The sequence below is a fragment of the Nomascus leucogenys genome, chromosome 4 (assembly GCF_006542625.1).
Source record: "Nomascus leucogenys isolate Asia chromosome 4, Asia_NLE_v1, whole genome shotgun sequence".
Classification (NCBI taxonomy): domain Eukaryota; kingdom Metazoa; phylum Chordata; class Mammalia; order Primates; family Hylobatidae; genus Nomascus; species Nomascus leucogenys.
This window is the reverse complement of record NC_044384.1, coordinates 83,790,472-83,919,263: the sequence shown is the minus strand read 5'-3', so window position 1 is coordinate 83,919,263 and position 128,792 is coordinate 83,790,472. Positions and strand designations below refer to the sequence as shown.

The following is a 128,792-nucleotide window of genomic DNA, read 5'->3' as shown; positions in this document are numbered from 1 at the left end:
AATCCCAGCACTTTGGAAGCCCGAGAAGGGCAGATCACCTGGGGTCAGGAGTTTGAGACCAGCCTGGCCAACATGGTGAAACCCCATCCCTACTAAAAACACAAAAATTAGCCGGGCATGGTGGCAGACACCTGTAATCCCAGCTACTTGGGAGGCTGAGGCAGGCGAATGGCTTGAACCCTGGAGGCAGAGGTTGCAGTGAGCCACGACTGCAGGCCATTGCACTCCAGCCTGGACAACAAGAGCAAAACTCCATCTCAAAAAAAAAAAAAAAAAAAAACTTGGCCGGGAGCAGTGGGTCACACCTGTAATCCCAGCACTTTGGGAGGCCAAGGCGGGTGGATCTTGAGGTCAGGAGATCAAGACCATCTTGGCTAACACGGTGAAACCCAGTCTCTACTAAAAATACAAAAAATTGGCCAGGCGTGGTGGCAGGCGCCTGTAGTCCCAGCCACTGGGGAGGCTGAGGCAGGAGAATGGCGTGAACCCAGGAGGCGGAGCTTGCAGTGAGCCGAGATCGCGCCACTGCACTCCAGCCTGGGCGACCGCGCGAGACTGTCTCAAAAAAAAAAAAAAAAAAAAAAAAAAAAACTTGCTGGAATGTCACAATCAGTCATTCCGCGTCTGTCCAAAGTTCGGTGTTATTAGTAATAAGCAGAGGAAGCAGTCTAACATTGAAGAGCTCAGCTCTGGACCTATACTGAACCAAGTTCAAATCTTGGTTCTGCCATTTCCTAGTTGTGAGACTTCAACAAAGTTTCAAATGCCTCTCTTAGTCTCAGTTATAAGAGTACTGACACCTTATAGGGTTGCTATGGGGACTAACTGAGATCATAAAAGAACACAGTGCCTAGCACAAGGTAAGCACTCAAGATTTTTTTTTTTTTTTTTTTTTTGAGACAGACTCTCACTCTGTCACCCAGGCTGGGAGTGCAGTGGCACGATCTTGGCTCACTCCAACCTCCACCTCCTGGGTTCCAGCAATTCTTCTGCCTCAGCCTCCTGAGTAGCTGGACTATAGGCACCCACCACCACACCGGGCTAATTTTTGTATTTTTAATAGAGACAGGGTTTCACCATGTTGGCCAGGCTGGTCTTGAACTCCTGACCTTGTTATCCTCCCATCTCAGCCTCCGAAAGTGCTGAGATTACAGGCGTGAGCCACCACACCTGGCCTTTTTTTTTTTTTTTAATTATACGTGTTATAGCCCCCAAAGTAACCAATGGTTACATGAAAGCAGAAATAACAGAAATAATAGGCCCTTCCCAGGCAATGCTTAATGTCAGCATCTTGCTCATTCCCCCGAATTCTGATAAGCCTTCCTGAGTGAGAAAAAAATCAGTGACTTTTAAGAGCAGAGATCCCTGTAAGTCCTTTTTTTTTTTTGAGATGAGAGTGTCTCATTCTATTGCCCAGCATAGACTGCTGTGGCATGATCTCTGCCTCCCAGGTTCAAGTGATTCTCCTGCCTCAGCCTCCCAAGTAGCTGGGATTACAGGCACTCACCACCACGCCCTGCTAATTTTTGTATTTTTAGTAGAGACGGGGTTTTACCATGTTGGCCAGGCTGGTCTCGAACTCCTGACCTCGTGATCCACCGGCCTCGGCCTCCCAAAGTGCTAGGATTACAGGCCATGAGCCACCAAGCCCAGCGTTTTTTGTTTTTTTTTTTAGATGGAGTTTCACTTTTGTTGCCCAGGCTAGAGTGTAATGGCGCGATCTGGGCTCATTGCAACCTCTGCCTCCCGGGTTCAAGCAATTCTCCTGTCTCAGCCTCCTGAGTAACTGGGATGACAGGCGCATGCCACCATGCTCGGCTAATTTGTATTTTTAGTAGAGACAGGATTTCATCACATTGGTCAGGCTGGTCTCAAACTCCTGACCTCAGGTGATCCGTCCGCCTCGGCCTCCCAAAGTGCTGGGATTACAGGCATGAGCCACCACACCCGGCCTTTTTTTTTGAGACGGAGTCTCACTCTGTCACCCAGGCTGGAGTGCAGTGGCGTGATCTCAGCCCACTGCAACCTCCGCCTCCTGGGTTCATGCCATTCTCCTGCCTCAGCCTCCCGAGTAGCTGGGATTACAGGTGCCCACCACCACGCCCGGCTAATTTTTTTATATTTTTAGTAGAGACGGTGTTTCACCGTGTTAGCCAGGATGGTCTCGATCTCCTGACCTCATGATCCACCCGCCTCGGCCTCCCAAAGTGCTGGGATTACAGGCATGAGCCACAGCGCCCGGCCTTTTTTTTTTTTTTTTTTTTGAGACGGAATCTCGCTCTGTCACCCAGGCTGGAGTGCAGTGGTGTGATCTTGGCTCACTGCAACCTCTGCCTCAAATCTTGGTTCAAGCAATTCTCCTGCCTCAGCCTCTCAAGTAGTAGCAAGTAGCTGGGATTACAGGCACCAGCCACCATGCCCAGCTAATTTTTTGCATTTTTAGTAGAGATGGGGTTTCACCACCCTGGCCAGGCTGGTCTTGATCTCCTGACCTCAGGTGATCCGCCCACCTTGGCCTCCCAAAGTGCTGGGATTACAGGTGTGAGCGACCGTGTCCAGCCTTGCCTGTTAGTCTTTTTAAAGTTGGGTGCTAAACTATGATGTAGCCCCTCTCAAGTACTGATAAAAATCTGCCATGTTTTGGGAGGCCGAGGCAGATGGATCATTTGAGGTCAGGAGTTCAAGACCAGCCTGGCCAACATGGTGAAACGTCGTCTCTACTAAAAATACAAAAATTAGCTGGGCGTGGTGGTGCACACCTGTAGTCCCGGCTACTCAAGAGGCTGAGGCAGGAGAATCTCTTGAACCCAGGGGCGGAGGTTGTAGTGAGCAGAGATTGCACCACTGCACTCTAGCCTGAACAACAGAGTGAGACTCTGTCTCAAAAAAAAAAAAAAAAATTTATAATTTGCCTTGTGTTGGTGCTACTTTGGGAAAATTAAGAAAAAGGGGACATGTTCTATGCTGGGGAGAGGTCAGAAGCGGCCAGAAACAAGAACAAAGCTTAGGAACAGACAGAGGCTGCCTTGGACTCTTTCAGAGCCACTGTAGAAGGTGCTGGGCCTAGAGTACCCAGGTGGTACCCTGAGCTCACTCATATCCCTGCAATGCATCCGCACACCCAGTGCTTTTACCATACTTCTCAGGGAAAAGGTGTCTCTGGGAGGTAGAGGGACTGGAAACACCAGATTGTTAGCCTCAAGTGGTGCCACGGCCATCTGGGGGCCTACTGCACCCAGCAGTGTACCCAGAGGGTGCAGGGCAAAGGACAGGGGAGTGGGCTGGGGGCTCACCCTGGATGGTCCTCTTGAAGAAGGCTTTGCAGGCCTCACAGGATGCCACACCATAGTGGTAGCCGGAGGCCACATCCCCACAGACCAGGCAGAGGCGCTTGGGCAGGGAGCTGAGCACCAGCTTCCCACCGCCCTGCTCGCCAGGCCCAGCCCCCTCCCCATCCTCCTCTTCCTTGTGGCCTGGGAGGCAGCGGGTGGGAGCTGGACCAGGGGCCAGGGCCACAGGAGGCTCAGTCTCCGTCTCCGAGGAACCCTTTGGACTGTCAGGGCTGGCCGGCTCTGCCTTGATGCAGAGAGGCTCAATGCCCACCACCTGGCTGGACATGGCGCTGGTCACCTGCAGGGAGAGACCCGTAGGTTTGCAGGGAGGCACTGGGATGGGGGATGGGAGACACTCTGCCACACGGGTTGCCCAACCTCGGGCCTAGGGCCACGCTTCCAAGCCCAGCAAGGGGGGAGGAAGGGGGGCAGAGTCCAAGGAAGGACTGTCCAGGAACACTGCCCCCTCCTCGCTGTTGCCATGGAAACAGAGTCTTCAGGGCCAATAACTGACAGCAGGTCTCCCCCTTGGGAACCTGGGGGAGGCTAAGAAAGCCCCTACTCCCACCCAGGCCAGGGAGCAGGGTAACCGTAGCCCCAGGCAACCTTCAACCCCACCTGGAATCCCTAGCCAGGAGCAGGATACTTCCCAGTTTTCTCCAGATGTTGCGGGGACCTCTGAGACCCTGCCCTCATCTGGGTATTCTGCACTGGAGAGCAGACCCAAGGCCAGTGGACGTGCTCACACCGAGTTCACACACTCCACTCACCGGGGTGCTCAGGAACCCCACAAGCCCACGCAGGCTCGCTCTCTGCTGGGGGCTTTCACACTTGCACCGGCCTTCCCAAACCCGTGCTCACTCCTGCGCACACTTGTGCTCACACACTTTTCCTGGAGCGCACACCCCATCCGCGAACTCAGTCAAGGCTCATGATCACACACAGTCTCACTAGGTCTCCCCACATCCACACGCACAGGCACGGACTCATGAAAACACCTACAGAGCTTTTCACACCTGACACGCGGCTGCCCTCCTGCCCCAGCATGCCGATCCCAGGCACACGGCGGGCGCCGCTCCACCTCCTCGCGACCAGCCTGCAGGTCCACTCTTATACTCCCGCTGTCGCAGAGGCCGCCACCTCCCGGGGCGCTGCGTCCCGCCCCAACCTGCGCACACCTTTGGGAAGTTGCCTAAAGTTCCTACGCCTCCCCCTCCCCGCCCGCGGGAGACCTCTACCAGGTTATCAGGAAGTAAGTGGGGAGAGGCAAGGAGGAGGAAGTTCTCCCCTGCCGGTGCGATGACCTTTGACCCAGAGAGGAGGGTGGCCCCAGGCCCCTTCGAGCGCCCCCACGTGGTCTTCAGAGCCCCTTCCCAGACATAGAGCCCTCCCCGTCTTCCACGCCGGCCAGCCCCAGGGACTTCGACAAGTGCGGGATTGAACCCTGCCCCGGGGCGGGCTGGATCGGAGGCCCAACTCTGACCCAGGTCAGGACCCGCAGCCAGAGCCAGATCCTGCCCCAGGCCAGCCCACCAGGACTCGGACGCCGGATCCCGCCTGAACCCTGACCAGTCCGACCCTCGACTGGGTCCCAACCGTGGCCCGGACTGGCCCCAGAGTCGGACCCCGCCTGCAGCCCGCCCCGCCCGCCTCCCTGCCGCGCTCGCACATGGCCCCCGCGCCCCGCCCGCCCACCCCCGCGGCAGCGCTCCCCTCCGCCCCCGGACCTGGGGCTCCGGCAGCGCGGTCGGGCAGGCATGGGGACCGAGCGGCCCGGAGTGCCAGAGTGAGCCGGGGGCCGCGAGCGGCCCCTCCTCCGCCGCCTCCTCGGGCCGCGCCGCCCCACCGCGCCGCGTCCCCTCACTCGGCGGCGCCGCCGGCTGCTTGTAGGACACAAAAGGACATCGCGGCCGCTTCCTACTCCGCTTCCTCCAGCTGACAGCGGGGGTGGGGCCGGCCGTGCGCATGCAAAGCAGGGGGCGGGGCCCGGGGGTCTTATGCTAATCAGACCAGCGGGGCGGGCGGCGCCTGCGCGCCCGGACGAGTCGGGGCGGAGCCGGCAGCGCCGCGGGCGGGCCTTCGCGCAGGTCCCGCCCCGCAGCCCGCCAAGCCACTGCGGCGCACATGCGTACGCGGCCCCTGGGGGGGGCGGGGCCGGAGACGCGGAGGGCGGGGGCAATAGAGCCGTGAGCAAGTGGGGCCAGAAGCGCTCTTTCGTAACAGAGGAGGCGGGGCGCGCTGCGCGCCAGAGGAGCGGGCGAGGCGGTGCAGGCTGCAGTCGCGGAGCCAAGAGGCCACTTACATATGAAAACGCAAGGGCGGGACGAGTGGAGAGGCTGGACCTGCTACCTATGCTTGAGGGGCGGAGCCTAGCGCGCCGTCTCGAGGAGGGAGGTGCTGCCCCGTTCCCCCTACCCTCTTCCCCCAAAGCGACACCAACTGGGCACTCGAACCGTAGACCCAGTAGCGCCACAGAGCTGCGGAACTCGGGGTGGGTGAAGCCGACTTAAAACGTGCAAGAAGCCCAGGATTGCGAGTCCCGGAAGGTAGGGCCGATAGGGCCCGGACGGAGAAAGCTCAAGGTCACTGCGGTGACCGAATGAAGGTCACGGGGAAGGGCGGGGCCACGTGCGTCCGCCTCACGCGGGCTGTCATGCACTGACTGACGGACCCATGCATCGACTCTTTTATTTCTTTAGGACTCAAATTCCACTCGGATGGGGTCGGCCTTGGGTCTGGGGACCGGGCAGGCACGGGGCTGGTTCGGGTCGTTGCTCGACCCCAAGGTGGCGTTTTTAATTCACGTACAGCCTCTTGCTCCGGCGCTTCTTGAGCCCCTGGATGTATCGCTGCAGCTCCTTAGTCAGGAAGTGGTCCCTGCCGATCCCTAACTGGTAGCCTAGGAGGAGGGCAGAGCTCGGCTCAGGGCAGTGAGCAACCGAAAGGTCTCCCCACCAGCGGGCGCCGCCTGTGTGATTCGAGGAACCGCAGATGATTCGAGGTAGCAGCAGCGCAGGGCACTCAGGTCTGTGTTAGCCTGGGGAACTTTGCATCTCTAAGGGTGCTGAGTGTTAAGGTGGAAGATGGATGAGGTCAAGGCTAGGGAAGACGTTGCAGGCCTGAACTGGGGCGGTGGTAGCGAGCAGTTTGCCCACCTTCTGGACCAGCCACCAGCTGGCCCTTTATCACCGCTGGGCTTTCCTACCCCAGCAGCAAAAGTTCACCCACATAATCCACTGTCCAAAGGCTCCTCACAACTCCCCAACCAGAGGGAGTCGAGGCCACACCAAGGCGGTCATCCCACTGTGCAGGTGGAGAAACAGCCACAGAAAAGCCTCCCTCAGCTGGAGAGGGGCTGCACTCAGCCTGGAGCCCAGGCCTCTGCCCATCACCACATGTCCCGCACTGGGTCTTCCTGTGCCCAGTCCCTCAGCTTTTAACTTTTATGGGGCCCTGGGAATACTTGTGAGTGCCAAGGGCATCTGACAAGACATAAGGCACCCTGAAACCCCACGCCCCTGGGCCCCAGCCCTGCAAAATCAACCAGAATCTGTCGTGGGAGTTCTTGGGGGTTGGCGGGGAGCTCACTCCGGAGGGCTTTGGTGAGGATTTCCAGAGCTTCATTCTCCATGAGTTCCATCAGGGGCAGTGGCAGCTGGAGAAGCAGCAAGAGGCTTAGGCATCCAGGGGTTTCATCTCTGCCCACAGCTGAAATGCCCCCACCTCCTCCCTGTGCCCCCCAAACCCCCAACCAGCCTGCCTGCCCCTCCACTCTGCCAACCACTCCCAACTTTCATATCCTATCAACCCCCAATTTGCCTATCCCCTACCCCACTGAAACTCCCAGTCTCCCCAGCCCCTCCAACCCTGCTCTGCTGCTCTGCCCAGTAGGCTCGATGGGGCATGTGCTTCGCAATATTGAGCGATGACATTGAGGAAGACTTTTCTGGGAGAAGAGAAAAAAGGGTTAGTCATCTGCAGACTCCTGGGCCTTCCCTGGAGCAGAGGAGATGGGTGGGCACCTTGTGAGAGGGAATGGCCTTCAGAGACCAGCTCCTGGTGCAGCCTTGTGGTCAGCATGGGACAGAGGTTACAACCCTGGGCTTTAGAGCCCCACCCACCTGGTTCCAGTTCTGACTGCCCCACAGTGTGACACTTAGGACCAGTGACTGACACTCTCTGACCCTCAAGTTCTTCATCAGTAAAATGGGGTAATAAGAACAGCTCTTGGCCGGGCGCGGTGGCTCACGCCTGTAATCCTAGCACTTTGGGAGGCCGAGGCGGGCAGATCACGAGATCAGGAGATCCAGACCATCCTGGCTAACACGGTGAAACCCCGTCTCTACTAAAAATACAAAAAATTAGCCGGGCGAGGTGGTGGGCGCCTGTAGTCCCAGCTACGCGGGAGGCTGAGGCAGGAGAACGGCGTGAATCCCCGGGGACGGAGCCTGCAGTAAGCGGAGATTGCGCCACTGCACTCCAGCCTGGGTGAAAGAGCGAGACTCCTTCTCAAAAAAAAAAAAAAAAAAAGAACAGCTCTTGGCCGGGCACGGTGGCTCATGCCTGTAATCCTAGCCCTTTGGGAGGCCGAGGTGGGCGGATCACAAGGTCAGGAGTTTGAGACCAACCTGGCCAACATGGTGAAACACCTGTCTCTACTAAAAAGACAAAAATTGGCCGGGCATGCTGGCAAGTGCCTGTAATCCCAGCTACTCGGGAGGCTGAGGCAGGAGAATCACTTGAACCAGGGAGGCGGAGGTTGCAGTGAGCCGAGATCGTGCCACTGCACTCCAGCCTGGGCGAAGAAGTGAGACTCTGTCTCAAAAAAAAAAAAACTAAAAAAAAAAAAAAAAAAAAAAAAAAAGAACAGCTCTTGGCTCTTGGCCAAGCGGTGGCTCACGCCTGTAATCCCAGCACTTTGGGAGGCCAAGGTGGGCAGATCACAAGATCAGGAGTTCAAGACCAGCCTGGCCAATATGGTGAAACGCCGTCTCTACTAAAAATACAAAAATTAGCCAGGCATAGTGGCAGGCGCCTGTAATCCCAGCTACTCAGGAGGCTGAGGCAGGAGAATTGCTTGAACCGGGGAGGCGGAAGTTGCAGTGAGCCAAGATCGCACCATTGCACTCCAGCATGGGTAACAGAGTGAGATTCTGACTCAAAAATAAATAAATAGCCGGGAGCAGTTGGCTCACGCCTGTAATCCCAGCACTTTGGGAGGCCGAGGTGGGCGGATCACGAGGTCAGGAGATCGAGACCATCCTGGCTAACAAGGTGAAACCCCGTCTCTACTAAAAATATAAAAATTAGCCGGGCGTGGTGGCAGGCACCTGTAGTCCCAGCTACTCCAGAGGCTGAGTCAGGAGAATGGCGTGAACCCGGGAGGCGGAGCTTGCAGTGAGCCAGGATGGCGCCACTGCACTCCAGCCTGGGCGACAGAGCGAGACTCCGTCTCAAAAAAAATAAATAAATAAAATAAATAAATAAAAAATAAATAGCTCTTTATGGAGGTTGTGAAGTTGGAAGGTGACAATCCAGGGGAAGCCCCGTGCCTGGCACACAGCAAGTGCTCAATATGTGACCATTGTTATACTGTTATTGGTTCTGACTCTTTGATGAAGTGGTTTGAGGGGGTGCCAGACAGTGCCCAGCACGTAGTAGGGGCTTAGAAATTGTAATCAGCAACTAACTAATGGAAAGATGTACACCTCCTCAACCAGCACAAATCATAAGACAAGGAGTTAACTCTTGCAACTGGTGGGATGATTCCATTAAAAACACAGGTCTCGCCGGGCATGGTGGCTCACACTTGTAATCCCAATACTTTGGGAAGCCGAGGCAGGAGGATCACTTGAGCCCAGGAGTTTGAGACCAGCCGGGGCAACGTGGCGAAATTTTCTCTACAAAAAACAAAAAATTAGCTGAGCGGGGTGGTTCCGGCCTGTCCTCCCAGCTCGGGGTGGTGGGGGTGGCTGAGGTTGGAGGATACCTTGAGCCTAGGAGTTTGAGGCTGTAGTGAGCTATGATCACAACACTGCACTCCAGCCTGGGCGACAAAGCAGGACGTCGTCTCTAAAAAACAAAGGCCGGGCGCAGTGACTCAAGCCTGTAATTCCAGCACTTTGGGAGGCCGAGGCCGGCGGATCACTTGAAGTCAGGAGTTCGAGACCAGCCTGGCCAACATGGTGAAACTCCGTCTCTACTAAAAATACAAAAATTAGCCGCACGTGGTGGCGCGCGCCTGTAATCCCAGGTACTCGGGAGGCGGAGGTTGCAGCGAGCAGAGATCGTGCCATTGCACTCCAGTCTGGGCGACACAGAGAGACACGTCGTCTCAAAAAAAAAAAAAAAAAAAAGTGGGAGGCGGGAGGATCACTTGAACTACAGTGAGCTATAATCGCACCACTGCACTCCATCCAGCCTGGGCGACAAAGTGAGATCCTGTCTCAAAAACAAAACAAAACAAAACAAAAAACCCCCGCAGGTCCTACCACGGGGTCTTTGCGCCATGTATTTGGTGCGTCCTTCCCCGGACTCTGCGCGCCACGACCGAAAGGCCTGTTACAACGCTTGCCCGGGAGGGGGCGCTCCAAGAATGCCTGGCGGATTGAAAGGGCGAAAGATTCGCGCGGGCGCCTATCCCAGGGAATCCTAGAAACTTGGATCCCATCAGCTTCCCCCCATTTTACAGCTCCAGGAATTGAGTCCCTGGCCAGCTTATTGCCCTGCGGGCGCCCACGGCCTGGCGAGGCCACACTGACCGGCCTCGATCTGGGATGCGGTGTCCTTCTCCCCCAGATTGATTTCCATGGAGCTGTCACGGTGCAACTCCAGCTCCACCAGCGCGTGCTCGTCCAGTTCCTCCGGCTTGTGGCTGGCCTTGTACCCCTCGTCCAACGAGCCGCACCCCGGGCGCGGGGTCTTGTTAATGATGCGGCCCTCCTCGTCGAAGCCCTCGCAGACCTCGGACAGTGGCATGTTCAGCTGTGCCTGGGACAGCGTGGTCGTGATCCACAGGTCCCGAGTGTCGCTGTGCACGATCTCCTTGTCCGAGCCTCGGCGGTCGGAAGACTTAAGCGACACCTGTGGGCCACATACAAGGAGGGAGCCAAGGGTCGCGGATGGCTGGAGCGGGAAGGAAGAGAGGGCTGGGGAACTGAGCCGGACCCTGTTGGGGATCCCTTAGAGCGTGTGGTTGGGTGGGGGCTGCGGGCAGCCAAGGCTGAGTAAGAAATAGCGCCAGGGGCCCGAGTCGGACCAAGGGTGGGTTGGCAGCCGACAGGGTAAGGGGCCCGGGGACAGGTCTTACTTTCGAAGGCTTTTCCTCCATGGTTCTGCCCCAACGGACCCAGACGCCACAGGCCTCGAGACGAGAAGGGGGTCAACGCTCCAGGAAGGGGGCGGGGCAGGGTCTCTCGCGCTGGGAGAGTTCAAACGACAGCCCTCCACGCGAGATGCCATTCTCTCTCCCCTGTCTCTCCCTCCCTGCACCCCACCCGCCAATGTGTCTGCGGAGGCTGGAGACGCGCAGCCCATCCCGGCTGATCCCCACGCCAGACCCTACCCAGAGACGCGGGCCTGAGAGGGGCGAGACTTGACCGACCTGGGTGCCCGGGGACCCTCGGTCACGGGAGGCCAGAGGTGCCCCCACGGTGGCCCGAGGAAAGCACTTCCACACCCACTCGCGTCCGGGAGCGTCACGCCCGCAGCGGTGCAGACCGTTTTCATTTATTGATGCAGGCTTTGAGGCACAGTCGTGAGGTGCTGTGAGGGATAGGCCCGCCGGGGGCAGCGACACAGAAAGCCTTGGGGGGTCTGGAGATGGATGGAAGTGAGGGAAGGGCTGGGGCCAGTGTGCGGGGGGCGGCGGAGAGGCAAGTGTAGCCTCCTCCCCAGACTTCCGTCTCGTGGAAAGAGAGCTCTTTGGTCAAACAAGCCAGGCATGCCGGGGAGAGCAAAAACGAAGCCCTTGAGAGGCCCGGGCCAGGGATCCTGCCCCTACACCGGCACGCCTTTGTCTCGGGGACGCCCGGGGCCGCGGGGCCGCACGGGCTTCCTGGGGGGATTGGGGCGGCGGCGACCTCGCGGCGCGCGGGGCAGCGGGCAGCCGCGCTCGCTCTGCGTATCCGAGGACTCGTCGATGAAGGCCAGGTTCTCGCTGGGATAATCCAGGGCCGAGGCCGTGGGCGGGGAAGGCGGCTGAGCCTTCTCGGGGGGCGAAGGGGATCGGGACCTGTCCAGCGGCTGCGCTGGACAGGGCGGTGGAGGCAGCAGTGGCCGCTCCTTCTCCGGCGGCGGGGCGGCGGGCCCGGCTCGCTGGGTCACGCGCGCTGTCACCGTGCCAGTCCAGCTGGCAGCCTGCGCCGTGAGGCCGCCCATCTGCATGGAGAGGGAAAGCAGCCCTCGACTAGAGGTCTAGACCCCCTCCGCGACCCCCCAGGAACCTGCCCCTTCACCAGCAGGGATCAAACCCCAACCCTCTTTTCTGCCTGGTCCTCCAGCCTCAGCCAGCCCCAAGGATGGAAGGGCTCCTCCGCTGGGTGCTCCCAGCAGGGTGGCAAAATACAAATCGTCCGGCTAAATGTGAATTTCAGAAAAACAACAAATAAAACTTTAGTATAAATATATCTTGTGCAATATTTGGGACACGTTTTTTTTTTTTTTTTGAGACAAGTCTAGCTCTGTCATCCCAGCTGGAGTGCAGTGGTGCGATCTCGGCTCACTGCAACCTCTGCCTCCCCGGTTCAAGCGATTCTCCTGCCTCAGCCTTCCAAGTAGCTTGGATTACAGGCGCCCGCCACCACGTCCAGCTAATTTTTGTATTTTTAGTAGAGACGAGATTTCACTGTGTTGGCCAGGCTGGTCTCGAACTCCTGACCTCGTGATCCACCCGCCTCAGCCTCCCAAAATGCTCGGATTACAAGCGTGAGCCACTGCCCCCAGCCATAATAAAATTTTATTTATTTGAAATTCAAATTTAACTGAGTTTTGTTTTTGTTGTTCTTGTTGGTGTTTGTTTGTTTGTTTGTTTGAGACCAGGGCTTACTCTGTCACCCAGGCTGGAGTGCAGTGGTGCAATCATGACCCACTGCAGCCTCGACCTCCCCTGGCTCAAGCGATCCTCCCATCTCAGCCTCCCGAGTAGCTGGGACTACAGGCACACACCACCAGGCAGGGCTAATTTTTGTGCCTTTTCTAGAGGCGGGGTCTCACCATGTTGCCCGGGCTAGCTTTCTGCATTTTTATTTGCTAAATCCGGCAATCCTACCCATGAGGGAAGAGGTGGTGAAGTTACCCACAAACTTATACCCCTCTGTTCCCTGCGGGGCACACACAGAGGCTCACTCAGCCCCTGCCTCAGGAGCCCACGCCCTGGATAGGAGACAGCCTGATCAAACCCCTGCTAGAGAACAGCACATGTGCACCACAGTGCGCAGGCACAGTGCCAACCCTGGGGCGCCTACCTCTGCCCGAGTGCGGCGGGACACTACTCGCAGCCAGTTCCCGATGGTGGTGAGCACTGAGGCGAAGTAAGCCAGGCCGAGCAGGATCCAGAACCACACCAGCGGCTGATAGGCTGGGGAGTCCTGCCTGGGGTCCGCGCCTGGGATGCCACCAGGGAAGGTAGAAAGAATTGGATTGTGGGGCAAGCCTGTGAGCTCTGGTTCAGTGCCCCCCTCCCACTCCTGGAGAGGACCTGCCCTCCCTAGGGCAATGGGTATGTGCTTAAGTGTGTGAGTGCAGGCAGGAAAATGAGTGGTGTGCATGAGTTGAAAGTGCAAGATAAAAGCATGCAAGAAGGGGCGCTCCCGTGCAAGAATGTGACACATGCAAGGGGTGCATTTAATATATGTGTGAGCATGCATGGGACTCAAGCATATAAGAATGTGAGTGTGCATAAGGCGCTGGCATGTGTGCAAGGCTGTGATGGTGCATTCCATGATGGATGCAGGGGTTAGAGCAACCACATGGGATTTGGAGGGAAAGGCGGGAGTGCAGAGCCCCTGATCAGGAATAAAGTAGATGGGAAAGTGCAGCACAAGAAGGGCGGCCTCACCGGCCACGTAGTCGCCGAAGCCCACGGTGGTAAGCGTCACTATGACAAAGTAGATGGCCTCCAGCTTGCTCCAGTCCTCCATATAGCAGAACACGAACGTGGGTGTGAGGACAAAGAGCAGGCAGCCGATCAGCAGGAAAAGCATCGCCGACAGCACTCTTACTAGCTCCGGTGGCACATGCCACTTCTGCGGGGAGGGGCAGTAGGCAGGACCCAGGAGACACCAACAATCCCCACTCCCATACTCCCCACTCCCGCCCCCAGGAGCCTGTGGGAGAGGCTTATGGTCTGTGGGGGGGCGCGCTCATGTGCCAGGGACATGGGAAAGGGTAGCCGGAGCCCAGCACAAGGGCAGGCAGGGCATGGAGCAGCTCACCAAGAAGATGGCTTCAATGTGACCGATGCCATGGCGCAGGGAGGAGCCCAGCCGGTCCCCGACCCCTGCCAGTAGGATCCCAAACAGCGGAATCCCCACCAGCGCATAAAAGATGCAGAAGAGGCGCCCAGCATCTGTGCGCAGGGCCACATTGCCATAGCCTGGGCAGAGGGGCAATGCAGGAAGTCTAGGGGCCACCTGGGACCCCTCCGTCTCCCTGCACCTTCCCCCATGAGGAAGCTCCTTGCCACCCCCCACATGCCAATCCTCTCCCCCACCGATGGTAGTGATGATGGTCCCTGAGAAAAAGAAGGCGCTGCCCAGGTCCCAGGATGAGTGGCTGCTGTTGCTGGTCGAGTTGGTTTCTGGGTCCGCACCCCCTCCCAGGGCATCAGCCACCTCCTGCAGGATAAGGTGCAGAAGGAGGAGCTTCAGTTCTTCCCTCCTGTCTAGGGCAACTCGTGCCCCTCCAGTCTCTAGGGTGGCTCCCTCCCTGCTCCTCCCTGTTCTCCCCTTCCCTCTGGTCTCCCAGGAGGCAGTCCCTTACAGCAAAAGATGCAAACTGGGTCCAGTCTACCTGCAGGCAAGTTTGTTTGACTTCTACAATGTTTGAGAAACATTTTCGGTATCTGGCCCCTAACTTCAGACAACAAATTTCCACTTTTACCATGGTCAGGAGCACAGACCCTGGGACCAGACTGCCTGGGTTCAAATGTTGGTGCTATGGGACCTTGGGCAAGTTAACTCTCTGGCCTCAGCTTCTGCATGTCTCAAGTGGGGATGATAGTGACAGCATCTGCCTCCCAAATTTTTTGTGAACTTGCAACAAAGTAAGCACTGACTGTTAAGTTCCTGAGCAGTGACCACACCCTGTGTTTCTAGCTTTCCAACCCCACCACTCCCATTGCACCTATGGAAGCTGAATTTGAGTCCCTTTCCTTAGAAAATCTCAAGAAAGCTAGGGACTTTCTCTCCAGGAAGGTTTATATGCCACAAAATTTTGCTTCCAATTTTTAGGAGGTTTATACGCACACACAAAAACACATAGGTCCCTCCCCTGCCAAAGCCCAAGCCAAACCCTGTGCTGCAGTGTAAATAATATTGATTGAGCACCTCTCGATAAGTATTATTATTATTTTAAGGCTAGTCAAGTGAAGCAGTGGAAGTGAAGAAGGGTCCAAGAAATCTGTAACTGGTTGTGATCAATTAGTTGTAAACACCATTGTACTCGGACCAGCCAATACATATTATTAAATGAATGTAATGTCCCTATTTGGATGTCTCCCCCTCTTGCCAGCATGCAGATCCCATGGGCAGGGACTATTTTGAGAGTGCTGGCCCTAGGTGAGAGGAAGTCAGAGAGACTCTTCCCCAAGCAGCAGTGCCAAGGCACCAGAATGGTGTCTGTGGGGCATATCATAAAGCACCTCTTCGCCCCCTGACTGCAGTCCTCATTAGCAAGACTTAGTCCAAACTAATCTTCCTAAAGTGGCTGCTCAACACCCTCCATGGCTCCCCACTCCTTGCAGACCTAAACACCCCAGACCAGCATTCAAGTCCCTTTTTCAAACTGGTCCCCACCCCCCTTCCCCTAGTCTTCTCCCTGGGACTCCAATTTGGCACCCCATGTTACAGCAACCTTCCCCCCAGATTTTCTGAGATGATTCCATTTCCTATAATAATTGTTAATAAAAGCAAGAAGCGAAATAGCTAATTAAAAGTGATTTAATGTGTATTTTGCAACACTTTTCCAATAAATTCACGACTTAAGGGAAAAATCCTTTGTCATCCTGTGTGTTCTAATTTTTGCTTCAAATGACTAGGCATCTGCTAACTCCAGGTTCTGCAAAATGCTCCGGAACTTTCCAGCTTCCACGCCTTTGCCCATGCTGTCTCTCCACATGGGCATCTCTTGCCCCTCGTCTCTACTCTCTACCCCTCTCGCCTGGTGTATTTCAATCACCACGTCATCCCTCAGGCCCCTGCCATCTCTGTCCTTGTCCCCAGCCCCTAGCTCAAGGTCTAGCACAATTGGTGCTTAACAGAAAGAGGGAAACTTCCTTTCCACTGAATCCTACAGTGATCTGTCTGACCATGGATAGAGCTCTCCCCTCGCCTAGATGTGACACCCTTCAAGGCAGACCCTGCGTCTGATCTACCCTAATATCCCCTTGGCGTATAACACTACAGCACCTAGCACACAGTAGGTGCACAATTGCTGCACAACTAATTCAGGGAGTGAATCCTACTGTGGAAGAGAAATAAAGCGGCTGTCACCCACCCTTCTAGGTCCTGCCTCTCCTTTTCTTCCTTTTTCTTATCCAGGAAAAAAGCAATTCCATTGTGAAGACAAACTAGGTCAGATTCCCTCCCTCCCTCCCTCCCTCTGCCCTGTGGTCTGGCCAGACACATTCTTCCCACGCCTCTCTGAGACTCCACTGGCATTCTGAAAGTGTCAAAAAAGATGTCGGGTGGTCTGTGTCCCGACCCCACCCCACACTCATCTCTGCCCTGAGTCCTGCTGCCTTGAGAATCAGCTGGAACACTGAGGCCTCCCTGCCAGGGGCCCCTCCCTCCACAAAGAACAGGCAGGGAACAAAGGTTACTCTTCAATTTCAAGTAATAGACATTAATTTATTAAAGCTAAATCTTAATTTTTTTGTATGACAGTGACTCCGAAATCAGAGAAAGTAACAGAGGTGCCTGCCTGACTGTATCCCAGAAGGCTGCAGCCCAACACTTTCTTGAGTCTATGGTTGGAGTCTGACCAGAAGTGACTCAGGGAACCCTGACGCGCCCCCTTCTCCCCACATGGTAAGCATGCATGCTAGGGGGAAGGGGCACCTGACCTGGCATCCCTGGTGGCATGGATCCTGGAACCCTCCCAAAATCACCTGCACATGTTCATATGCACACTTTTCCAGGGGGAGGGGGTGTGTTCACCATGTTCTTGGGCTTTTCTAAGGCACATGACACCAAGAAAAGTATGGGAACCGGTGTAGGTAGGGTTGCCAGATTTAGCAAACAAAAATATTGCTTGGGATGGACTTGTATTAAAAAGGCATTTGTGGGCCAGGCGTGGTGGCTCATGTCTGCAATCCCAGCACTTTGGGAGGCCGAGGTGGGTGGATCACTTGAGGTCAGGAGTTTGAGACCAGCCTGGCCAACATGGTGAAACCCCATCTCTACTAAAAACACAAAAATTAGCCGGGCGTGGTGATACATCCCTGTAATCCCAGCTGCTTGGGAGGCTGAGGCAGGAGAATCCCTTGAATCTGGGAGGCAGAGGTTGCTGTGAGCTGAGATAACACCACTGCACTCCAGCCTGGGCGACACAGGGAGACTCCGTCTCAAAAAAAAAGAAAAAGGCATTTGCGGTTTAACTGTAATTCATGTTTAAATGAGAGTCTTGGATTTTGTGTGGCAATCTAGACCGGTGAGTGAGACCTGTGCAAATGTAACACAGCCCATGCGCTATGGCCATTCATTCATTCATTTTCCCCTAATCCCACCACCATCACGCCCTGAAGGAGACATTATAGGTGCACAGTCCTGTGCCAGGCTCTCCAGGGAAAACAAATGACCCCAGTTGCCCTATTGAAAACACAGAGACCTGGACCCCAGCCTCTGTCCCACAGCCTCCCGCTGCACCCCGTCCTCAGGGATACTGATCTGAAAGCAGCACTGGCACAGGGCCTCACTGGCACGCAGCTAGTGCCAGGGGTGATGGGTGACAGCTGAAGGGGCTGCGGCCCACCCACGCACCTTGATGAGGAGGCCCAGCTCCTGGTCGCTCACACACGGATGGGCCCTCAGGAACTTCTCTCGGACCTCCCCCAGCTCCCTCTGGGCCTGCTGCTCGTGGGGCTGCTCCAGGGCCCGGAACACCAGGGCACCAGACACCAAGTAAAGCAAGACCAGCGCCAGCAGGGCCAGGAGCGTGGTGCTGCGCATGGCGCGCCCAGGCGCCGGGCCAGCTCCACTGCCCGCCTGGAGTGGCCGGGCGGGGGGCTCCTGGGGAGCTGTCGTCACTGCGGGCAAAACCAGTGATGCTGGGGTCACTGAGCTGGCCTGACACCCACACCCTCCTCCTCGATCCCCTACACACCCAAAGATCTATGAAGCCCACAGCTGCACTGTCCACAGATATCCCTCTGGCTGGACACACCCAGTCCCCCTCCTATCTCCAGCCTTCCCCTTACCTCCGCTGCCCGGCCCTCAGCCCCTGTCGGGGACTACCGGGTGAGGAAAGAGAGGAGGGCACCGAGAAGGGAAAGAAAGGCGAGTGGGAGGCCGAAAGAGAGCCTAAGCCTGTCTAGGGGGAAGCGGGGCGAGCGAGGAAATGTGGGGGGCCTGGGGGGGTGCGGGGAGCTGGCCCTCGAGGAGGAGGCCGAGGGGGCTCGGAGGCGTCCGAAGGGAAACCCGGAGGAGAGGCCGGACCGCGCAGGGCGGGGACAGGGGAATGGCGGGTCCCGGCTCGCCCGCTGCGGCTGCGACAGCGTCTCCGCGGCTTCTCCGTCCCCTCTCGCCTCGCCCTGCTTCCTGGCTGGACCTCCAGCCCCGCCGGGCTTTCGAGGAACCCAGGGGCGGGTCCCGGCCGCCGCACCCAGGCGAGGAGGGGTGCGGGGGACGCCCAGTTCCCGGAAAAAGCGGGGCGGAGGTCCGCAAAGGCCACACCGGGGCGGCAGCCCCCAAGACAGCTGTCAGTCCGGGACAGCGGGCGGCGGCGCCCACGCGCACACACGCCCCGGCACGCACCGCCATGCGCGGGCACAAAGACCCGCGCGCCCACGCTCCACCCCGAAGCTGCAGCGCCGCGCCGCCCCGCTGCACGCACGCACCCCACCTGCACACTCCGCAGACGCCCCGGCACCCCCGGCCCCCATGGGCGTGCCGGCCGCGCCAGGGCACCCAGAGCCCACGCACACGTGTGTGGACACTAGCGTGCACACGCCAGACCGCAGGGCCACCGCGCAGCACCCGCAGCTCGCTCCCACCGCCTCCCCTGCGTCCGCACAGCGACTCCTCGGAGCGTGGCTGGCGGCGGGACCGGCGGCCACACCACTCCTGGAGGCGCCCACGCACGGGAGGTGGGCACCCCGCCCGGGCAGTCGCCCCTGGGGCGCCCCTGCCCCGGAGTCCTGCCCGCGCACCGGAGCCCTCCCCGCACTTACTGTCGGCCCCGCTGCGGCTGCAGCTGAGGCCCGGGTTCCAGCACGGCCTCGCCGGTGCCGACTGGGCCGCGGAGGCGGCAGGGGCGGAGCGGGCGGCCGCCGGGCCTGGGACCCCCCTCCCGCCCGCAGAAGCCCCCCTCCTCCCGCGGTTAACCCCTCCGGCGCCACGCTTCCCTCCATGCAGCGCCCTCGCCGCCGGCGCCGCCCCAAGCCGTTTACCTGCTGCCGCCCGGCTCCCCAAAGCCGGCCAGCCCCAGGAGGTGGGTGGCAGAGGAGCCAGAGAGGGGTTGCAGCTCGGGCCAGCCTTCTAGTCTTGGACCGGAGCCCAGTGTGGCCAGCGGCAGGGCCCCGACATGGACATCAGCTGGCCCACCTCTCCGGACAGACACCACGCTAATCTGGCATCTCCCAGGCCCATTACCGGATCGGGAAAGGCCCGCAACTCTCCGCCCCTGGGGACAGTCTGGCCCTTGGGCTCAGCACTCATGAGGGAGGGGTTCCGCGGGACAAAGGGGTGGGGGAAACCTGGTGGGCCACCTGGAATTGGCCGACGTGGAGGTTGGGACCCACCTCTGGGGAGTTGCTGCTGGAGCACCTCCTGCCCCCACTCCAGCTTTTGGCCCTCTACCTGCTCCCCGGCCATCCCTCCAGGGTGCTCCCTGCCCCAGCTTTTGGTTCTCACTTCCATGCCCAGAAATCAGCCCCGGAAGGCTGTGGCTGCAGCTGCCTGCAGATCCCAGCATGGCACTGGTGCCAGCATCCGCTCTCACTGACTGAACACCCAGGCCCTGGCTGGTCCTGAACTTGCCCCGCCCTGTTCTCACCCACTTGACAACCTGTGACCTCTCCAAAGACCCTCTGGTTCCTGCTGGGGTCCTCAGCCCTGATGCCGGATGGCTTTCAGCCCGGGCTTTAAGGCTGACCATCCCCTACTGGTAGGGAACCCGGACAGGTTACCAAACTCTGGAGTCTCCCTGTTCCCACTTACAGAAAAGGGGTGATTAATCATCACTTCGGGGTGCTGTTCTGGGCATTAAGGAGGTCAGTGTTTAGAAATCCTCAAAACAGAGCCTGGCACACACAATAAAGTGCCCCACAAACGTTAGCAGTTTTCCTTTCAACAAAAAGTGATTGTCCAGCTTCAAGCTGATTCTCTATGAGTCTCAGATGCCCTCTCTGGAGGCCCTGAGGGCCTGATGCCCAGGATAGTCCCAAGTAAAGAGTTTTAAAGCAGGCCAGTGATAAGCCAAGGGAACTCTGAAAAGCTGGGACAAACACCTATGCGGGCAGGGAACAGACCCTCCAGTAAAGGACTCCTAGCCATCTGACAGACCTGCCAGGGCCATGGGAGCAGAGGGCAGTGACTATGCTACTAAGGACAGTGGAGAAGAGGGCTACCGGGAGGGCATAGCTAGGGGACCACCTGTACATCTGGGCAAACCCACACCCTGGTAGGAAGATGGGGGCTGCTCAGCCACCGCGCCAACTCCCCAGCAAGCCCTGGACTAACTCCTGGCTCCTAAAGACCAGGTTGGGGTGGTGATAGGGAAACAGGGCCTCCAGAAAGTCTAATCCATTGGGGTTAAGACTCAGAAGCTGGCCGGGCACGGTGGCTCACGCCTGTAATCCCAGCACTTTGGGAGGCCGAGGTGGGCGGATCACGAGGTCAGGAGATCGAGACCATCCTGGCTAACATGGTGAAACCCGGTCTCTACTAAAAATACAAAAAATTAGCCGGGCGTGGTGGTGGCCGCCTGTAGTCCCAGCTACTCAGGAGGCTGAGGCAGGGGAATGGCGTGAACTCGGGAGGCGGAGCTTGCAGTGAGCTGAGATTGCGCCACTGCACTCCAGCCTGGGCGACAGAGTGAGACTCCGTTTCAAAAAAAAAAAAAAAACTCAGAAGCTGCCAGGCATAGTACCTCATGCCTGTAATCCCAGCACTTTGGGAGGCTGAGGTGGGTGGATTGCTTGAGCCTAGGGGTTTGAGATCAGCCTGGGCAACATGGTGAAACCCCACCTCTAAGATTAAAAATTAAAAAATTAGTCAGGCACGGTGGCATGTGCCTGTAGTCTCAGCTACTCGGGAGACTGAGGCAGGAGGATTGCTTGAGCCTGGTAGGTTGAGGCTGCAGTGGGCCATGATCGTGCCACTGCACTCCAGTCTGAGTGACAGTGAGACCCTGCCTCAAAAAACAAAACAAAACAAAAAAACCTCAATAGCCACATAATCACAGTAATGTGAGGCTGTGGGGCCCAGCAGAGGGACCATGTCCCTTGACCAGGAGACAGAAGGCTTCCTAAAGGAGGTGACAGTTGACGCAGGTCTTGAGGAAAGAGTAGGAACTGTTCAAGTGGAGAGGGATCTGGAGTTAGTGGGGCAATTCTGGGCCAGGAGAGCTTTGAGAACAAAGGCCTGTGTGGTCTTCTTCCCTTGCAAATTGCAGGCCCCTCCTCTCCCAGCCCACCAGCCTTGATGTGGTAAGTCACCCCTGCCCAGCCTAGCAGCCCACTTCAAGGGCGTCTGTTCAGCCTTAGGCCAAACAGGCAAAAGTGACAGGAACACAAGGCAGATGACAGACAGGTGCACAACTGTGGGGCGCAGACACTGTTTATTGAGTGGCAGGCACAGGAGAGGTAGCTGGCTCCGGTGTGGAAGCGGAGGTGGCAGGTCATGCCAGGGTGCTGTGGGCATCTGGCAGCCAGGGCCACACCCCCCATCCTAGGGGGACGGCACAAGCTCACTATGACAGGAGCAGCAAGGAGCCGGCCAGAGGAGGGGGCAGCCACGACCCCCAAGATCCTGGGCAAGAAGCGGCAGACAAACTTGGCACAGGGGCCTAGGGTGAGGGGGACTGGGGCCTGGGTATTCTGTGGGGGAGGGAGGGGGATCACGTCTGTGGGGTGGAGTAGAGACTGTGGTGGTGGCCGCCTGGTCCTGGCACCTGGGAGAAGAGCAGAGGAGTGGTCTTCGTCTGGCTGCCCCCATACCAGCCCGGCTCACGCCCGATGGCACCATACCAGCTCCCAGAGCCTAGACTGCCCGACATACTGCGGCAGAGAAACAGGGTCAGTCTCAGGACAGTGACCAGGGCCACAGTCACAAGAGCTGCAGGAGGAAGACAGGCTTAGAACAGAACCCCTGTGACCTAGACCTTCGGGGCCCAGGGCAAAGTACATCTCTAGGCAAGGGGTGGAGGCTTTAGCAATAGGAACCCAGGGGACCTCACCTAGTACAGATGGGGAAGCAAAGGCCATGGCAGGGGTGGAAGGCAAGACCTGGCTCTCTCCGTCCCCCATAGCTTGATGGAGCCGGTGGGGGGGGTGGGGCAGGGGTACTAAGGCAGTGCCATGGCTCCTACCTGGTGCTCTCACCCCGGCTGTGCTCCCAGGAGCAGCCCTCATCTTCACAGTGCCCAGCCCGGTCAAAGAAGTAGGACCGGGAGGCAAAGACCTGCCCATTGAGGATGTGGCTGGTGCTCTGGGGGAGGAAGCCATCATCAGTACTTACTCCTGGCCTGCACTGGCCTCCCAGGCCCATCCCCAGACCCCAACCCAGGATTCCCAGCATCCGCCCCTCTCCACTGGCCCCACAGAGGAGGGAGCAGACCCTTACCAGGTCCTGTGGGGGCCGGTGCACCCGGAAGAAGCCCACCAGCAGGGTGGTGGGCAGTAGCTCCCACACGAAGAGGATGAGGCCAAATACCAGGTAGCCTTTGTTCCCCAGGTCATTCACCAGGTCCGCCTGTGGGAAGGGAGGGGCTGGTGGCAGTCTGCAGTCACGCCAAAGGGGTAGTGGGACAGGGCCCAGGCCAGCTGGGGCCAAGGTGCCATGGCTACTAAGGAGGTGGCAGACATGCATATGCCCACCTGGTCAGACACATTGTACCAGTCGTAATCGAAGGTGTCCAGCCGACTCTGGGGGGCCAAGGCCAGTGCTGTCAGGTTGTAGCAGGCCCGGCTGGCATAGAGCAGGACCATGGCGCCACCCATCGCGGCCGCCTGGCACACACTGGTCCCCTGGCACAGATAACAACAGAGGACCCTCAGGGACAGAAGGCTCCCAGCTTCCTCTACACCCTGAGAACCACTGCCGAGTGACCCCAAAAGACACCTGGACATCAGTGCTGCAGCCCTACCTTGGCCTCCAGGTAGATGCTAGTGGAGGGCGCCCGCCTGGCGACGAGGCAGAGGCAGGCAGCAAGAGACAGCGCACAGATGACGAACAGGGAGTCGCTCACCAGGACGCGGACAAGCAGCAGGGCCCAGGGCTGTGCCCGGCGCCGATGGGAGAGCACAGCACACAGCACGTTCACCAGCAGAAAGAGCAGCGAGGCCCCCACAAAGGCCCCTCGGACAGCGAGCCTGCAGCCACAGCACAGTCAGCCTGGGCCCTCAACAGCCCTCAGCACTCACCACCTGCCCCACCTCCTGCAGGAAACCCCAGTGTTGACAGAACTCAGGGCATCCAGTCTGAGCCCTGTTCCTCCACTCTTACAGATGGAGAAACTGAGGCCCAAAAAGGTCAGAAGGTGACTGACAGCCATGGTACCTCGGAAGGTGCACCAACTGGAGTCAGAAGTCTCCGTCTGAGCCCCAGCTCTGTGACCTTGATCCTACTGTCTTACCTGGCTGGGCCTCAGTTCCCTCATCTCTCAAGGGAGGATAGTAGCCTCTCAGGGAAATTGTACAAATAAAAGATGGCTGGGAAAGCTCTTTATAAACCGTAAGACACTGTACAAATGACGAGGGCATTGCAGCCCCAGGTCACCCAGGAGTGCATATGGCTTTGGTGCTTCCATGAGCTGGAGCCTCCAGCTCGCCCTCCATGGTGGATGACACTGGGGCCCTCTCCCTTACACTACCACAACCATTCCTATTCTTGTGCCTTGCAGATCTGCAACGCCTCTGCTGAGCCATCTGCGCCAGGTGCTTTAACTTTTCCAAGATCTTCCACAGACATTCCCTGGGTTGCCTTTGCCTCAGCCCTGAGAGGTGGGAAGGGATCTACATGGGACTGTCCCCTGCCCCTGACCTGGAGGCTGAGCCCACCAGTGTCGCGAGTACTTACAAGCCTCGGCTCATCTCCGGCCGACGCTTCACCTTGGCCTTGAACACCACCTAGGAGCAGAGATGCCCTTCACTCCTGTGGGTCCTTGAGGCTTGCCACCTCCCGCCCCCCACCCGGGACCACAGTTGGTTACCTGGGCAAAGTAGAGGTTCATAAGCGTCAAGGTGAAGAACTGCAGGCAGACGGGACAGCAGTAGAGAAGCCAGAAGGGCAAGGGCCCCAGGCGGTTGGCGCGGGGAGTATCTCGGAAGTAGAAGGAGAAGAGGGTGGTACGCAAGGCGGCCCAGAGCAGACAGAGCGCCAGGAACACTGTCTGATAGCTGAGACGCTTGTGCCCATACAGAAGCACCAGCCAGAGCTGGGCATAGACGGAGAAGAAGAGCAGGGCATACAGGGTGGTGTAGGCAGCCGTCAGCCCCAGGGTCACAGCAGGTGGCAGCGCAGGCACCAGCCCGGCAGCAGGCACCAGGCCAGACAGGTTACTCTCCATGTCAGGGAAGGAGGCCTGAATCCCGGAGACAGACACGGAGGGGTTGTCGGCGGGGCCAGGGAAATAAATACGGAGGGGTGGGAATTGCAGGGTGCAGAGAGGGAGATGGGGCGCTCAGGAGGAAAGAAGTTGTGGCTGACAGGCCCCTCCTCCTCAACAGAGAGACCCTTGCCCTTGGGGAACACAGGCAGCCTGGGCCCCACGCCCCTCACTCAGGGGCATGGAAGGGCAGTCCCTTCTCTCCAGGGCAGACCGGATAGGGGTTGGGGGTGTCTCCTCCCTGGGCCTACCCCAGAGCCAGGGATGGGGGGATGCAGAGGCCCAAGGAGAGGAGTCCCTGGCCTCGGTCGTTCATGTCGTCCTGGCGGGAGGGGGAGAGCCGGCCGATGCCCGTCGGGTCAGGGCAGCGGCCGCTGCGGGGGGCGCCCAATGCCCCGCTCTCCCCCTCCCCAAGCTGGGGGAGGCTCTATCTCCTCCAATAATGCGGATGGGGAGGGCCTCTGCCTCCTGTCCTCGTAATTCTCGAAAGTTGCCCCCGCCCCACCCTCCCCCACCGCGTCCACTCTCCAGCCTCAAGGGGAGGGAGGAGGCGGATGCCAGGTCCTCAGGCCGCTGATGGGAGAGCCGGCTCAGGTCGTAGGGACCCAGGGCTCCGGCTCCCCGGCTCCCCGGCTCCCGCTGCTCCGCCCCCCTCTTCCTCCTGCGCCTGCGCGGGCGCCGTTCGCTACGCAAATTGCGCAGGGGCCCGGCTGGCTCCGCAGTCCAACGCCGCACCCGGCGTGAAACCGTACGAGAATTGGCGCGAGCTGCGCCGCTGGCGGGCGCCCGGGGTTACGGGAGGCGGCGGGAGGGCGGCCGAGTTGCGGGGGCCGTGCCGCATCCAGGGGGTCCCTGGGTGGGCCGTGACCCGGGTCGCCCGCCTTTACTTATATGGGGGGCCGCCAGTTCCCACGCTCCTCTCTCCTATACCCAAATCGGGGTCGTGCCGCCCGGCCGGGGGCGGCAACGGATTCCCGTCCCTCGGTCTCTGAAGAAAACTTCCGCCCATAGCCAAGATGGCCCCCGAGCCCCGCCCCCGGGCCTGAACCCGCGGAGCCCCGAATCCCCCGCGCGGGCCCGCCCCCCGCCCCGGCGCGCCCGCGGCCCTGCTCACCTGGCCGGCCGCCTGCCAGGCGCGAAGCCCCCACGGGCCCTACGGTCCACCCTCACCGGGTCCCCGGCCCTCCTCCCGCGCCCGGGCAGCCATCCCAGCCAGGGAGGAGGTTCCTTTCCTTATCTCCAGTGCCCCCGAGATGGCGCGGGAGGTGTCCCCCGAGGCGGGCGGCGCGAAGCTTCCGCGCCTGGGAGGAGGAGCAGGGAGCGGGACTTTCCGACCGGGCACCCAGTCCAAGCGGAGCAGTAACAATAGCAACAATAATCGCATCCGACGGCTGAGCTTCAGTTGTGGCTGTGCCAAGCGCCTTCGCCCGCAGTAATCACTCCCTTCACAAAGTTTTCACTGGCTCCCGGGGGAGCTGTCAGTATCCCCACTTCACTGGGGGGAAACTAAGGCCCAGAGAGGCTGAAGGACTTGTTGGCAGAAGTGGGTCTCCGGGTTCCAAATGGGGACCCCAGAGAATCCCTCTCCTGCTCCCACAAACGCCCAAGGTGTGAGGCAGCGAGGATGTGAGCACCCGGGCCGAAGGAGGGAGAAAAAAGGCTGCGGGCGAGGAGCCTTGGGTCCGGCGGGGGGGCGGGGCCGGGCCGGGATGACCCCGCCTCTGGGCCGACCCGAGTGACGTTCCGAGAGGTGATTGGGCCAGGTCGCTGACACTTCCCGTTGCCCAAGCAACTAGGGCCCGGAGCCCGGGGTGCTGGAGGGAGGCGGCAGACCCGGGTCAGGGGCCTCGAGATCGGGCTTGGGGTGAGACCTGTGCGCCGTCACCACGGGCGGGGCGGGGCCTGGGTAGGGGCCTGGGTCCACCGGGGTTCTGAGGGGAGACTGAGGTCCCGAGCCGACAGCCTCAGCTCCCTGCCAGGCCAGACCCGACAGACAGATGAGGGCCCAGGAGGCCTGGCGGGCCTGGGGGCGCTAGGGTGGAAGAGGGAGCCAGGGGCGCCTGCCTCTGCCTTCTAGGGCCACCGTTGGCCCCAGCTGTGCCTTGACTACCTAACATCTTGTCCTCACAGCCCAGAGCATGTTCCAGATCCCAGAGTTTGAGCCGAGTGAGCAGGAAGACTCCAGCTCTGCAGAGAGGGGCCTGGGCCCCAGCCCCGCAGGGGACAGGCCCTCAGGCTCTGGCAAGCATCATCGCCAGGCCCCAGGCCTCCTGTGGGACGCCAGTCACCAGCAGGAGCAGCTAACCAGCAGCAGCCATCATGGAGGTAAGTACCCCACCACCTCCACCTGCCGGGACACCTCACCCCCAGCCCGCTGGCTCCCTGCATCCCAGTGGCATCCACAGGCACTGAATGCTTTGGGTCGGTCCCCAACCTCTCAGAGCCCCAGTAAAACAGCAATTAATAACCACCATTGTAGGACTGTTAATTATCAGGAACATATAGGATGCACTTGATTACAGAGCTGGTGCACATTAAAGCTAAAAAATGGTAGCTGCTGGGCATGGTGGCTCACACCTGTAATCCCAGCACTTTGGGAGGCCAAAGCAGGAGTATCGCTTGAGCCCAGAAGTTCAAGGCCAGCCTGGGTGACTTAGGGAGACTCCAGCTCTTAAAATACATATATATATATGGCAGCTATTAGTGTGGGGCTAGGACAGAAATCAGTGACAGGCAGGCAGTGATCCGAAAAGGAAAAGGGGCCTGCCTAAGGCCACACCTGCCTGGTGTTTCTTTCCTTAGAAGGTGGGGGCTGGAAGGCTTCTTGGTGCCCTGCCCCAGGCTACATGCTTTCCCTGGGATTGGGCCTTCCAGCTCCCGGATGTGTTCTTTCTTGCCCTGTGGCTTGTACCCAAAGCAGGGCTGTCCTGGCACAGTGGCCAGGGGCAGGTGACCTCAAGGGCCAGACAGTCCTCCCAGACAGCAGGGCTGTGTGGGATAAGAAGCACAGGCTCCAAGATGGAAGGATGGACACTGGGGTTCCATGTCCATTTCTCAGTAGGCTCTCCCACCTCTGTGCCCAGCACTGGCCTCAGCACCTGGAACAACAACAGATATATTCTGAACACAAAAACCAGGTCAAGCCGGGTGGGGTGGCACATGTCTGTAGTCCCAGCAACTCAGGAGGCTGGCTTGAGCCCAGGAATTCAAGACCAGCCTGGGCAACATAGCCAGACCCCATCTCTAAAAATAGAAAACAAGGTCATGTCACTCTGGCACTGAAGCTTAAACGACCTCCTCCCCATTTTCAGGATTAAGAAGGCTTAAGAGGCCTCCTTCCCCTCACTCTTTTACGCATAAACACACACACTCGATTCTCTCAGATTGGATCCCACAGCTTGCTTTCTTTTTTTTTTTTGGTTTGTTTTGTTTTGAGACAGGGTCTCACTCTGTCACCCAGGAGGGAGTACAGAGGTGCGATCTCAGCTCACTGCAGCCTGGAACTTCTGGGCTTAAGCAATCCTCCCATGTAACTGGGAATACAGGTGTGTGGACCACACCCAGTTAATTTATTTTTTACTTTTTCTTTTTTTTTTTTCTGAGACGGAGTCTCACTCTGCTGCCCAGGCTAGAGTGCAGTGGTGCAATCTCAGCTCACTGCAACCTCCGCCTCCTGGGTTCAAGCAGTTCTTCTGCCTCAGCCTCCCGAGTAGCTGGGACTACAGGCGCGCGTCACCATGCCCGGCTAATTTCTTGTATTTTTATTAGAGGTGGGGTTTCACCGTGTTAGCCAAGGTGGTCTCCATTTCCTGACCTCGTAATCCACCCGCCTCAGCCTCCCAACAGTGTTGGGATTACAGGCATGAGCCACCACGCCCAGCATTTTTCACATTTCCATGAGATGAGGGCAGAGGTGGGGTCTCCTTTTGTTGCCCAGGCAGGTCTCAAACTCCTGGGCTCAAACAATCCTCCTGCCTCAGCCTCCAGAACAGCTGGGACCACAGGTGCATGCCACCACACCAGCTCATTTTTTGTTTTTTGTAGAGGTGGGGTCTTGCTTTGTTGCCCATTCTGGTCTCGAATTCCTGGGCCCAAGCGATCCTCTTACCTTGGCCTCCCAGACTGTTGAGATTACTGGCGTGAGCCACCATGCTCAGCCTCCACAGCTTTCTTTAACTTCCTGAGCTTGCACTTGGCTGTTTCTCTGCTCACAAACTTCCCCTGTTCTCTGCCCCCCCCACACACACTCAGCATTCACTCGCGCCGCACAGTGAGTGTTCACCGTGTGACACAGGCTGTTCCAGTTGCTAGGGGGACCTCGGTGAAACCAAGCGTCAGGAATCCTTGCCCTTGTGGAGCCTACCTTCTAGTGAGCTGGTGGGGCCATAAGCAAACAAGCACAAAAGCATCCTATCACGCGTGAGATTTGTATGGGGGCAGCATGTAAAAGAGTTAAGAGAGGCCAGGCACGGTAGCTCACACCTGTAATTCCAACACTTTGGGAGGCCGAGGCGGGCGGATCACAAGGTCAAGAGATGGAGACCATCCTGGCCAACATGGTGAAACCCCATCTCTACTAAAAATACAAAAATTAGCTGGACGTAGTGGCGCGCACCTGTAGTCCCAGCTACTCGGGAGGCTGAGGCAGAAGAATCACTTGAACCCAGGAGGTGGATGTTGCAGTGAGCCGAGATCGTGCCACTGCACTCCAGCCTGGCAACAGAGTGAGATTCGTCTCAAAAAAAAAAAGGGTTAAGAGAATAAGGAGTCACAGGGGCAGGGGGGAGTGATGGTAGCAGAGGTGGTCAGCACTCACCTTGGTGAGAAGCACCACTGGAGCCAAGGCCACAGGGATGATGGGAAGAGAGTTCCAGGCAGAGAGAAGGGCAGATGCTAAGGCCCTGAGGGCAACACGGCTCCTGGCTAGGGTGGGCCTAGGGGAGGGGGTTTAGGAAAGGGTATTTGGAGACCTAAAGTTGAAGGTCATTGTAAGGACTCTGGCTTTGGCTTTGCCTTTGAGTAAAAACCTGGAAAGGCTTTGAGCAGAGGCAGCATGGTCAGATTTAGACATTCAGAGAGTCACCAGGGAGGTGGTGAGAAGTAGCTGGCCTCTGGATTTATTTTTAAAGCAGAACTAGCAGGATCTGCTGATGGACTGGATGTGGGGTGCAAGGGAAAGAGAGGAGTCAGGATGATGCCAAGGAATTTTTTTTTTTTTTTTTTTGAGACGGAGTCTCGCTCTGTTGCCCAGGCTGGAGTGCAGTGGCGAGATCTCGGCTCACTGCAAGCTCCGCCTCCCAGGTTCATGCCATTCTCCTGCCTCAGCCTCTCCGAGTAGCTGGGACTACAGGCGTCCGCCACCACGCCCGGCTAATTTTTTGTATTTTTTAGTAGAGACGGGGTTTCACCGTGGTCTCAATCTCCTGACCTCGTGATCCGCCCGCCTCGGCCTCCCAAAGTGCTGAGATTACAAGCGTGAGCCACCGCGCCTGGCCGCCAAGGAATTTTTTAAAAATTATTAGGCTGCAGCCGGGCGCAGTGGCTCACGCCTGTAATCCCAGCACTTTGGGAGGCCGAGGCGGGTGGATCACGAGGTCAGGAAATTGAGACCATCCTGGCTAACATGGTGAGACGGAGTCTTCGCTCTGTCGCCCAGGCTGGAGTGCAGTGGCGCCATCTCGGCTCACTGCAAGCTCCACCTCCCGGGTTCACGCCATTCTCCTGCCTCAGCTTCCAGAGTAGCTGGGACTACAGCCTCCCGCCACCACGCCCAGCTAATTTTTTTGTGTGTGTTTTTAGTAGAGATGGGGTTTCACCATGTTAGCCAGGATGGTCTTGATCTCCTGACCTTGTGATCTGCCCGCCTTGGCCTCCCAAAGTGCTGGGATTACAGACGTGAGCTACCGTGCCTGGCCAAATTATTATTAATTTTAGAGACAAGGTCTTGCTATGTTGGCCAGGCTGGTCTTGAGCTTTTGGCCCCAAGTGATCCTCCTACCTTGGCCTCACAAAGTGCTGGGATTACAGGCATGAGCCACAGTGCCCAGCCAACACCAAGGAATCTGGCTTGAGCACCCGGTAGGATGAAGTTGCTTTTAATGGAGAAGAAACACTGAAGGGTAAGGGAGGATCTGGAGGCCACCCTAGAGGGTGGGCTAGAGGGAGATTCTTTTTTTTTTTTTTTTTTTTTTTTTTTTTGAGACGGAGTCTCACTCTGTCGCCCAGGCTGGAGTTCAGTGGCGCAATCTCGGCTCACTGCAAGCTCCGCCTCCCGGGTTCACGCCATTCTCCTGCCTCAGCCTCTCCGAGTAGCTGGGACTACAGGCGCCCGCCACCACGCCCGGGTAATTTTTTATATTTTTAGTAGAGACGGGGTTTCACCGTGGTCTCGATCTCCTGACCTCGTGATTCACCCACCTCGGCCTCCCAAAGTGCTGGGATTACAAGCGTGAGCCACCGCGCCCGGCCCTTTTTTTTTTTTTTTTTTTGAGATGGAGTCTTACTCTGTCTCCCAGGCTGGAGTGCAGTGGCACGATCTCGGCTCCCTGCAACTTCCACTTCCTGGGTTCAAGCCATTCTCCTGCCTCAGCCTCACCAGTAGCTGGGATTACAGGCATGCGCCATGCCCAGCTAATTTTTGTATTTTTAGTAGAGACGGGGTTTCATCATGTTGGCCAGGCTGGTCTCGAACTCCGGACCTCGTGATCCACCCGCCTCAGCCTCCCAAAGTGCTGGGATTACAGACATGAGCCACCGTGCCCGGCCACTAGAGGTGGCTTTTAAGCATCTGGTGGGATTTTTAGCAGGGTGCTAGTGGGAGCTGGCAGGGACCTGGAGTCTGAACCGGAGTTGTGCTTGTCTCAGTCCAGTTAGGGGTAGGGGCTTCAGTTGCGTGCAAAGGAAGGCAGGGTAGGTGTGGGGTCCAAGCTGGCTGAGCTTCAGGGAAGGGAGCAAGACCTGGGAAGCCGCAGCATTGTTGGAGCTGAGGTCCTAGGGGCATGATCCACACAGGTTGGGTCAGCTGGTGGGAAGCTTGGGATGGAGTTATTTGATGGTGACAAGGCCTAGGTTATGTCCCTGGGAATGAGTCTGAGGGGAGAGTGGGACAAGATCATGGTAGAAGGAGTAGCAAGGTACAGAAAGGAGACAGGGTGCTGGTGGAGTGGCAGACAGGAGTAACATTCTGCACAGGCCAGGGACTTGACCTGGGAGCAGGGTGTGGGAGGGGCCTGCAAGGGGCCGGCAAGGTAATAAAGAGCAAAGTGGACGACATCTCCCCCCAGCCCCAGCTGCAGACCCGTGGGAAAGAGGGCTGCAGGAGGAAACAGAGCTGGATTTCTTAACCTTTTGATTTAGTTTTCAGTGTCTCCAAAAGCAAGTGATTTCCCAGAAAAGATCAGCAAGTGCCAGTGCCCTGCCAGAGCCACGGGGCCTCTGCCTCCTCTACCTGCGCCGAGCAACTCACACTTGGTTCCGTCACTCTTCATAGTCCCTGCCACCAGGCTCCCCTGCTGGATGGCTGAGGTGTCCCCAGGGCAGGGACTGCAGCCACCTTGTGCTGTGACAGCCCAGTGTCTGAAACAGGTGTGGACAGTGGAGAGGCAGAAAGAAGCAGCCCAGTGCTAGCCCCTGGGCCAGACTGCAGGGTTCAAACGTGGCTGTACCCTTCCTAGCAGGTTGAGCTTGAGCAGGTTAATTAACTCCATCTGCCTGAGTTTCCTCATCTGTAAACGGGAAGAGAACTAGTCCCACCTCGCAGGACTGTAGTGAGGACCTGATGAGTTAATACAGGAAAAGTGCTTGGAAACAGTGCCTGGCGCAGAGGGGGGGCTGTTTGCTGCTGTTATTAGAAATGCCACTGTTATTACTTTATGTATATATATTTTTATTATATATATGTTTATATATAAATATATATATATAATTTTTTTTTTCCCGAGATGGAGTCTCGCTCTGTCGCCCAGGCTGGAGCTGGAGTGCAGTGGTGCAATCTCGCCTCGCAGCAACCTCTACCTCCCAGGTTCAAGTGATTTTCTTGCTTTTATATATATTCTTGGCTTTATATATTTATAAAGCCTCAAATTTCTGGGCTCCAGCCAACCTTCCACCTCAGCTTCCTAAGTAGCTGGGACGACAGGCGCACGCCACCATGCCTGGCTAATTTTTTTATTTTAATTTTTGTAGAGACAAGGGTCTTTCTATGTTGCTCAGGCTGGTCTCGAACTCCTGGCCTCAAGCAGTCCTTTTGCCTTGGCCTCCCAAAGTGTTGGGATTATAGGCATGAGCCACCACATTGGGCCTACATTTTTTAATTGCAGACAAAAATCCAAAGAACTATATTTTGTAACGTGAACATTCTATGAAATTCAAATTTCAAGGTCCCTAAAGAAAGTGTTAGTGGAACACAGCAAGTGTTAGTGGAACACAATGTGTAAAATTCATTTACACATTGATTATGGTTTCCTTTCAGCTCTGGCCACAAAGCTGAGTGGTTGTCACAGAGACCACGTGGCCCACTGAACTCCCTTTATAGAAAACATTTTCAGCTAACTTGGGAAAAGGGAAAAGAAAGTGAACAAACATTTGCCAGCCAGCCTTTCATGCCTGTAATCCCAGCCCTCTGGGAGACCAAGGCAGGAGGATCACTTGAGCTCAGGAGTTCAAGACCAGCCTGGGCAAGATGGCAAGACCCTTCTCTAAAAATTTTTTAAATTAAAAAATTAGCTGGGCATGGTGGTGCCTGTAGTCCAAGCTACTCAGGAGGCTGAGATGGGAAGATTGATTGCGCCTAGGATTTTGAGGCTGCAGTAAGCTGAGATCGTTCCACCACACTCCAGACTGGGTGACAGAGACCCTGTCGCTGTTTTTTAAAAACAAAAAGGAAACATTTGCCAACTTTAGAGTACTTTCTGATTTTATGAGCTCTGAGCAAGGTGGGGGGTGTTCTCTGCAGGCCTGAAGGGGCTTCTGTACCGGAAGGCTATAGTCGAGGCTGAGGCCTGCGGGTGCCGGAGGCTGACAGGCTGCGAGTGTCTGCCCAGGTTGGGGTGGCAGCACTGGCCACTGTGACATCAGCCTCCCCCAGCAGCAGATTGTGTGTGGTCGGCATGTGGTAGGGGCAGGATCCAAACCCAGCCCTGCCTGATGGCAGAGCTTCACTGCTCCAAACGGTCTGGAACACCACTGTTTTAATTAAGTGTGCAATTCAGCGTGCAAGTGTCTTGTAATTAAGTGTGCCTCTGTTTCCTCATCTATAAAACAGGGAGAACTTGGTATTCTCCTTCTTGGGAATCTGAGGACTCTGAAAATCCCAGTACAGGGATGCTCGCGGAAGCATCAGCAGGGATGTCCGCCCCAGCCGCTGACTCAGAAGCCCAACACGCAGAGAATGTAAAGCTGGAGGTGCCATGCTGGGGCCTGGGGCACTTCTAGCCACAGCCACCACCCTCCACTTCCACACCCAGCTCCGGGCCAGGCTCTAGGCGGATGGCAAGAGTGGGCAGGCCTGGGCACCCACCCATGTTCACACCCAAGGAGAAGCCACACCCCTTTCCTTCCCCAGAGAAGGGAGAGGCTGGCCCAGGCCCTGCCCCAGCCCCCTCCTTCCCCCAGGGAATTCACAGACACTCCCCCGGGGTTTTTCCCTGTAAATAGGACACTTTTTAAAAATTCAACTTAGGGCCAGGCACGGTGGCTCACACTTGTAATCCCAGCACTTTGCTCACAGCACTTTGCGGGGCCGAGGCGCGTGGATTGCCTGAGGTCAGGAGTTCAAGACCAGCCCGATCAACATGGTGAAACCCCGTCTCTACTAAAAATACAAAAATTAGCCAGGCATGGTGGCAGCGGGCACCTGTAATCCCAGCTACTTGGGAGGCTGAGGCAGGAGAAGCATTTGAACCCGGAGAGCAGAGGTTGCAGTGAGCCAAGATCACATCACTGCACTCCAGCCTGGGTGACAAAGCAATACTCCCTCTAAAAAAAAAAATACATATATATATATATATATATATATATATACACACACACACACACACATATATACACATACAAATATATATATATGTATATTTGTATTTACGTATATATAATTCAATTTACACAAATGGGTATCATCTTGATAACAACTAGCTTGGCATTGCTAAGTCCACGAATTTGGTGAAAAACTCCCACCCCATAGGACAGGCTCCTGGCAGAACTGGTGCTAGCAGAAGGCCCAAAGGGGCCTTCCCCAGCCTAGGCCTCCAAGACAGCCCAAGGTACAGCTGGAAGGAGCCTGGGGCATGACAGCTAAGCACACAGCCCCTGAAGCCACATTGGTTGGGTTGGGATCCCAGCCCTGCTACCTACTAGCTCTGTGACCTTGGCCAAGTTACTTACGCTCTCTGCCTTAGTTTCTTCCTCTGTAAAATGGCAACCATGAGGAACCTCCCTGATAGGGTGTGGCAAGGATCAAATGAATGAATACACAGGGAGGGCTTCCGACCATCCACCATACCTGGCCAGTGTCTTCTGCTTGTTCTGATCCCTGGGCAAGGGGCAGTGCCCAGGCCAAGTGCCTGGGTGCAAGTCACTGACCTTCCACCTGTGGGGCCTTATGTCTGGCAAGCGCAGTGGTCCTGTGGCCCCACTCAGAGCTAGTGGAGGAGAACAGCTGCCGTTTCTGCGTATTTAGGTGGCTAAGCAGGCTGTCCCAGCCACATGGCCTCAGGCAAGTTCCTAACCTCTGCCTCTGTTTCCTCATCTGTACAACAAGGAGAGCTGGGTATTCGCCTGGCTGGGACTCTCAGAGGCCTCAGGCTATGAGGGGCAGGTAGGGGGCTTTCCTGCTCTCATTTGTTGTCATGGCGGTCCTGGCAGATGGGGAACTGCCCCCATTTCACAGAAGACACTGGGGCCCTAAAGGGTTGGAGAATGGGCCAAGGTCAGAGCAGGAATGTGGCCAGGGCCTGGCCCACCTAGCTGACCCCTGCTCCACAGCCACCGCCCCACAGAACCGGAAATTACTCTGCAGACAGGCCTGTTCCGTCAGTGCCCCTTCTGTTCCTGGCTCTCCTGCCCCATCCGAAATCCTTCAGCCTCCCAAAGTGCTGGGATTACAGGCATGAGCCGCCACGCCCAGCTCTCATCTGTAATCTTTACTCCTGACCTAGTATGCCTCTCCCCACTGCCACCTCACTCCTCCAGGGTCTTGAGGTATCCCCACCTGACCTGGGGGCAGCTCTGGGCTTTGGTGATGCTCAGAATGCTCAGGCACTCTGATCACAGCCTATGTTACCCTAGGCCTTTCCGGATTCCATCCTCTCGTTCCCTTACTTGCTTTTTTTTTTTTTGAGACAAAGTCTCAGTCTGTCTCCCAGACTGGAGTGCAATGGTGAGATCTCAGCTCACTGCAACCTCCGCCTCCCAGGTTCAAGTGATTCTTGTACCTCAACCTCCCTAGTAGCTGGGACTACAGGCCCACGCCACCATGCCTGGCTAATTTCTTTCTTTTTTTTTTTTTTTTTTTTTTTTTTGAGACAGAGTCTCGCTCTGCCACCCAGGCTGGAGTATAGTGGTGCAATCTCGGCTCACTGCAACCTCTGCCTCCCGGGTTCAAGTGATTCTCCTGCCTCAGCCTCCTGAGTAGCTGGGATTACAGGCTTGCACCACCACACCCGGCTAATTTTTGTATTTTTAGTAGAGACGGAGTTTCACCATGTGGGTCAGGCTGGTCTTGAACTCCTGACCTCGTGATCCACCTGCCTTGGGCTCCCAAAATGCTGGGATTACAGGCATGAGCCACCACACCTGGCCTTTTTTTGTATTTTTAGTAGAGATGGGTTTTTGCCATGTTGGGTCAGGCTGATCTCGAACTCCTGACCTCAAGTGATCCACCTGCCTCGGCCTCCCAAAGTGTTGGGATCACTGGCGTGAGCCACTATGCCTCTGGGTTCACGCCATTCTCCTGCCTCAGCCTCCCGAGTAGCTGGAACTAAGGCGCCTGCCACCATGCCCGGCTAATTTTTTGTATTTTTAGTACAGATGGGGTTTCACCGTGTTAGTCAGGATGGTCTCAATCTCCTGACCTCGTGATGCACCCGCCTCGGCCTCCCAAAGTGCTGGGATTAAAGGTGTGAGCCACCGCACCCGGCTGCCTACTTGCTTTCTTAGTCATATGTCTTATTCATGTGTCCTAGCTGGGATCCCTGGAGGCCCTGCACTGGCCCACAGGCCCTTCCTTAGGTCCTCTGAGGGGAGAAGAGACATTCTGATGGTTATCCCCCGCCTTCAATTCCTGGCCTGTAATTTACCTCCTCCAGAGAGCCTCCCTGACAGACATACCTTGCCATAAACACCAAGCATGTTCCCTGCCTGCCTTTTTTTTTTTTTTTTTTTTTTTTTTTTGAGATGGGTGCAGTGGCGTGATCTTGGCTCACTGTAACCTCTGCTGCCCGGGTTCAAGCGATTCTCCTGCTTCAGCCTCCTGAGTAGCTGGGATTACAGGCGCCTGCCACCGTGCCTGGCTAATTTTTTTGTATTTTTAGTAGAGACGGGGTTTTACCGTCTTGGTCAGTCTGGTCTTGAACTCCTGACCTCGTGATCCCCCCCACCTCGGCCTCCTAAAGTGCTGAGATTACAGGTATGAGCCACTGCGCCCAGCCCCCCACCTGCTTCTCACTCTGTCATTGCACTCTGAGTGTTTGCTCAGGGGAGTGGTTCTAAGTCTTTATCGGTCTGGATAGAAGAGTGGAGTTGGCAGGAGTTGGGAGATGGCACAGAGCACAGTTCAAACAGACCATAGTAGGCGGGCCTCTGAATAATAACCCATAGTGCACTTGCAGCCTACAAAGCACTTTCTTTTTTCTTTTGTTATTATTATTATTATTTGAGACAGAGTCTCGCTCTGCTACCCAGGCTGGAGTGCAGTGGCACAATCTCCGCTTGTATTTTTAGTAGAGACAGGGTTTCATGAGAGTTTGAGGCCAGGCTGGTCTCTGACCTCAGGTGATCCACCTGCCTTGGCCTCCCAAAGTGCTGGGATTACTAGCGTGAGCCACCGCGTCTAGCCTTCTTTTATTATTTTTTTAATAGAGATGGGGTTTTGCAATGTTGCCTAGGCTGGTCTCGAACTCCTGAACTCAAGCAATCCACCTGCCTCAGCCTCCCAAAGTGCTGGGTTTACAGGCATGAGGAATCACGCCCAGCCACAAAGCACTTTCACATTTTTTAATTTTATGTGACCTTCACACAGCCACTGGGAGTCAGGGCTAGGATTATCCCCTCATAAAGGTGAGGACACCGGCTCAAGAGAGTCAAAGGCTGGCTAGACAAGGGAAGAGACACAGAGCTCCGCTGATAATAACTGGACTCTGGATTCCACCAAACCTTTGGAACCTTCCAGCCTCAGGCCTCCACAGCTTCACAGAAACTGGGCAAATCTTAACTCTCTAAGCTTCTGTCTTCTCATCTAAGCATGTTTAGTACTCACCTCCCAGGGTGGTTAGGAGGGTAATAAGGGAATGTCTCGGCCTACACATAAGTGCACCATCAATGGTACCTAAAAACGTCAACAGTTCCAGAGAAGGCTCTGTGGGGGATGCCGACATGTAGCGGACAGGTTCTTGTTCTCCAGGGGCTCTGCAGGTCCGTTGCAGAGGAGGCGTTCAATCCTGCCGACTGTGGCAGGACACTTTCCTATCCAAGGGATTGGCTTCCTCCGATGTAGAATAGACACTATGAAATAGCTACCAACCCAGGGGTTGCCAGGAGGCCCCATGAAGGTCTTGCACTAATAATACTTCTTGTTTTGTTTTGTTTTCTTTTGAGAAAAAAAGCCTGTAGCCTAGGCTGGAGTGCAGTGGCGTGATCTCGGCTCACTGCAACCTCTCCCTCCTGGGTTCAAACGATTCTCCTGCCTCAGCCTCCCAAGTAACTGGGACTACAGGCACGTGCCACTATGCCCAGCTAATTTTTGTGTTTTGAGTAGAGACGGGATTTCACCATATTGGCCAGGATGGTCTCGATCTCCTGACCTTGTGATGTAACTAGTATTTCTTATGCCCTTATTTTGTGCCGGGAACAGGGCCTCACCCATTACTGGCACTCGGTAAGGATTCGTGGGATTAATGAGAAGTTAACCTGAATCTTCACCAAAGGCCCCTGAGCTTCCCCTCGATTCACATACAAGGGACTGGGGCTCTGAGAGGTGGGCTGTGATGCGCCCCTGGAAGACCCACGAGTGGGCCTGCAGAGCTGATGGGGAGGGTTCAGGCAGGGCCAGGGGCTTAGAGGAGCTGAAATTAACGTCGCCCCCTACCCACTGACCCTCTGCAGGCGCTGGGGCTGTGGAGATCCGGAGTCGCCACAGCTCCTACCCCGCGGGGACGGAAGACGACGAAGGGATGGGGGAGGAGCCCAGCCCTTTTCGCGGCCGCTCGCGCTCGGCGCCCCCCAACCTCTGGGCAGCACAGCGCTATGGCCGCGAGCTCCGGAGGATGAGTGACGAGTTTGTGGACTCCTTTAAGGTGAGCGCCGGTCCCTAGCGTGCCAGGACCTGCAGTCCTAGGCCGACCCCCGCCGGTCTGTCCCTGCCTTGTCCCAAGGCACGCCCGGATCTAGAGTCCCACGACCCCTCCCCAACGCCGTCCTGTTCCTTCCTAGCTCCAGAGCATTCTGGGATTTGTAGTCACAAGACATCCCCCCTCCCCCCGCCCCAACTCCCCAGCTCTTCCCCCGCCTGGTGTGTGTGTGTGTGCGCGCGCGCGCGCGCCTGGTGTGTGTGTGTGTGTGTGTGTGTGTGTGTGTCACAGGGCATGCCGGGATCTGTAGTCTAGATCCCACTCCAGGTGTGTGTGTGTGTGTGTGTGTGTGTGTGTGTGTGTGTGTGTGTCAGGGCATGCCGGGATCTGTAGTCTAGATCCCACTCCAGGCCAAAGCTCCCGGGTTCCCCGAATTCTTGGAAGACCAGGCATGCTGGTATTTTGCTCCTTGCTGGCATCTGTGCGCTCTGTCGCCCAGGCTGGAATGCAGTGGTGCGATCACGGCTCACTGCAGCCTGGAACTCCTGGCCTCAAAGGATCCTCCCGGTTCAACCTCCCAAAGTGCTGGGATTACAGGCGCTCACCATCGCTCCCGGCCCTTTGATTCTCGAATTGCGGTCTCATCTTTGTGTGCTAGGTCTCCAGCTCTGGCCTTTCCATTTAGGGCCCTAGGCATCCTCTCTTCCCGTCCCCGGCACGGAGTTCCTGGGATCTAACCAGTTCCCATTCCTGGGGGCCCATGCGTCCTCCCGAGCGTCCCTGACCGCCCGGCGTGGAGCCTCCTGGGAGTTGTGGCCTTCATTATCCGCCCCCACGATCTCACTTAGAGGAAGGCTCACGGAAGTGGAGAGCCTGGCTCGAGCTGCCATGGTAATCTAACTCATGTAACCGTTTTCTCCCCCCACCAGAAGGGACTTCCTCGCCCGAAGAGCGCGGGCACAGCAACGCAGATGCGGCAAAGCTCCAGCTGGACGCGAGTCTTCCAGTCCTGGTGGGATCGGAACTTGGGCAGGGGAAGCTCCGCCCCCTCCCAGTGACCTTCGCTCCATATCCCGAAACTCCACCCGTTCCCACTGCCCTGGGCGGCCACCTTGAATATGGGCGGAAGTGCTTTCCGCAGGCCTATGCAAAAAGAGGATCCGTGCTGTCTCCTTCGGAGGGAGGGCTGACCCAGATTCCCTTCCGGTGCGTGTGAAGCCACGGAAGGCTTGGTCCCATCGGAAGTTTTGGGTTTTCCGCCCATAGCCGCCGGAAGTGGCTCCGTGGCCCCGCCCTCCGGCTTCGGGCTGCCCCCAGGCGCCTGCGCTAAGTTGCGAGCCAGGTTTAACCGTTGCGTCACCGAGCCCCGAGCCCCGGCGATGCCCCGGGGGCCGCGCTCACTACCAAATGTTAATAAAGCCCGCGTCTGTGCCGCCGAGGCTTTTCTGTGCGTTGACTGGGGCTCCGGCAGGCCGGGGTAGTGCTCTCACGGATACTTTCAAAAGAGGCCGCTGTCTTACGAGGGAAACTTAGGCTCTGCCTGACATCCAGCGACAGAGACGGAAGGGGTCGCGGCGGCTCGCGGGCCAGGGCTGCGCGGCCCAGGTCCAAGTTCCCAGCATGCGCATTGGGACCGCAGCGCTGCCGGCCGCCCGATCCCGCGCTCTGCAAACCGTGCCGCGGCCCCCCAGGGAGGGTCACTCGCTCCTATTTGGGTCAGCCCTTTCCAGCAGCTACTGTGTGGCCGGCCCGGGGCCAGCGCCGCCCGGGGACCTGGCGGACCGCGCGGGGCGGAGGGAGCAGCGGAGCCAGGCTGGCAGCAGCGCGGTCGCTGGAAACAGGCTTCATGCGGGGACCCGGACAGAGCGGGAGCTCCGTTCCAGAAAGATTTATTGGCGCCCCTTATAACCCGGGCCGGTGCTTGGTGCTGGGCGCAGAGATGCATTGCGCCACGGCCCTGCTCGCGGAAGGTCCCGAGGGCCCGGAGTCGGCAGAGAGGGCTTCAGGGAGGAGGCAGCTAGAGCTGCGACCTGAAGGTGAGGTGAGGGTCATCCCTCCCGGCGCAGGGAGGAGTGGACCCATGGAAGGACAGGGGAGCAGCAGAGGCCAGGCTTCTGAGGGGCTGGAATGTCACACCCAGGAGTTAACCATTCAGCTGGTATTTGAGGACCTGGGAACTGACTTGGAGTGTGTCCCTCAGTGGACGCCAGCTAGAGTCAGGAAGATGGGAGTTGGCTGCTGAGGAACATGGATACGGAATATACTGGAGTGAGCAGAACTGGGGGATAGGGCAGGGTCCCATAGCAGAAGTGAGGAAGTCTGGGGCCATTGCATTGACCCTGAGGGAGGAGGGCCCTACTCCGGAGCCTGTTTCCCTGAGGCTGCAGCAAAAACAACGCAAAGAAGATACTCAATTGGCAGGAGATAAGCCCAGATAAGAGGCCGCCTTCCCCTGGAGGGATGCAGGCGGGCAGCCTGGGAAGAGCCAGGAAGCTGGGAGAGGCCTTGAAGAGGTGCCAAGCCGACCCTGCTGCGAGCCCAGCCCCGCCCTCGAGCCCGCACTGTGGGCTCTCTGCCACTTTTCGCTGGTCTTGAGGCATGGGACAGGTCCAGGCTGGCTGAAGACAGTCCACCACGGAGGGTCCAGGCCTGCCCTGCCTCCAGGTCAGGACGTCTTGACTTAGCTGTGGCCTGGCACACGAGAGATGGCTCCGGGCCTCAGTCTCCTCATCTGTAAAACAGGCATAACATCTCCCTCACAGGGATGAGGGGATGCTGGGTGGCCCAGCCCCTGCGTGTCTGTGACTGTCCACTTCCCTTCCCCCAGGGTCACAGGCAGGCCTACTGCCCACCTATCTCTGAAGACCCGGGTCCCCTGGTGTTGGGCAGGTTCTGAGCTGCCCTGCTCCACCCTGGCCGATCCATCACCTGATAGAGTCAACTGCCTGTTGGGGGCCCAGAGCAGCCCCGGCGGAAGATGCTAGGCGTTTGGGTCATATCAGGCCACAGGAAGGGGGGCAGGGAAGGCTTCCTGAAGCAGAGGCCTGAGCCTCAGCGAAGAGAGAACAAGGAGAGCCTCAGAGAGACGAAAGACGTGGGGATGAGGGAACAGGAACAGTGGCTTGGGGGCAGAGGGCACAAGCAGAAGGCCACGGAAGCTCAGCAGACTCAGCAGGGCAAGCTCAGGTTCAACCCAGCAGCCCTTGGCTAGAGGGGTGACCTCAACCCCACCAAACGCCCAAAGCCCATTTTATAGATGAGGAAACTTAGGGCCCAGAGTCCTGTCACCCCAAATCACACTGCACACAGGGTCCCTGAAATCCACTTTTATTCATGTAAAAAAAATCCCCAAAGAGTAGAGAAAAAAATGTGACTCCTATTTCCCGGAGCTCCAAGTCTCCAGCCAGCTCTCCCGGGGAAGGGAGGAGACACTGCTAGCTCGAGGGTGTGGGTGTCACGGGGTGCAAAGCCCTGACCAGGGCCCTAACCTAAGACTGAGGGCAGGAAGGAGAGGCCCCAGGAGGATGAAGGGAGTTAGCTGAGGTACTTGCCCCGGGTTTAAAAAAATAAAATTTCTAGATAAAAAGTTAAAAGAAAAAAAAAAAGCATTAGTGTCGTTGCCTCCTGCCCTCCACCCAGCGCCCACCCTGGCCCTGTGGCCACCTCGCTCAGCCAGTTCAGAGCTGCGTGTTCTCCTCCTGGCTCTCCGAGTCAGCGCCCGACAGGTGCCCACTGCTCCCGGGTGCGTGACCGTTGCTGGCACAGGCCACCAGAGGCCCGTCCCCCAGCCCCTCCGGCATCTCGCCCAGCAGGCTCCGGCGGATCTCCTGGGGGAGCCTTGCCCGCTGCTCCTGACACTCCTGGGCCAGCTGGGCCAGCAGCTGTGGGAGGAGGACGGGCATCACAGGCGAGGCCTGGCTGCCTTGCACCCCGTCTGCCCATCTGTTCGCCCATGGCCTCACCTTGGGCTCCTCTTCTGCCAGCTGTTGCAGGACCTGCTGCTGCCCAGCCACAAGACGGTCATGCCGCTGTTTCTGGGCCTCCTCCAGCTACAGGGGTGGGCAAGGTCTCAGCTGAGGGGCCCTGAGGGAAGGGCTAGAGCCTCGAGGCTCTGGCTGGGTATAGAAGTCAGGTGGGCGAGGCCGGGCGCAGTGGCTCACACCTATAATCCCAGCACTTTGGGAGGCTGAGGTGGGCAGATCACCTGAGGTCAGAAGTTCGAGACCAGCGTGGCCAACATGGTGAAACCCCATCTCTACTAAAAATACAAAAATTAGCCGGGCGTGGTGACTGATGCCTATAATCCCAGCTACTCGGGAAGCTGAGGCAAGAGAATTGCTTGAACCCAAGAGGCAGAGGTTGCAGTGAGCCAAGATCGCACCACTGCACTCCAGCCTGGGCAACAGAGCGAGACTCTGTCTCAAAGAAAAATAAAGAAGTCAGGTGGGCGAAGGCTCCCAGGGTGATGTATCAGGGTTGTGAGAGGACTGGGCCCAAGGACACCAAAGCCAGGGGCACTGGTACAAACAGTTGGCTTTGGGTATGATGTGGGTACCCCAGGGCTGTTGGGCACCTGAGAAAGGCTCTAGAAGAACCTTGAGGGCAATGTGGCACCAGGCCAGGCACGGAGACGGGTGTCTGATGAGTGAAGGAAGGGAGGTGGGGTAGGGTGGCCCGGGAGCCTGACTCACCCGACGGATGGAGTTGACTGACTCAGTGATGTGCCGACGGTTAATCTCCGTCAGTTCCCTGCACAGGAGCAACGAAGGATGGCTCGGGGCCCAGACACCTGCCCTGCCTCCCCAGTACCCAGATGGTCCCTGGCCCCGATGCCCTTACGCCTCCTTCTTATGCTTGTCCCTTGTCTTGGCCTCCGAGATGCTGTTATGGCGCTTTCTGTCCAGGATCTTCTGCAGCTCCTTCTTCTCCCTGGAGAAGCCAGCAGGGGAAGAGGAGGGGTCAGCGGCAGAAGCACAGACTCTGCCCTCCTTCTGGTACTAGAAGTCCCCAGCTCTTCCCATAGACAATCCTCGGCTTTCACCTCTCGTTCATCTCTTTCAGCCTCTTGAACTGAGTTGTGTTTGCATCAAGGGCAACCTCCCTGAGCCGCTGCAGAGCCTGTGGACACAGGGAGCCGACAGGTGACGCCGGGCTGATGACGGGTCTATCCAGGAGGCTTTCCCTGGCCACTGCAGGCCCCCTACCTGTCTCAGGTGTTCCAGCCTCCGCTGGGCCTCTGCATCCACCTGGGCCTCCCGCAGCTCCAGCAGGCTCTGCACCTGTCTGTTCTGGAACTCCTGATACCGCTTTGCCTCGTCCTCCCCCTCTTTCATGTCTTCCACATCAGCGGCCCCACCTCTGCGAGGAGAACCCCTCTGGGTGATCTTGGGTCCGTCACATGGACTGGGATGGGGAGGGTGTGTAGGGGGGCACATCCTGGCAAGCGATGGCAGACACCATCCCATGGGGCCAGGTCTGTTATGCAAAACAGGAGGCCTGTTAGCTCCACCCAAGTGATGGGAGCCTGTTTGGGCAACAAGCTCCTCACGGACTTCAAAAGAGATGTCACTCCCTGGGGGACACAGGGACGCCTGGTATGGAAAGCCTCCTCCGTCCTTGTACTGAACCCTCCTCCCTGGAGGTCAAGGAGCGGCTCTTGCCATCTCTCCATGCCCACCGACCCCCATGTTCACATCAGCGCACCCAGCACACATAGCACACAGGTGGCCCAGACACTCACAGGGCACCTGGCCGCGGGCGGCACCTGCCCTCAGCCTGTGCCTGAGCCAGGCCATCCAGCAGGCGGCGGGTGAGGGTGACTGCCTTCCGCTGATGCTTCTTGCGCAGCTCCCGCAGGTCTCGCTCTTGCCGGCTCCGGAGCTTGACCAGAGCCTTGTGACCTCGGAGCTCGTCCAGCGGGGTGGGGGCCACCTCTGGGAGCGGCAGAGCAAAGGTGGGTGGGGGGTGGGAGAACCTGCAAGGCAGCCCCCCGCCTCCAGGTATCCCTCCCTTACCTGAGAGGATGCTGGCGATGAGATCGTCGCGCTGCCCTGGGGAGCAGAGGCCCTGTGAGGAGCTGGACAGGGTGGTGGGGTGCCTCCCCGCAGCCCACCCCCGATCCAGGCCATTCCTTACCTGGGCTGCTGAGGGAGGTGCTGGTAGGGGAGGTGGTGGGGCCAGGGGGCCGGCGGGGGGAGGCATCCAGTGGGCTAGGGGTGGGGTTTGAGGACGGCTGAGACCCCAGCTGCTGAGACTGGGTGTCCTGGCATGCCTCTTGGCCAGCCTGAGCCTATAGGGAGGAAGGAGAATGCTCTTTCCAGAAATGTTCCCTCCAGACCCTTCTGTCCTCTACCACCTCCTGGGGCTCCTAGCACTCGTCAGCCTTGCTTAATCCAAGCCACTGCTGGGCTGCTCTGTAACAGGAGGCTGTCTGCATGAGAAGAGCTATAAATCAAGCCTTTCTAGACCCCTTTTCCACATGGGCTGTGGGGAAGATAACAGAATGCCAGCCCACTGCATGTGCTCAGGAACTCCCAGATTGTTCTGGAAAGGCCTGGCCCAGCCCCAAGCCTCCTCTCCTCCCCTGCCCATGTACCCCAGCCTTGCCTACAGTCGCTCATTTTCCTTGCTGCTCAGCTCCTGATTAAATCAACAGAGGACTCAACCGCAGAGTGGGCACCAGCCTCTCCGCTAACAGCTCCGGGCAGCCCTAATTGCAGTCATCTCTCGCCGCCCGCCTGCCGCAGGCCCCGGGGGGACTGGGTCTGGAAGCGCAGGTGAACCTCTGCGCCTGACCCCTCCCCACGGAAGCCACTGCCCTCCTCATGGCTCCCAGGACACCATGTCTGAACAGCTTCTGTGGCTTCACACTGCCCTGACGAAGTGGCTGGGACCCCTGTACCCCTACTCCGAGCCTGCATGGAGCTGGAGGAATTCCAGCCCAGGTCTGACCTGAAGGCCTCCCGAATGCAAATGGGTGGTTTTCATCTCCTCAAAATCCCAGGGCTGCCAAGCCTACTGCGCGAAAGAGACCAGAAGCCCCCTCCTCACATGGCCACAGCAGTCGTGTCCAGCGGCCCCCTGGGTCACAGTGAGCCTGAGCCCTGCCCTGCCCCAGCTCACCTCACTCTCCCCAATGAGGGCGGCCAGCTGCCGGGCCCTCTGGTCCATCAGGCTGACGTGCTTAATGGGGTTGATCAGGGCCTCCGCGTAGTCTGGGGGGAGGCAGAAGGCCAGGGTCTCAGAGACAGAACCCCCAGGCCGCCCCCACCCGCCACCTCTGGTCTCAATGAGGCATTCCTGAACTTGTCCTCGGATCTGTTCCCCACTCAGTCGGGGCCATCCAGCTTGGCCACTCCCAGGCCCTGGGGGTGGCCATTGTCCCTCACATTCCCTGGCCAGGCCGGCCCCGCCCACCCCCAGCTCACCCTGGTGGTCGTCAGGAATGTAGTCCGAGGCTTCGGTGTAGATGAGCAGGGCTGGCAGGCAGAGCGGTTGGTTGGCCTCATTCCGCAGGCAGACGTAGTGGTACCCTGTGTGGGCAGGAAGGCAAGGTTGGGTTGCTGGGCCCGGCGGGAGCCCTACCCACTGCCCACTGTGCTGCCCAGAGCCCACCAAGGCCTCACCGGAGCGGATGGCAGAGACAGGCAGGATCCGGTGCCCTACGAATTTACCCCCCTCCTCAAAGGCTGCGATGCGAAGTGAAGCCAGCGTGGGCAGCACCACCTGTGGGCCAGACTGGAGCTGAGCCGCGGGGCTGACCCTGGGCCACCGTGGCTACCAGGCCACAGCTAACCACAGCCATCAAAGCCTAACAGAGCAGACCTTCAGAAGAGCTGACCTACTGACCATCAGTCACCATCGCCACTAAGTTGATGGCTGACCCCACTTCATGTCCTGGCTTAATGGATGACTGCAGCCATCAGACCCTGAGGCAAGATGACAGGCAGCCAGGCCCCTCCAGGGCCCCCACAGACAGTTCTGGTCATCACCAATTTAGAAACGGGAGTAAGCCATGAGCAGGAAACCAAGAACACACGCGCCCAGGCTGGGAGCATAGGCCGCGTCCATGTAGGGCCGTGCGGGGTGCGGAAGAGCGCATATGAGCTTGGGGTTGTGACCTCAGCTCCTGCCTCGGAAACAGGGCAGGCTGTGTCCACTCCTTGCAGGGGACAAAAGACGTCTAGCTGACACCCCCCAACCCCCATCTCACCTTCTCACCCTGGTCTCTTACCCTGAGGAAGGCAGGGAGCCTGACGCTCAGACAGGCAGGTCCTGGGGGACCCATGGCGCCCCCCACTTTCTGATCCCCAGTCGCCAACGGTGTGCCTGGTTCCTGTTCTCCCAGCTGAGAGCCAGGTCTGGGCTGGATCTGCCTGTGCCTGGACGGGTGCGGGGGCCAGGCTCACCTTGGGGAAGTCGAAGGGCTCCTCGTCCCACACGGGGTTGAACGAGTTCCCCTGAGAGGTCCGGGTGCGGTACTTGCGCCGCGTGTCAACAGGGAGGCCAAACATGTCCACCTCCACGTAGATGCCCACCTTCCTGTCGGACAGGAACTGCCCTGAGATCACCTGGGGGGTGGGCCAAGGAGGGTGAGGCGGATGCTGAGAGTCCTGCCCCCAGGACACCCCTGGCCTGAGCCCCCCCCCAGGCCCCACCTTGACCCGCAAGGCATTGGCCACGATGCCATCCACGATGACCTCAGTGAAGGGGTCGAAGGACTTGTCCGGCCGCCGCATGAACTCCGGCTTGAGCAGGTACCCGCTGCGCCCATTGTACTCAAAAACGCCCGCGTTGAGCTGCATCGCCACATCTGGGGTGCCATGGGCAAGTCGAGCAGGGCCAGGGATCAGGCAGGACGGTGCCATGTGGGGAATGGGAGATCATCAGGTCAGATGGCATCCAAGGTCCAGGGTCAGGGGTGGGCTCAAATGGCAGCAGGGTCCAGATCCAGAACAGATCAGACAGGGGAGGGGTCTGGCATCAGCCAAGGGCAGGAGGCGGGGTGAGTCGGGGGCTGGGTTCCCCTGGGATCTGGGATTAGACAGGGTCAGAGGTCCATTCAGGCAAGACCAGCAGGATCGTGGGTCAGAAGTCAGTAAGACTGAGGGCCGGGGTCAAGATGGAGGGGGCCAGGGCTCACCGAGGGTCTGGAAGTTCAGTGCAACAAGCTGGCACCCTACGTTCCAGAAGAGCTGGGGCATATAGTTGGAGGAGTCCACGCGGGTGCCCTTGGGGTAGATGCGGCTGAGCTGCTGCTTGTTGTATCTGAGGTTGGTGGTCAGGGGCCACACAGGTGCCAGGGCCCACCCTGTCAGCCTCCACCTCCAGCCTCAGCCAGGTGCTCCTGTGACCCCCCCACACCCGGCCTCCATTTCTCAGCCTAGCCATGCCCCCTGAGACTGCCTGGACCTGCCCAAACTCCAGGCCAGGGTGCAGGAGGGCTGCCGGAGGGCCAGCACCCTGTGCAGGTGGCACATGTGGGGACAGAACATCGGAGCCGGCCTCCGAGGCCCCACCCTGGCCTGCCCGCCCACAGCACCTTCAAAGGATACTCCACAAACTCCATGGGGCTCTTGGTCAGTTGCTCCATGGCCTTGGTCTCCACGAAGGACGACATCTCGAAGCATTTGTTTCTCTCTTAGGGGTGAGCCAAGAAAGGGCGTCAGACCTGGCAGGGCTGAGCTGGGCAAGCTCCCATGCCTGCCACCCACCCCTACTCACTTCGAGCAGCCTCAAAGGACTTGAACTTGACAGGCTCGATGTAGTTAACAAGCGTGGACATCTCCTCAGTGGCATTCACCTCGCTGCTGGCCGTGCCCTATGGGCCCCAACCCAGGGTCAGCAGTGCCATTCCCGCCACAGCTGGCCATTCCCTCACCTGCCCCCCATGAAGGAGGTGCTGACCCTCTTCCCACCACTATACACACACTGCTGGTGGTGCCGACAATCTTCTCCCTGGGGTCTCACTGATGCGCCCTGGACACCACCCAGCTCAAGCAATTTTCCTGCCTCAGCCTCCCAAGTAGCTGGGATTACAGGCGCCCGCCACCTTGCCCGACTAATTTATGTATTTTTAGTAGAGATGGGGTTTCACCATGTTGGCCAGGCTGGTCTTGAACCTCCCAACCTCAGGTGACTCGCCCACCTCAGCCTCCCAAAGTGCTGGGATTACAGGCATGAATCACCTCGCCTGGCCCATATAGGTGTTACAATTATCATTACTTTTACTGAATCATTTGGGAGTAAATTATAGACATCATGACCCTTTACCCATAAATACTTCAGCATATATGGACATTCTCTTCTAGAACTCCAATAATTAAATTCAGGAAACAAAACACTGACATATTATCTACATTATCTAATATGTAGTCCATCTTTAAATTTCACTAATTGCTCCAGTAATTGTCTTTATACCAATGCCTTTTTTTTTTTTTTTTTTTTTGGAGACAGAGTCTCCCTTTGTAGCCCAGGCTGGAGTGCAATGGTGCAATCTGAGCTCACTGCATCAGCTCACTGCAACCTCCACCTCCCAGGTTCAAGGGATTCTCGTGCCTCAGCCTCCCGAGTAGCTGGGATCACAGGTGTGAGCCACCACGCCCAGCTCAGACTGATTTTTTCTGTACTACTCCTCACAGCTACTCAATGCTCCCCATGACAATGTTCCCGCCTCCTGCACCCCCTGGCCCTGCCCCAGGACCTTTGCACATGCTGTCCCCCATTCCTGAGGTCTCCCTGCCCCACCTCCCTGCCCAGGGCAGACTCCCTGTCCTCTGCCAGTTCTGTACCCTAACTCGAACCTCCCGGGCCACCTCACCAGCAGAACTGTATGCTTGTTTCCATGCCTGATGACTGAAGACCCCTCCTCCCACCTTCACTCACACCCACACTGAGCCCCAGGAGGCAGGGGTGATGTCAGTCTTGTTGATGGTCAGACCCAGCCCCCTGGGAGGTAAATAGATGCTACCTCCCCCACCTGCCCACTCTGTGGGCCTGACCTCATCTGTAGTTGGCTTTTTGGGGTCTGTCTGTTCCTCCTCTTCCTCATCTTCCTCCTCATCCTCACGGTCAGCAGGTCCAAGAACATAGGGGCCCCGGTTCAGGCCCTCCTCGCCCAGAGACTTCTGAGGCTCCAGGCTGGGCTTCTCAAGCCCCACCTCCTCCCCATTGCTCAGGCCTGGGCAGCTGTCAGAGCTGGGAGACCCTGCAGAGGACAGGGCTACAGGGTCAGGGGTCAGGACCACACAGCTGCTTAGGAAGCCTGGAGGGGTTTTTCCCAGTGTGTGCAGAGGTGACTCAGTGGGGAATTCAAGGGGTACTCTCAGGGCAGTGTGGCTTGGGGAGAGGCCTATAGGTCAGGGGTCAGGCGGTATTAAACCCAGTAGTGGTTGAGAGGGGTCATAGGTCAAAGGTAAAGGTCTGGAGTGATATTCAGCAGGGAGGTAGATAGGGTGGTTCAGTGGGGTGAGAAGTCAGGAAGTAGCGTACCACAGCCTTAATAGAAGGGTAAGGGATGACATAGAGGGGTTACAGGTCAGGGGTAAGTCACAGCCATGTCTAAGGAGGGGGCATAGTGAGGTGAATAGTCAGGGGTGAGAGGTCAGAGGTCAGCTGAAATGATAACCAACTGGGCAGGTGGACTCAATGCGAGCTTAGGGGCCTGAAGTCACACCCAGTGTGGGATGTGGTTTACTGAGGTCAGAGGTCAGCCTTCAGAGCCATCACCGGGTTGTGGGAAGGCTCTGAGAGGTGAGAGGCTGAGGTTGGGAGTCAGGAGCTGGGGTGCAGCTCAGTGAGACGTGCACCTGAGGTCAGGGGTCAGAGGCCCCACACCAGCTGACAGGTGGTGAGGAGACAGGCCGGTTGTGGGAACAGGCGTGCAGCGAGGCAGGAGGAAGGGCTGGGGGTCTGGGATGAAGTGTCACGGCGCCTGGAGCATGAGGCCAGAGGCTGGGTCAGGTCAGGGTGGCGGGCCGGGCTGGGGCCTACCAAGCTGCGGGGAGGAGGGCTCGGTGGCCGCGGAGCTCTCGCTCAGGGCAGAATTGCTCTGCTCCAGGGGCCGCTTGCGCCCGGCACTGTCTGGGCCACCTGCGCTGGGTCGGTGCCGCTTCTTGTTCTTCACCAGGATACGTCCCATCAGGTCCTGGGGGCTGGGCAGGGGAACGCCTGGGGCCAGCTGGGCAGGCATAGACGAGTCAGGGCCCTGGACCGGGTCCGCAGCACCCTGGCCCCCACGCCACCCCCCTCGCTCCGAGCCCCCATACCGGGTACTTGTCCAGAGGCTCAATGAGTAGCGCATCTCCAAAGATGGAGCGGCAGTATTCAGCCATCTTTGCCTGCTGCTTTGCCCTGTGGAACCGAGGTCAGAGGTCAGAGGTCCCCAGGGGAAGCTGGGGTCTACAAGACATGTCAGTGACAGTTCGCAGGGTTGGAGGTCCCTGAGCAGTCCAACAGCGCTGAGGTGGGAGGGCTGTCCCCGGGTCCATGGGGTTTCATGCCAGGGGCTTACTCACGAGTCCACGTGGTTCTCGAAGGAAAGGATAACGGGGTAGGGCGAGGTCTTGAAGGCAGTCTCGGCAATGGCCTCCAGCACGTCGCGCAGAGGCACCTCCGTGGTCATGGTGAAGCCGTGGGTAATGAAGGGCTCCTCCTCGGGCGGCCGTCCCTTCCACACGTCCAGCTCCACGCAGCGGCAGCCCCATAGCAGTGCCTGGCGGTACATCTCCACCGACGAGGTCCCAGCCAGCTGCCCCGCTGGGGGCGACGCTCCGTCACCAAGGCCGCCCACCAGCCCAGCTCCTCACCACCCTGGCCCCACCTGGAACCAGGCCATGCTGGATTTGCAGAGGGCTCTCCGTCTCTCAGATGGATACCCACCACCTGTCCATCCCACCAGCGTGAGCTGGGGAGTCATCCCTGAGACTCACTATAGCTCCCCACTGCCTCAACAATCCCTCCCTCTCCTCACTCCCTCCGCCCACCTCAGCCCTGGCACAGCTCACACCACCTCCTGTGTGGAAGACTCCAGGCCTCCCTGCCTCCAATCCAATCTCTTTTTTTTTTTTTGAGACGGAATCTCGCTCTGTCACCCAGGCTGGAGTGCGGTGGCACGACCTCGGCTCACTGCAACCTCTGCCTCCCTGGTTCAAGCGATTCTCCTGCCTCAGCCTCCCAGGTAGCTGGGATTACAGCTGCCCACCACCATGCCTGGCTAATTTTTGTATTTTTAGTAGAGACGGGGTTCACCATGTTGGCCAGGCTGGTCTCGAACTCCTGACCTCAGGTGATCCACACGCCTCAGCCTCTCAAAGTTCTGGGATTACAGGCGTGAACCACTGTGCCTGGCCTCAATCCAATCTCTATAGAGCAGCTGGCATCATCCTTCTAAAAACATATCATATCAGATCACATCACCTCTTCTGCTTCACCCTCCAAAAAGCCTCTCCCTCCCACTCAGGATGAATCCAAGTACCTCTAGGCCCCTGGGCTTAGCCCTGCCTTGCTCTCCCTCTCTTAGCAGGCACCTATCTCCAGCACTCTGCACCCTGCCCCACCAGCTTCCTTTCTGCTTTATTATTTATTTAATTTTTTTTTTAGAAAGGGTCTCACTCTGTCACTCAGGCTGGAGTGCAGTGGTGCAATCACAGCTTACTCCTGCCTCAGCCTTCCCAGAACCAAGCAATACTCCCACCTCAGCCTCCCAAGCAGCTGGGACCACAGACATGCGCCACTATGCCCAGCTAATTTTTTAAAAATTATTTGTAGAGATGGGGTCATGCTATGTTGCCCAGACTGGTCTCAAAACCTGGGCTCAAGTGATCTGCCTGCTTTAGCCTCCCAAAGTTCTGGGATTACAGGCATGAGTCACCGCACCCAACCCCCTTCCAGCCTCTTAAAAGCACCCTGCAGGCTGGGCGCGGTGGCTCATGCCTATAATCTCAGCGCTTTGGGAGGGCGAGGCGGGGGGATCACCTAAGGTCGAGAGTTTGAGACCAGCCTGACCAACATGGAGAAACCCCATCTCTACTAAAAACACAAAACTAGCCGGGAGTGGTGGCGCATGCCTGTAATCCCAGCTACTTGGGAGGCTGAGGCAGGAGAATCGCTTGAACCGGGGAGGCGGAGGTTGCGGTGAGCCGAGATCGTGACATTGCACTCCAACCTGGGCAACAAGAGCGAAACTCTGTCTCAAAAAAAAAAAAAAAAAAAAATGCACCCTGCAGTCTCTCCTGCTGCAGGCCCTAAAACAAGCTATTCCAGCCCTTCCCTGGGAAAGCCACCATGAGGCCCTACTGCTCAGGGCTGGCTGCCTGTTCCCTGCCTGCATCCCCAGCACTGGCCGATGAATGAGCAAATGGGCCAAAAGGACTGTGCCCCAGGAGGAGTGGGGCTGTGCAAGGGTCACAGGGCAGAGGTCACGGGCGCCACCCTTGCTCCCCGCTCACCAGTGAGATAGGTGTTATGCGAGGAGTTGATGAAGTAGGCACTCAGCGGCTGGGTCATGTCCGTGCTCAGATCCAGGGCTTCCAGGGGCAGGATGCCATTCTCCTCGCCTCCCAGGTAGCGGCTAAAGCCCTCCATGGACATCTGGTCTGGGGTGGGAGGGGATCAGCAGGGTCAGCTGGGGTCCCACCTGCCCCCACCCACATGCACCCCGGCCAGCTCACCTCGCTCCAGAAACTGCTGGTTGGGCTCATACTTTTCGATGAGCAGCCGGGCCTGGGAGGGCCGCAGGGGCGGGTACAGCACTTCGTTGAGTCTTGGGTCGCGTTGCTTCTGGTTGATGAAGTCCATGAGCTGCTCCAGCGTCAGGTATGGCTTGCCCTTGGCGCCTCTGGAGGGGACAGGAAGCTGGGTCAGGACAGAGCCTCGCAGGGCTCCCACCCCCTCGCCAAGCCCTTGCCCTGGGCATGGGAGTCAGAAGGCCTGCCCCTGGATCTGGCACCCAGTGAGTGGGACTCTGGGTGAGTCATGGCCAACCTCTGGGCCCCAGTTTCCCCCTTTACTCTCCTGACTACTCAGGATTGTCAAGGCAGCAGACTAGTGGGCACTGGCAATAGCCGGGGCTTAGGAGCTGCCAAGTGGTCAGCCCACCACCCCTTGCTTCCAGACCTCACAACATGCCTGAGCCTTGGACCCCATTGCACAGTGGGCTGATTAAACCAACCCTGGCACAGGGTTAGCCCAGAGCTGCCTGTAACTGAGGGGCAGAAATGGCGGCTTTGGGCCAGGCGCGGTGGCTCACGCTTATAATCCCAGCACTTTGGGAGGCCGAGGCGGGCGGATCACGAGGTCAGGAGATCGAGACCATGGTGAAACCCCGTCTCTACTAAAAATACAAAAAATTAGCCGGGCGTAGTGGCGGGCGCCTGTAGTCCCAGCTACTCGAAGAGGCTGAGGCAGGAGAATGGCGTGAACCCGGGAGGCGGAGCTTGCAGTGAGCCGAGATTGCGCCACTGCACTCCAGCCTGGGCGACAGAGCGAGACTCCGTCTCAAAAAAAAAAAAAAAGAAGAAGAAATGGCGGCTCTGAGCACAGGCACATCATCGACAGGTTCTCCGTGGGCACCCCTCCGCCCCCCGGCGCTCCAGGACCCGGCCCACCAGTTTCCCCTCTCCCCATTGAGCTAGAGGCACGCTAAGCAGAAACTAAACACAGAGCACAGGGGCTGTGAGGCAGGCCGGGCCCACTCACATCTCCAGCAGGATCTTGTCAATGTCCGGCCGCAGACACAGCTTGTTCAGGAACCGCTCAAAGATTTCCAAGGAAAACTCATCAGGCCGGATGGACTCACTCTGGAGGTCGAGGAATGTGGGGTGAGAAGCCGGGGCGGCCAGCCCCGGAAGGGTGGGTGCCCACCATGACACCCCACCCTGCCCCTGTCCCCACCCCACACACCCGATTGAATTTGAGGCCACAGGATTCCAACGCAGTCTCCACCCGCTTCTTGTCTGCTGAGAACATCTTCAGGATGCTGATGCGGGCAGGAGGGGTTCAGGGTCAGTGGAGGACAAAGGTCACCAAGGTCAGGGCAGGAGGAAGGTGCTGGGGGAAGGGGTGCTCACTTCTTGACGGGGATCCGACCATCCTGGTTCACCTGCAGCTTCAGCTTCGTGTACCTGGTAAGGCGGATGAAGAGGTCACACCCTGAAAACGGCCACGTGAACCCCCCGGCTCCCCCTCGGGTGGCCTGGGGCTCACGCTTTGCGCAGGAAGGTGTTCCGGGAGGCGTTCTGAGCCAGGATGTTCATAGCCAGCTTGAACAGCTCCTCGGACCAGACCTGGGGGGCCAGTATACACGGGGAGGCGGTGAGTGGGGGACAGAGGGGCTGCCCAGCCACAACCCAGGTCCACAACTGTCTCTGGTACACAGTAGGTCACAGAGCAGCCTAGAACACAGCAGGTGTTCGGTAAGTGATGGCCAACTCACGGAATAAGACAGTGACTCCCCCCTCGTCCCCTTGGTGTCAGCCCACCTTGGCTGTGTCATCCTGCACAGCCATGAAGTTCAAGAACACTGTGTTCACCGGGTCTGGCCCAGACACCACCGTCATCAGCTTCTCTTCCAGCCGGGCATCGGGACCCCCAAAGCCCAGAACTTCCCGGATCTTGGGGTCCTGAGTAGGTGACAGCGAAGGGTGAGGAGAGGGCTCCCAGGCCTCACAGCCTCACTGTGGTCTTCACTCCCAGGCTCCATCACTCACCTTGGGCAGGCGGGCGTACCGGCCTGTCCGTGTGTCCCTGATGGAACTGATGTCCAGTGTGTCCACCTCCTGGGGGGAACCAGATGCCGGGCTGGGTATGAGAGGCTGCAGGGCGATAGCCAGGAGCCTCCAAGCTCCCTACCCAGGTCAGGGAGTGACCAGCCCCTGGCTATAGCCCCAGCCTCAGCTCCTGCCCTGAGCACTTCCTGTCTGGGCAGCAGTGGGAGAGTTCAGCCTGCAGCCGGGCCCCACCCCCACGGGCAGGGCAGGGGTCTAGGACGGGGGTCCTTGGCCTGAGCGAGCTGCACCAGCAGCCACCCTCACCATGTTGGGGCCCGTCCAGTACAAGAAGAAGCCATTGGGGTCCACACGCAGGGTCACCAGGTTCCGACTGGAGGTCTCCTGGGGACAGCACAGGGCAGCAGGGGTCAGGAAGTGAGGGCTGTGGTACAGGCCTGGCCCCTGGGGCCCTCCCATCATGCACCCCAGAGTTCCTGCCCATGAGCTAAGACGAAACCTCATCCAGTCCACAGGTCGTGTGTGGCTGCCTGTGGCCCTCAGAACAAAGCCAAGGTCCTAGGTGTGACATTCAGTGTCACACCTACCCCAACGCCTCTTCCCAGCCTCACCTCCCTCTGGCCCTAGGATTCTACCTGACCTTTCCCAGGGCTTTGTCTCATGTTCCCTTCGCCAGGACACCTTGCCCTTCCTTCTCCACCCGTGAAATCTGACCCACCCCCTGGAAGGGGTCCTCAGCCCCCATCCTGGGCTCAGTTTCCCCAGAAGTGCTGAGAGCTCTGTGACAGTGGCAGCCCCCCAATTCACCCCACTACAGAATGTTTAAGGCATGAAAGTGAGAAGTCTGACTCCCACTGCCCTTCTGCATCCCTTGGGACACCATGATGGCCCCTTGGTGTGCCTCAAAGCTCATTATCCACCTTACCACATCTACCAGGGTCCTTACAGCCTCAAAGCTCATCCCCATCTTATAGAAGAACAGTCCCCCTAGAAGGGGACTTGCCCTACTCTCAGGACCGGGCAGTGAGCTCTTCCTCTCTCAAACAGCCGTGCAGCTGGCAGGGGGCAGGGAAGTGCATGCCAGCCCCATTTTCTGAGAAGGGCCCGGTCCCTGGCACACTCCCAGGGCCACCTCGTGTGACTCAGGACCAGCAGCCAGAGGGGCTGTCCTCCAGGGCTTAGACTCGGCCAGGGCCAGAGTGACCAAGTGACTACAGGTAGAACCCTCCTATTCCAGGTTCTTCCAGACAGAAAAAGATCCCACCTCATGTTGGGTGCCACCCCCAAAATGCTGCTCAGTGTCTGGTGGACAATACTATTATTATCAATACATCTCATGTACGCACACCGCCCCTACTGCACACCAGGTACAGTTCTATGCACCTAGCATCTTCGAGCACACGAAGGCCTCCTAACCAGCCTAAGAGGCATGTGCTGTTGTCACTCCCATTTTACAGATGAGGACACTGAGTTACAGGGACACTTCGTAGCCTGCCCGAGGTCACTGGAGCCAGGACCTGCTTGCAGGCAGTGTGGTTGCAGTGTCCTGTGACCTGGGAAGCAGGGAGCGGAGACTTCTGCCAGGCTCCCAGCTCCTGGCCTCAGCCACACCCTACTGTGGGGCCTGGGATAAGTCTCTGCTTTCCAGATCTGGGTTTCCTCTTCTGGAGAATGGGGATTGCACCAGCCCCACCCATGGCAGGCTTTGCTTACAAAAGATGGGCGTTCATCTGGGAACAGAAGGGGCAGAAGGCCCCCAAAATTTGGAGATGCATGGGCCTCTCCCCACTTCAGTGTGCTGACACCCAGCCCCGGCCCCTCTCGGGATTCCCAACCCTACCCTGGGCCTGAGGCCCCCGAATGGTGTGCAGAGAGGGGAGTCTATGGGTACTGCCCCTAATGTTTCCCTCCCACCTCTCCCCAGGGGTCTGGACCTCAAAGGCAGCCCAGGCCCCCTGCTCTCCTGCCCCAAGCCTCTGTCAGCACCCCCTACCCCACCCCCAGGGCCCTCTCCCTGTTCCCACTTCCTTATTTGGGTTTATCACAGTGGAAGGAAAAGAAGAAACTTTTCCCTTCAGGCCAGCCTGGGGGGAGGGGTCTCCCCCGGCCCCTGGGGCACCCAGGCACCCCTCCTCGCACACCTGCCACTTCAGGCCACGCCCCCATCTCCTCCCCCCAGCTCCCACGCCTACCCCGGGGCCCCACCCAGCCGGAAAAGAGCCTAGAGTCTTCCAGGCCCGTGGCCTGACTGGGAAGGAGCCGCGAGGAAGCTCAGGCCGGCCGGGTGGAGGCCCTGGGGAAGGAGGGGGCCCAGGGGGCAGAAGAGGGGACCCAGGATGGGGATGGGCAGCCGAAGGTGGGGACACAGGCATTTGGGAAGCACCAGGGGCAGGACAGGGAAAGGGGGGCCAGGATGTATTGGGGTTCAAGGTCCCAAGCCTGAGGAGTGGGGAGCAAAGTTCCCAGGGGTGGAGGAACTTGGGGGGCAAAGTCTCCACTAGGGAGTGACTGGGTGCTCCCATCTGAGCAGGGAGCTGGGCTGGGATCCAGAAGCAGGGCGAAGGGGTGCCAACCAGAACAGGGGGAAAAATGATGAATGGACGAGGACTGTTCAGGCAGGGCACCGGGGAGAGTAGGGGCGCCCTGGCACACACCCAGAATGAGGATGCCCCGAGCCAGCCTGGAGGTCAGGGTCCTGCAGCCGGGGAGTCTAGTGCTGGGCAGGGGTCTGGGGAACAGGCCAGGATCGGGGAACCAGCATTAGTCTGGCAGGGAGCGGTGGGAAGAACGAATAGAAAACGGGGGGACGGGGTTTATTGGGGTTCAAAGTCTCTGCGCCAAGGAGTGGAGCCAAATTTTCCAGAGCTGAGGGACTGGGAGTTGGGGGGACAAAGTCTTCATTACGGAGACGATCGGGGACTTAAGTTTCCGGGGCGCCGCCAGGCTGGGATGAGGGTGGCGCCACAGGCAGGCGAGGCTGGGGTGGGGGTCCCCAGCGTCTGGTCGAGCTTGACTGAAAGAGTCCCGGGATCTGGGCGGAGCAGGGGCCCGCGCGCTTACCTCGTCCCATTTGATGAACTTACTCCCGCGCCGCAGGGTCTCCACCACGGTGGGCGGCTCCAGCTGCAGCGCGTGGACGCCGGGCTGGGCGCCCGCCATGGCCGGGCCAGAGGCGGGTCGGGGACCCACGGAGCCCTGACGGGGACCGACGGCGCCGCTGCTCCCACCGCGCGGCCCGCTCCGGCCCCGCGGCGTCAGTGCCCGCCCGCCCGCCAGTCTGTCCCGGACCGACCAGAGCCTCGGCGGGGCCCGGGCGGGGCGGGGACGGGGCGGGGCCTCCAGAGCTCCGCCCCCTCCCACCGCGTCGGACCCGCCCGCCCCGCGTCGGCTCCCCCTGGCGGCCGGGCCGGCGACTGCAGCCTGGGCGGGGATTGGGGCAGGGGCACGCGGACAGGTCGGGGGCTTTGCTGCGGGGCTCAGCAGGACCTGATTCTTCAGGACTGTGGTGGAAGGAGGGCGCTGGGGGCCGAAGTGGCTGTTGGGGAGCAGCTGGAAGGACTGGGTGTAGAGGGCGCTGCTTAAGGCGGTCCGGGATCAGCCCACTGAGGTTTCTGAGCGACGGGGGCTGCAGTACCAGTGGAGAGCTGGACTTGGGCCGGGGGTCGCCGCAGAGCCCTGTCGCCCACCCTCTTCTGCCGCACTTAGCTGAATGCAGGAAAAGCTTCTCCCGCCCCCCTCTGCCCTGGCTTCGCCTCACCCACTCTTATGCTGCGCGGTCCCCCCTCCCTGGGAGCACTTAGCCTGCTAATGGACCTCCCGCCGGCAGGCACCCCTCCCCCGTCCCTAGCCCAGGGAGGCCGGGCGCCTGCCACCTCCTTTAAGGACCCAAGCATCCTGGTCTTCGAGAGTAGGCCCTAGAACAGCCCCCTTGTTGCCGCAGACTCCCATGACTGGAGCCTGACTGTGAGCCTCTTGGCTGGGAACCGCGGGGGGGACGCTGTTGTCTGCCCAGAGGGGTCAGAAGCTTTGTGGGTGTCCCCAGACAGGAGGGTTGAGGAGGGGCTCTGCAGTGCCTGGCCCACAGCAGGTGCCCTGAAATCTGCGTTCCAGAGATGGGAGCGGGGAAGGCGCATGGGCAATAGGATGGGTGGGGGCTGCAGCCCCTCCCGCAGGGCTTAGCTGGTGGGGGGGGGTTCCTGCCTGGGGGCCCCTGTGGGAGCCCCCCCAATACAGAGGCAGTAACAGCAGCAGGTTTAAAGTAGAACTCATCCAGAGGGGCCAGCCAAGTCACCTAGAAACCCAGAAAGAGATGCAGCTGGCTCTGGGGGAGGAGGGGTCAGCGGAGGAGGAGCTCCCCTGCAGGCCCCTTTGCCCCAGGCTCTGAGACCCCCACAAGGAGCCCTGCCTGGCCCTGGCCTTCCTCCACACCCCGCCAAGTTCTCCATCAACTCTAACCTGGCGGATCTCCTCGCTGTCAGCCCTGGCCCTGTGGGATGTGATTATGATCTCCACTTGAGGCCCAGAGAGGGGAAGGGACTTGCCCAAGGTCACACAGCTTCTTAGGAGAAATTCAACCCTCCGACTTCCTGAGGCCCAGGAGCCTCTAGACCTCATTGGGAAAACAGAACCATACAAGGTAGAGCTTGGCCTCTGCCCTCACAGGCTGGAGTTCAAGTCCAGCTCTTGCTAGCAGCCTCTTGCTAGTGGCAGAACCTAGTCTCTCTAGGTGCCTCCGTCACCTTGTCCAGAACCTAAAGATTGTTGTATACATAAGCAAATGGGTGGGAGATGCCAAATTGACATGAGTGGCTGGAAGCTGTGGGTATACCAGGGAGTGAGGAAAGGGCATAGGTCAACTCTGGGGCAGTGGAACCTCCAGCCTGTGCCAGGGCTAGCAAAGCCTGGAGCCAAGGCCTGAGCTTAGGGGATCTGAGCTGTGGGCCCTAGGCCTTGGGCTAGAGAACCATTGGGCAGCAGCTCCTTGGGGAAAAAAACAGGATAGGCACCTGTTTAAGCCTCTCTCCTCCCCCCAACCCTGTGTCTCCGGAGGCCAGGGCAGCCCCCATTACAGGGCTCCTTCCTTCCCAGACACTTTCTTCCATCCTTGGTAATGGTAATAGGGTTTCTCAGCAGGCAGTAATGGTGAAGGCAGGCAGCCTTTCCGGACTCTACCGTTGATTAAAGGCGCGGTCTTGACCCACAGGACCCTCCCCAGAGCCTCTGCTTCAAGGATGCACTCTAATGGAGGGGGGCTGGGGCCCTGGAAGGGGTAGGGCTGGGAGGCCACAGACTGAGGCTAGAAGGAGGAGGAGCAGTGGTACACTCCAGTCCCAGTAGGGCTCAGGCAGGAGGGCCAGGGCTGGGCATGGGCCCCCAACCACAGGAGGTCAGGACCATAAGACCCCTGAAGAGGCTCTGGGCAGGTAAGTGACTTGCATACAGCCTCTCAGCCCATGGGGCAGAGCCAGGATTTGAACCCAGTATTTCTACTCCAAGGCTAAGGTTCTGTGGCCCAGCTTCCAAGAAGGTGGCAGGCCAGCATGCCCACCTGCACCAAGTGGTCTCGGGTGGATAGCCATGGGAACTGGACAGGAATCTGGGTGTGCCTGGGCGTGGCACCCGGGGGGAAAGAGGCAGAGAGTCAGAAAGAATGCCTGACCTGTGGACATGGACATGGCTGGAGACCTTCACACCAACCCTGAGGGAGGACAGACAGAAAGGTCAGTGCTCAGGGTCACAGCATCTTGGGGGCAGAGCTAGGGCTGGAGGTCTTCATGGCCTGCAGACCCCACTTCCACAGAAACTGTTGGGCATTAGGGCCTGTTTGAGGGTCTTCCCCCTTTAATCTGTGTGCACCCTCAAGGAACAAACAATGCTTGCGTTCAGAGGGACCTGGCCTGGCCTGGTGGGGTGTGGTGGGGAATTTGGACTGGGGTAAAGTGAACCTCCTATCAGGCCAGGCTTAGGGCAGGAGGCCAGGCCACGGATGGGGCTCCCGGTGGAGAGGGTGGATCCTGCCTAATCCGCAAGAGCGAGGGTCAGCCCTTCCTCGGCACCCAGACTGGCTGAAGGGAGGCTGAGGCCAGAGGAGAGGCATGGCAAGGGGAGGGGTCAGCTCACTCTACCCTTCCCTGAACTGAGCCCTGTGAGCCCATCGCCCTCACAATGCCCAGCCTCTGTCTTCTCTTTGTCTCTTCTCTCTGACTATAGGGCAAAGGAGGAGCCCAACATCCTGGGTTGGAGTTTGGATGCAGCCCCAGCTGTGTGACCCCAGGGCCAATCCCAATCCATCTCTGAACCCCACCCGCTACAGAGGGCTTCCCCCCACAACATCCAGAGTGTCTGTGAGGGGCTGGAGCAGAAACATTGCCTCTCAGATCCAAGACCCTGTTTGGGATGGTACAAGGTGAACCTGCCTTCCACAGAAACTTCCCCCGGGAGCTGCGCAGCCTTATTGGGTGGTGTCTACAGGGAAGTGAGGAGGTTAAGTAGAGACTTCGTGTCAGGGGGTTTGAGCCACACAGCCTGGGTTCAAAGTCTCATCTCCCGTTTTATTTAGCAGTGCGACTTAACCTCTGTGGTGTAGTAATTGAACTTTCCACGAATTTTCCTATTTAATCTTTGTTACAACCTTCTGAGGAAATGCAGGCACAGAGGAAGCCATTCATTCTTTCAAAATCATTTGTTCAACCAATGCGGCGACCTACTATGAGTGTGACATAGTTCTAGGTGCTGGGGTTCAGCGGGAGCCAGGTAATTTGCCTAATAGCAGTGGATCTGAAGACCGTTCAAGCCTGGTAGCACCAGCAGACCAGGTCGGCGCAGGGCTCAGCCCCGCGGCATTCACAATCTAGACAATATATGAATGAATGAGACCATTTAAAGATGCAGAAAATCAAATAGGGGGAGGCAATGGGATGCGCCGTCGGCTTACTGGAGGTGGGCCAGGGCGGTGTGAAGGACCGAGGAGCCGCAGGGCGGGGGTGCAGGAGCCCCAGCACGGCGCCCTCTCTGCAGAGCCGACTGGGCGGCGGTCCCGACGCACGCTCCTAGGGGCAGCCGCGATTACCGTCTTATTATTATGAGTCCCGGCCCCCGCACTGCCCAGCTCTTTGCGCCTTAGTTTCCCCCTCTGTGCGCACCCGGGTCGCGGGGCGCAGAGGACGCCCCAAACAACTTTGCGCTTCCCGGCCTGGCTGCACGGCGGGGGAGGGGCGGCGCCGGGCGCGGACTCCGTTTCCCACAAGCCCGAGCCTCGCGCCATCTTGCCGGTGGGCGGTGGCTGCCCGGGGTTGGCCGTTCGGGCCGGCCGGGTGCCACCGCTCACCCCGAGCCCTGGCTTCCTCCGCTGGGGGCGTGGGACCTGCTAGTCAGAGAGTCTAGGGACCCGGACAGCTACTGCCCGCCTTCTCCACTCTTCCTTTCCCAGAAGCCCAGTCCACGTGTCGGTCCGTGCGGAGGAGCCCGTTCGCCCCTCGCTGGCCGAGGGCTGGAGGACCTGGACATCGGGGACCGCAGCGTCTCCTCACCAGACTCCCTGTCTGCACACGATGTCCACTCCCCTGCATTCTCAGATGGCCCCTATTCTCAGATGGCCTCAATGAGGACAGAATGAGGAAGGGTCCAATGAGGACTAGGGTCCTGGCTTGAGCGCAAATCGTCGTCCTGAGCGCTTAGAACGCCTGGGTTTGGGACTGGAAGGTTGCATTTGGGGGGTACGGACAGCTAGGCCACCCCCTGACGAATAGACCCTCCCCTACCCCTGCCCAGGGGCGGAGTAGGGGAGAGGGGCCTGTAGAGGGGCTGGCCCTTTAAGGGGGTGTGGTCGGGGGGCGGAGGAAGAGCGAGACAGAGAAAGCGCTTCGGCGGCGGCAGCTCGGGCGGCGGCCGCGGGGGACAAAGGGCGGGCGGATCGGCGGGGAGGGGGCGGGGCGCGGCCAGGCCAGGCCCGGGGGCTCCGCATGCTGCAGCTGCCCCCGGGCGCCCCCGCCGCCGCCCTCGCCGCGGAGCCGCGCGGAGCGGAGCCGGCGAGCTAACCCGAGCCAGCCGGCGGGCGTCCCGGAGGCGGCGGCGCAGGGAGGGGCCCGACGCGCGCACGTGGCCCCGCCGGCCGCCATGGCGGACAGCGGCACCGCGGGGGGCGCGGCGTTGGCGGCCCCGGCCCCCGGGCCGGGCAGTGGCGGCCCAGGACCACGCGTCTACTTTCAGAGCCCCCCCGGGGCCGCAGGAGAGGGCCCGGGCGGCGCTGACGATGAGGGCCCAGTGAGGCGCCAAGGGAAGGTCACCGTCAAGTATGACCGCAAGGAGCTACGGAAGCGCCTCAACCTAGAGGAGTGGATCCTGGAGCAGCTCACGCGCCTCTACGACTGCCAGGTGTGTTCCCACCCCACGCCGACACCCCAAAATCGGTCTCGAGCCGGTCCGCCTCGCAGCCCCACTGTGAGCTCGCCTGTCACTGGAGTCAAAGGGCGCTTTGCTTCCCCGCGCGCTCCCCTCCCCTCTGCACTCCCGCCCCCAATATATACTCTTTATTGCCTGACTTAAGTCACTTCTGCCTTCTCCGCTGCCTCGGACCCTGGCCCCCATCATGCCACTCCCCAGGTCAAGCCTGGTGTCCTCCAAGAAGCCTCAAGGGGTAGCGTGGGCCTTGGGCAAGAGGCAAGGGGGCTAGTCTGGGCTGGCAGCGGCAGGAGGTCTCACCGCCTAGTGCCCGCTGGGTTAGACTGTGGTTACAAGGTATTGGTCTGGTAGGCGGCTGGGGCTGGGCTGTTCTGTGGGCTAGCCTGGAGCTCCATCTTGGCGTGCGTGCAGGCTAGCCCGCTTTCTGGGCTCTGCTTCTCCACCCCCATGACTCCTTGGTTGTTCAGACGGTGACTCAGGCCCCGGGGGGCAGGGTGGAGGGGTGGGTTTGCCCGGTGCTGCCTGCCTACCCTAGCCCAGCCCTGGAATGCAGCTGACTACAAACAGGATAGGGGCTTCCTGGGGAGGGTGTGGCAGGGTGGTGGGCACCCTCTCCCTCACCAAAGCATGGGCTCTTTGTTTCCTCTTTGCCAGGCCTGGGTCCTTCCCAGTGACCCCTCAGCCTTCACTTCCTCCTCGCTCCCGGGGAGCTGTGACAGGTGTTTGGGGGAGAGGAGGGGGGTATGATAAGCTGGGACAGCTGCACCCACCGGTGCTCTGGTGAGATGGGGGGCCCGGATGTTGGGGAGACACATCTGCTGGGTTCCCAGCCCACGGTCCCCAGCCCTGGCTCTCTGGCCTTGTCTGGCACCCCCGGTGCCCACTGGCAGGGACAGGAAACTCCCCCCCCCACCCCGCTTTGGGCAGTTTGCCTTGGCACGGGCCTGATCTGTTTTCCTCCTCAGAGCAGCTGCTGTTCTGTCTGCTGGGCAGAGGGCCGGGTTCCTCCGAGGTAGGCAGGGGCCTCAACCCAGAGCCCCTCTCACACCCTCTCTCCAACTCAGGCTTATGTCTCTCCCTCCTCCCCCACCCCCACCCCAGGAAGAGGAGATCCCAGAACTGGAGATTGACGTGGATGAGCTCCTGGACATGGAGAGTGATGATGCCCGGGCTGCCAGGGTCAAAGTGAGGGGGCTGGGGGGTGGTGGGTTGCCTGAGGCACTGCCGCGGGAAATCGAGGCTGTGGAGCCAGGCCCTCAAGCCCCAGCTCCTGCCTCAGCAGAATGGGGCCAATGCCTAGCTGTGAGGTGGTTGTGGCATCTCCTGTGCCTCAGGGTGGCCCCAGTCTCTTGGAAGTGGGTATAGGCGAGCTCCAGGCCCCCACTCCTGAGGACTCACTTATCCTTCCTCCCCCATCCCCTGCTAGGAGCTGCTGGTTGACTGTTACAAACCCACAGAGGTAAGAGATTTCCCCGGGGCGGGGTGGGGGGGTGGTGGCAGAGTGAGGGGAGCCTGGCTCCTGTCATCTTGGGGTCTGGTCTCCTTAATGTTTGCCCTCCCAACCCACCCAGGCCTTCATCTCTGGCCTGCTGGACAAGATCCGGGGCATGCAGAAGCTGAGCACACCCCAGAAGAAGTGAGGGTCCCGGACCCAGGTGAACGGTGGCTCCCACAGGACAATCGCTGCCCCCCAACCTCGTAGCAACAGCAATACCGGGGGACCCTGTGGCCAGGCCCGGTGCCATGAGCAGGGCTCCTCGTGCCCCTGGCCCAGGGGTCTCTTCCCCTGCCCCCTCAGTTTTCCACTTTTGGGGTTTTTTATTATTAAACTGATGGGACTTTTTGTGTTTTTATATTGACTCTGCAGCGCGGGCCCTTTAATAAAGCTAGGATACACCTTTGGTGCAGCTAACAGGCTCCGCTGGTCTCTTTTAGGGGGGCACACTGCTCTGTGACTTCTGCCAGCTCAGCTTCTCCCCAGGTGACCGCAGGCCTAAGGGCCACGTAGCCATGACGATAGCCCAGTGCTGGCTCCCAGACCAGGAGTTGAAAGTGGCTGGGGAGCTGTGGGGGTGGGGGGAGCAGTATTGCTGCTGGCAGGCAGGAACACTCCTTTTTCTCTGGGCAAGGGCCACCGTGTCATTGAGCCTAGACCGCCCAAGGCTCCACAGTCAGGAAAGGAGAAGGTGGTGGGGTATGCTGGAGCTGAGGTCTCTTGAGTCTCTCAGGGCCCACAAACACACACAGGCTTACTCCTTGGGCTTTTAAGTGGTTTTTTTTGTTTGTTTTTGTTTTTTGGTTGGTTTCTTTTTGGAACAGTCTGGTCCCTGATGGGGGCCTCTCCCCCTGCCCCTCCCCAGTCTGGTTACAGCTCAGATCGTCGCTCGATTTTGAGCAGCTCCACCTCGAACACCAGGGTTGCACCGCCTGTAGGGGAGAAGGGGAGTCAAAATGCCAACCAGGGCCACAGGGAGGTGGGCTGGCTGCAGGTGATGGGAGGTGTCAAAAGGTTTACTACCTGGAATCTTTGGGGGAGCTCCCCGCTCTCCATACCCTGTTGAAGATGCACAAAGAAACAGTCAGTGATGGCCAAGCTCCCTTCCAGCTTGGGCAAAGGGAGGGTGTTCCGCCCCTCTCAGCAAGGCGGCCAGAAATGGAGAAGGGTAATGGAGATGGGAAGGGGGTGCCAAAGGCCTGGCAAGGGCAGAGCGGGGCTGCTACAGCTGAGTGCTTCAATGATCTTGCCCTGTACTCACTGCTAGACACAGCCAAACTTGGAGGAGGCATGTATTGTAATGAATGGATACGGTGAAGACCAATGAAAGGCTGAAGCAGCTTTCACCCTTCTCAGTCACACACCCCAAACTCGCTCTGCACCCTCAGGAGGGGCCTCTTACCCAGCTCAGATGGGATCACCAGCTTGCGCTTTTCCCCCTCACACATCCTGCAGGAAGACACATGTTCAGCCCATGGCAGCACCCAGGGCCCCTGTCTTGTATCCCTGGGGCTTGCCTCCCACAGCTTACCTCCTGGGCGGTGGCCATGCACGCCCCCGCTCCCAAGCCCATTCCCCCATGACTCACCCCAGCAGCCCCTGGTCCCAGCCCTTGATGACCTGGCCTGTGCCAAGGGAGAAGACAAAGGGCTGGTTCTGGGGCAGGCTGCTGTCAAACTCTGTCCCATCTTCCAGCTTCCCCTATGGAACCATGAGAAGACCAGTGAGGAAAAGGGGACCACCCGACACCCCCCTCCCTCAGCTGCTTTCCCCATCAAGCTGGCCCCCACAGCACTGGTGGTCAGTCCTTTTTGTTTTTTGAGATGGAGTCTCTGTTGCCACGGCTGAAGTGCAGTGGTGTGATCTCGCCTCACTGCAGCCTCTGCCTCCCGGGTTCAAGCAATTCTTCCACCTCAGCCTCCCAAGTAGCTGGGATTATAGACGCCCGCCACCACGCCCGGCTAATTTTTTATTTTTAGCACCATCATGGGGCCAAACTGGTCTCAAATTCCTGATCTCAGGTGATCCATCCGCCTCCGCCTCCCAAAGTGCTGGGATTACAGGGGTGAGCCACTGCGCCCAGCTAGTCACAGTTCTTTAAGAGGACAGAGCCTTGGGCAGCTCACAGTACACTGTCACTGCCTGCTGGTGCCCACCTGGGCAGTAGGCAAGGGCAAGGCAGAACCATGGAAACTGGCTTAGAGGGGAGAGGGGACTTGCCCAAGGTCACCTACCTGGCTGATGGAGAACCAGACTCCCAAGCACCTTTCTGGTCCTCGGAAGCCCCAGCCACTCCCAAAAGGCCCGCCCAACCCACTCACCGTGTAGTGCATGTGCAGGACATCCCCTTTGCGCGATTTGATGGGACAGTGGTCCACCCGCTTCTTGACCCCGATCTGCAGCTTCCTTTTGCCCTCGGCCCCCGTGGCCGTGGCCACGGCGCTCAGGCAGATGGACAGTACTGTCAGGACCTGGACCCAGCTCAGCCTCATGTCTCTGTGGGCACAGACCCCGACCGACCGACTGAACGTGGGGGAGGGCAGGGAGAGTATGGAACACGGGTAGGTAACAGGAGGGTTCCACCGCCACTGTATCTTCCTTGCCCCGGGGGATCCCCTTTGTCCCGGGTCACCGCCCTCTCCCCCGGGCTCCGGGGCCACACTTACCAGTCCAGTGAGAAGGGGGCTTGGCCGAGGACCCCAGCAGCGGGGGGAGGGGGTCAGGGGAGGCCACAGCAGCCAGGGCCCCGCCCCTTTGCTCACCCCCATACCTTCCCTCCCTCCCAGTCCCCACCTCCGCTCTTCAGTTCCCGCCTGTCCCTTTACGCAAAGTCCAGACCCTATCTGGCTGCACTGCAGTTGCCCCGACTGGGCGGCCCCATTCACGCCACACCCAGCTGCCCCCGGCCCAGCACACCAACACCTCTGCGGCCGCTGCAGGGGGCCGGCCCCGAGGCACCCACACATCCCCACTGGGTGGTTCCGAGGAGCCCGGGTCCTCGGGAGATACCCCCCAGCCTGGCCCTGTGCCTCCGCCCGGGGCGCCGCCCCAACTCTGAGCCCTTGGGGGTCTCCGGGGCACCCAGACTGGCCCTGTGTCTGCTGGCCGCCGAGCCCGCTCCACCCACACCACCTCTCCCGGTGGAGTTCTCGGCCTACGGCGTCCCCAAGCCCGGCCACCACGGAGACCACCCCCGCGAGGACGCCCGGGGCCATTACTCGGGCCAGGCTCCTCACTTGGCTCCTTGGCACCGCCCTTCGGAGGACGCGGTGCCGCCCCCGGGCCTGCAGCCCCGCCTTCGACAGAACTAGACCCCTTTTCCGGAGCCGTAGCCACGCCACTCACCGGCTGAAGCCCCGCCCCCAGCGGCTGCGCTCCGTCCCCCTCTGCTTCCGACCCCGAGGCTCCGCCTTTCACCTCCTCCAGCTCCTCCTTCAAGAGCCAGGCTCCGTCCCCGGACGCTCCTAGCTCCGCCCCCCGCCGCCGGGCTCCGCCTCCCAGTGGCACCAGCTCGGAGATCCCACCCGTCCCGGTTCCACGTCCCTCCCCGAGTCCCAGGACTCCGCCCCGTGCGGCGTGAGAACCCTCCCCCTGCGGCATCTCCGGACAGCTCCGGCCCCCACCCCCAAGTTCCTCGTCACCTAGCTCTCGTTGACACTCGGAGCCCGGTCCGCTCCTGCCCGGCCTGATCCAGCCTGCCCTCTTGCACCCCGGCTCCCCCCAGCCCGGGCTGTGGCCCCCGCTCACCTCCTCGCCGCGCCCCCGGAGTCAACCCCGGTGGTGCTGCCGCCTCTGCGCAGGCGCGTTCTCGTCGCTACCAGGCCGGGCCACGCCGCCCTCCCTCATTGGGCCGTGCGAAACCCGCGGCCACACGCCCGCTGGCGCGGGTCTTTCCCTAGCCCCGCCCCCGCGACGCCGCTGCCCTGCATCACTTCCGGCGGAGCGGTAGTCTGTAAGGTTAGGTGAAAGTGACTTCCGAAAAGGCCGCAGGCACTTCCAGCCGAGGTGATAGTAAGGTCAGGCGGGCGTGGGTTCCCGGAGAGGGTCTTGAGGCGCATTTCAAGTCGCCCCCAGCCTCTCCCACAGCACTCCTGTTTTCCCGGGTCTCGTCATGGCCCACAGCCCTCAGTCGCTGTGGAACCTGGGCTTCACAGTGACACTCATGTTTGAATTCCCGGTCGGCTATGTGCTTGGTAGAATTTGTCATCCAACACAGGCGTGTAACACGGGCTTGATGACACCCACCCCACAGGGCCCCTGCAGGACCGAGATGATGTCCAATGACAAGCCCTGGTTTCCAGCCGATGCTCCCGCCCACGTCTCTCTCCCAGGAGCCAGGCTTACCTCTGCCTGTGCACCTGGGCTGTGACTCATGACTGGAATGATCTGGCTGGGCCTGTTCCCCCACCAGACTTATTGTCAGGCGCCCCAGCAGCCACCAAACATCTGTCAACTGAAGTAATGAACCTGCAGTTGACAGGCAGCTAAACCTAGGTTGAAGGTGAGGGAGACAGCCGATTTGAGGTCAAATCCCCCCACCCCCGGGCCAGTTAGCCTTTCTGAGCCTATTTCCTCAATTGTAAAAGGAAGACAATCATGATGCTGACTTCAGAATTGAGGAGGAAGTGAGGAGGTGCATGTGAAGCGTTGTGCGTGTCTGGTGGGGCTAACTGGGCTCTGGAGGTGGTAGCTCTGGGGCCCTAACCCTTCTCTGCCTCACGCTAATTGACCTATGGCAGGTCCAGTGACATCATGACTGAGAAAATGATTTGAAAGTAGTAATCGCTGTCAGGAATTGTCTCCCGGTTCAACCCACTCCTGCCTTAGGCCCACTAAGATCATACCCACATGCTCTGACCCAACACTTCAGAGAAAGCCTCCATTAGGGTGGCTGCCCCTCCCAGTGGCTGCCCAATTGAGTTAACTCTGCCCCTGAATGTCCTGCTTCAGCAGGCAAAGCGCTGGTGCCCAAGGTTGGCCTTTCATCCACCCCAAACCACTCAGCCCTGGGCACTGGAGGCTGCAGGGAGAAGGGTAGGGGCTAGGCTTGGGCTGGGATAGACAAGTGAAGAGAATCTCAGGCAGCAACTGATGAAGGGAGCTGCAGGGTGGGAGGGAGGTGAGGGTGGAGAAAACTGTGTGGGTTGGGTGGGTGCAGTGGCTCACGCCTATAATCTCAGCACTTTGGGAGGCTGAGGCAGGTGGTTCACCTGAGGTCAGGAGTTTGAGACCAGCCTGGCCAACATGGTGAAACCCATCTCAGGCTGGGCGCGGTGGCTCACGCCTGTAATCCTAGCACTTTGGGAGGCCGAGGTGGGCGGATCACGAGGTCAGGAGATGGAGACCATCCTGGCTAACACAGTGAAACCCCATCTCTACTAAAAATACAAAAAATTAGCCGGGCGTGGTGGCGGGTGCCTGTAGTCCCAGCTACTCGGGAGGCTGAGGCAGGAGAATAGCGTGAACCCAGGAGGTGGAGCTTGCAGTGAGCTGAGATCGCGCCACTGTACTCCAGCCTGGGTGAAAGAGCGAGACTCCATCTCAAAAAAAAAAAAAAAGAAACCCATCTCTACTAAAAATGCAAAAATTAGCTGGGCGTGGTGGTGGGCGCCTGTAATTCCAGCTGCTTGGGAGACTGAGGCAGGAGAATCGCTTGAACCCAGGAGGTGGAGGTTGCAGTGAGTGGAGATTGTACCATTGTACTCCAGCCTGGGCGACAGAGTGAGATTCGTCAAAAAAAAAAAAAAAAAAAAAAAAAAAAAAAAAAAAAAAAAAAAAAAAAAAAACTGGGTTGGGTTGAGGGGAGCCTGCCGCCCAAACCAGGCCCACCAGCCCCAGACTTTTGGTGCTTCCCTTTCAGGGAGGTGGGAGTGAAGTTAAGACAGGGCAGGTGCCGGGGCTTTAGATTCAAGCTGCAGGGAACAAAAAGCAGCAGATGCTGAAAGTGCTCCCTGGCAGGAAGAACAAGTGTTCTTTTCTATTATGTAAAGATAGTCTCAAACTTCTCTGGGGCCTGAGGACGACAACCACAGCAATCTTCTGTTCCCTCTATGTGCACATGTAGAAACTGCTGCTCAGAGAGGCAGGGGTAGTGACAAGCAAGGTCACTCAGCAGATCTGGGTCCTACCCCAAGCTCTCTGGCCACAGAAGGCTGTCTCCTTCCAGAAAAGAACCCCGGTGAAGAGCAGGAGGGCAGGCAGTCTGTATTGACTGGGCTGTCCCTGACTCCCATGCCTGGCAATAACTTGAAAGTGATGAATACATAATTCTGGCCCTGCCTGGGATCTGCTGTGGGGCCTTAGTCCTCATTTCCTCCATCTGCACGACAAGGGAGCAAGACAAGCTCTGGATTTAGTGATGCAGACATTCATGCCCAAACCAGCCAGCCTGGACAGTGACAAACAGTGACACAGGCAGGGACAGCTCCTTCCATCTCTTTTATCAGGGTTGGGGGTCACAGTTCTTGTACCAAAGCCCAAATCCCATTATGCAGAGGTTTGGGTCTTCTTATTGAGTTGTAAGATGCTTACTTGCACAGGGTGGTTAGAAACTGAGACAGTACCCCATTCTCCCCTGAGCTGGTATATGACCCCTTTTGCTGCCTCCCAGTCTCCTCTTCCAACTCTGTCCTGTTTGATGACTGTCTCAGGGAGACAAGGGATGGCAGAAGAGCCCTCTGAGAGGCCCAAGTCCTGGAGCAGCTTCTGCCTGGGCTGAGGTCTTGGGGGCTTGGCTGTTTTTTACCAGGCTCCTCTTTGTTCCCCCACTGGGATATAGCCTCTGAGGCAAGTCACCCTGCTGAGTCTGAAAAGCCATGTGTCACCTTCGCAGCTTCCGGCACCTGAGGAGAGAGGAAGTGATCTGTTCATGCTGGCTGGAGCACAGCCCTAGCCCTGGACTCATGTGCCTCGGGCCCACTAAGATCACAACCTGAGCGTCCTGCCACACCACTCGGCCCTGGGCACTGGAGGCTACAGGGGGAAGGATGAACCTTCTGCAAAGGCCATCCCCTCCTGACACTCCTCGGGAGCCCCCACTGGCCCGGCCCATATGATTTCACCCCATGGCCTCACTGCAGGACACGGATGGTGACAAACACATCAGATAAGGGTAGACGAGGGTTCCACTACATCCCCTGGCCTCTTGAAGCCCATAGGTAAGGGCAGATGCCTACCACAGGGGCTTCTGGGAAGGCCCGAACTGCAAGCTGGAAAAGCTGTGTCCCACATTTCTATTCCAGGCAGATGTCACCTCCTCCAAGAGATCTCTGACCTCTGAAAGACGAGGCCAGGTGCCCCTCACCACAGCCCTTGACATCCGCTGCTGGCATCGTCCCTCCTGTATCTGACTCCTGAGTTAGAATGTTGGACTTGCTTACACAGCTCCAGGTGCCAGCAGCTGTTTGGTAAATATTTGTTCAACACATTCAACAGTTTCCCCTTCCCTGGCCCTCCTCCTACTGGCAGGCTCACCCTGGACCTGCTCCAGGACAGGGCCTTGGTGCCTTCCCAAACAAACACCACCCCACAGACGCCTCACCTGCAGGTGTCGGGGTTGAGCTCTAAGCCCCGCCCTTGGCAACGGAGGAAGCTGCGGCGTCGGCAGTGGCAGCGGCAGGTCCGGGGGTCAGGGCCCTGGTGGCGCTGGGTGCAACGTGGGCAGAGGGGCCTGGGGCTGGAGTGGGATGGGTGATGTCAGCTGGGGAGGGTGCTCCGGGGGCAGAGTCCCAGCCCGGAACAGAGCGGGGCTGGGGACGGTGGTGGGGAGTGGCAGCCCTAGGGAGGAGAAGCGACATGTCTGGGGTGGGAAGGAAGAGTCTTCCCTAGAGCTGGGGTCGGGGCAGAGAACACAGGCTTGGGGAGCAGAGGAAAAGGGAACGTGGGGGATGGGTGGGAGGAGAAAGAGGAGCAACAGCTTCTGGATTCACTTGTACTCCCCCTGCCCCCACTCAGCTGGAGTCCAAAAGACTCACCTGTCTGGCTTCACAGCACTGTCCTTTTTTTTAGGTCTGAAAAGTAAGAGAGATAGACACAGACAAACAGGAGGAAGATCGGGAAATCCCAGCATCCTACTCTCTCTCTCTCTGAGACTGTTTCCCTCTTCTTGCCCAGGCTGGAGTGCAGTGGCGTGGTCTCGGCTCACTGCAACCTCCGCCTCCCAGGTTCAAGCTATTCTCCTGTCTTGGCCTCCCAAGTAGCTGGGATTACAGGCACCCGCCACCATGCCCGGCTAATTTTTGTGTTTTTTTTTAGTAGAGATAGGGTTTCACCATGTTGGCCAGGCTGGTCTCAAACACCTTACCTCAGGTGATCTGCCTGCCTGGGCCTCCCAAAGTGCTGGGATTATAGGTGTGAGCCACTACCCTCGGCCCAAGCATCCTACTTTGTTGCCCCAGATCCAAGGCCTACCCTTGGCTCTAGTCCTTTTCTTTGAGGCAGAGTCTTGCTCTGTCACCCAGGCTGGAGTGCAGTGGCAAGATCTTGGCTCACTGCAAGCTCCGCCTCCCAGGTTCATGCCATTCTCCTGCCTCAGCCTCCTGAGTGGCTGGGACTACAGGCGCCCGCCACCACGCCCGGCTAATTTTTTGTATTTTTTTAGTAGAGACGGGGTTTCACCATGTTAGCCAGGATGGTCTCAATCTCCTGACCTCATGATCCGCCCGCCTCGGCCTCCCAAAGTGCTGGGATTACAGGCGTGAGCCACCACGCCCAGCCCCTTGGCTCTAAGGAACCTGGTCCCCAGTTCTGTGGACCACCATACCCAGCACCCCCCAAGCCTGGCCTCTGCGAGCTCAGAAGTTGGGCCTGGCTGGCACCTGCATTCACACTGGCTGTGTTCTTCCAGGGACATCTCCCCCAGCTGACTGCTCGGGTACCGGATCATGAGGATCTGTGCTCAGGAGAAGAATAGGGGGGACAGTGAGGGAGAGAGAGAAAGGGGATGCTCTAAGACTGGAGGGAGAAAAGCTCACCCAACAGCCGGGAGGCTGGCCACCAGCCCTCCCCCCAACCCTATCTCCTGTGCCTCAGTCTCCAGGCTGCCCCAGCCCCAGAGCCAGCCAGCATCCACCCTGCCCACTGCCCCACCTGCCCAGTACCTGCATCCCCTGCCCGTTGCCCCACCTGCCCAGTACCTGCATCCGGACTTGGTGCTGCCCAGTGGGCACACACTCCAGGCCATCGTCAGGGCAGCAGCCACCACAGCGCTGCACAGTCACGCAGCTGGGCACCAGCTGTTTGGCCACGGTCCCCATGAGCTCCACAGTCAGGGGCACCACCACCTCCCGGGGCTGGCAGGTAGCGCGAGTATACACATCTATCCATGACACCACTGGGAGCAGACCGGTAGGGGTTAAGTCCTCACTGGTTTTCCTGCAGCTGCTCCCAGCATCTGTCCTCCCCAGTCCCCAAGTCACAGCCACCCTCCACTAGCCCTACCCACTCTGCCCTCACAACCTGTCTTCCCCTGCCCTGTTTATCCAGATCCCAGTAACCCCACTGCCTCAATTTCCTCCTCTGTGAAATGAGTAGAATAATAGTTTGCATCTTCTAGGGGAGTTACACAAGATGATGGACACCAGGCACCTGGAATCAGGGCCCATGACAAACCCTCTTAATGCTGGCTAGTGCCGAGTTTTTGTGAGTATTACCTTTCTTCTGGTGGCCAGGGGCATCAGGCTGGGAGACAGGGGCCTGTGGGAGAGAAAAGACCTGTACCCAAGGTACACTTTAGGAGAGTCTGGCCCTGTCGCCATCCCTAGGGCTTTGCCCTTGCATCAGGAGGCTTCACCACCTCTCTGACATCTTTCCAGATTGCTGTGTTCCTGTGGCCACTGCTCTAGCTTTACCTGTCCTCTCCTGGCCACCCGGGACCTGCCCTGGCCCAAAACACAACAGGTGCTCTGGTGGCCGCGCCAAATCTCCAGGCCGCGGAGCCGAGCATGTTTGGGGGCTGCATGCAGATCAGGAGCGCGCACCGAAGCAGGTCCTGCAGGCACCGAGGGAGCCCCGCCCCCGGTGGTGCCCAGGGGACGGGGTGGGGCGGAGGAGTGGCCCCAGACTGGGGCTGGCGGGCCAGCAGGGAGGGGCACCTCCCAGGGGATGCACGCGCCGGGCCCCCGAGACGCCCGCGTCCAAGGCCCGACCCCGCAGATCCCCTCGGCCGAGGCCGCGGGTCGCCTCCTCACTTCCGCCAACCTTGAGAGAGGGCACGGCGGGCGGGCGGGCGCGCTGTCGGGCCGCACGTACCTGGGCGGGGGCCAGCTGCAGGAGCGCGGCGAGCAGCAGGCGGCGGAGCAGAGGGCTCATGGTGCCCGCGGGGGCCGCCCGCCGGGGGCGCCCGCATCGCCCTAGCCCGGCGGCGCGGGGGGCGGCGGCAGCCAGAGCCCCATGGCGCGGGCCCGGGCCCGGGCGCGGCGGGCGGGGGCCGGGCGCGGGGGGCGGCTCCTCCGCGGCCCCCTCCCGAGCCCTGGGTGCAGGCAGCGCAGCGCAGCGCAGCGGAGGCGGCCAGAGGAGCCGGGCGGGCGGGCGGCCGGTGGCGGCGGGCAGCGGCGGCGGGGACGGCGGGGGCGGCGGGGGGCCGGGCCCGGGCTGGCGGGCGGGCGGCTCATGTGACCCAGACACGCGCTCCCCACCGGGCCGTGGGGCGGGGGCGGGGCGGCGGGGTAGGGGGGCGAGGCCGCCGGCGGGGCCCGCCTCCTCCACACACCCCCTCCCGCCTCCCGCCGCGGCAGGGGAAAGGGGACGCACCGCCCAGGGGGCCGGGCTCCCGGGTCGCCGCCGCCACTACCCAGAGGGCGGGGCGCTGGCCCTTGGCGAGGCCGGGGTCGGAGGCGCCGGGCCTTAAAGAGGGAGCCGGACACTAGCTCTGCGAATCACTTTATTGCGCGCGTTTCGGGGAGCGGGCAGTCCAGGGAAGGAAGCAAGGCGGGAACGCACTGCAGGCCCCATCCAGGTGAGCCCCTCAGGGGCCGGCGCCCGGGGGCACGATCTCGGGGCTTTGGGTTGGCTCGGATGGTGGTGGCTGCCGCTGCCCTAGCCGTTGTTGCTCCTGCTGAAGGCTGGCTCTGTTGGCCCTGGAGGAGAGGGCACCTGGGTGGTTGGGATAGGGATCCCGAAGTGCGGTGCCTGGACGGGGAGCAGGGAGCAGAATAGAGCAGGGACAGACCTGGCCCGCGCCCGGGCTTCGTTGTAGAAGGCTGTGATGATCCGATCCTTTTCATCCATGAAGTTAAGGTGCATCTGCTTCACCTTCCTGCAATGGGTCACAATTAACCCTGGGACTCCAATTCCTGCTGTCCCTGAAGTCCTGCTCCCTTCCACCCCACTCTAGGGGCCTCACAGCTTTCTACTCTCACACAGGGTTAGGCACCTCAGTCTAACCCTGCCTGTGATAGATAGGGAGGGCTCCGAGTGGCCCTGGCTTGTCTAGGGTCCAATGGCATCCGAAGTCCCTGGTCACTTCGAGGTGTGACAGCAGCTGTGGGGGTGCTCCTCCCAGAAGAGTAGAAAGGGTATGCGTCTAACTCCATCACTGAACTAGGCAAGCTGCTAGCAGTGGGCACTGGCCTTTAGGTATCTGCTATAGAAAATCCGCTTCGTGGCCAGGCGTGGTGGCTCACGCCTGTAATCCCAGTACTTTCAGAGGCTGAGGCGGGTGGATCACCTGAGGTCAGGAGTTTGAGACCAGCCTGGCCAATGTGGTGAAACCCCATCTCTACTAAAAATACAAAACAACTAGCCGGGTGTGGTGGTGGACGCCTGTAGTCCCAGCTATTCAGGAGGCTGAGACAGAATTGGTTGAACCCAGGAGGCAGAGGTGAGGTTGCAGTGAGCCGAGATCACGCCATTGCACTGCAGCCTGGGCGACAGAGTGAGACTCCATCTCGAAAAAAAAGAAAAAAAAAAGAAAAAAAGAATAAAGAGAATCAGCTCCGTGGCACGCGTGAGAGTGGCAGGGAGATGCCTACTGCCAAATGAATGAGCTGTGCTGCATTTGCTGCTTGTGCTTGATTTTGTTTGGCTCAATCCCTTCCTGGCAGCCAGCATGAAAGATTTACATTCGAAATATGAAAAACTGTAAATGACAACATTAGCTCTTGGTGCAGCGCTGCGTTTACTAAGTAAGGAGAGGCTCCAGAGACCGATTTTAAGCAACTCTTAGCTTGAGAGACACAAGTACGGGCCACGAGGTGCTGTGGAGGACTGGCTGACCACACTGGAATTCACCCACCCTCCTGCCCTCTGCCCATCACCCCGGGGAGAACAGGCATCACCTGAAGGCAATGTAGTGCAGGCCCATGCCCGCCAGCATGAGGAGGAGGCAGTACCCCAGCACTTGCATGTTTTGTTTGTGTTGCTGCTGCCTCGACTGGGGCCCCTGTGGCCTCACGCTGTGAAACTGGGACCAGTACTGTGCGTTGGGGGGTGCCCAGGAGCTGCTGGGAGGCAGAGGGAGGGACATTGTGGAAATGAGGCTCCCCAAGAGACCTGGGGGTGGGGCAAGCTGAGGGCAGGATTACTGTACCTGTGTGTTTGGCGGGCAGACTTGTCATGGTCTGTGGTTCGTGGAGACTTTTGGGGACTACCTGAGCGGAGCTGGTCGTCATAGCTGCGGCGGCTCTGCTCACGGCTGAGCACACGGTATGCCTCACTCAGCTCCACAAAGCGGCTGTGCAGGCTTGGGTTCCCAGGGTCCCGGTCCGGGTGCAGCTGGGGTGGGGCAGGACTCCCCTTATCTCCCTTTGCCTGTCGCTCCCCAGGACCCATACTGATGACATCCACCCACCAGGGCTCCAGTCATACCCAGAGGCCCTGCCTGGTCAGTGACCCTCACTCAGGCCTTCCCACTCCTCAGAAGGCCAGAGAGCATGGACTCCTGCCTCCTCCTGTGTTCAAGCCCTCCCCACCTGCCAGCCCCCTGCATTCACCATATGCCCTGGTCCAGGTTTCTCAAGAGCAGGCAGGCAGATCAAGAAAACCAAGCCCAGCCCATCAGACAGGACCCCTGGCTCCTGCCCACAGCCTTTCCCCTACCATTGAGCACCTGCCACTCCCTGTGAGGGCTGAAAAAATGTGGCACCAGCCAGAGATGCAGGTCTACTCCTGGGAATTTGAAGCACACACCCACTGGCTCAGAGTTCCTGCTCCCCCTCCCCACCTTAGGGGTACTGGTACCTCTTTGGACTTGGAGAAGAAAGCTCGTTTAACTTCCTCAGTGCTGGCACCAGGATGCACCCCCAACAGTTCATAATAAGTACTGGGGCTGGACCTGTGGACAGAGTCCCAAACCAGCAGGGGCTGAGGGAACCCAGAAGCTAGCTCTGCCCTGCCTTCTGGGCCACACCCTTCAACTCAGCCACCAGGAACTAAAAGGGCTGAAACAGGTGCCAGGATAGGTCTGTCTCCAGATCAGCCCTCCCTTTGGAGTGTTTCAGGCATAGTGCCGGTCAGGATTTCTCAAAGTGGAGTCCAAAAACTTGTTGGAAAAAACTGATTCCTGGCCAGGCGCGGTGGCTCACACCTATAATCCAGCATTTTGGGAGGCCGAGGAGGGCAGATCACCTGAGGTCGGGAATTCAAGACCAGCCTGACTAACATGGAGAAACCCTGTCTGTCCTAAAAATACAAAATTAGCCAGGCATGGTGGCGCGTCCCCGTAATCCCAGCTACTCAGGAGGCTGAGGCAGGAGAATCGCTTGAACCCAGGAGGCGGAGGTTGCGGTGAGCTGAGATTGCTCCATTGCATTCCAGCCTGGGCAACAAGAGCAAAACTCCATCTCAAAAAAAAGGAAAAAGAAAAAGAAAAAACTGATTCCTGAGCCCCACCCAATTGATTCCTCCAGTTCAGAATCTCCAGAGCAGAGCCCAGGAATCTGGATTTTGTACCTGACACCTCCCCATCTCCCACCCCCCACAGAGGGTTATGCACAGTGATACAGTGATGCTTGAAAACCACTAGAGCTGTGGTAAGAGCGTTGGGTTTGACCTGAACTCAAACTCCTCCTCTGCCGCTTAAATCGGTGTATGACCTTGGGGGTCTTCTGTATCTGATCCTCAGCAGGGAAGGCGAGGGTTACCTGAGACAAATCTGGGAGCCTCCTGACACGGAGTAGAGACCACGACTAACTCAGCACATAGGGCAAACAGAAACCCATTGAGCAACCGGGCCGGCCCCCCGCGCCCAACTCACCGCTGCCTGGCGGCCGCTCCGAGAAGCCGGGAGGGAGGGCTGCGGGGCCACAGCCGGCACAGGCGCAGGGGCAGTAAGGGCGGCATGGCGGCGGGCGGGCAGCTGGGAAAGGAGGCTACCAAGAGCGCATTGGACCAAGATGGGGCTAGACTTCAAGCACCCGGGGGCAGAGGGAAGGGGCCTGGCCCGGTGTTCTGCGAAGGAAGACTGAAGCAGGCCCGGGGAGGGGGCGGTTCTTGCCCAGGACCAGACCCGCGTGTCCTTGGACCTGCTCCTTCCTCTGACCCGGGCATCCGCAGCCCTTCCCCGCGCTGGCTTCGGGGTCTGCCCACCCAGCCAGGGACTCGGAGACCCAGTTCCCACCCAGGGAGCTTGGGGACGGGAGAAGGCGGGGCCCCACCCAGGCCCCGCCCCCACTGCTCACAAACCCGCGGCCGTCGCCATTTCCTGCGTCTATTCAGGCCCCGCCCTCGCACTCTCATTGGCGTGAATGCCAAGACCACGTCCACCTGTCAGGAAAAAAAATCGGTGGAGACCCCGCCCCTACATGTCTATTGGCCTTTGGTGCCTCCGGTCCCGCAGCCTGCGGACTCGCTGGACAGGCGCGGGCGCCCACCTGGGGAGCGGGCGGGACAGAGCACGCTCTCTGAGGCTTTGTGACGCTTTCGGCCCGGCCACCGTCTCTCCGTTCCGCTGTTGCTCCCCTTTGCAGCGAGGCATATCTTACAGAGCTGCTTCCGCCCTGGAGCCTCTCTGGAGCCAGCCAAGGGAGGCACAGCTCTTATCCCCTGCTTGCAGAGGGGGACACTGAGGCTGGGCGGGTTTTTTTTTTTCCCAAGTCACTTGTCCTGCCTTACACACTCAGGGCCCATTGCTCCTCTCTGTCACAGAAATAGCAGATGCCAACGGAATCCAAGAATAAAGTCCTTTATTATCTTCAGAGCGGCGGGAGTAGGGCTGGGGACCCTAGGGCCCCTGCAGTGGGACTTCCCTGAATCTGGTTGTAGAGGATGATGGCGCCTTTGGCCGAGGGGCAGAGTTCAGCCCACATCTCCGTCTCCTGCAATCTCCGCACGTTCTGTGGGGAGACAACGAGACCCAGGCATTCAAGCTTGCCACGTCTCCTGCCAGGGCTGTGCCCAGAATTCCTGAGCCTCAGAGACCTCTGCACTGTCCTTAGGGAGGCATGTTAAGGGGCTGAACAGGTTCCTGGACCTTTCCCTTGCACTGAGGGCAAATCTTGTGACTCTGGAGGGAATTGTGACCCAGCCAACACCTCCCCTACAAGATATGCATTGCCAGGCCTCTGCAGGCCCCAGCCCTGGCCTCCAAGCAAGATGGTTTGTCACTCTGCACCTGTGTCTCCACAAAGATGATTCCTGTAGACTCGTGGGCCTCGGGTCCCCCACTCAGGTAGTGCTTCCTCACCTGCTCAGAAGTCAGGCTGCACCTGGACAAGAACACAAGGGTGACTTAGTGGGTGACCAGCCCCTGCGGGGTCCCTGTGGAGCCACAGCTGCCTCAGCCCACTCCTCACCACCCACCTTCCCAAGACCCAGGATCATGTACCCGAGCCTACTCACTGGACATAGAACTCGGCACTGGCTCGGCCAGCACTGGTCTCGTTTCGGGCGATGCCCAACAGCAGGGGCTGGCTCAGGGTGAGCAGCGGCAGGTTCACCTGCGGTGGAGGGTGGGGTGGGGGGAGGTCCCACCTATCAATGCCACTGCCCACATCCCTGCCCGTCTCAATGAAAAACAGCCTGTTACCCGTGTACAGCATTTTATAGCTTGTAGATCAAGGACATAGCATTACAGAATGTCAGATGATGGTCATGTTTGTTTTACAGGTACACCAAAACCAGAGAGATTGAACACATTGCCCAGGATCACCCAAGAGAAGTCAATTTAGTGACTGGGACTCCCACTTACTCCTTTTTCTTTTTTTCTTTTTCTTTTTGTTTTTTTTTTTTTTGAGATGGAGTCTCACTCTGTCGCCCAGGCTGGAGTACAGTGGCACGATCTCAGCTCACTGCAACCTCTGCCTCCCAGGTTAAAGTGATTCTCCTGCCTCAGCCTCCTGAGTAGCTGGGATTACAGGTGCACGCCACCATGCCCGGCTAATTTTTGTATTTTTAGTAGAGATAGGGTTTCTCCATGTTGGCCAGGCTGGTCTCGAACTCCTGACCTTAGGTGATCCGCTGGCCTCGGCCTCCCAAAGTGCTGGGATTACAGGTGTAAGCCACCACGCCCTGCCACACTTACTCCTTTTTCTTTCTTTCTTTCTTTTTTGAGACGGAGTCTCACTCTGTAGCCCAGGCTGGAGTGCAGTGGCGTGATTTCGGCTCATTGCAACCTCCACCTCCCGGGTTCACGCCATTCTCCTGCCTCAGCCTCCGGAGTAGCTGGGACTACAGGCGCCCACCACCATGCCCGGCTAATTTTTGGTATTTTTAGTAGAGTCAGGGTTTCACCGTGTTAGCCAGGATGGTCTCGATCTCCTGACCTTGTGATCTGCCCGCCTCGGCCTCCCAAAGTGCTGGGATTACAGGTGTGAGCCACCGCGCCCGGCCACTTACTCCTTTTTCAACAGACTTGGGGAGTAGGCAAGATATTTATCATTGTTTCCATTGAAAAGAAGAATCCTTGGCAGGGCAAGGCATGAGAATCACTTGAACCCAGGAGGTGAAGGTTGCAGTGAGCCGATATGGCACCACTGCACTCAGCCTGGGCAACAGAGCAAGACTCTGTCTCAAAAAGAAAAAAAAAAAAAAGATTCTGGCCTGGCACAGTGGCTCACACCTGTAATGCCAGCACTATTGGAGGCTGAGGCGAGCAGATCACGAGCTCAGGAGATCAAGACCATCCTGGCTAACACGGTGAAACCCCATCTCTACTAAAAATACAAAAAAATTACCCAGGCATGGTGGCGGACACCTGTAGTCCCAGCTACTCGGGAGGCTGAGGCAGGAGAATGGTGTGAACCCTGGAGGTGGAGCTTGCAGTGAGCTGAGATCGTGCCACTGCATTCCAGCCTGGGCAACAGAGGGAGACTGTCTAAAAAAAAAAAAAGAAAAGAAAAGAAGAAGAATCCAAGGCAGAGGGTACTGAGGGCTAGAATTCCACTCCAAGTATGTATAGTTGCAAAGCCAACTTCTTCCCTCATTGCTGGCCAGATGCCTGCAGGCCTCCTGCCAGCCCAGACCTGTAGAATTCTGGCAAGTCCTAACCCCTCCCTTCATGTCTACCACCCTGTCCAGGTCAACCTCACTCACCTCATCACAGATCTCCTGAAGGACACTGGAAAAGAGTTCACGTACCACCAGCTCCCCAGCGAGGTCCTGGTGCTGGGGGCTGCCACCAGGGCACAGGGCCTGTGAAAGGTCAGGCTCAGCCCCTGCTCCCCACCTCTTCCCCCTGCCCCATCTCAGGACCAGCAAGCCTATACCTGCTGGCCCTGAGGGCCTGATGTGGCACAGTGTAAGAGAGTTAGTGATCCTGAGTCTGGTGTCCTTTCCCTGGCACACAATCAGAGATCCAGCTTCAAAGGAGATACACAGGGGGCAGAGGTGGAGTAGGGCGTCTTTTTCCTGTGCCCAATCTTTCCTCCCCGGGTTTTCTAGTTTCTCACAGGACTGGGGCAGGGGTCAGTGGGGGGAGGCAGCTGGACTGCCCTGAGCAAACTTTCAGAGAAACACCAGGCCAATTTTCCCTTTAAGGGATGAGGAAACCAAAGCTGGGAGGATTGGGAGGGTGGAGAGCTGCAGCTCCCTTGAGCTGTCTAGGTCTTTGTGCCCAGCCTGGAATCTCACCTGAGGCTCAGGGTGCCCACCAGGCACGTCCACCAGCCCAGGGGCCTCAGCCACCTGCCGGGAGCGGCGCAGGAAGACAAGGAAGTCATCGGCCGTGGCTAGTGCAGCGCCCACCCCAAGTGGGTCCGCCAGATAGGCCTGCGTGTCACCCCAGTCGGTGGCCCCCTGCTGTCGCAGCCAGGCAGCTGAGCCGGACCAGTTGGTGCCCAGGAAGTCTCGGTAGGAAGTAAGGCCCAGGCGCAGGAGCAGCTGTGGCCCCCGAGAGCCAAAAGGCGCCAGGGTGGCTGAGTGCAGGCGGAACTTGGGGGCATCGAAGAGCCAGGGTTGGGCCTTTAGCCGGGTCTCCCAGATGGCAGTGATGGCCTCGTCCCCACCTGGCAGTGGGCGACGGTCATGGGCGGGGCTCAGCTCGGCCTGTATCTGCTCCTGGGGCAGGCCCCCGCCAGGGCACTGCAGCAGCAGGGTCACTTCAGTGTCCATGGTCTGAACGGGGCAGCTCTGGGGAAGGATACAGTCAGGCCTGTCACCCAGGGGGGCCACTACCACTCCTGGGCTGCGCAGCTGGCCCCCTCTGTCGCAGACCTCCTGAGGGTATCCGCAGCCCTTCTCCCACCCCCCTGACCACTCCTTGGGCAGTAAAACGTCCCATCTTCCCCGCAGGAGCCCCGAGTCCCGCAGGGTATCCAGGACACCTGGGCATCCCTACCATCCAGAGATCTTGGGTTCAGGCGTCCCAAATGCCCATGTCCCCCAAACCCAGGGGTCTCCCTCCGGCCCAGGCCGCGTAGGGACCCCTTTCCAGGGCCCGGAAGCTCCAGCCTCCAGCGGGCTTTCACTGGCCGCCGGGTCCCGCAGGCTCCACCCCTTCCCCGAAGCGGAAGTACCCGCCCCCTGCCCCCGCGGCTTTTCATTGGCGGGTCCGCCGCCCGCCCCGCCGCGGTCGAGGATCCTGCAGGTTTGTCCCCGCCGCCCCGACGCTCCCGCCCCGTCTGTCGGCACTTCGGCCCTGCCTCCCAGACCACCCTGCCGGGCGCACCAGCGATCTGGAGTGCGGGGTTCGGCCTCCCTGCGCTCCTGGCTGACGGTGTAACCTTGGGCAAGTCTGGCCTGCTGGGCCTTAGTTTCCCTCTCTGCAGCAGGGACTTGGGGGTGGTGAACTTAATAAGCTGTATACTCCCACCCAGCTCTCACTTCCTGAGGCTGTGTGACTTTCTGGGAGGGGTGGGGACGTGGGAGGAGCCTTAAAGCAGTCCCCCCTCGTCACTGCTTCCCACAGGTCTTAGCCATGAACTTCTCTGGAGGAGGGAGGCAGGAAGCAGCAGGGTCCAGGGGTAGAAGGGCTCCCAGACCCCGGGAACAGGTGCGCGCCTCCTCCCCACCCCCTCCCACCAGTCCAGGCTCCCTGGGAGTTGCTGGGGGGCGGAGCTGAAGGGTCCTGTTATTCCTGGAGACCACTGGCACTCCTCTCTCTCTGGGCTCTCTCTGCAGTGGGTCATCGAGGGTTCAGGATGGGCAGCAGGGCAGGGTCACCATGGAGACCAGGGGCCACCGCTGGGTTCTTTCAGGACCGAGACGTGCAGCTGTCCAAGGCTCTGTCCTATGCCCTGCGCCATGGGGCTTTGAAGCTGGGGCTTCCCATGGGAGCCGGTAAGTAGGGGCCTTGGAGGCTGGGGCTTGAGCCCAGAGACAAACGTGAGCCTGTCTGCAACTCCTCCCCTACGGCTGCCTCCACTGCGCCCTGAGGAAGGCACAGAGGGCACTTCCTCCACATGCACAGAGGAGAGCAAGGCCTAGAGCCCCTGTCATGTCCACAGCAGACTGAGGAGAGTTCTTGTCTGGGCCAGGCCTGGTGACCGCCCCCTCCAGCCAAGCAGCCAGATCAGCACTTACCCCGAGGGCGTGCCCTTGAGGGTATGGGGCAGCTGGTGTTGTGAGCGTGCATTCCGGGACAGCGCTATGCTGAGCACTCACCTCCCTGCCCCTCTGTGAGGCAGATCCTCTTTTTATGTAAGTTGAAAAAACTGGGGCCCAGAAAGGGGAGACTTTCTAAAGGTCCCACAGAGGATGCCCGAGCGATCTCCAAGCCCAGACTTTGTTTTGATTGCCTGTGGCTCCCTGTAAACCCTGGCCCAGTCCAGAGCAAGGTTGGCTCCTGAGCACCCTGCTTGCCCACAGACGGCTTCGTGCCCCTGGGCGCCCTCCTGCAGTTGCCCCAGTTCCGCGGCTTCTCTGCTGAAGATGTGCAGCGCGTGGTGGACACCAATAGGAAGCAGCGGTTCGCCCTGCAGCCGGGGGATCCCAGCACTGGCCTTCTCATCCGGGCCAACCAGGGCCATTCCCTGCAGGTTGGGGTGAGGGGACAAGCAGGAGAGCCAGATGGGAGGGACTCCTGCCTGCGAAGGGGGTCTCACTGCTGCCCATTCAACCAGGTACCTAAGTTGGAGCTGATGCCCCTGGAGACACCGCAGGCCCTGCCCCCGATGCTAGTCCATGGTACATTCTGGAAGCACTGGCCATCCATCCTACTTGAGGGCCTGTCCTGCCAGGGAAGGACACACATCCACCTGGCCCCAGGACTGCCTGGAGACCCCGGTGTCATCAGTGGTCAGTGCCCTCCCCTCCACCTAGCTACTCCCACCCACTCTGTCCAGCCAGATCCCCTTCAAAGGTTACAACACTTGTCTGGGGCCACCCCATGCCCGGCATGGAGCAGCACCCCTGCATCCCCCAGCCCAGGACCCCAGTCTGCCCAAGTTGCTGACTGCACTCCAGGTGCCCAGGCCTCAGCCCCAGCTGTCTCTGCAGGCATGCGGTCCCATTGTGAAATAGCTGTGTTCATCGATGGACCCCTGGCTCTGGCAGGTGAGTCTGGACAAAGCGGGGGCTGCCCTTGCCTTCGGGGAGGGCATGAGTCACATCTCTGGCTCTGTCAGCAGATGGAATACCCTTCTTGCGCTCTGCCAATGGGGTGATTCTGACTCCAGGGAATACTGATGGCTTCCTGCTTCCCAAGTACTTCAAGGAGGCCCTGCAGCTACGCCCTACCCGTGAGAGCCACCACCCCAGCCCCTATTCCTTGTTGCTGAAGGCTGTGCCCTTCTGCCCTCACCGCTCTCCTAGCTTCCAACCCTAGACTGACTTAGATCTCCCTTTCTCTAACCAACTCTTGTCTTTATCAGGAAAGCCCCTTTCCTTGGCTGGTGATGAAGAGACAGAGTGTCAGAGCAGCCCCAAGCACAGCTCCAGAGAAAGGAGGAGGATCCAACAATAAAATATTAATTTATACAAAAGAAATTTTAAAAAGTAACAAGAAAGAAACTCCAGTTTGAAACCATGTTTCATCATCCTGTAGCTACATCTGGTCTTCTTGTGTGCTGGGGGACTGCAGATAGGTCAGGGGTATCGGCCTCAGCCACTCAGACAAGGAAAGGGGGCACCACCCCCATCCCTGGCCTGGGTGATGGTGCAGTGTCTGGCCCTGCCAGGTCCTCGGCCTGCACAAAGTCAGTGACAGCAGGTGAAATGCCCAGCTGGGTGCCTGCCTAGAGAGGGTGTGGGGCAGTGAGCCCCTGTGGGTGTGGGCTTGGGAGTGGCCGTGACAGGTGGTGAGCAGGGCAGGGGCAGTCACACAGCCCTCAGAAGGCCTCATGGCCCCCGGTGAGCTGCAGGAAGAGGTCTTCATCCAGCTCCTCCCCACGGGCCCGCTCCCGCGTCGACAGGAAAATGTAGCCCCCAATGTACTCGTGTACAATTCGGCAGCTGGCAGACACGCAGCTGAAGGCCACGTTGATGTGCTCATCAAACTCGATGGCCACCTGAAGGGCAGACAGTCAGAGGAGCAAATGGTGGGTGGGATAAGGGAGCAGCCCCTGCCCCACCCTGGCTGGATCCAGCTCCGGGCTGGCACCTGTCCCCCATCCATATACGCTGGGTCTGGGCCCACCTGCCGGATGTCCCAGTTGACATTCCACTGGCGCATGTTGCTGAAACGCCAGGTCTTGACCACGTCGCCCACAGCCAAGTCGATGCGGATCAGTCGGTTGTTGGCGATGCCCAGGATCTCATCTTTCCTGCTGCCCTTGAACCTGGCCCCCAGCGAGAGAGAGTGAGCCAGGGCTCCACCCTGCATGGCCCGAGCCCGCCCAGACAATGTGGCGCCGTGCTGGAAAGCCAGCCCTTTCCGACTGTAGCTCACCAGCTGTGTGACCCTGAGCAAGCCATTTGGGTTCCCTGGGCCTCAAGTTTCTCATCTGGAAAATGGGGGTTAATTGATACAATCCCGACAACAGCATTTAGCAGCATCGGGCAAACAGGCCATGCCTTTAAATGGTAACTTTTTTTGGTTTTTGTTACCATCCTCATCAGCTGCTCTCTCCCTCCCTTCTTTGCAGTCTTGGGAAACAACTAATCAAAGGGGCCCACTCCCCATAACAGCATCCACTGCTAGCCCTGTCTTGCAGACCGGTGAACCCAGGCCCAGACAGTGAACTGTCCACAGCAGAGCTGGAGCAAGAACTGGTTCTTCTGCTCTCCTGACCTGAACTCTCTTTTTTTTTTTTTTTGAGAAGGAGTGTCGCTTTGTTGCCAGGCTGGAGTACAGTGGCGCGATCTTGACTCACTGTAACCTCCGCCTCGTGGGTTCAAGTGATTCTCCTGTCTCAGCCTCCTGAGTAGATGGGATTACAGGTACGTGCCACCACCGCGTGACTAATTTTTGTGTTTTTAGTAGAGGTGGGGTTTCACCATGTTGGTCAGGCTGGTCTCGAACTCCTGACCTTGTGATCTGCCTGCCTTGGCCTCCTAAAGTGCTGGGATTACAGGCGTGAGCCATCGCGCAGGCTCTTTTATTTATTTATTTATTTATTTATTTATTTGAGACTGAGTCTCACTCTTTCGCACCCAGGCTGGAGTGCAGTGGCACAATCTCGGCTCACTGCAACCTCCGCCTCCCGGGTTCAAGAGATGCTCCTGCCTCAGCCTCCCGAGTAGCTGGGATTATAGGCGCCTGCCACCACACTCGGCTAATTTTTGTATTTTTAGTAAATACAGGGTTTCACCATGTTGGTCAGGTTGGTCTCACACTCATGACCTCAAATAATCTGCCCGCCTCAGTCTCCTAAAGTGCAAGGATTACAGATGTGAGCCACCGCGCCCCGCCTATTTATTTATTTTTTTGTTTTGTTTTGTTTTGTTTTTTGGAGGCAGAGTCTTGCTCTGTCACCCAGGGTGGAGTGCAATGGCGTGGTCTCAGTTCACTGCAACCTCTGCCTCCTGGGTTCAAGGAATTCTCCTGCCTCAGCCTCCTGAGTAGCTGGGACTACAGGTGGGTGCCACCACAACTGGCTAATTTTTGTATTTTTAGTAGAGACACGGTTTCACTATGTTGGCCAGGCTGGTCTTGAACTCCTGACCTCGTGATCCGCCCTCCTCAGCCTCCCAAAGTGCTGAGATTACAGGTGTGAGCCACCGTGCCTGGCCCAGCCTATTTATTTTTGAGACAGAGTCTCGCTTGGTTACCCAGGCTGGAGTGGAGTAGTGTGATCACGGCTCACAGCAGTCTTGACCTCCCAGGCTCAAGAGATCCTCCCACCTCAGCCTCCTGAGTAGCTGGGACTACAGGTGACCACCACCATGCCCAGCTAATTTTTTACAATTTTTTATAGAGATGAGGGACTTTCTGTGTTGCTCAGGCTGGTCTCAAACTCCTGGGCTCAAGTGATCCTCCTATCTCGGCCTCCCAAAGTGCTGAGATTACAGGCATGAGCCCCAGCACCTGGCGTGAGCTTTGTCTCTTATGTTTGTTGTGGAGGGACAGCATGAGGGGCACACATGGGGCACACATGGGGCCCTCAGTAAGGCCTGCTTACAAAGAACAAGGGAAGAGAGTCTTCGGGGTGCCTGTCCAGAACCGACTCTTGGGATGTGGGCACACAGCAGCTGAGTGGCAGGTGAGGGCAGAGACGGTGCTGGGCAGGGGGCTGGGCCGGGGGCCAGGCCGGGAGCCATACCTGACCATGACGTAGGAGATGCCGAAGTCGGGCAGGGACTGCCAGGCCTGGATGAAGCGCAGCTGGGCCTCTGCCAGCGACAACTGGGCCACATTCTGGTGGGCTTCCAGGATCCGTGGGGTGAGCTGCGGGACCATACTGGTGACGGGCTGCCAGGCACTATTCCCCTCCTCCAAAGTCACCGAGCCCCCACCTCCCCGTCAGGGTGACAGCATGTGAGCCTGGGAAGGGGCAGCGCCCACATGGGGCTGCCAAGGTGCAGATTTGCACTGCGCCAGGCTGTGAGGTGGACATGGGCACCTGGACCGTGACTCCTCCCAGAGGGTGGGTACCAGCTGCACAATCTCAGGGACGCAGTGAGAGGAGCCCAGTGAGCACATAGCTTTCCTGAGGAAGGCTCTGTGGAGACCCAGGGGTCAGGGGTCTCTGGGTAAACACTGTGCTCATTCCCACCCTGACTCCTTCTGGTACCTGCTTGGCCTTGAACTTCCGCTGGAAACGGGGGGCAACCAGGCCGTAGGGGTTGAGGCCCTCGGCAGAGGCATCAGGGCCCTGGGGGTGGTTGCCTGGGCCCCCACCGCCTGTGCGCTGCAGGCTGAGGAAGGCCAGGATGGCCTGCACCTCGCTGGTGTAGCTGCTGTCGGCCATGGTGCGGCCTTTGGAGGCCAGGCGGCAGCCAGCCATCCAGCGGGCATACTGCTGCTCCTGGGCGAGAGGGGTGAGGGGAGACAGTGCTAACCAAGCTTGATGCTCCTCAGCCCCTGCCCCTGCCCCAGCTCCTGCCCCGCCCTGGCCCCTGCCCAGCCCTCACTCACATCCTGGCACCGCAGGTAGATCTCACTCATGCCCTCAGGGGAGGGCACTAGGAGTTTAATGCAGAACTTCTGGCTGGAGACGTTAACATCGGGAACCACCTCACAGCCTGGAGGGAGAGAAGGGGTGGTCTAGGAGGTCAGGAGGGGAAGAGCCGCCTGAGGTCCTGGAGTGCATGCTAGCCCACACCGTCACCTCAGGACAGAGGGCATCTTCCCCGGTCTCCAGGAGGAAACAGGGCCAGTGAGAGCATTCACCTGCCTAGCCCACAAGTGGGGACCCCACCAGCCCCTGGCCCTGTGCACTCACCCTTGAGATTGAGCTGCTGAATGGGGTCCCCAGGGGCCTCGTCCTGGCTCTTGTAGTAGGACAGTGTGGTCTCCTTGAACACCACCCAGTGCTGGCGGTAGCCCTTCAGGGTCAGCTTCCGGGGCCTTCGTGGGATGCGGGGGGGTTTGTGAAAGGCCGCCTCGCCCCCTCCCTCCATATGCAGACCGACCCCTCCAGCAGGGCTGCCTACTCTGGCCTCCAACTCACCGGAAGATTCGGAGATGGTCCTTGAGCTCTGGGATGGTGGTGAGGCTGTCCTATGGGAGGGCCAGAGTCAGAGGGGCACCTGGTGCCTCACACTTGCCCTGCCCAGCCCCTGCCCCAAGCCCCTCCTCACCAGCACATCTGTGGGCGCCGACCCCTCCAGCTTCACCTCCAGGTTGCTCAGGGCCGCATCCAGGTCGTCCAGCCCTGGGTCTGTGCCAGCCGGCTCCCCCACCTCCCCGCTCTGGGACAGCTTGTTGATGTGGTACTGGGTGGTCATGAAGCCAGGGAGGGCTGAGTCCAGCAGCCTGGTCCCCTAGCAGTACCCCCAGGCTGGGCTTCCCTGGAGGTAGCCCCTACTCAGGAAGGCCCTTCCTGCCCTGGGACTGGCTCACCTCCCAGTTGCCCTGGTGCCCCCAGGCCCGCCTGGTACCTGCAGGGCGGCAAACACCATCATCTCCTCCTCGGTGCAGTCAATCTCCTCCAGCAGCAGGTCCCACCGGGCCTGCTCGTACAGCTGTGTCAGCCGCACGGGGTCTGTCTGGAGCAGTGGGAGGGGAGGCTGGAGGCTTGGCAGGTCAGATGCCAGCTGCCCTGGATGCCCTGCACTGAGCCCCTGCCAGCCTTGGCCCTCTGCCCTGCCCTCCTTGCTAAGGCAGATTCATTCAGTGGCCGGACATGAGCTGCAGACCTCAACCCTGCCCTTACAGCCTGCTAGCCCCCTGCTGCCCAGGCCTGCACATCTAAACCTTGGCTCGGTTGTGCTGATGTTTACTGTGTGCTGGCATGCTGCCCTGGGTGCAGGGGAGACCGAGTAAACCAATCAATAAGTCAAATAACTCAAGGCTGCAATAAACACTCTCAAGGAAACAGTTTCCACAGGGAAGCTCACATGAGCCCTCGGTCTAGGGCTCCCCAAGTTCAATGGAGATGAGAGAATGGAACATGGGGAAGCAGTCAGGGAAGGCTTCCCTGAGGAGGTGACAAGCTGAGTAGAGATAGGAAGGATGACAATGGGCCACTCAAGGGAAGAGTGAAGGAAGAGGACTCCAGAAAAAAGGAACAGGGAGGGCAGACACTCCAAGAGGGGATCCCAGTTACCCACAGAAGACCAACAATCCCGCTGAAACCCACCCAAAATGGATAGCAATGGTTTAGGAAGGTAAATCCAAAAGGACAAAGGACAGGCCGGGGCGGTGGCTTGCGCCTGTAATCCCAGCACTTTGGGAGGCCAAGGCAGGCGGATAGCTTGAGCCCAGGAGTTTCAGACCAGCTTGGGCAACATGGTGAAACCCTATCTCTACTAAAAATACAAAAAATTAGCCACATGAGGTGGTGCGCGCCTGTAGTCCCAGGTACTCAGGAGGCTGAGGTGGGAGAATCACCTGAGCCCACGAGGTTGAGGCTGCAGTGAGCTGTGATTGCACCATTGCACTCCAGCTTGGGGGATAGAGTGAGACCTTGTCTCCAAAAGAAAGAAAAAGAAGGCCAGGCACAGTGGCTCATACCTGTAATCCCAGCACTTTGGGAGGTCGAGGTGGGTGCATTATGAGGTCAGGAGATCGAGACCATCCTGGCCAACACAGTGAAACCCCGTCTCTACTAATAATACAAAAAAATTAGCCAGGCGTGGTGGCGGGTGCCTGTAATCCCAGCTACTCAGGACGCTGAGGCAGGAGAACGGCATGAACCCGGGAGGCGGAGCTTGCAGTGAGCCGAGATCGCACCACTGCACCCCAGCCTGGGCAACAGAGCGAGACTCTATCTCAAAATAAAAAGGAAAAAGAAAACAATTTGGAAAAAGAAAACAATTTGGAAGACGGAGAGCAAACTGTAGATGGGAACTGGGTTATGCAGAGAGAGCTGGGGCCTCACACCTTTTCCCTCTCCTGTCTGATAAATCCACCAATGAGACTTGAAAATAGGCAGAAAGCAAGCAGCAAAAAGAACAGAGATCTGAACAGAGGCATCCAGTTTGCATGGCGGATCCCTGGCAAGCTCTGATGCGGATCCTCTGGATGAGCTGCAAGGGTGAGCTGAAGAGAGGCCTCTGGATAAAGTCCATGAAAAAAAGCAGGTCCCTCCCCAGCTCCGTGCAGCCAAGTGATGGCAAGGAGGCACCTGGCAGAAGCTGGGACTCACTCTCTGGAGGTGCTGAGCCAGATGCACCCCTGCATTTGGTACCCCAGACACAGCTGGATGGGATGGGGGTTGCACTAGGCTAAAAACAGACAATTTTTTTTTTTTTCTTTTAAGACGGAGTTTTGCTCTTGTTGCCCAGGCTGGAGTACAATGGCGTGATTTTGGCTCATCGCAACCTCCGCCTCCCGGGTTCAAGCGATTCTCCTGCCTCAGCCTCCTGAGTAGCTGGGATTACACACATGCGCCACCATGCCCAGCTACTTTTGTATTTTTAGTAGAGACAAGCTTTCTCCATGTTGATCAGGCTGGTCTCGAATTCCCGACCTCAGGTGATCCACCTGCCTCGGCCTCCCAAAGTGCTGGGATTACAGGTGTGAGCCACCATGCCCGGCAAAAACACAAATTTAAAGAAAGCTGGCATTCAGATGAGTGAGACACCCACACCCTTTCCCACTTGTCACCCAAGACATTGGCAGGGAGCCTTCTATCTCCAGTTGAAAGATCAGTGGGGTTGCCACTGAGAGGCTGAGCCATCAGAGAAATGCCCGACAAAGAGTGGCAGCCCAGTCCCATCACCTCCAGGGGGCCACCAAGATGCCAAGCCCTACTCACACACTCAGGGTCTCCAGTCGGTTTCTTAGAGCTTCACTTTTAAATATGAATGGACAGGCATGGACTACCCACATTTAAGGAAAGCTTCAAGAGTGAACCATAGAGACCACGACAACAAGAATAAAACAGCTTGGAGGAAACGAAGGCCAGGCAGGGCGCAGAAGAGAACTTCAAACGCGAATCAAAATCCTTATAGAGTACAAAAATTAGCTGGGCATGGTGGCACCCGCCTGTAGTCCCAGCTACTAGGGAGGCTGAGGCAGGAGAATCACTTGAACCTGGGAGATGGAGGTTGAAGTGAGCCAAGATCGCGCCATTGCACTCCAGCCTGGCAACAGAGCAAGACACCATCTCAAAAAAAAAAAAAAATCCTTATAGAGGCTGGGCCCGGTGGCTCACACCTGTAATCCCAGCACTTTGGGAGGCTGAGGCGGGCAGATCACGAGGTCACGACTTTGAGACCAGCCTGGCCAACATGGTGAAACCCTGTCTGTACTAAAAATACAAAAATAATTAGGCCAGGCGTGGTGGTGCATGCCTGTAATCCCAGCTGCTCGGAAGTCTGAGGCAGGAGAATGGGTTGAACTAGGGGGGCAGAGGTTGCAGTGAGCCGAGATCTTGCCATTGCACTCCAGCCTGGGTGACAGAAGAAGACTCCATCTCAAAAAAAAAAAAAAAAAAAAAAAATCCTTACAGAGCTAAAGCACTGCACTCATAAAACAAGACCAGACTATTCTTTTTTTAAAGGAATGTAACTGGGCACAGTGGCTCACGCCTGTAATCCTAGCACTTTGGGAGGCTGAGGCCGGTGGATCATTTGAGGTCAGGAGTGTGAGACCAGCCTGACCAACATGGTGAAACCCTGTCTCTCCTAAAAATACAAAAATTAGTTGGGTGTGGTGGCGGGCACCTATAATCCCAGCTACTCGGGAGGCTGAGGCAGGGGAATCTCTTGAACCCAGGAGGCGGAGGTTGCAGTGAGCCGAGATGGTGCCACTGCACTCCAGCCTGTGTGTGACAGAGTGAGACTCCGTCTCAAAAAAAAAAAAAAAAAATCCCAACTTCTCAGGAAGCTGAAGCAGGAGGATCACTTGAGACCCAATCTGGGCAACGTAGCAAAATTCCATCTCTAAAAAATTTTTAAAGAATTAGCCAGGCTTGTGGCACATGCCTGTAGTCTCAGCCACTCAGGAAGCTAAGGCAGGAAGATTGCTTGAGCCCAGGAGTTCAAGGTTGCAGTGAGCTATGATCGCACCACTGCACTCTAGTCTGGGTCACAGAGCGAGACCCCATCTCTAAAAATAAAAAGAAAGATAAAAATATAAATTCGGTTCTATTAAAATTAAGAGCTGCCGTTTATCAAAAGAAACCATTCAGACAATTAAAAGGCAAAGCACAGAGGGGGAAAATATATTCACAATGTATTTATCTGTCAAAGTGTTCATATCCAGAATATATAAAGAACTCCTACAAATCAATAAGAGAAAGACAAACGACTCAATATGACAATTGTCAAAATATTTGAACAGAAACCTCACAAAGCAGGATATCCAGATGGCTAATAGCCGTATGAAAAGGGACTCATCTTTATTAGTCATCAGGGAAATGTAAATTAAAGCCACATGGAAAGCAGATCAGTGGTGGTCGGGGTGTGGGAGGAGGAGCGACTGCAAATGGGCATCGTGCAATCAGTGCTTGTCTGGGGCAGTGGAAATGTTCTAAAACTGGATTGTGGTGATGGTTGCACAACCATACACGTTTGTTAAAAATAAGCTGAGCCGGGTGTGGTGGCTCATGCCTGTAATGCCTGCACTTTGGGAGGCCAAGGCGGGTGGATCACGAGGTCAGGAGTTCAAGACCAGCCTGGCCAACACAGTGAAACCCCGTCTCTACTAAAAATACAAAAATTAGCTGGGTGTGGTGGCACGTGCCTGCAATCCCAGCTACTTGGGAGGCTGAGGCAGGAGAATTGCTTGAATCTGGGAGGCAGAGGTTGCAGGGAGCCAAGACCACGCTATTGCACTCCAGCCTGGACAACAGAGTGAGACTCTGTCTCAAAAATACATAAATAAATACACACATACATAAATAAATAAATACATAAGTAAAAGTAAAAAAAATCAAGCTGAATGGTTACAATGGGTAATTTTTATGGTATGTACGTTCTACCTCAACAAAACTGTTTAAACAAAATTATATGAGATACCATCACACACCTATCTGAATGGCCACAATGGAAAAATAGAAAATACCAAGCACTGGTGAGTTGTGGAACAACTGAAACGCTCATCCACTGTTGGTGGGAGTGTAAACTGGTGCAATCACTTAGTTGTTTGTTTGTTTGTTTGTTTGGAGACAGAATCTCACTCTGTTGCCAGGCTGGAGTACGTGGCTCGATCTTGGGATCTCGGCTCACTGCAGCCTCCAGCTCCCAGGTTGAAGCGATTCTCATGCCTCAGCCTCCTGAGTAGCCGAGATTACAGGCATGTGCCCCCATGCCCAGCTAACTTTTTCTACTTTTAGTAGAGACAGGGTTTCACTGTGTTGGCCAGGCTGGTCTCAAACTCCTGACCTCAAGTGATCCACCCACCTCAGCCTCCCAAAGTTCTGGAATTACAGGCGTGAGCCACTGCACCCTGCCTGGTGCACTTTGAAAAGCTGTTTAACAGTATCTACCACAGTTCAACTCATGCATGCTCTATATCACAGGGTATAAACATGTTCACCAAGATACATAGCTTGGAATGTTCATAGCATCTCTATTCATAACAGCCCCAATCTGGAAATTGTACAATGTCCATCAACAGTAAAATGGATACATTAATTGTGGTATTTGACATAATGAAATGTTATACAACAATGAGAAAGAATTTAAGACGATGATATATGCAATATGGATGAATCATACAAACATAACGCTGAAAGAAGCCAGGTGCAAAAAGAGTATAGACTGTGTGGCTCCATTACGTAAATTTCACAGACAGAACTAATCTAAGACATTAGAAGCAAAGTTAATGGTTACTTCCTGTGGTAGCTATTGCCTGGAAGGAGTGTAAGGGGGCTTCTGGGCCCAGTAAAATTCTTTTTTTTTTTTTGAGATGGAGTCTCGCTCTGTCGCCCAGGCTGGAGTGCAGTGGCGCAATCTCGGCTCACTGCAAGCTCCGCCTCCCGGGTTCACGCCATTCTCCTGCCTCAGCCTCTCCGAGTAGCTGGGATTACAGGCGTCCGCCACCACGCCTGGCTAATTTTTTGTATTTTTACTAGAGACGGGGTTTCACCGTGGTTTCGATCTCCTGACCTCGTGATCCGCCCGCCTCGGCCTCCCAAAGTGCTGGGATTACAAGCGTGCGCCACCGCGCCCGGCCTGGCCCAGTAAAATTCTATTGCTTGATATGTTAATTATATTTGTGTATTTTTCTAAATGTATGTTACACTTAAAAAGAAAGCCCTATGGCCAGGCGTGGTGGCTCATGCCTGTAATCCCAGCACTTTGGGAGGCCAAGGCAGGAGGATCACCTGAGGTCAGGAGTTCGAGACCAGCTTGGCCAACATGGTGAAATCCCATCTCTACTCAAAATACAGGAAGAAATTAGCTGGGCATGGTGGCGGCGGGCATCTGTAATCCCAGCTATGTGGGAGGCTGAGGCAGGAGAATCGCTTGAACCCAGGAGGCAGAGGTTGCAGTGAGCCGAGATCATGCCATTGCATTCCAGCCTGGGCAACAAGAATGAAACTCCCTCTCAAAAAAAAAAAAAAAAAAAAAAGCCCCATAAAAGAACACTCAAAAAACAAGAGCTCTTGGAACTTAAAAATATAGTTACAGAAATTAAAAATTCAATAGATATTTTAGAGGATAAGTTGAAGAGGTCTCCAGAGAGTAGGACACAGAAAGAAAAAGAACCAAAAAAATAAGAAAGAAAAGATGTGTCGGCCAGGCATGGTGGCTCATGCCTGTAATCCCAGCACTTTGGGAGGTTGAGGCAGGTGGATCACCTGAGGTCAGGAGTTCGAGACTAGCCTGGCCAACATGGTGAAACCCCGTCTCTACTAAAAATACAAAAAATTAGCCAGGCGTGGTGGTGGGCGCCTGTAATCCCAGCTACTAGGGAGGCTGAGGCAGGAGAATCACTTGAATACGGGAGGCGGAGGTTGCAGTAAGCCAAGATCACACCATTGCACTCTAGCCTGGGCAACAAGAGTGAGACTCCATCTCCACAATAAAAATAGGTAAATAAATACAATTAGCTGGGCATGGTGGCGCATGCCTGCAATCCCAGCTACTTGGGAGGCTGAAGCAGGAGATCGCTTGAATCCAGGAGGCGGAGGTTGCAGTGAGCTGAGATTGTGCCATTGTACTCCAGCCTGGGCAACAAGAGCAAAACTCATCTCAAAAAAAAAAAAAAAGGCAATTATGAACTTCAAAAACATTTGAGCAAAAAGGGAAAAAATAATCATAGTTACTCTGTGGCTTAACTAGGAACACTATTTATATGTGTTACTATTTACAGCCATATCATATTGTTTTAACCAAAGACTATAGACACTACTCACTTAGAAAGAGGCAAGGAAATGTGTGTATTGTGTGGGCAAGGAAGAGAATGTAAGACAGTGAAACCTTCTTACAAAGTCAATAGACAATGTGTGAAGTGGCAAAACAAAGAAGTGGAAGTATGTCATGGAGAAGAAAACGCTAGAATAAAAAGGCATAGCTGGTCCGACGCAGTGGCTCACGCCTGTAATCCCAGCACTTTGGGAGGCCAAAGTGGGCAAATCACCTGAGGTCAGGAGTTCAAGACCAGTCTGACCAACACGGAGAAACCCCGTCTCTACTAAAAATACAATATTAGCTGGGCATGGTGGCTTAACGCCTGTAATCCCAGCTACTCGGGAGGCTGAGGCAGGAGAACCTCTTGAACCCAGGAGGCGGAGGTTGTGATGACCAGAGATCGCGTCATTGCACTCCAGCCTGGGCAACAAGAGCAAGACTCCATCTCAAAAAAAAAAAAATTAGGCCAGGCGCAGTGGCTCACTCCTATAACCCCAGCACTTTGGGAGGCTGAGGCGGGTGGATCACCTGAGGTCAGGAGTTCAAGACCAGCCTGACCAATATGGTGAAACTCCATCTCTACTAAAAAAATACAAAAATTAGCCAGGCGTGGTAGTGGGTGCCTGTAATCCCAGCTACTCCGGAGGCTGACAGGAGAATTGCTTGAATCCAGGAGGAAGAGGTTGCAGTGAGCCGAGATTGTGCCACTGCACTGTAGCCTGGGCAACAGAGCAAGACTCCATCTCAAAAAAAAAAAAAAAATTAGCCAGGTATAGTACACGCCTATAGTCCCAGCTACTCAGGGAGCTGAGGCTGAAGGATCACATGACCCTGGGAGGTCCAGGCTGCAGTTAGGTGGGGATCACACTACTGCCCTCCAGTCTGGATGACAGAGCAAGACTGTGTCTCAAAAAATAAAAATAAATAAATATATAAATAAATAAAGCTTAGGAGAGAGCCATCTGAGCTGGAGATGATCAACTGGGAGAGAGTGTGGAGATGGTATTGAAATCCACAAGACTGGAGATGACTGAGAGAAGGAGGGGAGAGAGCAGAGGCCCAGAGTGGAGCCTGGGGCAGAGCTTGGGGCTCGCCAACACCGAGAGGCCATGGAGAGGAGGAGGGAGCATCACAGAGCCTGGCAGAGTGGCTTGGGGAGAGGCCACCCCTCAAGCAAGTGGACAGGAGGCTTCGGGAGGAAGATATTTTGGAGGAGTGGTCAGGGTGGTGTCTGTGTCACAAGTAAGTGGTCAAGTAAGAAGCGGGTGGGACATGGCCAGGGGACAGATAGTCTGGAGGCGTGGCCCCCTCAGCAGGTGCACTTCTCATGTGTGGAAGGTGACAAAATATATAGAATAGCTGTGGCCAACGAGTGAAAGGGAGTCGAACAGCACCCAGAGAAAGCTTGGAAGCAAGAAGTGGGATTCTGCGGAGCAAGTGTTCAGACAACTACGATGTTTTGCAGAGAAAGGGGGCAGAGAGGCGGGGCCTACAGGTAGAAAGAGCAACCTGTGGGCTTCTGGGAAGTTTTTGAGATGTGCGTGAAGCACATTGCGTGGAGCACTTTGCATGGAGCATTTTGCCTGGAGCATGTTGGTTGCCAATGGAGGAAGGGAGGAAGAGTGAACAGGGCACAGAGGGGCCACCCTACAAAGCTTCCTTCCTTACCCACTCCCAGGTCCTGCAGTCCCAAATGCTGCCCCCTCCAGGAAGACTTCCCAGAGCTTCCAGGCCTGGGCCTCTCCCACCTGAGCCCCAGACTTCTCAGAGGCACCCACACACACACTGTCTATGAGGATCTGTGGGTCTTAGCTTCCTCCCCGACAGCTCCCTGGGAAACAGGCACTGAGACTTATTGGTCTTTATCCGCTGCAGCATCTTCCCGGGGCCCAGGACCTGGTCCGATGCTGAGGTGAATAGATGAGTTTCAGTGCGTGTTTGTGGGGTCAGTAAACAAAGGTGTGGATGGACAAACGGGCAGATGGACAGGCCACTACAAGTCACTAACATCCCAGAGCCCATACCCCAGGCCCTAGGTCTCCACGTCTCATGGACCTGAGGCCCGCTTTCTCCCTGCCCCAGCCCACCTTGGGATCCAAATCGAAGAAGCTGTAGTACTTGAAGCGCAGCCAGAGTACGTCCCCGGCCTTGATGCCCTGCTGCATGAGACACCGCGACGAGTCCAGCCACCTGGGCCGTGGCAGAAGCAGCAGTCAGGGCTGCGCCAGGTACGGCCCTGGGGTGGGGAGGGGGGCTGGGCTGGGGGGACAAGCACACACACAGAAAAGGCCTGGAAACGAAGTGTGGATTTGGGGTGGGCACAGACATGGGACGGGGGGGTGGATCCTGGGTGGGGCAGCCCCGACACAGGGGGCGTGGCTCCTGGGCGCACCTGCTGTGGAGCTGGGTCTTGTCTGACAGGGAGCTGGGCCGTGGCAGACGCTGGAGCAGGAGGGGATCGGGTGGCGGCTGGGGCCGACTCAGCATGTGGTAGCAGGCCTCGGTCTGGGCGCTGTCCGAGAAGTGAGCCGGCATCCCCCGGAACAGTGCAGGCGCCACGCCTGGTGTGCAGGTTGGGGGTCAACCAGGCCTGTCCCCCAGGGCTGGGACTCACAGGCGAGCCCCTGCTCCCGCCCCTCCAGGCCCACCCCCACCTGCACTCACCCCCAGCCAGGACGACCTTGCTCAAGTCATAGAGCTCTTCCTCTGGCTCCTTCTCTTTCTTCTTCTTCTCCTTCTTCTCAGGAGCCCGAAGCAGGGACAGCTCCTCGGGGTGCCGGATGCCTGAGGGGAGCTGGGGTCTCAGCGGGGATGAGGTCCTGCTGCAGCCTCCCCACCTCACCCATGGGCGCTTGGGGCGGGTCACAGCCCTGCAGGCAGGGTGGCAACCCAGACAGCAAGGACAGTGTCAACAGAGCTGGGCCTGGAAACGGGGGAACCTGCCTCTTTGCATCACCCTCATGGGCCAGGGGGAATCAGCCGAGCAACTTACTGAGGAGGCGGCAGATGGCAGCCACAGCCTGGAAAAGGGGATGGGAGAAGCTGGCACGGAGGCGCAGCGCGCGGCGGTTGGGCAACCGAAGGATGACAGGCCGGTGCTGGGGCCCAAAGAACAGGCGTGCATCAGCCAGGATCCCGTACTTGTCCAGTGTCCAGTGGGTCTGCAGCAGCCACTGCCTCTTCTGTTCCCACCAAATGGCATGGTCTGACCAGTCCTGCTTGCGATCTGTGGGGCACGGGGGCACATCTGGGTCCAGCCTTCCTCCCTGCTGCCCCCAACACCCAGCACAACCCCAGGATTCAGAAGCCTGGGGTGACCACTCCCCTGCCCTGCCTAAGCCAAGAGTGGGGCAGCCTGGGCGGGCCTGGGGTCTACCCCATGGTAACAGCTGCAGGGCTCTCTGTAGGCAGCCACTGATTGGCCTTCTAGGCTTGGCTTCTATATGGCTTCCCAGGGGAGCTCTCCAACCCAGAATCTGGGTGCCCCCAATCTTAGCGCCCCATCTCTTGCATTCCAGCCCATTGGGCTCCCTCCACATGACGCCCCCTTTGTCCTCCCGTAATCCATGGTTGAATGGCCTCTGTCTTGCATTCTGGGGAGCTCCCAGAGGCAGAGACTACGTCTGTCTCTCTGCTGTATGTCCTCACGGCCTGGACCTGTGCCTGGCCTGGAGCAGTGAGCACTCAATATTTTTAGGTATTAGCTGTGTGACCTTGGACAAGCCACTTAACCTCACTGGGCCTCAGTTTCCCTGTTTGTAAGATATAATAACCATCTTACAAACTGGGACATGGAACAATGCCTCCCATGTGGTAGGTGCAGGGTTTGTGGCAAACTCGTTCATGCACATGACAATCCATGAGTGAGCATTGAATAGAGATGTGTGTCTGTCCCTTGTCAGCCAGCTGGGAACTGGAGTTACAGTAATGGAAGGCACAGGTCTCCCCGCCTCCTCCCTCCAGGAGCATGAACAGGCGGGAGAGAGCATAGGAAAAAGGCTGCTGGAAAGCTGCTCTGGGTGCACAGCCCTTGAGAGTTTGCAAAGCCCTGTTTCCTGAGTTCCTCCCAAGTCCTCCCAGTGAGTTTTCTGATTCCCACTGTATCCCACTCGCCTCAGCCAGCCCCTAACCCCACTGCTTCACACGCCGGGCATCACCACTGCTGCCAAACCAAGAGAAGCACCCGTCCTCCTGCGCCTCCCCTCTGAGGCTGGGCCCTTCCCTCCTGGGCGCCCCCGCGGGACCCTGGCTGTGTGCCGCCGATTCCCCTTCTCTTGGCTCCTTGCTCTTCTCCTGTCCTCTCTGGCCCCTCTCTTGACCGGCCCCTTACCTTGTCCCCAGGTTCGGCCTGGGACCCTCTTCTCCTGCCTCGGCCAGGTCCCCTTACTGGGTCTCCCTATTCTGTGGCTTCAGTTGCCATTTTCTGCTGCAGCCCCATGCGTGGCCCTCGGCCCAGACCCTGCCCTGGGCCCCCAGCCAGAAACCCATGTGCTGCCAGCTGAGGGGCCTGTCTACTGGCTTCCTCCCTTCCAGAACCCTCTGTTCCCGTGGCCGAGTGGCTGACACTGGGACTGTAAGCACCACGACTCCTGGTCTCGGCTTTTGGTGCTCAGCTCAGACTCACTGTGCACAGAGGCACCCTCTCCTCGCCAGCTCCCCAAGCCACCTCTCAGGGCCGGGGGACACGGACTCTCGCCAAAGGCCCAGGCATCTTCCCTTTCTCTTCTAGCCACCACATGTAATCAATGCCCATCCCACCTCCAAAATCCACCCTCTTCTCCATCCTCCCTGCCCCGGCTTAGGAGGCCATGGTGTCTCTAACCAGGACCACAGCCTCCTCAGGGCCCCGCAGCCTCCAGCCTTTCGCCTTGGCTGCTGACCTTAGCAGGACGGCCTCCTGCTGAGAACCATTCGGTGGCCACCTTCCCCTCCAGAAGAAAGTCTAGACCCCTTCTGTAGGCCTTCAGGGCCATGCAGAGCTGGACAGGCACCATCCAGCCTCATTTCTGGTCACACTCCCAGCATCCTCACCGGCCGAGAGCCCTAATTCACAGCCCTCCGAGTCCCAGCGCCACCACCTTGCTCCTCCCTGCTCAGGCCACCTCTCAGGACTTCTCCTGGGGTTATCCCCATCCTGGGCTTGGGGCAGCCCCCTCCTCCGGCTCCAGGCCCCCATGATAGCTCCCTCTGTGTGGCAGCCGGCACACAGCCCCCACGCGTCAATCTCACCTGCTGCTGCTCCAGGAGGCCAGGGACTGGCCTGGGGCGGCCAGGCTGAGCATCAGTAGACAGAGCTGATGTGCTTAGGAGTGACAGTATCCCCACCACAGGGAACACAGAGCTAAAGGGACTTGCCCTGGGGTGCCCAGCAGTGGGTAGAGCAGCAGGGTCTATCTGACTCCAGGTTAAGGCCTCCTGCGTTACCCTCATGCCGTGCCCTGGGGCCACCCAGGTCTTCACCGCCCTCTCTCTGTTCCTCTCTTCTATTCTCATAGCTGCTCCAGGCCCTGCCCCTGGCAGCTCCCCTCGTGGCCTCAGCCTTGTGGCCGGGCCGTTCTGGGCCCTATCCTCTCCACAGTCGGACTGACCTCCTCCTGGGCTGCACGTGGTGGCCTGGCGGGGTCTGAGGAAGCCTCCCCGCCATCACCCACCCCCCACCCACTGGCAGCGCAGGCCCAGGCTCTTGGCCGGGACTGTGGTGGGCCTGCCTTCCGGCTCTGCCTATCGGGGTCTTCCTGCTGCCCTCTCAGGAAGGGGTAGCCCCCACCCCTGGCAAGGAAGGAAGATGAGGAGCCCCCATGGTCCTCCATGACTGATACCACAGGCTGCTCTGCTGTAACTTCCTGTGGGGGCAGGGCCTTCCCATCCAGTCTGGGCCTGCCACCAACCTGCTGAAAGCTTCCGCCAAGGGGAGGGAGTGTGGGGGCAGGCCCCTAGGTCACCTAGACCCCCTCAGACCTCAGCAATGTGACTTCGGCCTCGGCCCAGGCAAGACCACCCCTTCTGCCCATATTGGTGGCTGAATGGGGGATTGTGGCTGGGTCTGATCCTTAGCAGACCAGCTGGAGCAGGAGGGAGGGAGGGAAGAGGGTGGGAGGGAGAGGAAGTTGGGGAAATGTCTTTTTTGGAACCAAATGATTAAGCTAATGCCTGAGTCACCCTGACACCATTATCGGGAGCTGAGCAGCAGGGATGGCCCGGAAGTGCCGGGACACCCGTGGCGGCCACCCATGGTGCCGAGTTCAGCAGGCAGGCAGTGGACACTCACTGATCTGCTCCACAATCTTCAGGAGCACCCCGCCGATGTGTGACTCCCCAGTGACCCGCAGGGTGACTGACTCGGCCTCCGGGTCCTCCTCTCCCACAAACACCCGCAGCTCCCATGACGAGTCGATGTAGTCCCCGGAGGCTGTCTTCATCCCCGCCATGGCTGCGGCTGCTGCTACAGAGAGTGGGGAAGGAGGCAAGGTGGGCAGGCCCTGGTACGCTCCCGGGTTTGGGCAGAAGAGCTCTGTGGTGCCCTGGACACACCCAGAGGAAAGCCGCTCATGAAGGATGGCGGGAGTGAGCCCCCAGGCCAGCATGCCTGTGGTACCCTCAGAGTCTCTCCAGCGATGGCGCTTGAGCCTTGAGGGCCCTCAGAGACCATGTAGTCCAACCCGCTCCCATCCTACAGGCGGGCAGACTGAGGCCGGGTAAGAAGGGGCTCACTCAGGACCACCCTGCTCAATGCCAGCCCACAGCTCACTCCCAGACCCTCAGGGGCAGCTGCCCACTCTGGCCATGGCTTCATACCCAGGCCAGGAAGTAGTTCCGATCCTGGCCCACAGCTCAGATGCCAACATCACAAACCAGCCAAAGCCTCCTCGGGGAGGTGGAAAGTTCAGCCTGCCGCATGGTGAGAGGCAGGCTGGGCAGAGGCTGCAGGAGAGTAAGGAAGAGAAGGGCCCAGGGTCCCAGTGAGGCCCGAGCTTACCTTTCCTGGCAAGGGCTGGGGGCTGCAGGTGGGTCTCGGTCTACACCCCTGCGGGCCGTGGGCTTCCTGCCCTCCTTTCTCTTTGGAGCTTCCTTCAGGGCAGCCCTTGCCTGTGCCTTATCACAAGTAGGGCGGGCTCAGCCCCTCCCCAGGGCGGGCTGGCGCTGGGTGCAGGAAGCACGCTGCCAGCCCGCAGAGGGTTCCAGGGGCCCCCACCTTTGTCCCCAGAGAGCACAGGAAGCTAGGGAGAGCGGGGCTTAGCGACTCAACACCATAAAAACGCCCCCTGCCTCATTTGGAGGAAAGCTCAGTGCAAACTCAACAAGTCCCCCGGCTGTTGTGTGTTCAGGGCTAGGTCCACCTTTGTGGGAAGCGTCTCCCATCCCCAGCCTGTCACATGAGGTGGGGACCTTGGGCTTTGAAACATCACTGGGCTACCGGAGGGAGAGCCCAGGAGTTGACAGAGTGTATCCAGGTTATTTGGGACTCACAAGTTAAATCGGCTCCAGCCTGGCTGTCCCTATCAACCAAGGATCCCGCAAGGCTCCAGAGGGAAACAAGTCCAGTTTGCAGTTTTTCCTAGCTCCGGTAGGGCTACTTTCAAACTCATGAACTCAGACCTGCCAGGTGAACGAGTGAACAGAACTTGGCCCTGACCATCCACAACCTCCCGGGCCCTCAGGTCCCCCAGCTCCAAACACGATCCCTCCACTATGCTCTACTTGGATGAGCCTCCCCGAGTCCCCACGAGGCTCACTCCCATCAAGTCCCTGCTTAGGTGACACCTCAGGGGTCTCTGGTGGCCTATACCCTCCTGCTCATCACCTGCCCTAGGATGTGGACTTCAGTAGAGCAAGGCACGTCCGCCACCAGCTCTGCGCAAGACAGTGGCCTTTCCAGTGAACACACTGGGGGTTGGAGCACAGAGGGTGGGCTAGCCTGGGGGCAGCAAAGTCCTGCTGATCGGGGAGGCTGCCTGAACAGCGCCACTCAGATGGGGAAGGGGGTGGCCTGCTGGGGATTCCCAGGGGAAAAGCAAGCTGATGAAACTGGCAGCAGGAAGTCCAGCCAGCTGCTAGTCTCAGCGCCTTCCTAGCAGAAAGCAGCACTCTTGGAACAAATGAGGAAGTTTTACTCCTGCCCCAGAGGCCTCCCCAGTCCAGGAAGAGAGCTTTAGAAAACGCAGCTTGTTGTAACCATGGAAAAGTGTAATTAAAGCTTAGCACCCTAAGTTCTCAGGTGAGAGCCGTGCATTAAAACCATCACCCAGGCCGGGCGTGGTGGCTCACGCCTGTAACCCCAGCACTTTGGGAAGTCGAGGCGGGTGGATCACGAGGTCAGGAGATTGAGACCATCCTGGCTAACACGGTGAAACCCCGTCTCTACTAAAAATACAAAAAAAAAAAATTAGCCGGGTGTGGTGGCAGGCGCCTGTAGTCCCAGCTGAGGCAGAATGGCGTGAACCCGGGAGGCAGAGTTTGCAGTGAGCTGGATCACACCACTGCACTCCAGCCTGGGCAACAGCGTGAGGCTCCGTCTCAAAAACAAACAAAAAACCCATCCTGTAATCCCAGCACTTTGGGAGGTTGAGGCGGGTGGATCGCTTGAGGTCAGGAGTTCGAGACTAGCCTAGCCAATACGGTGAAACACCTGTCTCCACTAAAATACAATAATTAGCTGGATGTGGTAGCAGGCTCCTGTAATCCCAGCTACTGGGGAGGCTGAGGTAGGAGAATCGCTTGAACCCAGGAGGTGGAGGTTGCAGTGAGCCGAGATCACACCACTGCACTCCAGCCTGACACTCCGTCTCAAATAACAAAACAAAAACAAAAACAATCCATGACTCAACTCCTAAATCTAACAGTAGCTGACAGCATAGCTGCCCTCTCCCCACAGATGTCTCAGCATCTCACATTAGAATCCTGTTCTCTGGATCTAGCCGGTTTCTAACTTTGAGACTATAATGTGGAGAATTAACAGCACTAGGGTCACCCCAAAGCTTATCTGAACCTCTCATTGGTACCACTTGGGGTGGGGAAGCCTTCAGATTCCCTTCCAGCTGCTGAGCAACAGCGCCACCTGGCAACCTTCTCAGCAAAGCCATGGAGCTGTGCCAAGCCACCTGACTCCTCCTAAGCCCGCCCCAAAGAGAAGAGCAAGATCAGGTTGCAGGAGCAGCCCCTGCAAGACAAACTCCTGGTTAAAAAAAAAAAAAAAAATTCACTCAAGGCCAAAGCAACATATAACCACGCCCAACTGGCTTGTTTTATTGGAGAAGGGGACGCAGAATAAACAACGTGAGACAGCTGGGACCTGAGGCTGGAAGAACCCCTCCCCTCCCCATACATGCCCACTGCCCCAAATAAAAAATAACCAACTATGGGAGAGCAGCCGAGACAGCAACTGGGGCAGGGGAAGGAGACACGGAACTCGAGGGCAGCGGTGAAGAGACCATGCGTGTGCTGGGAGGGCCCAGAGGGAGCGGCGGCACAAACAGCGCAGGTACGAGTCTGTGTCTTCCCCGGGGTTATGTATAAATATAGAGAGATGACGCCTTCTCTCCCCTGCTCTCCCTTCCGCTCCGTACTGCTCGCCGCGGTCCCAGCTCCTCTTTCCACATGAGGGCGAAGGGAAGGGGGGATGAACAAGTCATCACCGAATTGCAATCAGACCCACATCCATCAGCTTCTGGATCTTCTGTGCTATTACAGGATTCTTTAAGTGTCTACAGAGGAAGACATAGTTATTTGAAATGAGACAACTTTTAAAGTCTTACTTGCTTTCTCAGCAAGCCCCAATTCAACCCCCTCTACAGAAGGCCCCGGCGGGGAGGGGTCCTGGCGAGGCCTGGGGCGCCGAGCCGCAGAGGCCTGCTCCACTTCGCAGAACTTGCCAGTCCTAAGCCCACGACACAGCTTCCAGTCAAGACCTTTCTCCCAGCTAAATGGGCCTTTCCAAATGACTGCTTAAGCTATCACGACTAACAAAGCCCTTCCAGCTCGCCACCCACTGCCAATCTCCTTAAGTTTGGGAAGAATGACAGAATTCCTCTTCCTCGCAGACTGAGCACACCACCCCCCAGCCGCGTGCACTCATCTGCCTGCTTTTGTTCTCCATTTCCAGCAAGGCTGCCTCTCTGACTCTACGTACTCGCTGAGTGCCTGAGGGTCCTTCTGCATCTGTTCCAGGATAAGGCGCATGGCTGGGTCACTCATGATCTGCTGCACCTCAGGGTCGGCCATGGCTCGTCGCTTCACATCTTCGGGGCTGTCGTGCCGGTTGTACTGCGCCATCATACAGCGCTGGTAGCCATCTGCCGCCTCCTGCAGTCCAGAGCAGACAAAGGGGAAGCATGTTAGGACCACCCAGCTCACTGCGCTTCAGTAGGTCCAAGATAACAGAGGTAACTGACAAGGGGAGAGAGAGCAAGTAAGAGAGAAACAGAGAGAAATGGAGGTGACAGGGAAGGTATCAGGGACTGAACATGGAAAAGACCCAACAGAGAAAGAGGCAGGAGGAGCCCCTGGAGGCCAGAAGCAGCCCCACCTTACAGCTGGAGTCCAGGTCTAGCGCCTTCTGGTACACATCCATGGCTTTGGTGTAGTCCTTCATCGCTTCCAGGGCAGCAGCTTTCCGTGTATAACCCTTGACTACAAACAGGAGAGGTGGCACGTTATCAAAACGCAGCGCCCAAGGCTGCTCCTTGCACCTCTTCACCTGCACGCCAACACTGTTCACACCTGCTGATGATGGATCCTAAATCCTACAGGTCCCAAGGACACACCGGTAGACAAAGGGCTTGCCCTTTCCTTCTCTAATCTTTTGGCTAGAGACAGGGGACAGGCAACAGAAAGGCACTTACTGAAGGTCGGCTCCAGCTGTATACATTCCTCACAGTCCTAGAATGAAGCAGCAGAAAGAAATTAGGCTCATTCCCTTGGACAAGCTCACTACAGGCAACTCAAGCATGTGGACTTCCAACTCTAACACCTCACCCAGCACCACACAGAGGTGACAACACCAGGAAAGACAACTCCAGATGATGGATCATCCCACACAAGACAAACTGCCTGGACTCTGCAAGAGGCTGATGTTATGAAAAACACAAAGCGGGGGACAATTCCAGTTTGAGAAACTGAAGAGTACACAACTAGACAAAATGCGTGGACCTTGGTCCTGAGAGCTTTGGAATCCAAAAACATTGCTGATTAAAAAAACAAAACAACGCCGGGTGCGGTGGCTCATGCCTGTAACCCCAGCACTCTGGTAGGCCGAGGTGGGTGGACCACCTGAGGTCAGGAGTTCGACACCAGCCTGGCCAACATGGTGAAACCCCGTCTCTACTAAAAAAAAAAAAAAAAAAATTTGCTGGGCTGGTGGCTGCACCTGTAATAATCCCAGCTACTCAGGAGGCTGAGGCAAGAGAATCGCTTGAATCCAGGAGGCGGAGGTTGCAGTGAGCCAAGATCACACCATTGCACTCCAGCCTGGGCAACAAGAGTGAAACTCTGTCTCAAAAAAATAAAAACAAACAAACAAAAATAAATAAATAAAAAACCTCAGAGTTTTAAAATGTATTTTTGGAGAAGTGGGCAAGTCTGAGTATGGATGGACAGACGGCAGATGGCATGAGGCCTTGGTCTGGTGAGGTCGCGTGTGCTGACAGTGCTGCACTGGACAGGGAGTCTTTTCAGGCAATGCGTGCACAAGACTTGGATGTCTCATTTTAAGTACCAAACGTATACAATTTCCTTTCACAAACAGTTCAGCAAAAACAGGTCAATATTTGTCAGATAAAGGTGGAAGATACACCAGATATTCACTATGTATTCTTCTCTTTGAAACATCTTCAAAGTGAGAAATAATGAGAAAGAGAACACTATGCAGTACACTGAGCTCCCGTGCTTAATTCCAACCCTTCCACCAAGAAGCCGGGACAGCAGCAGAAATCCCATTCATTCTTTCTCCAAGCTCTCATGATTGGGAAAGTACTGCCCACCTCCCAGGTGACTGACAACCTGCTATTCTTTGCCTCGCAAATCAATATGCTTTTGACATGACTCTTGTACAATCCTACTAGTAGAAATGATGTCTCTAGGCCAAGACACCGACCCAGAAGACAGTGGCACAAAATATAAAAACCAACACAAACCCAGGTATGGCTGTTTCTAGACATGTCACACTGTCACCTTCCCACAATACGGTCCAGGTTTGTCAGCTAGAGAACAGTCGAAAAAAACTGCTGATAGAGGCAGGGTGGCTGAGATTCGAGAGGATGATGAGAACTCCACAGTGTCAAACAATCGTATTTGACCTAACTTGATATGACTGAGAACAGCAGAGCTACCTAGCTGAGCAAAACAGAAAAGCAAGGAAGGATGGTACAGCTGCTGAAAAACGTATGGTGGTTCCTCAAAAATTAAACATAGGCCAGGCGCAGTGGCTCATGCCTGTAATCCCAGCACTTTGGGAGTCCGAGGCAGGACAATCACTTGAGCCCAGGAGTTTGAGACCAGCCTGGGAAAACATGGTGAACCCCTGCCTCTATAAAAAATACAAAAATTAGCTGGGTATGGTGGTGCACACCTGTAGTCCCAGCTACTCAGGAGGCTGAGGTGGGAGGATGGTTTAAGCCAGGGAAGCAGAGGTTGCAGTGAGCTGAGATCGTGCCACTCCACTCTAGCCAGGCTGGGTGATAGAGCCAGACCCTGTCTTTAAAAAAAGAAGGGGGCCAAGCACGGTGATTCACGCTTGTAATCCTAGCACTTTGGGAGGCTGAGGCGGGTGGATCACCTGAAGTGAGGAATTCAAGGCCAGCCTGGCCAACATGGTGAAAGCCCGTTTCTACTAAAATACAAAAAATTAGCCGGGCATGATGGCGGGTGCCTGTAATCCTAGCTACTTGGGAGGCTGAGATGGGAGAATTGCTTGAACCCGGGAGATGTGGGTGCAGTGAGCCGAGATTGTGCCACAGCACTCCAGCGTGGGCAGCTGAGCGAGACTGTCTCAAACAAACAAACAAAAAAAAGTAAACACAGACACCACATGGCTCAGCAATTCCACTTCTTAAAAATGGTTAAAAAGGCAAAAACAAAGGAAAAAGAGGAAGGATACGGGGGTGAAAGGACCCACTTTCCAAGGTACCGCCAAGCAGTAGTAGCAGGTCCCATATTTTACACACACACACACACACACACACACACACACACACACTACTATAAATCTGGGCAACACAGGAAGACCCCAATTCTACAAAAAAATTTAAAATGTAGCAGGATGTGGTGGCATGTGCCTGTGGTCCTAGCTCCTCAGGAGGCTGAGGCAGGACAGAGTGAGACACTGTCTCAAACATCATGATCATCATCAACTCAATGTTGATGAAAACACAGAGAGAAAACCCACTCCTCATGTGCAGGCTTTCAGTAATGGCCACCCCCACAGGTCTCCTCACCTTGAGTGCCAGCTGGAACTCCAGGAGTTTGGTGTAGCAGGCAGCTCGATTGCTGTATAATTTGGCATCTTTCGGGTTCCTTTTGATGGCTTCTGTATAATGCTTCATGGCCTGGGGATAGTCCCCTGGGGAAGAAAAACAAAGACTATCTTTTAAAAAGCAAAAAGCCCCCATGTGTATCTGGCCATATTACCCCACAGCCAGGCACGGGAGGCATACCCAGCGCCGCTCCCCCATCCCCAAGCTGCAGGCAGTACCTTTCTGAAAACACTCGTTGCCTTTGTTCTTCTCCTCCAAAGCCAGGTCGGGGTTTATGTAGGCCAGCCGCTCTTGCTCCTTCAGGATTTTCTCTGCCTACAAAACATAAATCTTGGAATAATAATTTAAACACTCATAATCATCTAAATTTTGGGCTTAAAAATCAGATTAGGGGCCGGGCACGGTGGCTCACGCCTGTGATCCCAGCACTTTGGGAGGCCGAGGTGGGTGGATCACGAGGTCAGGAGATCGAGACCATCCTGGCTAACATGGTGAAACCCCGTCTCTACTAAAAATATAAAAAATTAGCCTGGTGTGGTAGCGGGCTCCTGTAGTCCCAGCTACTCGGGAGGCTAAGGCAGGAGAATGGCGTGAACCTGGGAGGCGGAAGCTTGCAGTGAGCCGAGATCGCGCCACTGCACTCCAGCCTGGGTGACAGAGCAAGACTCCATCTCGAAAAAAAAAAAAAAAAAAAAAATCACATTAGGATTTTAATTTTCAGAGTATTGCTGGCAAGATTTTTTTTTTTTTTTTGAGATGGAGTCTCACCCTCACCCAGGCTGGAGTGTAGTGGCACGATCTCGGCTCACTGCAACCTCCGCGCCTCGCCCCTGCCCCGCCCCGAGTTCAAGCGATTCTCCTGCCTCAGCCTCCTGAGTAATTGGGATTACAGGCGCCTGCCACTGCACCTGGCTAATTTTTTCGTATTTTTAGTAGAGACGGGGTTTCACCATCTTGGCCAGGCTGGTCTTGAACTCCTGACCTCATGATCCACCCACCTCGGCCTCCCAAAGTGCTAGGATTACAGGCATGAGCCACTGCGCCCTGCTATTGCTGGCAAGATTTTAAAAGAAATTTACAGTCTTTACCATTAAGATATACCATGAAAGATAATGAATGGCACTGACACAACACTTGGTACAAAAATAAGCACTGTATGAAAAGGATGCACGCCTTACTAGCACAATTCATTTTCTCACCAATCCTTTGTCACGCCCTACATAATTTATGACAATTGGCCTAATTCACATCATTTTTGTTGTATTAATAGTCAAAATGTTATGTTACAAGAACTATTAACACTCTTAATGCACAGGCCCTCAATATTAACACATTTAGAGTTGAAATCTTGGCCAATACCAAAAACTGAAAAAAACAAACAAACAAAAAAAAAACCAAAAAAACCCACCAGATCACTTCCTACATGTTGTCACTGTTAAATGACAGAGAAAGAATCATGTAAGATGACCAAAGCCACTACCTAAAAAAAGGTCAGGTTCAGCCAGGCATAGTGGCTTACGCCTGTAATTCCAGCACTTTGGGAGGCTGAGGGGGGTGGATCACTTGAGTTTAGGAGTTCAAGACCAACCTGGGCAACACAGTGAGACCCCTTCTCTACAAATAGAAAAATTAGCTGGACGTGCCAGGTGCAGTGGCCTGTAATCCCAGCACTTTGGGAGGTTGAGGTGGGTGGATCATGAGGTCAGGAGTTTGAGACCAGCCTGGCCCATATAATGAAACCCCATCTCTACTAAAAATACAAAAATTAGCACCTGTAGTCTTAGCTACTCGGGAGGCTGAGGCAGGAGAATTGCTTGAACCTGGGAGGCAGAGGTTGCAGTGAGCAGAGACCATGCCACTACACTCCAGCCTGGGTGACAAATAGAGACTCCATCTCAAAAAAAAAAAAAAAAAAAAAAAAAAAAAAAAAATTAGCTGGACGTGGTGGCACACGCCTGTAATCCTAGCTACTCAGGCTGAGGTGGGAAGATCATTGAAGCCCAGGAGGTTGAGGCTGCAGTGAGCCATGATTGTGCCACTGTCCTTCAGCCTGGGTGAAAGAGTGAGACCCTATCTCAAAAAAAAAAAAAAAAAAAAGTCAAGTTCATTATTAAATAAAACAGTAAGAAATAATGGCTCAATTATTAGGAAAACAAGAAAATACCCCTATTCTTTTCCTACCCACCTGCTGGCATTTCTTGAGCACATCTGGGGTTCGGTGCTCTGCCAGAGACTTGTTATAGAAATGGATGGCATCCTTGTACTTTTCTTCTTTGAAGTAGGAGTTGCCAATTCGAGCATATGCTCTGATAAAGAAAGAGGGACAAGGACTGCTTAGGACAAAGAGATAAGGTCAGCTCCTGCAGAAAAACACACCTGCAGCTAGAAAGGCCCGCATCACTGCCTTCAACACCTTTTGTCTTGCCTCCGGTGACCTTCTTGCCAGCCCTTTCTTAACAAAGCAGATTCTATGGCCAGCAGCCCTCCTCCCCATGCAGAGAAACTTAAGTCTTGGACAGCAAACCCTCCGCGCTACTCAAGGTATTCTGGAAGGTCGAGCCTACTTGGCAATCTGTCGATAGTCTTCTCGGTTTTCTCTCCCCACTTCAATGGCCTTCTCACAAAGCTCCCGGCACTTATTGTAGTCGCCCTTTTCAAAGTATACCGCTGCCAGGCAGGATGGTTAAGAAGGAACAGTCAGTCCTTACTTCTTCCCTCAGAGACACCCAACAATTCCCTTGCCCCTTGTTTCTGGGCCTCACCTGCTTGATTGGTAATGTAAGTCATGTTGGTGGGGTCCAGCTCCTTGGCTTTGTCATAATGCTTCAAGGCTGTGTCAAAGTCTTTCTTCTTGTAGGCATCGTTCCCCAGCTCTTTTTCCTTCAGTGCCTAGATGAGGTTTAAGAAGAAGTGAGTGCTGAGGAAATCTATCTCAGGTGACAAAGACAGCAAGAATCTATGATCTGTCACAAGTTCTGAAATACAACTAACATGCATAGAATTCTAGCAAGTTCTCCTGAAGGCCTCTTCATCAATCAGCTATAGATAATACAGTCAAGTATCAGCCGTTAGAATGAAAACTAACTTCATCTTTGCTTGCTCTGAAACTCCTCCTTTTCCACCTACTCTCCTGGATCTTTGTCAGGAAGCAGAGCAATTCTTTAGGGGTGAGCAAATCCCTTTGACTTGAAGCAACCGGTGAGGACAGCAGAGTTTTGGACCAGGCTTTATTCTGAGGCTGCAGCAGATCTGGTGTCGGTCTTGTGGTTGCCTCAGGGTCTTAGTTGTCAGGGAACCACAGCAGAGGGGGTGGTGAGAGGATGAGAAGCAGCTGAGTGGCACGAGTCTTCGGCAAAGCTCACTACCGCCCACAATGGAGGGCCTTTTTCCAGCTGAGACACCCTAAACAACCAACGCTTACCCATTTCAAGGTGCTAAATTTGGCAACAATCTGCTGTTCTAGTTTACAAGGAGGGAAATGAAATCGTTGAGGCGCATGCCTCCTGCTCTAAAAGAGTGCTGCTGCGGACACTCCCAACCACACACCATGTCCAGCCAGGCAGCAAAGGCCTAAGGATTGATGTGGACAACATTCTTCTGGATCATGACAAGGACGTGAATTAATCCCAACTTTCCAGTCTTGCTCTGACCAACATTCACACTGGCAGCAATGAAGCCGCTGTGGCGACCATGGGAAGGGCAACTCCTGCTGCTCACTCTTTGCTACACATTACTCCTAGGAATTCTCTTGTGAAGCTCATCTTTTTTTTTTTTTTTGAGACAGGGTCACCCAGCCTGGAGATCTCGGCTTATTTCAACCTCTGCCTCCCGAGTTCAAGCGATTCTTCTGCCTCAGCCTCCCAAGTAGCTGGGACTACAGGCGCCCACCATGACACCTGGCTAATTTTTGTATTTTTAGTGAAGATGAGGTTTCACCATGTTGGCCAGACTGGTCTTGAACTCCTGACCTCAGGTGATCTGCCCACCTTGGCCTCCAAAAGTGCTAGGATTACAGGCGTGAGCCACGACGCCTGGCCTGAAGCTGATTTTTTAACATGCTAACCATTCTAACGAATAATAGCCATAAGTTTAGCACATACTAAAGCACTCAAAATAGTTACAGGTGGGCACAGTGGCTCTTGACTGTAATCCTAGCTGAAGCAGGAGCATCGCTTAAGGCCAGGAGTTCAAGACCAACCTGGAAAACACGGCAAGACTCCGTTTCTAAAAAAACCATAATAATCATGGTCAATCAAGGTCAACAGATGTCCCCATTCAACATAAAGATTTCTAGTTGTTTATAAATAGGTGACAGTGAGGAGAGAAAAAAACCAGACCTGCTTCTTATTCTCTGGAAGATCTTCTTCCATTGGCTCTGGCTTGGTCTCCTTTTTGGGAGGCGGTGGTGGTGGAGGTGTTGCAACCTCTTCCTCCTCATCCATACTGCCCAGATCGACCCCAAGGAGGACGCTGAGAGTGGTCATGATCCGGGGATCTTGTAGTTTCCTAGTATTGATTTAAAAAAACAAAGAAAAATTGTAATTACTCCTCCCCACAATCAGTATTTTAACTCCCACTTACTATTAAAGTCATATTCCTGTGTTTAGAAGCTCCTCACCCATCAAAAGATGGCTAGATTTTGCACCACTCCTGAGTTACAATTGAGGAATACTCAAACCATCAAAACACCATCTAAAATAGAGTCAACAAAAATAAATAAAATGAAGTCACAGATAGCCGGGCACGGTGGCTCACACCTGTAATCCCAGCACTTTGGGAGGCCAAGGCGGGCAGACCACTTGAGGTCAGGAGTTTGAGACCAGCCTAGCCAACATGGTGAAACCCGTTGCTACTACTAAACATACAAAAATTAGCCGGGCGTGGTGGTGTACACTTGTAATCCCAGCTACTCAGGAGGCTGAGGCAGGAGAATCGCTTGAACCCAGGAGGTGGAAGTTGCAGTGAACTGAGATCACACCACTGCACTCCAGCCTAGGTGACAGAGCGAGACTCCATCTTGAAAAAAGAAAAGAAAACAAAACGAAGTCACAGAGGTCAAGTTTATTCCTCAAGGTTGGCAGATACACAGAGGAATGAGTTGTTTTAGGTATACTTCCGTAGCTGATCTCAGGAGCCAGTGGATTGAGATAGAGATGGATACCAGTACAAGATTTAGACACATCTTTACACATGAACTTCAACCCTGTTTCCACTCTGATATACCAACAGAGACAGTAGGGCCTAAGTAGATGGAAAGGATGGGGTTGACGCTAGATCAGAATTCTAGAAGAGCAGGCAAGAGGTGTATATAGATGACAAGGAACATTCTAGATTACTGTGATATATGCTCCCCTGACCCTTTCTATAATTACAAATAAACGACCACCACCTACTGCTCTGCAGAGAATAAACAAAGGCAGAAATTGCAGTTTAGACCAGGGAACCCTCTGCTGTGAGGTTAGAGGAAGAAAGCATAACATTCCCCCTGATTTCCAGAACCTTAATGAGCGGCGTCCACTTACGTGCCCAGGTCAGAAGGTTTGTTTCGTAGCTGCTCTATCAGCTCCCGGTAGGTAGGATCACTGAGTAGTGTCCTTGTCCTGGGATCACTCTCCAACTTCTGATACAGATTAGGCATGTTGAAAGGGTTCATGAATTTTCTCTCTGTCCGAGTAAAGGAAAGCACACCACTATGAAATGAGTTCACTAGAATTACTGTGTCCCATACCCTACCAGACTGACATTTCTCGGGGGGAAGACTCAAAATTAATCCCATTAATAATAAGAACGAAAACTGTGCGTGGTACCTACCTGCCAACCTGGCCTCCATATTCTGTAAACCCTCTTTCAGTTGAGGGTTATTTGCCTCGTGTTTTAAGCCCTCCTCATAGGTTCGCTTCGCTTCTTCAAAGCGGTTTAAGAACTCTAGAGCTGCTGCTTTTCGTGAATAGCCCTTAAACCACCAAAGACAGGCACAAAGTAAAGAACACCCAGAGGTAATCTAGAAGATGAACTCAAAAAAGAACAATTCTACTTTTATGGGGGAAAAAATGAGTATTCACATGAAGGCCAAAGAGAAAAAAACGAGAGGAGTAGGCTACAAGGCCAAGGCTGCTACTTTAAGGATCCATCCAAATAGCAGAGGCACATCCGCCCCACCCCGTTCACCTCTGATCAACTGTGGTCAGTTACTTTGGCAACATTTTTTTTCCCTTTTTTTTTTTTTGGTAAAGACAGGGACTCCTTATGTTGCCCAGGCTGGTCCCAAACCCTTGGGCTCCAGTAATCCTCCTGCCTCAACCTCCCAAAGTGCTGGGATTATAGGCGTGAGCCACTGCACCGGGCCTCTTCCTCCTTTTTTTTTTTTTTTCCTGAGACAGGGTCTTGCTGTGTCACCTGGGCTGGAGTGCAGTGGCACGATCTCAGCTCACTGCAATCTCCACTTGCCAGGCTCAGGTGATCCTCCTGCCTTAGTCTCCTGAGTAGATGGGAGTACAAGCACATGCCACCATGCCTGACTAAATTTTTTTGCATTTTTAGTACAGACAGGGTTTCACCATGTTGGCCAGGCTAGTCTTGAACTCCTGACCTCAAGTGATCCGCCCACCTCAGCCTCCCAAAGCGTTGGGATTACAGGCGTGCGTCACCGCGCCCAGCCCCAGCCTCTTCCTTCTTAGTACCAAAAATAAAACCTGTATTACAACTAATGGCTACCTTAGATTTAATGAAAAATGCCATTTCTGAGGAGGATACTCAAACAGGGAGGTGGGTAGGTAACTATCAGTGTATCAGGACAGGTAAACCTCAGGCCACCAAAAGGCATTTCTGGAGAGGTCTGAAGGGCCTCTCTCCCTCCAGTGCCCACAGCTGACCTTGCCCCAGTCAGGCTTTAGGTCGACGGTCTTGCAGCCATCCTCATAAGCCTTCTGGTAGTCTCCTTTCTTGGCATAGGCAGCAGAACGGTTGCTGTACAGCACGTGGTTGTGAGGATCCAGCTTAATGGCTTCGGAGTAGCACTGTAAGGCATCATCGATGTTGCCTGCGCTCAGGGCCTTGTTGCCTTTCTCCTTCAGCTCACTGACCTGAGGGGAAAGGAACACACAGCTTCTCTATGATGTGCCCATTTAATCCTAAGCTTTAAAGACAACACTCATTCTTTTATGTAGTTACCAACAAACAAATAGGTGACTTTACAGATCAGAAGAGAGAAAAGCAGTTCATTTATTTAATTTCTCACACCTTCCCTAAGGAGCCGCAAAGAAAAAATAAGCACAGGCAAAGAGCCCAGGCTGCACTCCACGCTGGCCCCCATGTGACGAACGAGGGCTCTGCCACTCTTACAGTCTCCACATGGAGCTCACGAAGCCACTCCAGAATGTACCACATGCTCCTTCCATGGAAAAGTCAATTCGTTTGCCACAGATTTCCAAAGCATCCAAATGACAAACAGAGCACAGCCCTAGTCACCCCTCACAGGAAGAAGGTGGGCGGAATGGCACTGATACATGCTCCAGTGACCCAAAGGCTGTGGGATGGCAGTGGAGGCTTCTCTTTCCTGGGAGCGGCAAGATGCTTGCCTATGGTGTAATTGCCCAACTCCTCCCATCAGAGAAGAACTGGTCTCCATTTCCTGGGGTGGCAACATGTTGCCACATGATGGACAAATCTTCATTAATGGGTAACAGTCAAGCTAGCCCCCCCAAATTGATTCCTGCCATTCTTAAATATTACTACATTACAAAGGGGATGGAGGATAAAGAAATGCTACTATGGTTTAAACCTCTCCCTTCTCAAACATCAGAGTGCACGAAGTAAGGATACAACGGGCTTTTGTTTTGTTTTGTTTTGTTTTTTGAGACGGAGTCTCACTCTGTCACCCAGGCTGGAGTGCAGTGGCATGATCTTGGCTCACTGCAACCTTCGCCTCCCAGGTTCAAGCGATTCTCCTGCCTCAGCCTCCCAAGTAGCTGGGATTACAGGCGCATATCCGGACGCCTGGATAATTTTTGTAATTTTAGTAGAGACGGGGTTTCACCATATTGGTCGGCTGGTCTTAAACTCCTGACCTCAGGTGATCCACATGCCTTGGCCTCCCAAAGTGCTGAGATTACAGGTGTGAGCCACTGCGCCTGGCGGCATACAGCAGTTTTAAAAAGTGAGGCAGCTCTGCCTGGCCACCCCACCGACTGGGAAGTGAGGAGCACCTCTGCCTGGCCGCCCAACTGACTGGGGAGAGAGGAGCACCTCTGCCCACCTGCCCCACCATCTGGCAAGTGAGGAGCGCCTCTTCTGGGCCACTGTGCAACCCTCCAAGTGTGAAGTGACAGCCTTGTGTGTGATCTTTCTGCCCTCCCCAAGTTTGCATTTTCCACATTGTTTACTTTTTAATTAAAAAAAAAAAAAAAATGTGAGGCAGGCCTTGGCCCTGTCAGAACAGGGTGCTCACTAAAGGGTTTCTCCTCACTGAGCTGCCCCACAAAAGGTCAGGTGCCCCACAGCAGCCTACCTGAGGGCAGGCAACCCCTCGAGAAGCTCATTGTATTTATTATTATTTTTTTTTGAGACGGAGTCTTGCTCTGTCCCCAGACTGGAGTGTAGTGGCACGATCTTGCCTCACGGCAACCTCTGCCTCCCAGGTTCAAGCGATTCTCCTGCCTCAGCCTCCTGAGTAGCTGGGATTACCGGCACCCACCACCACGCCCAGCTAATTTTTGTATTTTTAGTAGAGATGGGGTTTCACCATGTTGGCCAGGCTAGTCTCAGACTCCTGACCTCATAATACACCTATCTCAGCCTCCCAAAGTGCTGGGATTACAGGCGTGAGCCACCGTGCCCGGCCATATTTATTTTTTTTAAAGATGGCATCTCACTCTGTTACCAGCCTGCAGTGCAGTGGCATGATCACAGCTGACTGTAACCTTGAGCTCCTGGGCTCAAGCAATCCTCCTGACTCAGCCTTTTTTCTGTATTTTTTTTTTTTTTTTTTTTCTTTGAGACAGAGTTTCACTCTGGTTGCCCAGGCTGGAGTGCAATAGCGCGATCTCGCCTCACCACAACCTCTGCCTCCCAGGTTCAAGCGATTCTCCTGCCTCAGCCTCCTGAGTAGCCGGGATTACAGGCACGCACCACCACATCTGCCTAATTTTGTATTTTTAGTAGAGACGGGGTTTCTCCACGTTGGTCAGGCTGGTCTTGAACTCCTGGCCTCAGGTGATCTGCCCGCCTTGGCCTCCCAAAGTGCTGGGATTACTGGTGTGAGCCACTGCGCCTGGCCAACTCAGCCTTTTAAGTAGCTGGGACTACAAGTGTGTGTCACCACGCCTCACTGTTTTTTTCTTTTCGTGGTAGAAATGGTGTCTCGCCATATTGCCCAGGCTTGTCTCAAACTCTTGGCCTAAAGCAACCCTCCTGCCTCAGTCTCCCAAAGGTGAGCCCCCACACCAGACCAAAATATACCTTCTAAGAGGTAAACGTTCTGTGAGATAGAGTTATGTCACCGAAGTCACTCACTCATTCTATGTATTATCCACTCACCACCCAGTAAACTGATGCAAGAAATAATTTTGTCAAGAGAAATGATTTTAGGCTGTAATCTCAGCACTTTGGGAAGCTGAGGCGGATGGATCACCTGAGGTCAGGAGTTCCAGACCAGTCTGGCCAACATGGTGAAACCCTGTCTCTACTACAAATACAAAAATTAGCCGCTGCTGGGTGCGGTGGCTCACGCCTGTAATCCCCGCACTTTGGGAGGCCCAGGTAGGCAGATCACCTGAGGTCAGGAGTTCGAGACCAGCCTCAACGTGGAGAAACCCCGTCTCTACTAAAAATACAAAAAAAAATTAGCCGGGCATGGTGGTGCATGCCTGTAATCCCAGCTACTCAGGAGGCCGAGACAGGAAAATTGCTTGAACCTGGGAGGTGGAGGTTGCGGTGAGCTGAGATAGCGCCATTGCACTCCAGCTTGGGCAACAAGAGCGAAACTCAGTCTCAATAAATTAATAAATAAATAAGCCGGATGTGGTGGTGCATGCCTTAGTCCCAGCTACTCAGCAGGCTGAGGCAGGAGAATCATTTCAACCTGGGAGTCGGAGGTTGCAGTGAGCCGAGATTGCACTGCTGCATTCTCACCTAGGGGACAGAGTGAGACTGTATCTGAAAAAAAAAAAAAAAAAAAAAAAAAGAGAAATGATTTTGGAATCCTCAAACAGAGAGATCAGGAACTTCCATCAATCAGAGACCTTACAGAGGCAAGGGCAGAAAGAACCTGCCAAATTAAGCAAACAAGGGATAAAAAATCCTAGAGCCCAAGACAGAGGCCAGAAGACAAAGAGTTAACAAAACTCAAGTGGTATCAAGAGGCAGCTGGTGAAGTTCCTGCCTATGCTTTAGAAAAGCATTTTTCAGACACAGTACTGATCGGCAGTGGGTCAGGAAATCAATTTTGTAGGTCATGACCAGCATTTTAAGAGACCAAATGGGACAAAAAATACCAGCACACAGTGCACATAACAGTAAATACTGTTTTGCTGAATGTGTTACATGGCTGTACGCCTGAGCTGGGTTAAATGTAAGAAGTGTATCATTGTGGGATTTGAAAGGCCCCTATTGAAAAAAAAACAAGCCTGAACATTCAAAATCTGTCCAACTTGTTTTTTTTTTTTTGGAGACGGAGTCTTGCTGTCATCCAGGCTGGAGGGCAGTGGCACAATCTTGGCTCACTGCAACCTCCACCAGCCGGGTTCAAGCAATTGTCCTGCCTCAGCCTCCCATGTAGCTGGGACCACAGGCGCGCGCCACGATGCCCGCCTAATTTTTTTTTTTTTTTTTTGAGACAGAGTCTCGCTGTCACCCAGTCTGGAGTGCAGTGGCGCAATCTTGGCCCACTTCAAGGTCCGCCTCCTGGGTTCAAGCGATTCTCCTGCCTCAGCCTCCCAAGTAGCTGGGACTACAGGCGCGTGCCACCACATCCAGCTAATTTTTGTATTTTTAATACAGACAGGGTTTCACCATATTGGCCAGGCTGGTCTTGAACTCCTGACCTCGTGATCCACCCACCTCGACCTCCCAAAGTGCTGGGATTACAGGCGTGAGCCAGTACGCCTGGCCCTATTTTTTTTTTTTTTTTTTTTTTTTTGTATTTTTACTAGTGACGGGGTTTCTCCATGCTGGACAGGTTGGTCTCAAACTCCTGACCTCATGATCCGCCCACCTCGGCCTCCCAAAGTGCTGGGATTACAAGTGTGAGCCATTGCACCTGGCCCAACTTGAGTATTTTCTAAACTAAAATACAAACCTCACAGTTGAAAATGAAAACAAAAGGTAGAAAAATCGTGTTTGTTTTCAGGAATGGCTTCCAGATGGTGGGCTCAAACACACCTGGGGTTAAATGCCAGGTCATCTGTACAGCTGCCATGCCAGTTTGCTGTCCTGAGTTAAGTCAAATATTCATTCACCATCTACCTACCTATACATACACTTCTATCACGAGTGGTGGTGATTTAAAAACAAACATTTTAAGACCAGGCAAGGTGACTCACGCCTGTAATCCTAGTGCTAATACAGTGGGAGGCCAAGGCTAGAGGATTGCTTGAGCCTAGAAATTCGAGACCAGCCTGGTAAACAGCAAAACTCCCGTCTCTACAAAAAATTTTAAAATTAGCCAGTTCTGGTGGTGTGCCCAGCTACTCAGGAGACTGAGGCAAGAGGATCGCTTGAGGCCAGGAACTTGAGGCTGCAGGGAGCTATGATCCCACCAGCGCACTTCAGCCTGGGCCACAGAACCAGACCCTGTCTCTAAAAAAAAAATACAAAATAAATTTGGTAACAGAAATCGTTTCGTTTTTTTTTTTTTTTTTTTTTTTTTTTGAGACGGAGTCTCACTCTGTCACCCAGGCTAGAGTGCAGTGGCGCAATTATGGCTCACTGCAACCTATGCCTCCAGGGTTGAAGCAATTCTTCTATCTCAGCCTCTCCAGTAGCTGGGATTACAGGCCTGCGCCACCATGCCCCGCTAATTTTTGTACTTTTAGTAGAGAGGGGGTTTCACCATGTTGGCCAGGCTGGTGTCGAACTCCTGACCTCAGGTGATTAGCCCACCTTGGCCTCCCAAAGTGCTGGGAGTATCCGCGTGAGCCACTGCGCCCAGCCGAGATCCTTTTCTTTTTTTTTTTTTTTTTTTTTTTTTTATGAGACGGAGTCTCGCTCTGTCGCCCAGGCTGGAGTGCAGTGGCGTGATCTCAGCTCACTGCAACCTCCGCCTCCTGAGTTCATGCCATTCTCCTGCCTCAGCCTCCAGAGTAGCTGGGACTACAGGTGCCCACCACCACGCCCGGCTAATTTTTCTTTTGTATTTTTAGTAGAGACAGGGTTTCACTGTGCTATCCAGAATGGTCTCGATCTCCTGACCTCGTGATCCGCCTGCCTTGGCCTCCCACAGTGCTGGGATTACAGGCTGAGCCACCGCGCCCGGCCCCAGATCCTTTCTTAAAGGTAAAAGAGCGACGTCTTATTCCAGAAATCTTTTCCTCACCTATACTACAGCCCATTTAACCCTAGATACAACTGAAGTATTATATGGGCACAAAAAGTTTACTAACTTCATTTCCACTCTTAATACAGCAAGGAAGCTCAAGCTTTGCCTAAAGCAGCAACTGCTACAGGAGACCAAAGGCTCAGCTTTGTAGCTCACACCAAAAAAAGGATGGTAGTCACTACTCCATCGAGATGTCTTATTTAAGGGGAGCGTGTGGGCGATCTCAGTTTTACGGCCCTGAAGTAAGAACCAGATACCAGGTATAGCTTCAGAATTGTCACCCCCAAGTGTTACGGGCCTGGAGCGAAGAGGGTAGTACTCCCGAGCGGGAGGATAATTTATCGGAGGTTGGTAGAGGTTTCTTGGAGGTTGTTTTGTCCTTTTTCTTCCGATGAATCATTGCAGCTCAATGACAGCTTCCAATGGAACAAAACCTCTAGGCCTTTCACAACCACAAGCTACTGAGGACATAACCAAGTCACTGAAAGGAAGCAGCAACCGCTTCAAACTTGGCCCCTCAAATGCTCAATAGAGGCCCATAACTTCCAGCAGTTGATCTCTGTAAATTGTCTACAACCACCCCCGGGTAGTCAGAAACCCATCTTTCAGACCCACCTTTCGGAAGTGTCGGTCCTCGGTCACTCCACAATCACACACAAGCATACAAAAAGAGGGGGAGGGGCCGCAATACATTTGTAAAACACTGCCAGTGATGGAATTCGTTCCAAGGACTTTTGCGGCACCCTTCCCTTTCCTGCATCAGGTAGAGTCGGTCTGTCGCTCCTCAGACCCCCGCTCAACGCTCTCCCACCCTGACCTTCTCAGATGTAGAAGTGTAAGATTTGCCCCAACTGGATCCCAGGTTGCTAAGATCCTCGGCTACTCCCAGGGTATTCCCGTCCCCGCTCCCTGGATCCGTCCAAGTTCCTCGTGGTTAAGTCTCGAGCTGTTTCTCCGTCGGCCGTCTCCGATCTCCCGGAGGGCTACCTCGCGGGTGCGGACCCCGGCCCCTGGCCCACCTCCACCCCGCCCCCTGCGGCCCGCACCCTCCCCAGCATGGCCCGCAGCCGCCCCCTCGGGACGCCTTCAGGACCCGGTCGCGGCCCCTCTTCCCGCCGCCGGCCGGACTCACCCAAGCTGTGGCCTCCTCCCGGTCCTCCTCGCCCAACCAAGGGGCGATGGGCGCTCCCCAACACCGGCCTCGCTACAGATCCCGCTCCCGCCCGCCGCCCGCGGCCCTCACCTCCCCGCCGCCGCCCCGTCCGGCCCCAGCACCCAGCTCCGGTCGCCTCGATCCGGCGCCCGCCCCGCCCCCCTACCGCGGCCTGGCCTCCGGCGGTCCCCGAGCAGTCTCGCGGCCTCAGCCTGCCCCTCCCCCTTCACCTGCTCCATAGCGCAGCGCGGCTGGGAACCCCGTTGAATCGAATCCGTCCGCTCCGCGTTCCCAACCGCACGCGCCGCCTTCTGGAACCTACTAGAAGCTGCCGGGACCCCGGCTCCCGCCCCTTCCTCGCCTGCTCACTGGTCGAGTTCTTCTAGGGGGAAATCTCTGTGCTGCTCTACTATTGGCTTGACGTCCAGCCCATCATCTCCACTTCCCTCTCATTGGACAGCGGGGAGTAATTCCTTCAACCCTGCCTCCCCCGCACCTCAGGATTGGGCGCTCCTCTATAAACCCACCCATCCCAGGCTCCACGAATGGAGGGAGGAGCGGACTTCTGCGATACGGATTGGTCCTTTGCACTGCCAATCGTAGCCGCGCTGGCCGCGCCCATTGGTTCTGTTCGTTCTGGAAGTTTCCACCTCTCCCATTGGGCTGCCGGACTCCAAGTCGGAACCGCCTTCAGAATGAGAGCGATTCCAATTGGGCGGAGGGTTGCCAACTCTTTGCACTGATTGGTTTAAATCGCTGCCCTTCAAAAGGCCGGGTTTCGCCCCGCCCGTGGCATATGGGAGTACCGGCTACAGTCGGGGTCTGTAGCTGTGTCTCCGGCGGTTGCGGGACCTGTGGGTTGCTTTCCCCCTCGCTCCCGAGTGCTGCGAGTTCCAGGCGGTCCCCGGGATCGCCAGCGGCACAGGGCCCCAGCTCTTCGCCCGCGCATCGGGATGGGGGGTCCTAGTCGGTGGGAGCTGCCTGGCCCTCGAGCGCCAGCTGCCTGCGTTGTCCAGCGCTCCGGCCTCGGCCTGGCCCTCCTGCATCCTGGCTGTTAGGTTCTGAATGTTCCAGAAATGCCACGTGACCGCGAGGGCGCTTGGGCTGGACAGTCGGGGGATCTCACGGCAGCGGGCCCGGCTGTCCCGCTGGGCGTCCTCAGTGGAACCGCACACCCTCTCTGAGCGCGCCGGTCGTTTGGTCCTGTAAGGCCAAGGGGAATTGGTGCGGTGTTTAGCACGCGGGAAGCACTTAACGAGAGGGAGCTGCCCCTCAGCCATCGTGAGTCCGATGTAAAGGAGTGAAGGAGACGAAGAACGGAATCAGTAGTTGACCGCCTATGAGCTGGCGAGTTGTGGCCTGGTAGGGCCTTAAATCCCAGCCCCAGAAGTCAGAGGCAGGGCAGGCACCCCAAAGCGTGGAAGAGATGCACCTGCGGAGTGAAAAATGCTGCTATTGCTTCTAGGGTCAGCTGTGGTTCCTGGAACAAAGGAGCCGCATGACTCGGGTCTGGCGATGATCTTGGGCTCTGCAGTGTCCTCATCCTTCCCCCTCTCTGGGTAATGCTATCTTCCCAGGGTTTAAAGTGTGTCCTCTCTGCTAGTAGCTTGTCTCCACAGCCTCATCTTTAATTCCACCTGCCCCACCCATTTTGGACACTGCAGCCAAGTTGCAGCAGACCCGCAAACCTGGTAATCCCTCATTTGAAAGTGCTGGAGGCTTTAGGATGGGGTTCAGGGCCTGTGCAATCTAACCGCCTGCTTTTTTTTTTTTTTGAGACGCAGTTGAGTCTCACTGTCTCCCAGGTTGGAGTGCAGTGGCGCCATCACAGCTCATTGCAGCCTCAACCTCCTGAGCTCAAGCCATCCTCCCACCTCAGCCTCCCAAGTGCCTGGGGTTACAGGCAAGCACCACTATGCCTAGCTAATTTTTCTATTTTTTTTTTTTTTTTTGTATAGACGGATTTCGCCGTGTTGTCCAGGCTGGTCTTAAACGCTCGCTCTGTTTCCCAGGCTAGAGTGCAGTGGGGCGATCTCGGCTCCCTGCAACCTCTGCCTCCTGGGTTCAAGCAATTATCCTGCCTCAACCTCCCAATTAGCTGGGATTACATGTGTGCGCCACCATGCCCGGCTAATTTTTTTATTTTTAGTAGAGGCGGGGTTTCACCATGTTGACCAGGCTGGTCTCAAGACTACTCACCTCAAGTGATCCCCCCGCCTCTGCCTCCCAAAGTGCGGATTACAGACATGAGCCACCGCGCCCAGCGGTTTTGCATTTTCAATTGTGGGGCACGGTGAGAAAAGACTTGAAGAAAGCAAGGGAGTGAGATCCATGGAAATGTAGGGGAGAACCTTGCAGGCCCATGGAACAGCCAATGCAAAGGACATGGGGTGGGAGCTGCCTCGGGGTAGCCAGGATGGCAGGAGGCACAGCTGCCGAGAGGAAGCAGGGGCCAGGTCTTGCAGGGTTAGAGGCCATTGCCACTCCCGAACACATTGGCAGGTTTTGAGCAGAGAAGTGACATGATCTTAGTTTTCTCAGGATCCCTCTGGCTGCTGTGTGGAGGAAGAGGGGAGGGTGAGAGCAGGGATACCTCTTAGGAGGCTGTGGCAGTAATCCCAGGGAGCCAGGATGGGAGCAGAGGAGGAGACAGGAATTGGATTCTGGATGCATTTTGGAGGGAGCATGAAGGAAAGCGTGGTCAAGGGTTCCTCCGAGGCCTTGGCCTCCTCTCTTATTCATCTACATCCATTCTGTCAAGGACACCTTTCATTTCTTCTTGGCACTGTCTCCAGGCCACCACACTGCTGACCAGCAGTGGCCTTTCCAGGCCTTCCATCTTCTCCCTAGCAGCTTCTGTCTGCGTGGCCAGGTCCCATTTCCCACACACCTTTTTTTAGAGTGTGTTGCACTGCTCTGGGTGCAGGGTTGTAGCAGTGACCAGGGCAGCCCCAGATGAAGCTTCTGCTCACAGGAACCTTTTCTACTGAAACAGATGATACCTAAACTCTCAGCTGTGTGACTTTAAGCAACTTGCACAATCTCTCTGTACTTCAGTTGCCTCCATCTTCAAATGGGGATTAAAAAGTGTTGACATAGTGGTTGTGAGGATTACATGATTTGATATTTTATAAAGCACTTAGAACTTGTCAAGAAGAGTGCCCGGGGATTGCATAAGGTCAGGAGTTTGAGACCAGCCCGGCCAACATGGGGAAATCTCGTCTCTGCTAAAAATACAAAAACTAACCACGCGTGGTGCACGCCTGTTGTCCCAGCTACTCGGGGGGCTGAGGCAGGAGAATTGCTTGAACCTGGGAGGTGGAGGTT

General features: G+C 56.8%; 15 protein-coding genes and 1 long non-coding RNA gene across 42 annotated transcripts in view; 3 read left to right on the top strand and 13 right to left on the bottom strand.

Annotated features, from left to right (window-relative positions):
- ESRRA (estrogen related receptor alpha) overlaps window positions 1-5,316 on the bottom strand; it is an 11,253-nt gene extending 5,937 nt beyond the window's left edge. Inside the window, exons 1-3 of one of the 2 annotated variants that reach the window (XM_030811067.1) lie at window positions 5,060-5,316; window positions 4,349-4,510; window positions 3,294-3,630 (exon numbers count right to left, since the gene is read on the bottom strand). In XM_030811067.1, coding sequence (XP_030666927.1) covers window positions 3,294-3,630; window positions 4,349-4,510; window positions 5,060-5,299 — 739 coding nt within the window. In that variant the 5' untranslated portion in view covers window positions 5,300-5,316. The remainder of the gene's footprint in view (window positions 1-3,293; window positions 3,631-4,348; window positions 4,511-5,059) is intronic. The other variant, XM_012496443.2, reaches the window with a different exon arrangement.
- A 686-nt stretch (window positions 5,317-6,002) lies between these two features.
- CATSPERZ (catsper channel auxiliary subunit zeta) lies at window positions 6,003-10,927 on the bottom strand. The gene is made up of 5 exons (XM_030811066.1): window positions 10,642-10,927; window positions 10,094-10,415; window positions 7,199-7,278; window positions 6,921-6,987; window positions 6,003-6,231 (listed from the first exon to the last, which is right to left on the bottom strand). The coding sequence occupies exons 1-5, from the start codon at window positions 10,660-10,662 to the stop codon at window positions 6,128-6,130; spliced, it is 594 nt and encodes a 197-aa protein (XP_030666926.1). The 5' UTR covers window positions 10,663-10,927; the 3' UTR covers window positions 6,003-6,127.
- Window positions 10,928-11,019: 92 nt separating this feature from the next.
- Window positions 11,020-19,418, bottom strand: KCNK4 (potassium two pore domain channel subfamily K member 4). 2 transcript variants are annotated; one of them, XM_030811065.1, is made up of 7 exons: window positions 19,159-19,418; window positions 17,531-17,796; window positions 14,044-14,167; window positions 13,766-13,926; window positions 13,390-13,576; window positions 12,797-12,936; window positions 11,020-11,711 (listed from the first exon to the last, which is right to left on the bottom strand). In XM_030811065.1, exons 2-7 carry the CDS (start codon window positions 17,717-17,719, stop codon window positions 11,331-11,333), a joined length of 1,182 nt encoding a protein of 393 aa, XP_030666925.1. In that variant the 5' UTR covers window positions 17,720-17,796; window positions 19,159-19,418; the 3' UTR covers window positions 11,020-11,330. The 2 variants fall into 2 exon arrangements, with proteins under 2 accessions (XP_030666925.1, XP_030666924.1); XM_030811064.1 differs by lacking the exon at window positions 19,159-19,418 and adding an exon at window positions 18,940-18,993.
- Window positions 19,419-21,523: 2,105 nt separating this feature from the next.
- GPR137 (G protein-coupled receptor 137) lies at window positions 21,524-26,258 on the bottom strand. 4 transcript variants are annotated; one of them, XM_030811060.1, is made up of 8 exons: window positions 25,651-26,258; window positions 24,141-24,512; window positions 24,008-24,057; window positions 23,076-23,301; window positions 22,807-22,956; window positions 22,553-22,681; window positions 22,299-22,417; window positions 21,530-21,881 (listed from the first exon to the last, which is right to left on the bottom strand). In XM_030811060.1, exons 2-8 carry the CDS (start codon window positions 24,495-24,497, stop codon window positions 21,659-21,661), a joined length of 1,254 nt encoding a protein of 417 aa, XP_030666920.1. In that variant the 5' UTR covers window positions 24,498-24,512; window positions 25,651-26,258; the 3' UTR covers window positions 21,530-21,658. The 4 variants fall into 4 exon arrangements, with proteins under 4 accessions (XP_030666922.1, XP_030666920.1, XP_030666921.1 ...); XM_030811061.1 differs by lacking the exon at window positions 25,651-26,258 and adding an exon at window positions 24,788-25,603; XM_030811062.1 differs by lacking the exon at window positions 25,651-26,258 and having other exon boundaries at window positions 21,524-21,987; window positions 24,141-25,590.
- Window positions 26,259-26,320: 62 nt separating this feature from the next.
- BAD (BCL2 associated agonist of cell death) lies at window positions 26,321-40,475 on the top strand. Its single transcript, XM_030811063.1, has 4 exons — window positions 26,321-26,400; window positions 26,667-26,861; window positions 38,853-39,043; window positions 39,967-40,475. Exons 2-4 carry the CDS (start codon window positions 26,675-26,677, stop codon window positions 40,093-40,095), a joined length of 507 nt encoding a protein of 168 aa, XP_030666923.1. The 5' UTR covers window positions 26,321-26,400; window positions 26,667-26,674; the 3' UTR covers window positions 40,096-40,475.
- Window positions 40,476-42,348: 1,873 nt separating this feature from the next.
- On the bottom strand, window positions 42,349-59,086 carry PLCB3 (phospholipase C beta 3). The gene is made up of 31 exons (XM_003274155.4): window positions 58,822-59,086; window positions 56,068-56,145; window positions 55,744-55,812; window positions 55,516-55,656; window positions 55,241-55,320; window positions 55,105-55,158; window positions 54,938-55,013; window positions 54,734-54,834; window positions 53,707-53,873; window positions 53,485-53,631; window positions 51,553-51,793; window positions 51,304-51,388; window positions 51,029-51,215; window positions 50,038-50,243; window positions 48,761-48,857; window positions 48,592-48,676; window positions 48,180-48,304; window positions 47,695-47,849; window positions 47,446-47,607; window positions 46,663-46,762; window positions 46,465-46,569; window positions 46,160-46,251; window positions 45,173-45,326; window positions 45,052-45,087; window positions 44,778-44,970; window positions 44,242-44,395; window positions 44,079-44,155; window positions 43,877-43,966; window positions 43,729-43,786; window positions 43,000-43,086; window positions 42,349-42,918 (listed from the first exon to the last, which is right to left on the bottom strand). The coding sequence occupies exons 1-31, from the start codon at window positions 58,918-58,920 to the stop codon at window positions 42,715-42,717; spliced, it is 3,705 nt and encodes a 1,234-aa protein (XP_003274203.1). The 5' UTR covers window positions 58,921-59,086; the 3' UTR covers window positions 42,349-42,714.
- A 3,263-nt stretch (window positions 59,087-62,349) lies between these two features.
- Window positions 62,350-65,256, bottom strand: LOC105737724. 2 transcript variants are annotated; one of them, XR_001113417.2, is made up of 2 exons: window positions 64,462-65,256; window positions 62,350-62,611 (listed from the first exon to the last, which is right to left on the bottom strand). It is a non-coding gene; the product is annotated as an uncharacterized LOC105737724 (long non-coding RNA). The 2 variants fall into 2 exon arrangements; XR_004029686.1 differs by lacking the exon at window positions 64,462-65,256 and adding an exon at window positions 63,291-63,496.
- Window positions 63,723-66,073, top strand: PPP1R14B (protein phosphatase 1 regulatory inhibitor subunit 14B). The gene is given in 5 exon segments (XM_003274156.4): window positions 63,723-63,851; window positions 63,853-64,134; window positions 65,263-65,346; window positions 65,588-65,620; window positions 65,733-66,073. Coding segments are annotated over 5 exon segments (597 nt in total). The 3' UTR covers window positions 65,802-66,073.
- Window positions 66,074-66,417: 344 nt separating this feature from the next.
- Window positions 66,418-69,568, bottom strand: FKBP2 (FKBP prolyl isomerase 2). Of its 6 annotated transcripts, none has more exons than XM_030811053.1 (6): window positions 69,404-69,568; window positions 67,978-68,152; window positions 67,245-67,357; window positions 67,059-67,105; window positions 66,680-66,715; window positions 66,418-66,588 (listed from the first exon to the last, which is right to left on the bottom strand). In XM_030811053.1, exons 2-6 carry the CDS (start codon window positions 68,146-68,148, stop codon window positions 66,527-66,529), a joined length of 429 nt encoding a protein of 142 aa, XP_030666913.1. In that variant the 5' UTR covers window positions 68,149-68,152; window positions 69,404-69,568; the 3' UTR covers window positions 66,418-66,526. The 6 variants fall into 6 exon arrangements, with proteins under 6 accessions (XP_030666913.1, XP_030666916.1, XP_030666918.1 ...); XM_030811056.1 differs by having other exon boundaries at window positions 69,298-69,408; XM_030811058.1 differs by lacking the exon at window positions 69,404-69,568 and adding an exon at window positions 69,002-69,092.
- Window positions 68,423-69,286, bottom strand: LOC115834770 (translation initiation factor IF-2). Its single transcript, XM_030811052.1, has one exon. It carries the CDS (start codon window positions 69,254-69,256, stop codon window positions 68,459-68,461), a length of 798 nt encoding a protein of 265 aa, XP_030666912.1. The 5' UTR covers window positions 69,257-69,286; the 3' UTR covers window positions 68,423-68,458.
- Window positions 69,569-72,075: 2,507 nt separating the features above from the next.
- VEGFB (vascular endothelial growth factor B) lies at window positions 72,076-76,337 on the bottom strand. Of its 4 annotated transcripts, none has more exons than XM_004087833.3 (7): window positions 75,905-76,317; window positions 75,307-75,349; window positions 74,791-74,987; window positions 74,473-74,546; window positions 73,630-73,665; window positions 73,197-73,432; window positions 72,076-72,498 (listed from the first exon to the last, which is right to left on the bottom strand). In XM_004087833.3, the coding sequence occupies exons 1-6, from the start codon at window positions 75,962-75,964 to the stop codon at window positions 73,219-73,221; spliced, it is 624 nt and encodes a 207-aa protein (XP_004087881.2). In that variant the 5' UTR covers window positions 75,965-76,317; the 3' UTR covers window positions 72,076-72,498; window positions 73,197-73,218. The 4 variants fall into 4 exon arrangements, with proteins under 4 accessions (XP_004087881.2, XP_003274199.2, XP_030666911.1 ...); XM_003274151.4 differs by having other exon boundaries at window positions 72,079-72,498; window positions 73,197-73,331; window positions 75,905-76,337; XM_030811051.1 differs by lacking the exon at window positions 72,076-72,498 and adding an exon at window positions 72,920-73,008 and having other exon boundaries at window positions 75,905-76,332.
- Window positions 76,338-76,522: 185 nt separating this feature from the next.
- Window positions 76,523-80,505, bottom strand: DNAJC4 (DnaJ heat shock protein family (Hsp40) member C4). 3 transcript variants are annotated; one of them, XM_012496475.2, is made up of 7 exons: window positions 80,464-80,505; window positions 79,848-80,356; window positions 78,833-78,926; window positions 78,183-78,367; window positions 77,932-78,093; window positions 76,824-76,910; window positions 76,523-76,731 (listed from the first exon to the last, which is right to left on the bottom strand). In XM_012496475.2, exons 2-7 carry the CDS (start codon window positions 79,931-79,933, stop codon window positions 76,620-76,622), a joined length of 726 nt encoding a protein of 241 aa, XP_012351929.2. In that variant the 5' UTR covers window positions 79,934-80,356; window positions 80,464-80,505; the 3' UTR covers window positions 76,523-76,619. The 3 variants fall into 3 exon arrangements, with proteins under 3 accessions (XP_012351929.2, XP_012351920.1, XP_012351926.1); XM_012496466.2 differs by lacking the exon at window positions 80,464-80,505 and having other exon boundaries at window positions 76,523-76,910; window positions 77,932-78,096; XM_012496472.2 differs by lacking the exon at window positions 80,464-80,505 and having other exon boundaries at window positions 76,523-76,910.
- On the bottom strand, window positions 76,525-84,514 carry NUDT22 (nudix hydrolase 22). 2 transcript variants are annotated; one of them, XR_004029682.1, is made up of 6 exons: window positions 84,366-84,514; window positions 83,660-84,157; window positions 81,431-81,528; window positions 81,204-81,297; window positions 79,848-80,925; window positions 76,525-76,910 (listed from the first exon to the last, which is right to left on the bottom strand). XR_004029682.1 is itself a non-coding variant. In XM_003274146.4 (6 exons), exons 1-6 carry the CDS (start codon window positions 84,366-84,368, stop codon window positions 80,785-80,787), a joined length of 933 nt encoding a protein of 310 aa, XP_003274194.1. In that variant the 5' UTR covers window positions 84,369-84,514; the 3' UTR covers window positions 80,352-80,784. The 2 variants fall into 2 exon arrangements, 1 of the variants encoding a protein (XP_003274194.1); XM_003274146.4 differs by lacking the exon at window positions 76,525-76,910 and adding an exon at window positions 83,123-83,221 and having other exon boundaries at window positions 80,352-80,925.
- Window positions 84,515-84,543: 29 nt separating this feature from the next.
- On the top strand, window positions 84,544-87,010 carry TRPT1 (tRNA phosphotransferase 1). Of its 10 annotated transcripts, none has more exons than XM_030811045.1 (8): window positions 84,544-84,755; window positions 84,936-85,019; window positions 85,225-85,306; window positions 85,835-86,010; window positions 86,089-86,263; window positions 86,465-86,521; window positions 86,596-86,706; window positions 86,839-87,010. In XM_030811045.1, exons 2-8 carry the CDS (start codon window positions 84,945-84,947, stop codon window positions 86,928-86,930), a joined length of 768 nt encoding a protein of 255 aa, XP_030666905.1. In that variant the 5' UTR covers window positions 84,544-84,755; window positions 84,936-84,944; the 3' UTR covers window positions 86,931-87,010. The 10 variants fall into 10 exon arrangements, with proteins under 10 accessions (XP_030666905.1, XP_030666906.1, XP_030666901.1 ...); XM_030811046.1 differs by having other exon boundaries at window positions 85,835-86,004; window positions 86,839-86,977; XM_030811041.1 differs by having other exon boundaries at window positions 85,835-86,004; window positions 86,089-86,521; window positions 86,839-86,977.
- Window positions 86,915-105,425, bottom strand: FERMT3 (fermitin family member 3). Its single transcript, XM_030811033.1, has 15 exons — window positions 105,291-105,425; window positions 104,583-104,756; window positions 101,307-101,540; window positions 100,979-101,098; window positions 100,707-100,875; window positions 100,402-100,504; window positions 91,448-91,555; window positions 91,148-91,282; window positions 91,018-91,067; window positions 90,790-90,914; window positions 90,483-90,589; window positions 90,139-90,372; window positions 89,668-89,792; window positions 87,603-87,744; window positions 86,915-87,474 (listed from the first exon to the last, which is right to left on the bottom strand). Exons 2-15 carry the CDS (start codon window positions 104,740-104,742, stop codon window positions 87,295-87,297), a joined length of 1,992 nt encoding a protein of 663 aa, XP_030666893.1. The 5' UTR covers window positions 104,743-104,756; window positions 105,291-105,425; the 3' UTR covers window positions 86,915-87,294.
- A 2,101-nt stretch (window positions 105,426-107,526) lies between these two features.
- STIP1 (stress induced phosphoprotein 1) lies at window positions 107,527-125,851 on the bottom strand. The gene is made up of 14 exons (XM_004093019.3): window positions 125,696-125,851; window positions 118,653-118,862; window positions 117,592-117,733; window positions 117,303-117,444; window positions 116,118-116,286; window positions 114,543-114,669; window positions 114,345-114,447; window positions 113,966-114,086; window positions 111,999-112,095; window positions 111,742-111,866; window positions 109,153-109,189; window positions 108,837-108,940; window positions 108,441-108,613; window positions 107,527-108,015 (listed from the first exon to the last, which is right to left on the bottom strand). Exons 1-14 carry the CDS (start codon window positions 125,702-125,704, stop codon window positions 107,943-107,945), a joined length of 1,632 nt encoding a protein of 543 aa, XP_004093067.2. The 5' UTR covers window positions 125,705-125,851; the 3' UTR covers window positions 107,527-107,942.
- Window positions 125,852-128,792: the final 2,941 nt, after the last annotated feature.

What these genes read in the sequence shown, in the direction of transcription:
- FKBP2 (XM_030811053.1), bottom strand. Translation starts at nt 68,148, where the DNA reads ATGAGGCTGAGCTGGGTCCAGGTCCTGACAGTACTGTCCATCTGCCTG. An exon ending in GGTGATCCCATCTGAGCTGG is followed by an intron (nt 66,716 to 67,058) that starts GTAAGAGGCCCC and finishes CATCTTCAACAG; the next exon opens with GGTATGGAGAGCGGGGAGCT. An exon ending in AGCTCCCCCAAAGATTCCAG is followed by an intron (nt 66,589 to 66,679) that starts GTAGTAAACCTT and finishes TCTCCCCTACAG; the next exon opens with GCGGTGCAACCCTGGTGTTC.
- DNAJC4 (XM_012496466.2), bottom strand. Translation starts at nt 79,933, where the DNA reads ATGCCGCCCTTACTGCCCCTGCGCCTGTGCCGGCTGTGGCCCCGCAGC. An exon ending in TCTTCTCCAAGTCCAAAGAG is followed by an intron (nt 78,368 to 78,832) that starts GTACCAGTACCC and finishes GCCCCACCCCAG; the next exon opens with CTGCACCCGGACCGGGACCC. An exon ending in CTGCACTACATTGCCTTCAG is followed by an intron (nt 76,911 to 77,931) that starts GTGATGCCTGTT and finishes GACCCATTGCAG; the next exon opens with GAAGGTGAAGCAGATGCACC.
- CATSPERZ (XM_030811066.1), bottom strand. Translation starts at nt 10,662, where the DNA reads ATGGAGGAAAAGCCTTCGAAA. An exon ending in GGGCAGAGCAGCAGAGCAGG is followed by an intron (nt 6,988 to 7,198) that starts GTTGGAGGGGCT and finishes CTGCTTCTCCAG; the next exon opens with CTGCCACTGCCCCTGATGGA. An exon ending in CCTCACCAAAGCCCTCCGGA is followed by an intron (nt 6,232 to 6,920) that starts GTGAGCTCCCCG and finishes CCCTCCTCCTAG; the next exon opens with GCTACCAGTTAGGGATCGGC.
- STIP1 (XM_004093019.3), bottom strand. An exon ending in TAAAGCCTGACTGGGGCAAG is followed by an intron (nt 117,734 to 118,652) that starts GTCAGCTGTGGG and finishes TGGTGGTTTAAG; the next exon opens with GGCTATTCACGAAAAGCAGC. An exon ending in ACAGCTGGAGCCGACCTTCA is followed by an intron (nt 108,941 to 109,152) that starts GTAAGTGCCTTT and finishes TCCTGTTTGTAG; the next exon opens with TCAAGGGTTATACACGGAAA.
- PLCB3 (XM_003274155.4), bottom strand. Translation starts at nt 58,920, where the DNA reads ATGGCGGGCGCCCAGCCCGGCGTCCACGCGCTGCAGCTGGAGCCGCCC. An exon ending in ACTGAACTTCCAGACCCTCG is followed by an intron (nt 47,850 to 48,179) that starts GTGAGCCCTGGC and finishes ATGGCACCCCAG; the next exon opens with ATGTGGCGATGCAGCTCAAC. An exon ending in TGGCAGAAGAGGAGCCCAAG is followed by an intron (nt 42,919 to 42,999) that starts GTGAGGCCATGG and finishes CTCCTCCCACAG; the next exon opens with CTGCTGGCCCAGCTGGCCCA.
- FERMT3 (XM_030811033.1), bottom strand. Translation starts at nt 104,742, where the DNA reads ATGGCGGGGATGAAGACAGCCTCCGGGGACTACATCGACTCGTCATGG. An exon ending in AAGACCCAGCTCCACAGCAG is followed by an intron (nt 100,505 to 100,706) that starts GTGCGCCCAGGA and finishes GCCACGGCCCAG; the next exon opens with GTGGCTGGACTCGTCGCGGT. An exon ending in CGGCGCCCACAGATGTGCTG is followed by an intron (nt 91,068 to 91,147) that starts GTGAGGAGGGGC and finishes GCCCTCCCATAG; the next exon opens with GACAGCCTCACCACCATCCC.
- VEGFB (XM_030811051.1), bottom strand. Translation starts at nt 75,964, where the DNA reads ATGAGCCCTCTGCTCCGCCGCCTGCTGCTCGCCGCGCTCCTGCAGCTG. An exon ending in CACAGCCAGTGTGAATGCAG is followed by an intron (nt 73,666 to 74,472) that starts GTGCCAGCCAGG and finishes CTTACTTTTCAG; the next exon opens with ACCTAAAAAAAAGGACAGTG. An exon ending in AGTGCTGTGAAGCCAGACAG is followed by an intron (nt 73,433 to 73,629) that starts GTGAGTCTTTTG and finishes TCTCCTCCCTAG; the next exon opens with GGCTGCCACTCCCCACCACC.
- KCNK4 (XM_030811064.1), bottom strand. An exon ending in AGCTGGGCCTCCTCATCAAG is followed by an intron (nt 14,168 to 17,530) that starts GTGCGTGGGTGG and finishes CTTATCCTGCAG; the next exon opens with GAGGTGGCTGATGCCCTGGG. An exon ending in CCCGCCGCACTCGGGCAGAG is followed by an intron (nt 11,712 to 12,796) that starts GTAGGCGCCCCA and finishes CTCTCCATGCAG; the next exon opens with ATGGGCGGCCTCACGGCGCA.
- TRPT1 (XM_030811039.1), top strand. Translation starts at nt 84,945, where the DNA reads ATGAACTTCTCTGGAGGAGGGAGGCAGGAAGCAGCAGGGTCCAGGGGT. An exon ending in CTCCCAGACCCCGGGAACAG is followed by an intron (nt 85,020 to 85,224) that starts GTGCGCGCCTCC and finishes GGGTTCTTTCAG; the next exon opens with GACCGAGACGTGCAGCTGTC. An exon ending in GGGGCTTCCCATGGGAGCCG is followed by an intron (nt 85,307 to 85,834) that starts GTAAGTAGGGGC and finishes GCTTGCCCACAG; the next exon opens with ACGGCTTCGTGCCCCTGGGC.
- GPR137 (XM_030811060.1), bottom strand. Translation starts at nt 24,497, where the DNA reads ATGGAGAGTAACCTGTCTGGCCTGGTGCCTGCTGCCGGGCTGGTGCCT. An exon ending in GGTACAATGTGTCTGACCAG is followed by an intron (nt 22,682 to 22,806) that starts GTGGGCATATGC and finishes CCCTTCCCACAG; the next exon opens with GCGGACCTGGTGAATGACCT. An exon ending in AGCCGGGGTGAGAGCACCAG is followed by an intron (nt 21,882 to 22,298) that starts GTAGGAGCCATG and finishes CTCTTCTCCCAG; the next exon opens with GTGCCAGGACCAGGCGGCCA.
- BAD (XM_030811063.1), top strand. Translation starts at nt 26,675, where the DNA reads ATGTTCCAGATCCCAGAGTTTGAGCCGAGTGAGCAGGAAGACTCCAGC. An exon ending in CAGCAGCAGCCATCATGGAG is followed by an intron (nt 26,862 to 38,852) that starts GTAAGTACCCCA and finishes GACCCTCTGCAG; the next exon opens with GCGCTGGGGCTGTGGAGATC. An exon ending in AGTTTGTGGACTCCTTTAAG is followed by an intron (nt 39,044 to 39,966) that starts GTGAGCGCCGGT and finishes TCCCCCCACCAG; the next exon opens with AAGGGACTTCCTCGCCCGAA.
- LOC115834770 (XM_030811052.1), bottom strand. Translation starts at nt 69,256, where the DNA reads ATGCCGCAGGGGGAGGGTTCTCACGCCGCACGGGGCGGAGTCCTGGGA.
- NUDT22 (XM_003274146.4), bottom strand. An exon ending in GTGGGCACCCTGAGCCTCAG is followed by an intron (nt 83,222 to 83,659) that starts GTGAGATTCCAG and finishes GACCTTTCACAG; the next exon opens with GCCCTGTGCCCTGGTGGCAG. An exon ending in TCATCTTTGTGGAGACACAG is followed by an intron (nt 80,926 to 81,203) that starts GTGCAGAGTGAC and finishes GTCTCCCCACAG; the next exon opens with AACGTGCGGAGATTGCAGGA.